Here is a 144,179-nt window from a genome sequence, read left to right as displayed (position 1 = left end):
ATCACTGGGACAGAATAGACAGAATAATGTTTACAGCAGTATCCAGCAAAGCTGTCCACAATGGACTGTAAACTCCTCTGGGACTGCTGTTTTTTATTTATGTTGAACAGAACTTGCTATTGCTATTTTCCTGTTTTTCAAGAGGAGTCAGAAATATTTCCGCACTCTAAGATTTCAAACATAACCCACCAGGCAGCTGAGTACTCGTGCAGAGTGATTTTTTGCAATTATGAGTCTTCTAAACATTGCATCAATATTACAAACCCCCTCTGAGAAATAGATTGTTTGTCTTTCCAAGCTAGTAGTCACAGTTCTTTGCCATAAATATCTTCTGTCATTGGTGCATTCCTCTGCCTTCACCGCAGCCTTTGAGTATTTTAAGATCGCCTGGTCTGCACCAGTGCTTTCATTCCAGTGGACTGATCACAGGAGACCTGATCCAGCTGTGTCACAAGTCGCAGAGAAAACTGCGGCTGATAAGAAACCAAGACACTGAGTGATGTGGGATAAGGCGTGACTTTAAAGGCAACAAGCAGCATTTGGATTGTATTAGGAGATAATGCTAATGATGATCAGATTAACACTAATTTAGGCCTCTGTGATTGAAGTAACACTAAAAAAAAAAAACCCTCTGGCTTGAGATCACTGATGATAGCGTCACTATGAGACATGCCACTGAGCACGGGGATGGATGTGAATCAAGGGCCTCCAGGGGCAGACACGTCATCATCCCACAACAGCAGTGTTAGTTGCCACAGACAGCTGGAATGTTCCACTGGGATGACAGAAGGTGTGTCCGATCACACAACCGCACCTCTCTCAACACCACCCTTCCCCATCAACATGCATCCCGGTTTAACCCCCCACCGGCTCTAATCTACTAACCGGTCAGTCGAGACAAATGGCGAGGAGCTGCTTGGTGGTGAAGACGCAGCAGGTGCTGTGCTGTCAAAGGCCACTTCACACCTCCTCTCTCTCTCACACCACCGCCACTATTGCCCCCCCGCGCTCCCCGGCCACCCTCTCCACGGGAGGGGAAAGAGGGACTCTCCAGGGTCTGCTTTGTTATCAGCATGCTGCAGCTTTGAAGTAAGCTGGGCCAGAATCTGGACTGTGTTTACTTGAAGGCATCTCCCTTGTTGTGTGTGTCAGCCTGAGGTAATTACAGCTCAGCGAGTTGCCCTGACCGTGATGACACGGAGGGGTAGGTGTGGAGAAGTGGGCAGGGCCCGGAGTACATCAGCGTCTGAGGATGCTCTTACTCACGAGGATGTGGTGTAGACAAGGGAGCTCCCGAATGGGGTCTGCTTGCATGGGCATGATTTGTTCAAATGGGCAACGTCCACGGTCAATAATGTCCAATAATTGTATTGTTATCATGAAGTGCAGGCCTGTTGTGCTTTTTTCTCTGTGGGGTGTCACATCAAAGGCTTGTTAAGCAAAGCAGTAAATTTGGAAGTACAATTTTTGTTGCATAATTCAAAGTGACAGTATGTTTAAGTTGTTTCTTTGCCATATTAAAATATGGTAATGCATTTTCCATTCATTCTGGTTCTGGAGCCTGATAAAGAACCAGAAACTTGAGACATAAAATCAGCAAGTTTGAGGTGAAGTTTGCAAAAGTCATTGCTTCTTTAAGATGTAACTTAAAGAGAGTTTGTTTGATCGGTAAATATAGCGCTGTAGCTGCTTAGCTCAGCTTAGCATAAAGACTGGAAACAGAGGGAACAGCTAGTCGAGCTCCACCTACCAGCATCTCATTTAGCAAGAAAGTGTATGTCCTAAAATGTCTTTAAACAACTATTGTTGTAACGGATAATACTGGCAATTTTCAATAACACAGGTTCTTGTTACTCTTTTGTAAATTCCTTGAAAAGACTAAAACCAACAACGCATCTGAACGTCTCTCAATACTTTCCGACTTTTCATTCAGCCCTAAGCCCACAAGATGTAAATCTTTAACAAGTCATGAATATGCACTTTCATTCTAAAAAAAAAAAGTCTAAGTGATTTCCTAAAACATCTAGGCACTGTAGTTTCTAGCAAACATTACTCAACAGGAGTAAATAGAGTCATTGTTAGGGACTATATTCAGCTGTGGATTAATACACATTTGGTGCTCTATAGTGAGTACTTATGGCAGCACAAGAGTGGATGTGAGATTGAAAATAAACTACAGAGCCCATATCCATGGTAGCAAAGGAGCATGTCTCATTTATGTGTTTTTAACAACAGCGGAGGTCAATGGCAGAGAGGAATAATCTACAGTGTCAAGCTTTGACTATGCAGGCAGTACTAATACAAGGATCAATACGTCTTTGGTTTTCTTTATGGGAATTGTTGACAAGAAGAAAATAAAGAATATCATCAGACATTTGCTTTAACCCTTTATACAGAATCATTTCATAGCATGTCTGTCATGTTTGGATGTAGCGATGTAACTCTGAGTTCCAGCTGTCCATCAGAAATGTCCTCAATATGGAAATATGGAAAAATAGAGAATTAGTTGCTGATTTTGCATTGCCAATTACATTTAGCAGTTGTACTTTTAATGGGGGACTCGAAAACAAGCCAAATCTGTCAGTGTCAGTCCCAAAAAAAAACTAGTCACACATTGCACAAGCTCACTGGTGAGAGTTTGATAATGAGATTTCCTTTCCCTTCAGCCTCCTCAGTAGCCAAAACATGACTTTTTGCAGAATACCAATTAAATGCAGAAGCCTTCAGAATATGTGAAAAACACTATGAAACAGATCTAAATGGCACAACACGTGACGCTGGTTTTGTCATAGATCATGTTTTAACAATCTCGTTTCTTCGGCTCCAAATATGTTGATGATGTCAGAGTCAGCATGAAGTCAAAGGTCAGATTCCACATAATTCTGCAGGAGCCTTGCAGAGAGCCAGCCCTCGCGGACACCAATGCATGGACTGGATGCAATCTGGAACTAAAATGAGATTGGTGCATTGCAAAAGGCCACACATCCCCCTGCAGGCCTGGTGCAGTTGTCAGGGAGAATGTGTAAGCTCTCTGTCATGGTAATACCATGGCAAAAAGGTCTTGCATCATCTCTAATATCCTGTGAGGTGTATTTTATAATTGTGTGCATCATTTTTACAGATTGACACATCATGAAGTCCTGTCCTCTTTCTGCTGACTTTGACTGCAGGCCCTTTTTTTTTTTGCTTTTTTTTTTTTTTTTTGTTATTTTACAGAGGCACATCTCAAAAACAAATCTGAGCACAATTAGGATATTTATCTTGTCACGCTGTCTTTTGACTGTCTACAATTAATTTGGACAGTTATCCAGATTTAATAGATGTTCTCACTTGCGAAAGAATAATTGCCTGCCTGCTTTGAACAGCACTGGAGCACGCAGCTAATTTGAAAAAATGTAAATCAATTCTCTTCAATGAATAAAGGCTTTTTTTTTTTTAAGAAATAACAACTGCGTGAAGTCCCACGCAGATCAAGGTGACGAATCACATATGGCAGACAGTTAATGTGACAGTGAAAGCTTTTTCAAAGCAAGTACACACATAGATTAGGGAGGATCTACAAAGTCTATCGCTATCTGATAAGAGTTCTGGGGTTTTCAGTGGTGAGTGCGTCTGCTTTTATCTTCTACAACTGCTGAGCTTCTCTTATCATGTGCAGCACGGTCTGGAATTCCAGCCTCTGATAATTGTCTCGTAATCTTTGGCTGCCCAAGCAAAGAGTTAAACTAACGTGGACTGTAAAATATTTCACAAACTGGTTCACAAACTCACCTGTTAGTCAGTAAGACTGCCGAGATGGAATTTCCTGGTTTGACACCTTTAAATGTTTGTTTCTTTACCAAACGTCTCAGGTAGAGGAAAAATATCTTCTGTTTATGATCAACAGGGAAACAGATGGAAATGGAGTTTGGCTATAACAGGGGAGTGATGGGAAGAGGCTGTGAAGGGAGTGCATACAGCTTGAGTTTTGTGCGAGGCACGGTCGATGCAGTTCACAGCGCTTCATCAATTTCTCTACAGTTGAAGCAATGCTTCAACATTTTGGGAAATATGCTTATTCACTTTCTTGATGAGAGATGAGTGGATTGATTCAGCAGCAGGGGGAAAGAGCTAACCTAACTCTGTCTGGAGGTAGCGTAATCTGCCTACAAGCACCTCTAAAGCTCATTAATTAACACGTCATATCTCATTTGTTTAATCCGCACAAAAAAGTGTAAAAGTGTAAAAAATGACACGTTGTGGTTTGAGCTGTGTTTTGAGCTAATAGGGGGAGCCATACAAGCTGTTTTCCGCTGCTAACTGGTGGCTGCTTCGCACATACTGACACAAGAGTGGTATTGATTCTCTCATCTCGCTGTATGCTGTCTGATTTACTGTCAGCAGCAGGTTAGCTTAGCTTAGCATAAAGAAAACAGCTAGCCTGGCTCTGTCCAAAGGGGAAAAAGTCTGCCTACCAGCACCACCACAGCTCACTAATTAACATTAACTCTCACTGGTAATTGGTTAATGAGTTTAAAAACCTGAGTGCAAAAAAGACAAGATGTGGCTTTACAAACAAGATGTAGCGAACGAGATAGAACATGTTAGTTAGTGAGCAGAATCTGTTAATTTTTAGCTAAGCTAATATTCATATTTATCTTCTCAGGTGACTCTCAGCAAGAAAGAGATCATAAGTCTCACAAAATGTCAAACTATTCCTTTAAATCAGGCCGGATCGGTTATGCTTTGTGGTACCCGTGAAAAACTGGAGAATATGTAGCGATCGGATGAGATGTTATCCACGAGGTCAGATGAAGAGCTTCATCATCAGCTGTAAACACATCACACTGTAACATCTGTTACATCTCCCACCTTTTTTTCTGTTATACTGTCATCCTTCTCCTGTCTGTGCATTGTTATGTTTTCATTTGATAAGAAAACCAATTAACAGAGCTTTAAAAACTGCCATAATAAGTGCTGGACTGACTCTGATGCAGCGCTGCTTTAAAAATGTGCTTCAAAGGTTGTTTTAGTCTTCATCTCTCACTGCGAAATAAAGTCACCGACATGAGGTTTGGAGGAGTACAACTTGAGGGTGAGGTAGAGCTCCTCTGCCTTGATGCCAAGAGAAAGCAGCGGCAATGGTTGACCTTGTCCTTCTTTGCTGTTGGTCTGTGGGTTTGGGCCAGGGACAGGAACTCCCTGTACAGACACTGTGTCTGCGATTGCTGAAACTACTCCACAGTAGAACGCTTTGTTCACTGCCACCAAGGAAAACCTAGACAACAAAAACACACACATTCTGGAAAAATGAACACTTGAGAGGGGTCGTTTTCTCCTCAAAACGTCTTGCTTGGGTTTCAGCGGTAAATAATATTCCCTTCAGAGGGGGAAAATCATGCAGCTTCACAAAAATGCCTCGAGATAATACATACAAGACCTGTTGTTATCAAGGCATTAATCTAAATTTGCAAAGTAGTGAAGGGTTACGATGTCTTGTGCAGCAAAAAAGGAGCCCATAACCGCATTGTGACCCAAGACTTAAGTTGTTTAACTGTGTGGGAGGGGGGTGGGGGATGTGACTGGAGAGGAAGCTTATAACTCTCTGAAAATTAAACAGTTTAGAGGTTATGTGGTTATTTGTATTACTTAGAAAAGTCTTAGCATGGGCCAGCCAATAAACATGATAATGTAACAATGTTATTTTTAGTTGGAAATCAGATGGATAATTCAATTTTGAGCAGCTTTATCCAGTACTGGCATCTAAAGTATATAACACAAGATCTCATGTGACCACATGTATGTACAATAAAAGATTAATGCTACAGCAACACTTTGCAGCCGAACAGCCACTTGGCATTTTTCATTCACTTCCAATCCAGCTGACCAAATATCACAGGCAAATAGTGTCACTTCAATCACTGTGCCCCCAAAACTGATAGGTTATCCAATTATGTGCGTTGATGCATTTCCTGTGAAGCAGGAACATTGCTCATGACCTTTTCTTGATAGAAATGAAATTTTCTCCCCCTCAGGCTAAACAAAATCTCACAGCACTCCACCCTTTGAGTGAGTCATGCTGGGATAGTCAAACAAGCCTACACGATGAATCTACAGATATTACACCCGGAGAGGAGCTGTTTAGAAACCAGCCACCGTGCTTGCCGCCGTGTCGCATGGCCCTCTCTGTATCGGCACGTCTCGGGGCTTTAGAGAGGTGTCGACGAGGAGTGGCAAGCCCTTCGCCGCTCGTCGCTCCCTGTCTCAGAGCAGGTTATCTTTCCCTGCAGCAAGCCGCCACGCGCCTATTGCACCTGATTGTCTCATCTGCACATTCCAGGTGAGAGGGCCCGACAAGCCACGACAGAGCAACCAGACAGTGATACACTTGTTCGGCAGCCGCAGGTGTAGCTGCCCTCTTTTCCTGCACCTCTCCCAGAGGTATTAGTGAAGGAGCGAGAGTAATCTGAAGGCGAGGCGGGGGGAAAATCAATGACAAATGACTCGGCTTTTTTTGGTGAAGCACGGCAAGAAAAGAGCAGACGTTTTGATGTGTGGTCGTCTTATTGACCTACATCCCTGTCCATCATTCAAAGTAGGCTCGGGAGTAAAAAATACAATAAAGTAATAGACTGAGTGGAGGAAACACCGGGCGCAAGTCATTATAAAAAGGAATTTTTCAATATATACATTGATTCAGCCTCAGTCCCTCAACTGGGCCGAACATTGTGAGTGTATTCAGTCTGAAATTGGCTGCAGTGGTCTGACAGTAGACTGTCAGTATTTGAATACATGGGCTGGACAAAATAACAGGAATACTACGGTAAAATCTATTTCAATGCCACAAACTTCAGACTTTGTCCCACTTGGAAGTTGCTCTCTGATCCAAATTCTTAATTTATGCCTGTACTTGAATGAATAAATCAAGTTTGTATTGCTTTTTTAAATCATCTTGATACAGATAGAAAGATAGAGTGGTGATAGGGTGTTGCACAGATTGGAGTCCTTGAAAGCAAATTTGTAATTTTGGACTCTGTAAATGTTTTATTTTCATTATCAGTTAATCTGCTGATTATTTTCACGATCAATCGATGAATTGCCTGGTGTATAAAATGTCAGAAATTAGTAAAAGATGCAAAGCCTGTGATGGCATCCCTGTTACTTTGTCCACGACCTGTACATATTAAGTACAGTGCACTTCAAACAGTTCCTGATTATGACTTTAATTCCACCCTCTGGAGCTGAGTAATGTTCCTATGCTCTAATACCTACTGTATTTCCAGACATTAATAACTCCCCTTCATCCATACAGACATACACTTGTACGTGCGCCATCTAAATTTATGCCTTTGTGGGTCTGTTCGACTGCCACTGATGGGTGATCAGCCATTCAGGGGAGGGAGGAAACAGGAACTGAAGCATTTTGATGATGTAATTGGCAGCAGATGCGGAGGAAGATGGAGATGGAATTCAAAATAATATCTGTTTGGGCATGCATCAGGGGGTTATCATGAGCACAGAGGGATCATGTTTTGACTTTTGTCTCACTGATTCACTGTTGCTCAAGTGCTTTCATTTTACCGTGGTCTGAGCTATGGAAATCTGACATTTCAGAGCAGCAGCGGTGGTCGTATTGTGTAGGAATATTGCAGCATCTCTGAAAGAAGCCCCTAATAAAACTTAGCTATAGCCACCTGATCAGAGCGCACACAGGGCCTGCGCAGGACACAAATTGGAAATGCTAATATAAAAGGCGCATTGTGAGCTGCTTGTAAACAGTGTTATCGGCCGTACTCATTTTGTGGGCCGCAGCATCAGCTGGGAGGAGGATTTCAAATTCTCCAACAAAGGATCCTCCAGGATAAAAGTTATTCTTATGTGAAAGCCATGGCAAAGAAAGCGACCAAGGCAGGTCAAGTAGCCACTTTTTCCTGCCTTCCTTGTGGTCTGACAATAAGGTGGTGAGAATAACAAGGCAGGGCTGACTAAGAGGATGCGGGGGTTGGGGAGGGGGGGAGATGCAGGCTGGGACCTGCTTCAGCATTAAGTTATGCCTTTGTAAGGCAGAAGCACTTGCCTGTGGCAGGTGCAGGTAGCAGACATGACGCTGCCGAGGTGAGTCTATTGAGGAGTACCCAACCTGCCGAGTTGTTGGGACAAGTTGGAGGACTCAGTCACCACCCTGCTCTGAAAAGCTAACCAGATCCGCATACTATGACTTGCACTTCTGAAGACGCGATGGAGGAACTGGAAAATCCCATGGCTCGAACATAAAATTATAGGATTGTTGTGATGCTTGTCATGGAGGCTAATGTGGAAGATAATACATCATAACAGCAATTACAATCCCAGGGATTGTCTCTTTTATGTTCCACCCTGAAAAAAGCACTAAAAGCATTTACAGACTTCACAGTGAAGTCATCCATCATTCACAGAGTGCTCAGCAGTTATATTTAAAATTCAAAATGTTAGTTTTTATAGGAGTGGACTCAAGCTAGCATTTTAAAGGGCACATAATAACTGGGACCCTCGTGAAGCTTTACATCAGAGGATCCTCATTTTCCACCGAGACGTTCCTCAGAAATGCGTCTGTATTTCTTAATAAAACCATCGTAACTGTTCATTAAGCCCTTCCTGCATTCAGCCCTCTGCCTCTACTGTGTTTATGCCACAGAGGCACCTGTAGCTGCAGTGCAGCGAATCGGCAGCTTGCAAGTCTGGCCATGTCATGGGATTCCTGTCATCACAGCGCAACAGTAATCATCTGCGCTGAAGAGTCCGAGTCGGGGAAAAGGCGAATGAAAAGGCTCAGTGTGAAAAATGCGAAGAAGAAGCTTCTGAGCGAGACGTGACTCACCATGTGCAGCTCGCTCAAAACGTTTTTCTTGTTGCAGGAGTGGCAATGGATGGCCCGAGGCAATCATTTTTCAGGTTCAAAGATGTTCCATGCAAACTTATTTTTGACATACTGCAATACTGCGGAGAGAGAGGGGGCTTCCTTGTTATGGTGGTGTATAGCCAAAACTTATCAATCCAGAGCTTGTTTCAGCCTGTGTTGAATAAAAAAAGAAGAAGGAAAAAAAAAAAACCTGAGCGAGATGATATGAAAGATTTTTAGCCCTCATGCTGGTTTGGAAAATCAAAGACCACGTTAATGCCCACCAACATGGAGTCACAGGAATTTAAATTTACTGCTTTAAACCCTCTTTAAGCCTCCTAGCATGGAGCATTTTATCAGCAGGTAATTTCAGAGTGGACTTAAACTACATGCTGCCATTACAATTTTTATGTTATTCTGAGCGACTAGGTGCAAATGTAATGATATGTTTCTAAAAACACAAAATTTTGCCGCAATTATCACCGCAGACACCTGAAGGAGTGGCGGCCTTTAACAATGAGGGCAGAGTAAGCGAAATGATCTGCCTCCCCTCCCCTGTTTGCTTTGCCTGAATGAAGAGCAGTTCCACCAGCATGGCAGTGTCAGAATAGATTAGCACCATGGTCCATCTCCCTGGCTTCACAAAATAAAATCCTCTTAAAAGCGGGGGATGTCACTCAATCTCCTGAGACGTGTACTTGCACGGTGGACTCAGGAGCCCTCGCTACTGGGAAATATATCTGCACAAATAGAGGAAGTTTAAACTGAAAATGAGCTGCCAAAAAGGTGTTTGCCAAGGTATATAAAATCTCCCACACTACTGACCAATTTGCCCTGAGATGGGAATGCACGATCTATTAAAGCCATTTTGAATGCAGTCAAAGAATTAAAGACTATAGAACTGCGGACAGGTAATATCTTAAACACATGACGCCCACTTAGCCTTTTATTATGACGCGCTGGATGTTTAGTCTTAGTGAAGGACAGGTCCAAGTCGCTCTTATCTTAAAAGTATCTTCATATTGCCTTCAGCTATCTGTGATCCTATAATCATAGAGTGAAAGAGGGCTTTTTCAAACCCATTCAGAGTTTTCAATCCGAGTAACTAAGAAAACAACAGGAAGTTCCTCTGTCAAGAGCCCAGAGGCAGAGGTAAAGAGTTCATTGCTCACAAGATCACTCTACTACTCTCCTTACAAAAGTATGTTCACATTGAGACACAGGCTAGTCCAAAAAACAGAGGTCCGTTTGCTCAGACACTGCTGTATAACACAATCAAACACATAGTGACATACACTGAAAATATATCTAAATGTGTGAAAGGACCCCACATATAGTTTAAAATAAATGCCAATATCTATGGTAAAAATTACAAATAATATAATGCAAAACAGGTCTGTTCGTAACCATTGTTCCTACATGCAAATACATCCATTTATTCTCTTAGTTTATTGACCTTATAATTAATCCCTTGACGCCTGAATTTATTTTGAATTATATTAAAAAAAAATTATTCTTTGTGTTTTTGCTTTCAAATTGATCCTAAATTAAGAGGAGTTTGTTAATTTTTCTTTAGCACATACAATAGATAATATAGGTATGATGCAAATTAGCGACAACAGGCGTTATTGCTTGCATTTAAGCATTAACGCCTGTTGTCGCTAATTTGCGTTTTTTTTTTTTCAAAATTTGTAAATGTGCATCATAAAAGACAACAATTAGAACAGGGGTTCTTTCACTTTGACCGGTCCGACGATAAACCAGTGCTTGCAAAAGGTTCCTGAATATGCACAAACCAGCATTAGAGGAATGCATGCGCGATTCGGCTGCAATGTGGATTAAAGCGGTGTGATGTGAATTGGCAACAATAGGCGTTAAGGGGTTAATGGAATAGAGCCTGAGGTAGACGAGCAGGGTGTTCATCACCTGTTGTTCCTGTTTAAATGTTAAAACAGCAACAAACAGAAGAGGGATCGGTCATAGTTATATGTGACCTGGTGCTTCTGATGAATGCCATTATTTGCAAAAAGTTTTAATTAGTGTTCCTGACCTCACGTATTAACATCCTTTATACGGTCATACGGTGTTCACAAAGTGGTGAACCTCGCTCCATCCTCGCTTATGAACGACTGAGCCTTTCCAGGATGCTCCTTTCATACCCAATCATGATGCTATCACCTGTTACCAATCAACCTGTTTACCTGTGGAATGATCCAAACAGGTGTTTTTGGAGCGTTCCACAACTTTCCCAGTCTTTTGTTGCTCCTGTCCCAACTCATTTGAAACATGTTGCTGCATTAAATTCAGAATAAGCAGATATTTACAAAAATCAATGAAGTTGATGAGGTAAAACATGAAATATATTGTCTTCGTATGTTTCAATTGAATATATGTGTCCTGTTTTTTTACTGCTAATTGTTTTTAAATTTCACTGTAATACATGTAAAGTACTTTGAATTACCTCTATGTTTATAACGTGCTGTATAAATAAAGGTGCCTTACCTTTCCTTGCCTTTTTGTACAAAGGCATATGTAGGATGAGGACTGCAAACTATAGGCTATAAACACTGTGGTATATGGCACTGGTCCATGCTATATACTTGTCTCTATGGTGCTAAATTTTATCACTAAATAATGCAAATTGCCTGCAGCAGTGACTTTCTCCTGTCCTTAACTTTTCCATATAAAACAGTCCAGTCGACGCTCTTCTACTACTGTGCTGTTTCCTGCCGCATAAGAAACCAGCCAGCCCACATTCCCTGAACCCAGTATTTTTTTGGTTGGAATGAACAGCACCAACAGCAAATATATTTTTTGTAACACAACAAAAATCGATGTAATGAAACATGTATTTATTTCAGGGTAACATACCACTCAAAATTTTATACATAAAAATTCTGTGTGTCCTTCAAGGCTGAATAAAAGTGAGGACGTCCATTCTGCTGGTTCTTTCACCTCATGACGATAATACACGGAGAACAGAGAGAATACAGACTGCCCTCTGAGATATCCGGGGACGCTGACCTGTGAGGTGAGTTACCTGTCCAGGAAGGAGACACAGTGTTGGCCTGTCAGCTTAATGCCCACAGCAACTTCAAAGTCTGTCAGAACGATCATGTCAGTGCAAACGCGTGCTCACATATTATGTAGATGTGGATTATATAAGTGCATTTACAGTCTCTCAATGCAAACATGTCTTTGTCATTGCTCCCGCTCAGAGGAGCTGGAGAGGAGTGGATGTTTTTTCCAGAGCATAGAAGAAAGATCAGCTGTCATTTGAGGCGAGGATGTAATAGCAGATTTTCAGCAGAGCAGCGTGTCTCTCCTCAAATTGATTGGAATCACTTTCTGTACCGCAACAAGAATCCTCTCCCCTCGCCTTTTCATCTCATAGTCTCATTGATCAGAGGAGCTTCTGAGATACAGAGAACAGGTGTGATCACCATCCTAATGTGGCTCCCGTTCGAATGTCTGTGCGTGTAGGTGTGTGTGTGTGCGGAGTGCAGCTAATGTTTCCATGAATACACTCTGGTGTGGTCCGAAAGTACAGTGAATGAATGTTGGCACAACATCCACAGTCATCCATAATTTATTTCGGCTTAAAACGCTTTCCAAAGCTTTTCGAATGTTGATTTTCATCATTCCTTAATATCATGTTGTGGAGGCTTTTAGCGCTAAATCTTACAGGCCGAGTAGTACAATGCGATACCTTGCAGTATTTGTGTACACATGTTTATGCGTGCATGTGCGTGCATGCATGTGTGTGTTTGTGTCAACTCTGGCATAATGATAGACTGACAGTGGGAGCGACAGCACCACCCCAAGCGAGCAGAAAAGCCCTGCATTCCTGGGCTGCGAGCTGTGAATCCGAGCACAGATTACAAGTTAAAACACGCAGCCAGGAGCCACCACTGTTTTAGTAAATACTTTCAGAGCTAGTGTTTAGAGATCATAGCTTTAGGACAAGGGTGGGATTGATTTCCCAAACAAGGATTGTGTGCTGCGGTTGTCCGGTTTTATTGAAGGGTGAAAATGGAAAATCGGCTTCACCTGCTAAGGGACAGAGGCTGGGTGTCTGTCAGGGTTTACTGATGCTTTAAAGCAACAGTTCAGCAGTTTGGGAAATGTGCTTATTCGGCTCCTTGCTGAGAGTTTAATGATACCGCTCTAATATCTACAACCCCGATCCCCATCCTTGCTTGTGAGCGACTGAGCCTTTCCAGGATGCCCCTTTCATACCGATCATGATGCTATCACCTGTTACCAATCAACCTGTTTACCTGTGGAATGTTCCAAACAGGTGTTTTTGGAGCATTCCACAACTTTCCCAGTCTTTTGATGCTCCTGTCCCAACTTGTTAGAAATGTGTTGCTGGCATCAAATCCAGAATACGCAGATCTTTACAAAAATCAGTGAGGTAAAACATTGAATATGTTGACTTTGTACTGCTTTCAGTTGAGTATATGTCAAAAAGGATCAGCACATTATCACATTCTGTCTTATTTATGTTTTACACAGCGTCGCCACTTCTTTGGAAACAGGGTTGCATGCTAAATATGAAGCTATAGTCCAGTGCCTCTTAGCTTAGCTTAGTGCAAACATGGAATAAGAGCTAACCTAAGTCCAAAAGTAACAAAAATCCACCACCAGCGCCTCTAAAGCTCACTAATCAACATGTTATATCTTGCTTGTTTAATTTGTACACAAAATGCCCAGCCGTGGGGTTACCCTTCGTTGTTTTTGCACTTTGGTTTTTGTAACTGCCAGCAGCTAGTTAGCTTAGCACAAAGACTGGAAGTAGATAACAGCTGTTTTTTTTTATGGATTAAACAAACTAAATACAACATACTGTATTAGCTATTGAGTTTAAAGGTTCGGGTAAATGGATTTTTGTACTTTTGGACAAAAAGAGGAAAGCTGTTACCCCCCCCCCCCCCTTCCAGTCTTTGTGCAAAGATAAGCAAACTAGTTGTTGATTGTAGCTTTATTTAACATACAGATATGAGAGTGGTATCAATCTTCTCATCAACTCTTGGCAAGAAGGCAAATAAGCATATTTGCAAAAATGTAAAACTATTCCTTTAACTAAAAACCAACAAGCACGTTTGCTTTATTATTTTGTGTGTTTGTATTTGTTGCATAAACGTGCATAGCTTTTATTCTATCTATTCTAAATTCTTTCTATCTATAAGCGCTATTAAATAAAATCTTCAGCACAGAAGTGTCTCCCTTTGGATTCTAGCATGCTGTAGTAAGAAATTATGGATTTATCCTGTGGTTCACTCTGGCTGCATAGATCTGCATAGATCACCACCTGCCACTCAAATCTGAAACACCTGCTTCCTCCACAGCGTCCACCGCCAGCTGGCTCACTGCACAAAACACTGAAATAGCCATAAAAAAAAAAAAACCCAACCAAAGCCCAGAACCAAAATGGTATCTTTCCCACATCAGATCTTAAACATTTAATCCCATTCATAAGACTATTTCATAGCTTCTGTATACTGTATACCCCACTTTTCTAATATTTATTCCCTTCTCCTTTAACCACGCTCCTTTTTCCACTCTCATTCCTGCTGCCCTGCTATGAAAGGAACTTTCCTGAATACCCATCCAACATAATCAAACAGAAAATGTTCCTAATAATAATACCCACTCCTTCCATCTGCTCAGTAATCTTCTCCCTCTTTCCTTTTTCTTTAATTGAAACATTTATCAAACAGACTTGCTGTCCTTGTAGCGCTCAATATTCCTGGGCAATAAAGAGGAGGACTGGTGCTTACAGGCGGACAGATCAGTGTGATTTAGATGGCGGACTGATGATCATGCTTGTTGGGAACATACTACAGGAAGGAGGATCCACTCCACCTACAGGATTCCACGGGACATAACAGAGTGCATCTCCATTCAGCTGTATTAGCGCTGCCCAGCATGCTCTGCTGCATCCTTTCAACTTGACTTGATAACAAGCGTATTTGGCTGCCCTGGTCCTCCTCGCTCATGCCCGTCTCTCTCTGCCTCACTGCGTCTCTCGTTGTAATTCACCGCCGTTTTGCAACATTTTTGACCTGCTCTGTTGCATAAAATTCTGTGTGATGCCTGTGGTTTGTTTGTCCACTTTTCACATCCTCACATGACATGCAGAGTGTGATTCGTAAGCTCATTTTTTCCCTATTCCAGATGCAGAATTGCTGAGTAGCACAATCTTATTAAGCATTTCACTCATGTCGTTGTCAATTTCCGGCCTTTCTTCATCATGTACAATCGTAAATAAAATATCTTTGTGTTCTGGACTATTAAACAAAACAAGCAATTTGAAGATAAATAGGCAGTTGTGATGAGCATTTCTTACTATTTTCGAACATTTTACAGACTGAAGAATTCATCAATTAATCAGTAAGTAATAATTGGACGCAACACTGAACCAGTTAAAATTAGCTTTGCCTCAGCTACAACAGTAAAATGCTGCTTACACATTAATAAATCAGTGCAAGTAATCAAACAACGATATGACAAATTATAGTGAAACAGTCACAGTACTTTTACTGTTGATACTTTAATTACATTCAGCTACAATCCTGTCTCCAAAAAGGTTGGAGCACTGTTTAAAGCAGAAATAAATCAGAATATGATAATTTGCTCATTCATTTTGACATAAACTCAATTGGAAACAGCAAAAAGAAAATATATTATATATATATATATGTTTCACCTCATAAACTTCATTGATTTTTGTAAATATCTGCTTATTCTGAATTTGATGCAGCAACATTTTTCAAACAAGTTGGGACAGGAGCAACAAAAGACTGGGAAAGTTGTAGAACGCTCCAAAAACACCTGTTTGGAACATTCCACAGGTAAACAGGTTGATTGGTAACAGATGATAGTATCATGATTGGTATGAAAGGAGCATCCTGGAAAGGCTCAGTTGTTCACAAGCGAGGTTGGAGGGAGGTTCACCACTTTGTGAACACTTGATTGTATGTAAAGGATGTTAATACATGGATTTAGGAACACCTTGTGAAACTGTTATATGGAATGTGGGTTATAATATTAAGTGCTTTTACTTAAATAACAGTTTAATGAAGGACTTTTACTTGCAATGGAGTAATTTTATAGTGCAGTATTTCTAGTTTACCATGTTATTAGATTATTATTGCTGATGCATCAACAGCATTTTGATGTTAGAGCAGGTCATTATTAATTTATAGTGGTTAATTCATGTAGTTTCATTGATAACAGTGCGTTATATCTGTATAAAATAAACTACAGCTGTTACCTCCACCACCACTTGTTCATATACAGTTCTGTATATCAAAACCAGAATCGAAATGATGCTGTGTCTGCTGTGATGCGGATAAATGTACTTTTAGTTAAACTGGTAATTAATGGATGTATTGGAATAATAAATCCTTTCAGCCTGGACAGTCAAAATCCTGGATGCTGCGTGTCAAACAAAGCTGCTGCAGCTTGTCCAAATCGAATGACGCAAACCCACCAAGTGGAGGATTTCCAGGAGGATGTCAGACCTGCTTCAAACTTGAACTGACTGGACGAATTTCAGCAATTGTTTACAGACGGATGTCAATTAAGTCCGAGCCCAGTGGTGATGCACTGACTGCCTAAAACTGCCTGCCTGTTGTTGTTGAAAAAAGGCAGAAAGTTTAACAACCAAAATGAAAATGCAGCAATGCCGGCATTCACCGTCTTTGATCAGACAGCACATGCAGAATTGCTGTAATGAGGCTCTTTTAACTCACTAAACGGTGGTTAAATTAATGAATTGAAGTGATTACAGTAACTTTATTCAGAGCCTATTTTCAGAGCTAAACGAGAAACAGTCTGAGGCTAATAAAATGCCTAATGCTCATGCACAAAGGGACATTTAACATTTTAATCTCTAATGGTCGACTTTTGGGGCATAGATGTTTATCATATTGCCTGTAGCTCACCAAATAGCCTCCTATTATGACTCAGACAGACCTGCATGGTGTAGGAGCGCAAGGTGGTTGTTATACCTGATGAAAGGGCCTGTTGCCACCAGCTGGAGCAGAGCTGCAATGCATCATCACCTGCAGGGAACACCTGGACCCAAACAGACAGGTGTGTTCATTCACTCTAATGAGGATGTGCTGTTTACACACACACACAAACACACAAACACACACACAGGTATTTCATTGGCCAGAGTTGCATGGTGATGAGAAAAGGTGAAATTAATGTGGGGAATTTGTCTGAATTCTGCAGAGGTTGCTTATTATAGACAAAAACAGGCTTTTTAATTAAGAGCAATCACCCCACAACCACGGCCGGGGTGTGTTTAGTGACTCTGTGTGATGCTGATGAGCATGGCAGCTAACGGATAACATTTCCTATGAAACCTGACATGTTTCGCCCCATGTTACTGCGAGTGGCTGAAAATTGGTTGAAAACGTAGGGTGCGAGGCACGCTGAGTGCCAGCAGCAATGATTCACATGGTTGTTAGCGATGATGATTATCCGAAGAGGAGGAGGATTAGTCAGAAACAGTGGAAAAATAATCCAGACCCTTTGTCTAAGTTAAAGTATTAATACCACAATATAAAAAAAATAATAAAATACACAATTACAAATGAAAGTCTGCCCTTCAAAATATGAATTAAGTAAAAGTATGTGTTATCATAAAAATGTACCTAAAGTATCAAAAGTACTTACTATGCTGTGTGGACCATGTCAGTCTATCAGTTGTTGTATATGCAGTGTTTTACTCTAAGGGGCACAAATTATTACTTTTTATCATATTGTGTTTATTATTCAAATGCATTTTTAATTTGTCAGTATTTTGGGTTTAAGTGGAAGTTAATAGGAGACAGAATGAATATTTGTTGTTACCAATCAACCTGTTTACCTGTGGAATGTTCCAAACAGGTGTTTTTGGAGCGTTCCACAACTTTCCACAGTCTTTAGTTGCTCCTGTCCCAGCCTGTCTGAAATGTGTTGCTGCATCAAATTCAGCATAACCAGACATTTACAAAAAGCAATGAAGTTGATAAAGTTAAACATGAAATATATTGTCTTTGTGCCGTTTTCAATTGAGTATATGTGAAAAAGGATGAGCACATGATCACATTCTGTTTTATTTATGCTTCACACAGTTTTCCAGCTTTTTGGAATCAGGGTTGTGGAACAGAAATGTAAACTGACTTCACCTGAAGTCCATCCACACAGGTGTTTTCACTTGTGTTGCCTAATTAGACCTCTCCTCAGGACAGTGAGGGCATGTACAAACTGCTCCTGACTGACATCTCCATCACCCTTCCTTAAGTTTAGCTCTACCTCTTTAAAAAAGTACTCCATTGATTTAGCACTTGCTATTGCTCAGAACGAACAGGTTTTTTTTTAAAAGGATCAAAATTGATGCAGCAGAGCAAGAGATAACATTACCCACGATGCACCAGAAGTCAGCACTGAGATACGGATGTGTCATGCTAGTAGCGGCTTATATGTGGCCATTGTCAGCTGCTAAAAGAAGCGCCGTCTCAGTGCTATGACCCACCTAAAACCTGGCTGAAATTCATCAAACAGCCGGTTGCCATTCATGTGGTCGATTAGCTGCTCAGCAACTATGTTTTGCCAAGACCTTTGCTGGGAGTGGAAGTTTACGTGTTGACCAAAGTTATTTAAAATTGATGCACCAACAGATCGCTTCTTAAGAAGTACTGAACCAGGAGTCAGAAGTGAGGAACTGACAATGGCTAGAGCAAACTGAATGAAATATTTCTTTAATGCCTTTAAATATCTCTGTAATGACATTGGTTACCTGTTGTGACTGACTTAAATGCTAGCAGAGTGCAACAGGTTTAAAGCTGAGGTCAGGGATAACTGCATTCAAAACATCTTCAGCCTTATGAGATAAATATGATAAAGACTCAAAGATCAACTGAGGGCTCAGTAAGAAACTTCCAAGTTGGATTTTTTTCCTTCAGCTTTTCAAGACGTAGCCTCGAGCAGCTAGCCTCAAGCGGACACGAGGAGTGGGCTGCAGAGGCCTGGTAAACTCACTTCTTCCTAACTCCATGCGTCTTCCCCAGACCCAGCTCCATCAGACTTTACGCAGCTCCCTCTGGAGCCACGGAAGGGTTTACACCACTTATTTCACACATGTAGCTGCACTTCTCAAGACCTGTAAACACACTTTGATGTGTAAAATTGATGGAGCTCCGCTCCGAGGTGGAAAACTGCCCCTGCTGCCATCCTAATTACTACACCACACTGTTCCCAGCGTAGCTCCACCCAACTTACACCTGACAAGAGGTCTAATCAGCCAGAGTGATTGAAAACACTTGTGTGGGTGTGCAGAGCCTGGGTTGACTGTAGAGGAGTAAAAAGTACATTATTTTGAACTGTAGTGGAGTAGAAGCAGAAGTTGCCCAACATGGATATATCAAATAAAGCACAAGTACCTCAACATGTTACTTCAGGGAAGTCCTTGAGCAAATGTATTTAGTCACAATAATTCAGGTGGGGGAGGGCTGTCGGCAGAAGCAAATCTCAAAAGATCAATGGTCAGTGAAACAATGGCATCGAATGCAACAAGTGGCTCTGAATCAAATTCCAGTTTGTACAGGAAGCTGTAGAAAACCAGGAAGGACACTGCCCTCGCTCTTCCTCTGCTACGTCAAAAATACACCAGCTACAGGCACCAGACGCTGCCCCATCAGGATCCTGTTTTCACTCTTTTTTTTTTTCTGTTCCACATCTGGAGTTAAGAAAAAATGAGAAGGGTCCGTCTATTTGTTGTACATGTGACCAAACGTGGCTGCTCATGTCAGGGAGGCTATAATTTCCTAAGCAGCGGCATGGTGTCTAATTTTAGAGGAAGCATATGACCAAGTGGGAATAATTGATGGCTGATCACGCCATGGGCTCCAGATATTCAGAGGTTCGAAAGGTTTTGCTGTATGAGGAAGTGATTGTTGCAGCACTGCGATGATTCACCGAGCTATTACTGACTTCTGTATCCATGTCACAATATCAAAGTGGCAAGTGATTCATAAGTCACTTGACATTATTAAAACAGCTCTGGAAAACTCAAGCTTTTCTCTGTGATCTTCCATTTGAGATAACATGGAGTTATTGTAAGGACTGTGGTACAGTATTTAAACTGGGTAAAGCATTCAAGCCTGTACAGTGATGGAAAGTACATATTGTACTTCATATTACCATTTTATGTGACTGTGCAGTTCTACTCGTCCACATCTCAAAGGGAACAATTGTACTTTTCTGGTCGACTGCTTTTATTTGACAGCTTAAGTAAGTTGGCTACTGGTCACCTTTCTATGGAAGCACATTGCAATCACATTGGAGGCCTTATCTCATAATTATGACTTAATTTTTCATGATTATGAGAAATCTTGTTTTCATTCAATCGTTTTCTCGTAGTCACGTGAGCAGGGTCTTATAATTGTAAGAAAAAGCCAATCATCGCTTGAGAGGACAGATGCGTGGTGATGCCACCTGATTTAATCCACTTGTATGTCAGCACTGTGTATAATACCACCAGGTCTGGTGACAGCTATCACAATAAAGCATGTAATAGAATATGATGAAAACATTTGCAGTCAGGTCACAGAATACAACGAAACACCTGCTACCAGATCTTGTAATTGAGTCATAATTATGAGAATTACAAGGTAAGACCTCTCCTCATCCTTTTCAGATCAGGATTTTACATTGAAACTCACAATAAGCTTATTAAATACAATGCACTGTTAAATACTAACCCAAACAACTTTTTTGGCTTGTGATCCCCTCTAAAAAATCTCTTGCTGGGACCTCGTGTCAACTTTCAGATGCTCATTAGTTGTTAGCGGTTCCCGTTTTAACCTTCTCAAAATGTTTCATTCCAATAAAAATTTAAGGCCCAAAGAAGTAAAATGACCAGAAAGTCACAAATTTGTGTCATAGAAATGTTTTGTTTATTCTTCCGTTCTCTCCCATTAAGCATCTCGCAGCCCCTCACATCCATTTTGTAACCCTTTGGACGGGACGTATCCCTAAGCTGGGAACCACCGGACTAAGCCACCTAACTGTACGTGAAGCAGGAGCTTCATACACAGCTATAGCAGTAAAAAGCCGCTCAGGATTGATCCATCGGCATTAAAAGAAATGATGTAATATATCACATATCAGTCCCACAAGGCATTTCACTACAGCACAAGTATTAATACTCAAAGTACATTTTACAGATAATACCTCTATCATTTGACTTACAATGAAGTATTTTGAATGAATGCATTGGTGCTTCACTTCCATAAAGAACCTGAATACTGCTTCCACCACTGGGAACACAGGAGCCGCCTGGCCGACAGCATAAGTAATGAAACAGAAATGGGAAAGTACCATGTAATGTAGTATCTGCATTCAATCTCCATCTCCCTCCTTGTTAAACTATAGCTGCTGAGCTGCACTCCTGCGACACGCAGAGGCTGGACTTCCAGCTGGAAATGTTCTATTGGGCTTTGGGCCCATTTCCTATAATCTCTGCTAATTAAAAGCAGCCCCTCCTGCTTTATTCACATGCTCTGTGCAACAGAATACCATAAATCCTCGTAAAAGACCGAACGTGTGAGAGAGAGAAAAGGAGGGAGACAGAGAGGGAGAGAGGGAGAAATGGCCAAAGCAATTATTCACCATCCTTATTATTGTAAGATGAGATTTATTTTTGTGGAGATTTATTTTGGAGATTCTTATTGTCATGTTTATTGGGAGAATTTGCATAATTCAATTATATATCAGGTTTATATAGATAGATAGATAGATAGATAGATAGATAGATAGATAGATAGATAGATAGATAGATAGATAGATAGATAGATAGATAGATAGTATTATGATCCTTAATCTAGATAGGAAACTACATAACATGCCTTTATTTTTACTCATGGATCTAATATGAAGACAGTGCAGTGATGTATCACAGTACTCAGAGCAGAAGAAGTTTTCCCCATGCTCTATCTTTATCCCTGTTAATCCATTAACTATCAGGTTTATAGTTAACCAGCATTACATTATCATCTTGATTCATTATCCACCCAATTACTGGCTCCACAAAGAAAGAGAGGGCGCAAAGCTTTGGACTCAGTGCTCCACATACAGGACTCTACATTGGTGGGAGTTTTAATGGCAAATTGAGCGTTGTAATTAGTCATTTGGAAAGTGTTTCAGTAATCAGTGAGACACTGGACAAACACCATCAACAAAATGTGAATCATGTACGTTTTCATGACTTGATGTATGGCTTTGATATTTGCCAGTGATGAATGTGTGCTGGGTATTTATAATCTCTGAACGATCAGGCTTTTAGGCCTCTGTTGTCCTGGTATACGTGAGGAATGAATAAGACCTTTCTAACAGGAAAAACATGCGCTGTTAATGAATCTTTTGTGGTGTTTTATTAATATTGACCCGGGATCACTGCACAGACATCCATTTACGACATAACAGCGAGGAAATACTGTGTTCCAAAGACTTTTGTTTGCTTTAATATGCGTGAACTGCACTGCAAATGAAAGCTAATAAATTGAATGCATTTAATTAGAATTCAATGCTTGTTTGTCAGTCATGAGTCGCAGTATTGCCTGTCAGGACGATCATTGTACTGGTTTAGCGAAGGCTAGACAGACAACCAATCAGAAACGTCATGATGTGAAGTGACCTCCATGTCACTCCCTGCTCTTTTGCAAGGGAAACCCCTTGTCTGAGCTGTTACCAAATTGAGTTGAATCCCGGGTTCTGCAGCATTTTGTATAATGAATTTATAAAGGTTATTTATGGCAACAAAATAAAAAGAAGAGGTTCAACGTGATCTAAAAATACAGTAACCAACAAAACATTTCTTTTCTTTTCCGTTTCTTGTTTTTCTTTTTCAAAGGCATTTTCTAAATTTAGACTTTACGTTGGCAGTTTTCACGAGCGTGAGTCAACATGTGGACGGAGGTTATGGGAGCGCGTTTCCTCAAATAAAAGCAAGGTGCAAGTCACTCTATGAACAATGTAAAAAAAAGATCAATAAATTGTGTTTGTTTGTGCGTGTGGGCGGCTGCGTGTGTCCGTCCGTCTGCCAGAACAAAAAAAGGGGGGGGGGGGTCATAAAGTACAAAAATAGAGACTCTAGATGAAAAGGGCTACATAGTCCTGAAAGTGTAAGTGTCTGTGTGATAATAGTGCGAGGGTTTTCGTGTAGCACTGAGTTTGCATTTTCTCTAACAAGGGTCTGGCGTCCCCGCAGCCGTCAGTGGGATCCACGCTGGGCCCTTTCGCAGTAATCAGCCAGACTGTCTTGCTCTAATTGTTTCCAGATTTGTGTGGGAGGTCAGAGCCCCGGAGTGCTGATCCTTGCCAAGTTTATAAACAGAGCAGTGTTTCCAGATGGCCACTGGCTCCAGACTGGCTAGCAGGTTGATTGGGACCAGAATAATAACAGGTGGAGAACAGACAATGAATTCCTTGACACTTCTTACCTCGCACACACTCGCAGCAGACGCACCGACGCGCTCGCAAACGCAGGCAGCAACACACTTTTCAATATGGTGAGCAGCAGAGACTCCTGACGCCGTCTCTGTGGTTTGAGCTCAGCAACAACCAGATCTGAGAGTAATACTAACAGGATGTAGAGCACATTTCGAGAGCCGAACAGAGCCTGTTTTAAGGTTTTACACATGAGAATATAACATAGCAACAATGTAGAAACTTTGGGTTTGCGAATTTGGAGATTTAACCAGTTTTAGCTTTCACGTTGTGACACAGAAGCACAATTATTGAGCTTATTGAGTCCTGGAAAAATCTTAAAAAAGAGGACAGTCGCAGGCTTGACTTCTCCTTTGTATTGTGACATTTTGACATTTTACAGTGTCTTTTTCCTGACTTGGCTTGGGCCCAGCTTTATGAAACCTTTCCTTCTTGTGGGGAACAATGTCAGCTGTGAATTGCAAAAGACCAGATTACAAAATCTGAAGTTCCTACAGGAAGCCAACTGCTCTCCTCTGTTGTTTTTGGATGCCACGTCAGTTTGTGAAATCGTTCTGAATCTCCAGGGCATCTAATTATTAATGTTTTCACATTCTGTAATTTTTCAGATATGTATTTTTAGTCACGTCTAAAAGCCGGGTAAAATGAATTCCCAGGAAACGTAAAGAAAATAAAAGTGTCACATGCAGTTTATGTATTATTCAGATCTCCCCTTCATTGTTTTCCTCTTTAAAGTTTTCAGTTCTGGAAGCGTTCCTGTTGCAAACTTTGTCAAAGCTGAAGGTTGGCTGTTTTTCCAAGAATGCATTCGCTGCAACACACACACACACGCACACACACACACACACAGACACGCACACACACAGCAACACTTTCAAAGTGGAGATTTCAGCAGCTCCGGTGAAGACATTCCCACCACAATCACATCATTAGCTCCACCATGTCTCTTAATGCCTCTCTCAAGTTTTTGTTTACAGAATCCAGTCCTTCCAAGGTCTTTGTAATAGCTAGAGATCTGGGCTCTGGAGTGTTGGGGGGAGGATGTGTGTGTGTGTGTGTGTGTGTGTGTGTGTGTGAGTGAGGGAGGGGAGGGCTGCCTTTCATCGGTTTTGCTCTGCTACACTTGTTTGGGCCAAGGTTGGCCCCTGTTTTTCAGTAAGCGTACTCCACTCCAGATGTGCGGCGGCTCCAGAGTGGCTGCCATGTACAGTAAATCGGCATCTGAGGGCTCGTCAATCTGTGGGGTAGAGCGCTGCGGTGTCGTCAGCCCCAGCCACTGGTATAAACGGAAATTTGTACTGCTGAGCTCCCATGAGGCGTTGGGGGAGGTGGTGTGAAGGGGGTGGTGTTGCAGAGAGGAGAAAAAGTGGGCAGGGGAGGATATTTGGAAGTGAGAGCTCAAAACTGATGAGTAGCAAGGGACAGAGACTGTTAACACACACAGAAAGGTGCAGCAAATGTCTACATGCATTCGTCCAAAGGGATAATGAGCTCAGTTGGCTCAGTCGGACGGCAAATGAGCGAGACGAGGATGACGTCGACGTGAGAATAAATGATGACTTTCGCAGAGAAATTTATCCGCTGCCGAAAACGGAGACATGAGTGTGGAAGCAGGTCACAGCCGGGGTATTTCAGCATGCTTTAAATCAAATCATCCAGCTCCAAGTAGATAAAATGATTCAAGTTCATAAAACGAGAGACAAGACAATTCAACAAGGCTTGAAATAAAACAGGCCAACACAAAGAGGTTTTATAGACCTGCTACTGCTTACAAGTAGTTAGTTCTGTCACCAGGAGTTGACAGAAGGACCAAAACCAAAATATGAATCCAGAAAAAGAGGGTTAATAGCAATAATACAGCATCACTCAGTTAATGTAAATACACAGGGCCTGAGTCATAATAAAGACAAAGCTCTTTTTGGAGAGGACACAGAGCAGACTCTGGAGTGCCATCAGGGCAGACAGCGTTTCCCCCGCACATTCCTCCCTTTACATTTTCCCATGCTCAGAGCTCCGGCTCTGACTCAGCGCCATTATCACTGGGACCAAGTCATATGAAAGCTGCTGATGACTTACAGAGTGAAGCCCTCACGTCCAGACGAATGTTTTAGCTCCGTCCTCCATGTGGTTTCCTCCCATCTGATGCTATTAAAGGTCAGCCATGTTTTTGTGACCCTGGACAGTCTGAGGCCTGAGAAAGATACAAGTACCGAAGGAATTAAGAGGAGGGCTGGTCATTTTTTTGTTTTGACTGTCACCTGGTTAAATGCTTTATGACAACCCTCGTTCCAAAAAAATCATCACGCTGTGTAAAATGATAATAAATACAGAATGCAATTATTTGCAAATTAACTTTGTTTATGAAAAGTGTTCCTGAGCCCATGTAGTAACATCCTTTATACAGTCATGTGTTTACAAAGTGGTGAACCTCGCTTCATCCTCGCTTGTGAACGACTGAGCCTTTCCAGGATGCTCCTTTCATACCCAATCATGATACTATCACCTGTTACCAATCAACCTGTTTACCTGTGGAATGTTCCAAACAGGTGTTTTTGGAGCGTTCCACAACTTTCCCAGTGCTTTGTTGCTCCTGTCCCAACTTGTTCGAAACGTGTTGCTGCATCAAATTCAGAATAAGCAGATATTTACAAAAATCAATGTTTCAAGTTTATGAAGTAAAACATGAAATATATTGTTTTTGTACTGTTTTTAATAGAATATATGTCAAAAAAGGATTAGCAAGTTATCACATTCTGTTTTATTTATGCTTTACTCAGCAGCCTTTTTGGAAACAGGGTTGTTTGTGGGAAACCAGCATCCATAATTGTAGTGGAGGATTACGTCATGTCCCCAGCTAGATCTCCTCTGGAGAATGCTGACATCTAGGCCATGTAGCTGGTTTTCTAACCAGGTTTTTACATGTATGCATGTCCATGACAAAGACTCCAGACAGGGAAAGTAACAATATGACAGGATGAAAGGATGAAAGGAGGGATCACTATGGCTCCTGATATTCAAACTAACTCCATCCACAAAACTGAAACTAACACCACACTGGGTGTATATCGTGAGCGTTGTTATCCTTCTGTGGTCGTGCCCATATCATGACCTTTTCATCTGCGAAAGACAGACCTACTGCCCGACTCCTGTCCCTAGTTTCCTCTGGGATCCCCCACACTCAGCTTTGGGTTTTTCCCCCCTTGCCCAGTAACGAGGCAAGGCGTCAGAGGGCTGATTATTTGCACTGACCCAGGTCTGCCTCCTCGGGGCGGCTGCCTCGGCACAGTCGCACTGGATCCCATTGACACGGTGAGAAGGAGAAGAAGGGGGGAGGAAAACAGACCCTGGCTCCAGTCAGTCGGCCCTCCTCGGCAGGTTGATGAATGTCCAGGACTTCACGATCTTTGCCACCCAAGCCAGTGGAGTCAGGCTACAATGAGTTACAGTCTCTCGGTTAGAAAACCCTCCTGCCTGCCACCACCGCCACCGCCTCCCCCCCAGCCAGCCCACGAGCCTCACAGTCCCCCCCCAGAACCCGAGCTGGCCGGCCTCCCTCCCTCCACAAACACTGGAGGTCTATCCTTGACTGCACCGCGCCGCACTCCTGCCACCACCTCCCTCGCCCTTTCAACTCTTGGCCCTGACTGCGCCGATTCTAACCGGCAACACGCACTCACAGGTCCAACCACAAGCTGGCACGGGTCACCTCAGCATGCCTTTTCATTACACCCCTACCTGCTTATGTCAGGTTGCTGCAGCATCAATGCATTCATGAACCTGACACCTGACTGCTTGAACATATACCATGAAGTTCATATTATAGTTTTCCCAGCTACGCAAACTACAAATAGAATATTTTGTCTTCCTGAAGGTGAGGAAGACTGTCACCAAATCTGCACTGAATAATAAATACAATAAATATTTTATTGTCTTTGTTTTCCTTTACTCCTTACATCACGTCTCCACATATGTACCTAGTAAACAGAAGTGAAAACGTGTGCTTGGGATGGCCATAAAACTGAACCGCAATAGCAGGAGGAAAACAACAGCATTGTTAAGGTCGGCCCCCTGCTGCTGCAGCTAATTGTGCTCCAGTCATGGGCTATTCACTGTCACAGCTAGCTGGAGGCAAGCATCAACTGACTGAGGAACTCTTGCTCAAGTGTTTCTCTCATCATTTGTGCTTGAATAATGGAGAATGGGATGATGATAGTGGATGAATGTAATCACAGACTCATACAACTTCTGTAGTGTTTCGTGACACTTACAGTCTCATGTGAATGCGGCCTTCAAACACGATTGTCTCAGCAGACTGAAAGGTTGTTGATAAGATGGAATCAGCAGAAAGACAGAAAGAAACAGAAGGAGGTATGATGAAATTAAACTATACAGAGCCGAAGACAACTATGCCGCGCCATTAGAATTGCAATTATTCGCTATTACGGCAAAAGCACACTCATTATGTTACCCTACAATTGAGACTGGCAGCACTCGTGGTAATTTGATGACGCACAAGTCATGGTGCTTTTGGCTGCGCTGAGTGAGTCTGAGTGTTTCACACCGTTTTTTTTTCCATCTTCAGCCAGAAATCCAGACTGACCCCCTTAATCACCTCACAATGTTCCTACTTCTGACTCCTGTAGCCTTATGAGCTTTTGTTTGACACAAAAACAGGAGACTAATCCCATCAAGTAGTAATGAGGCATCATCAAAATGTTTGTCTGAGTATGACATTGAAACATTGTTAGACATAATAACATAAAACCTAATGCAGGGTACTGACTAATCTGTGGGCAGGTTATGTTTGCCGTTGTTTTGGTCCATATATAGTCATGGGAGATAAAAAGTAATCTAGCTGGTATGTAGCCTAGAGTTGGCTCAGCGAATTCTCCATTTGAATCAATGTTAAATTAGAATACACACTTTTTATAAAATTGTGGCTGTTTGAGGTGCATGCAATCACATTGACTATTTTTCTTTTTTCTTTTTTTTTGATTAGCTAGCTGTTAGCCATCCAGTCTAGTCAGTCATCTAGTCAGGAGATGTTAGGCTAAAGTAAGTTTCAGTGCTTTAAACAGAATAAATGGTTAGCTTATAACTTCTATTGTTTGTAAAGTATTTTTGTACCATGTCAAAGGCTTTCTAGACAACTTCAGGATTGTGGTCTATAGCATTATTGTAATGTTAAACTGAAGTAATGTTAAAATGCCCGTTAGCTAGCTGACATTAGCTCAAACAACTAGCTAGCTAAGAGCTGTCAGTGACTTAAACATTCAGTTGATTGACGTTGGCTTAATGACATTTTAGAAATCCGATATTTTCCAATGATGAAAGAGCAGTGGAAGTGTACGATTATATTTTATATAAATAAAAGTAGTAACACCACAGTTTTCAAATACCCATAGCCCAGAATTAGCAAAATAGCCAACACTAAAAATCAAGATTAGAAATACTGATTGTGTTCACTCCTTTTAGAATGTTATATTTCATTGATAAATATATTATTGTTATCAATGCAATAATATGTAGGCAGCATTTTAATGCCATAGCTGCCATAGTTTGTATAATGTGATGATAGTTTAATCAATAATAAATCATCACATTTTAGAGGTAGATCATGTTCTGTATGCAAATGTAGTAGTGTAAAGTTTTATACAAATATAGTGTCAGTGTTTGGAGTGTCTCAGCACATAACACACCAGAGACAAGAGTAAAGGACTTGTAATCAGCTGACACAGTCGCTGTCAAAGGATTCTTTGAATGGCTTTTCAAAGGAAACACTGTCCGCACACGGTTCATCCGTCTGTTCCCTTTAAACCACATCTAACTTCCGTTCCACCCCCCCAGTGGTGCAGGAGACATTCCTCTCAGGATGCTTGAATGGCGGCCCTGTTGCAGGTCAGCCTAGGCGGCAGCAACAGGCGATTTACAGGGTCCCTGCTGTGTGGAGCTGTGACCTGGCCTCAGAGCAGGGCTCCCAGGTGACAAATAAAACACTAGCCTTCACAAGAGCGGCTTCAGGCTCCATAATGCTAATTCAATACAATGCGTCTAATTGTAGCCTATTTCAGAGAGGCTAGCAAGATGCTCTGCCAGCCATTCAGAGGATTACTGCTAATTGGGAAATAAACGTGTGGTAAAAGAGTCTGAGATGGGGTAGTTAATGTGGAACGATCTTAATGGACACTTAGAGCTTATTAGCTTCATTCTCACAAAGAACTGTTTGATCAGAGAGGCTCCTTTTTCTCATTATGGCGTTCCATTAGATTTGGTGTTTTTCTTAAAATACGTTGATTGTTTTCTGGGGCTGCCACAGAAAATCAGCATCAAAGACGTTTTGCAATGTCGCTGCAAAATATCACTTCAATTATCTTGCATTTCATGCAAGCAAGCATAATTCATACAAAAGAATACTTTAGTAATGGTCAGCTGTAGATATGGACCACTCTACCAAACCCAGAAACCAGACGGCCACGGTGCTTATCAGCGATGGCTTCGCTTGATTCTTTGTAGAGCTGCTCCATTGAGAGCAGAGGTTATGGACTCAAAGACTCTTTGGTAGAGCTTGTACGCCAAAATAAACCAGGATTTATAGAGCTACCAACACTTTGAACCTGACTATATAACAATATTCCTGTAAAAAGCAGGCTACAAATCAATTGCAATTATGCGATGTTGTTGTGTAAAAGCCTGTTGGGTAGCGTTTGTGTTTCAGTCAGTAATTCACCTTTAATCAAGTATGTTTTGTCTGAAGTATTGCCCTCAGCTATTTGTATTGTATTTTTTTCATATTTGCCCATGCTGTATCTGCTTTACACTACTGCATCAGGGGGCTGTAAATTGTATCTGCATCAATCCTATTTAAGCAAGCTGTGGTAGGTGTTTTTATATTCATGCATTGTCTAATCCATCTGTGTGGCTAATTCTGGTGAAAAAGGAGCTTGTAGTAGAAAATGTGTTCCACAATAAATCATGAAGAAAAGCTGACTGTCAGTATTCTGTATATCAATAACTGAAACACAGATATTCACCATAGTATTGTCACCGCTTCCAGTCCAGTAAATCATGTCGAGTTCCAATGACTTATGTCTTTAGGTTCATGTATCTTCAAAAGAAATAGCTTCCAGTCTGACCCAGAAGGGATCTTGACCTAGAAATAGCTGTCCCATATGTAAAAATATATAAATATATATATTCCATTGCCACCATTTTGGAGGCAATATGTCTTGTTGAAATAACACCTATCTGTTGTGCCCTCAATTTCAAGTTCGAGGGCTTACATATTTTGGGCCATCAATAAGACAGATGGTCGATGAAGCGGGACTCACTCAGAAGTGTCGCTGCATCACGTTGGTTTCAACCTGGCACGACATGTTTTCTATCTCAATTAAGAGGGCGAAAATTATCCTGAAGGCAAACTGAAATCAAGTGTTAATTCTCCAGGGATGAAGCATGAAACTCTGCAGGGTAAGAAGGATACCAGAGCAGGCCCTTGACCAAATATGTTGTTGTTTCAGTAGCTGATAAGGTGGACTTCCATTTACTTCCATTCATCCATCAACAGTCTCAGATGTATTTCATGTTTTTAAAAGGGTTTTTGGTTGCCATAATGACAAATGTCCTGTGTTACAAACCAGTTTTTGCATCAGTGGCTCAAATTATTTCTGGAGTCTGACTACACTGATTAGATTATGGTGATTATCCGTGTCATAGGAAAATCTGATAGAAAGATGGATGCAATAAGGCTCAGTAAGTAGTAACATGAGTTTCATAATGTTATATTTTTTAAGGTTTCAGACATACCCTAAAGTAAACTCTGTCTTCTCCTTTTTGCACTGCAGGAGATAGTTCATATGTAACTTTCACTGACCTTTACATTCTTAATAAGCTGCTGCTCAGTTTCACTCTAAAGGTCACACTGGTGGTTTAGCATAATTTTGCCAATTCACTACAAGTCACATGCAGTATACTTTACATTCTGCTGACCGTTTTCCAAAGCAAACCTAGGCTTGTACATTTTTGAGTGTACTAATGCTTTTTTCCTTTTTTTTAAATCAACTTGAGAGAGATCTGAAACTTTTTTGAGAGACATAATCCACCAAAGTGAACATTTACTTTGCTTTTTTTGGCCTGTGTTAGCTTATTGTTGCATGGTAATGCAATTGCAAGCATGGGCTGATTTGTTTGCCAGTGTGGTGCCTTCATCGGCTGTTGGAAAGCTTTGGCATCCAAGACTTTTCAGTCAACTGCTAAACAACAAACTTTGTAATGAGAGTAGCTTCCAAATGCAGATTATCCTATTCACAACATCCATTTTTTGTCCTTTGTTTGCCTAAAGAATCCAGACAAAGATTATTTTGATTTGAGAAGTCTGCGCTGCATTACAACCCAACAAAAACATAACCCTGACAAATAAACGCTGTTCACAGTCAGATATGATCGAAGTTAAACTTCATATTGAGTTGAAATAAATTGAGATGCTTCCAATGCAAAGTATACATGCTATGTAGTAAACTGCCTCAAACATGCAAAAACATTAGAAACAAGGTTATCAACCAAATGTCAGTGAATGGCTGGAGAAATATCCAAAAGGCCATTTTCATCAGTCCACAGCCTCAGCCTTTCCCCGTGAATGTTATCATGCGAGTTTTCTATTTAGGTCATATGACGACAACCAAGCCGTGTCTCTGACCAAAGAGCAAACTCCATCTGCTTTTGAAGACCATGAGATGCAGCTGAAAGATAGTAAGTGGACCTTGAGTGAAGATGGTACCACTTTCCAGTAAGACACTATTTTATATATTAAAGGATTTATAAGGAAAATTTGCTTTGGTGGGTATTTACCCTCTTTGTAATTAGGAACTTAACATTTTTACCACTGCAGAGGGATGGATTATTATAAAAATTAATTTATTATTGGCTTATTGAAAGTGAGAAACCCATGAGCATTTATTAATGGATTACCACCATTTATTACTGCATTTTTACTAAATTGGGTTTTTTTTTCATAAAATCTGTTCTTATTAATGGCTTGTCACAGACATATAAAGTATTAAAACGTAGTTTGTTGACCAAACCGTTTATTATACTCATTACTAGTATCCTTTGAATAGATGTCATTTTACCAGTAAATTGACATCTGCTTGCCTGTTTAGTGAAATTAAACTTTCAGGATTGTAAATGTATCAGGACATTTTGATGCTCTTTTCCACCCCTAAATAATCACCCACACACTGGGAGTCCCCACCAGTTCACCCACCACTGACAAATCCCAGAAGGTCTTTTACGAGTACCTCGCAGGGTCTGTCCTGCTTTGTGTAAAACACAGAAAGTAACCCGTCATGTTTATAAATCTTTCTTGTCTGTCCAAGATTATACAAGTGGTATCGTCTGTGTCCCGTAACTGCTCGGTGACATTGCTGACCACACTTAACTCATGACACTGGAACTGAGCCAGACCATTAAATATGAATTTAATGTAGAAATTCTTGAAAAACTAGTTCATGGAAAGACTCTGTGTTTCTGAAGTGTTATTGTGTCCCCGTGCTTTCTATTTCAGGCTGCATATCAATATGGACTGGTGGGCAATGGGGAAGAAAGCATGTACATGGTTATCTACAGGATTATAAATGAACCTTTCTTTGATAATGACTCTGGTTGTAAAACAGCCCTGAACAAGCTGTCCCCTGGATCAAATGAGCAGGTTCTCAGCATGCTATCAGCACTGTTAACTCCGGCTGTAAACCAAACCTCCCAGGAGGTCAGGGGTCAAAATTTTTGGGCTTCAGAGAGACGCCATGGGCTGAGCTTGGCCAGGATTTTATATGAAGTCTGACACAAAGTTACTGCCTGTGAATTAGTGACCTTAGCCTCATATACTGTAGCAGGACAATACAGAGGAAGTCCAGATGAAGGTCATCCAGGCAATAGATGCAGGTTATTAGGAGGGCAAACTCACACTTTATGCTATGGATAATACTGAATTTAGTTTGAGAGTTTTATATATAATTAGTGGCTATTACTTCTTCTTTTTTGCCTGTATGGTCTGCTAATGTGTTAAGCAAAGCGGCATGGTCCTATGGATTTCTGTCCATTGCTCCACCACTTTGGTCAAGACTCAAATACAGTTTCTGAACAAACGCTTTATGGCTTACCATGAAATGTTGTGCAAACATGATCTCCTGAAGACAAATCATCATCATCCTGACTTTAACGGTCCCCTGACCTTTCCTGTGACACCATGTCTTGACAAGTATTGGATGGATCTCTATGAATTTATGTAGATTCATGTCATCCTCTAGCGCCATCATAAGGTCAAAATTTAGATTGAGTCAAGACAAAAATATTTCTAAAGCAACATGAGCTGATTAAATTGTTTTACAAACACAGGCAAAATAAAATAAAATTAACAGAACAGACAACGAAAATCATGCATATACTGAAGCAGAGGATGAGATCAATGAGTAAAGAAAAAAACGGATGAAACAGCGAATAAAACAACCACTGTGGAAGCCCAAAATCATCCAATACTTTTGTTTATGACCATATGACATTTCCACCAGCCTCAGCTGTACTTTATGTTCAGTGCTAATTAGCATCTTAGCATGCTAACGCGCTAAACTAAGATGGTGACCAAAGTAAACATGACACCTACTAAACATCTGCATGCTAGCATTGTCATTGTGAGCATGTTAGCATGCTAACATTAGCATTTAGCTCAAAGCACCGCTCATGGAGGCCCTACTAGAGAAAATAAGGTGGCGTATGTGCATCACTTCCTCTCAACATATCAGGATCAAAATGGTTAATTTTGTACCTCGTGAAACCAGATGATACATTTGTTCTGATGAGCGAGAAGCCAGTCAGAGAGGTGACGCTGCATGAATGAGCATCATATCTCATCAGTAGAGTGGAACTGTGCCTCATGTGCGAGGTGTGCGTTTGGATTAACCCTGTTCAAACAGACCGGAGCAAGTGTGTCATGCCGAGCTGCACGGGGGAGCTGTGCTGTGCTGAGTTCAGGCCAACTGAGGTGAAAAGTATGCTTCTTTGTTCGCGAGAATAATCACTGATCTGACAGAGGAATACATTTTTAAAAGAGGTCAATTGGCTTTAGGTGAGATTATATATAAACCTTTGACTGAACAGTCTCTGGTTATAAGTGGAGGGTTCACTGTTGACAGAAACAGAAGTGTTCTAATGAAGCAGACATAAACAATATGCCTGAGCTGTTTTATGAATACCAACAGCAGTGAAAACAATTGATAACAAGCTTATAATTCATTTTCAGAAATTTAAAGACCCCATTAAGCTACAGTCTGTTGAGAGGACAACATTAATTTAAAGCACAATGTATTTTTTTTGTCTCAGATACTTACATGATAAGGCAGATTGTGGAAGTCTCTTAACACTGCGGTCAAAAGACACAACAGCCTAATTGAAGGTTACTTCAAATGAATTATTTCTGAAAGGAAATTTTCAGTGAAACGCAGATAAGAGACTTAGAGCACCCTTGCCTGCTTCCCCTTCTTGCTCTTCGTTTGGCATGTATTTTGGCAAGCGCCTCAACGCCTTGCACTCCAGGGTGGCACAGATGATAAAGGGAGAGAGAGGCAGAGAGGGGGAGAAAAGTGGTCCGTTATCAGGAGCTGGGAGCAGCAGCCTTTACCTGAGATGTGCACCTGCTGGTTCACTGTGCTCTCACAGAGGACAAACCCCCCACAATGGTACATCTGGATACATTTGAAGCATGGAGGCTAATTACTGGAGTATTAAAGTGTTCTTGTCTGGTATCACAGAGATTTGTCTGCACAGCACTCTGCAGTGGAGCAATGCCTAATTTTCACACATTTGGAGGTCAACTTAACTAAGCACAAGACATCCAGCTACATGTGCGGTGAGACACTGACTACGGAGGGATGAATTTAGACATGGATGCATACACAGAATATCACAATAGTTCATCATTTTGGGAAATATTTGCACTCCCCCCATAAAGTGCCACTTTTTTACACTTTTGAGCAGATTAAATGCAAGAAATGGGCGACAAACAGTTAAACATTTTGAGGAATATTCGCTTTGTTTCCAACGTCATGTGTCAATGATGTCATGTCTGTATGATAAATATAAAGCTGCCACCAGTCATACGTCAGCTTGGCTCTGTGAAAAAGTAAAACAATCTGTGCACCTCTAAAGAAATTAGCATCTGATTTGTTTCATCATTTTTCCACATCAGTGTTTGTACACAAACTAGGTACAACATGTTTTTCCTTTATAGACATGCTTGTAGGCAGATTTTGTTACCTTTGGACGGAGGCAGGCTTGCTGCTTCCCCCCCGTTTCCCGTTTGCTAGGCTATGCTAACTGGCTGCTGCCACCAGCTACATATCAACCATACTGAAATGAGAGTGGTATCAAGCTCCCAGCAAGAAAGCGAATAAGCACAAAATGTCAAAGCCATTTCTTTAAGTTATTTTATCCCATAGTCAACTTTACTCGAAAGGCAGCTAATAATTTCTTCATATGTCTCTGTATCAAATAATACTTCTGTAGGGACCGATTGCCCTCTTGTCCCTCCTGTGTGACTGAGCCCGAGATGAGAGCTATTGTAGGGAGCGTTAATGCAAACCAGATGTTAAACTTGTGTCCTCAAAATGAATGGGCCTATTGGGAAACCAAGGCAAGTCTCAGGGGACATTCCACTGGAGGCTAAGCTGATTGGTTCATATTGAAACAACATGGCCAAGATAAACTGGGATTTCAAGAAAGGGGGTCTCTGGACGCTGGAGTCTAAAATAAATCGTTAGGGCTAAAGGAGGAGCTTAGCTCATCCTCTAAGGAAAACAGTGAGTTTTGCAAGTGACTGACACACATGATGACTGTGGCGCCAGGCAACCTCGGTCTACGGCCCAGTTGTGGGCTGCATGGGAAGTGAAGAGTATCAGGGGCCATGCTTCTTTTGTGCTGATGTCACAAAGCTGCAGGGTATTACTTTTTCCAAATTGTTGTATTTATTTTCCCCTCATGACTTGACTGTTTTTGGCAGGGGAAAACCAAAGCTGAAATGGTCTTGTAAAGACAAAGATTGCTCTTATGATCACAAATTTAAATGCTGCTCATTTGCTTAATCTTGCATCAAGGCATCAAATGTATCATGTGTGGCTTGACTCTGCAAATACAGCCACATCTTGATCTAGTTAACACAATTTAGTCTCATTTAGTTCATGGGGCTAAGATAATATATTGCAAAACATATCAGTTTAAATCAATTTTGCTCATTTGCTTTCTTCCCAACTGATTTAATACAGTTTTATCTGTAAGTTCTTGAATTCATATTGTCAACATTCAAAGATTTATGTGTCACATGCACAATTGCACAAAATAAAATGTGCAGTGAAATGCTTAATTACCACCTCCATAGACTATGCACAGGGACAACAAAATTAAATGGAGAAAAAGCATACAGACATTAAAATACTGACTGTTTTAAAGGAGCAAATATTGGATGGAGCCACGCAAGCTGTTTCCCCTGTTTCCTGTGTTTGTGCTAAGCTAAGCTAAGCAGCTCCTGCCTCATATTGAAAAAACAGACACAAGAGGGGCATCAATCATTCTCATGACAAAAACCCAAATAAGCGTGTTTCCCAAAATGTCTAGTTATTCATTTAAGAGGTCACGAGCCAGAAAGGTTGGAAACAACTGATGCAATGTTAAGTAGCCATGAGAATTATATTAGCATACACATCAGTGCGCCCCTCATCTCGTATGACGACAACCAAACACACTGCTCTAACCAAGAGTAAGAGATCTTTTTTCACTGTTAGAAATCCAATTGTCAGAAAAGCCCATCGGTGTTAGCAGTGAGGAGATCATCTCAACTCAGATATGGTTTTGTACGATCACAACAGGGCTTGTCGAGCAGAGGTGTTTGGACCTCCTGCGGGCTAAAAAACAAAACTCTCAAGGTCACAATAGTGGCATTTTAATCACCATCAGCCAGCCACCGAGGTAATTGCTGGTGCCATGTCCTTCAGTACTCTGAGATGTCAGGCTTCACAAAGAGAGATCTAAAAAGAGAAGCACGCTTCCACACAATAGCTGGAAAGCAGGAGTGCGGCGGTGCTTTCCTCTGTCAGTGGGCTGGTCGGCCTGTTTTGTAAGCACTTCCATCCTGTGAAAGCCCCTGGTAGACCTCCACCTGCTAGCTCACTACTAGTCTGCTGCAACTTCTCAGGGAGAAGCGAGCCAGCCTCTCCCCCTCATTTCACTGGCGCCAGCGCTCAATGGGCCCTGCACTTTGATTATTTGTGTTAACAGTTAATTTAGCACCACAGACACATGTGCCAAAGCTGGCTTCACTTCCTCATGCATCACCAACAAATGTGACTTTTATGAGTTCCTTTTCACAGGGCCACCCCCCCCCCTCGGCTAAGTTCTCGCCTCTGGACTCGCTCTCCTAACCCTCTATGGACTCCCCACACACATGCACACTCACCCCTGCAGACAGCTTCTCCTCACCTCCTCTTACCTCTCCTCTCTCCCTCCTCCCCCGTCTCATTTTTCCGAACCTCCCGCCTCCACTCGCTCATTTCGTTGGTTAAGCCTTAATCTCTTCCACATCTTGCCTGCGAGAGTTATTTCTGGCTCCTCTGTTCCCGATGTTTGCATTATCAGGAATACATTTCATGTCAATTTATTCGTTGGTTAAACACCACAAGAGAGTCACTCTTCGGGAGATTTGAACTGCAGTTGAAAAGAATGCCTATCCCCCAAAAACAGGGTCCTCTCGACGTTTTCTGACAATTTTTTTCCACTTGGATCTGAGCTTACAAAAATAACTGCTAAGAGAGAATTAAAGAAATAACTGTTTCATACAGTGAGCTCACTTAAAAAGACATTACAGACCACAAAGAATGCATACCTTATTGGGGCTGGTGATAAATGGCGCTATCAGCCAGACTCCTGGCCGAGGATGACCACTGTACGGTGTTCCAGATATGAAGTCAAGCCTGTGAGCCTGACCTGCACTTTTCAGTATTAGGTGACACAAAGATATAATCTGCCTTTATGAAAACCCTCAATACCAAGCGGAGCCACAGTGGGTAGCGGGAAAAGGGAGCTCAGAGGACTTTGTCAATGCCTAGTTAGCTTCGACATCGATACTTACAGACTGGGAAAGAACAGTGCTGAGGGAGCACAAACTAGCCGCACGCCGATGAGCTCATGCCAGGACTATGCAAGCAGAAGGCCACAGGAGCCATGGAAATATTTGGACATCTATTTTGCTCCCCCGCTTGTCTGTAGCGCAATCCAGTGCATCATCTTTTGTGGTCGAGAGACACGTTTTCAAGTGGCCAGAGGCAGAACCTTAAAAGGTTGGTCTTGCATTTTTCTTTTATTGTGTGACTGCATTTCAGCCACTCAGCAGGAGCAAATTGCGACCGCATCCCGACACCGCAGATTCTTCTTCATTAATTCTCCATCCGTGCCATGTAGTCCATCACTGCTTGAGCATTGATTCATGCACAGTGGTCCATAATGGCGCGGCCTGTTTTCAGTTAGACCGAAATGGCCACTGCTAGTGTTCCTGAAGCAGCGTTATATGTGGTGAAACTGCTTGTGGAAACATGAGAAAATCTTATGTAATTGCTTTTGCCTCGACATGAGCGTACAGGGTCTGGGTCTCTTCAGTCAGGCAGCTTACTGAGCTCACAGAGGTGCCATAAAATCTTTCATTTGGATTATATTTCATCTCCTAAGAGGTTCAAGCCTTGGCTTTAAACTAACAGCAGGTGAATTATAACACTTCATATTAACTGCCCCTATTTAGCATTTATAAGCAGTACATAAATGATTAATAAATGGTTCATAACATTATAATGTAGCTGTAAACAGCTATGAGGGCATTTTTAGCCATGCCAGCTGTGTGGCTTCAGAGATGGCAACGTTGTTCAGTCCAGACTGAAATATCTAAACAACTATTAAATGATTTGCAATTTTGCCAAGACATCGATGAATCCCGCTGACTTTGGTGATCCCCTCACTTTTCCTCTAGTGTCACCACGATGTCCACATTTGTGGCCACTATTGGATGGGTTCCTGTGCAATTTGCACACAGTCAGATCTCCCTCGAGATGCATTGTAATCATCTTGGTGATCTCAGACAGAATTTCAATTTGTCCAATATTTTGGTTTATGACGGAACGCCTGCAAAGCTAATGACATTCCCATCTGTGGCAGCTGTAGCCTTCTATGTGTTTAGTGCTATTTAGCGAATGCTAACAAGCTCAGCTAAAGTGGTGACCATGGTAAACATTAATCGTGCTAAAAATCAGCAAGCTAATATTGTCATATTGTTAGCATGCTGCCATTAGCGTTTAGCTCAGGGCACCGCTGTTCATAAGCAGCTTCACCGAGCTGCTTGTGTGACTGTGGATTAGCGGCCTTGCTAAGTGTTTATTAATGTAGCAGCATTCAGAACTATTTCAGCTCAATTCTGAAGATAGCATAGATTTGTTATAAACAAAAAACACTGATTTTAGTCATTTTTGATTGTAGCATCTGCATCCAACATTCTTACAGCCCCTTAGAATTACATCATAATGTGCTTGAACATTTTAAACATTATAAATATTTATTAATGATTTATATACAGCTTATAAATGCTAAATAAGGTGCAACAGTGAATTCTACTGAATGCAACCAAATGAAGAAATCACTGATCAGAACTGTGCAGTAGCTCGACAGAAACCTTCATTCTGATTCGCTTCACATGCAGCACAAAGGTGAGAGGATGACAAAGTCTATCCTCGGGGGAGGAGGGGGGAGAAGTCACAGGGGAGTGCTCTCAGAGACACTCGGCCGACCGGGCTTCTGCACACAGCTCCGGGATTCCCTCCTCTTCCTTCCCAGTATTGTCTCACATCCTGCAGGGCCCGGCTCTCCTCTGCGGCCATCGCTGCCACAATAGCAGCAGCGGGCAGCGGGCACTGAGGGGTGACCAGAGGGACACCAGCAGTCGGCCTGACAGGATGTGACACACTTCTCTCAACAATTAATGAGTACAAAAGCAGTGGCTGACACAACATGACAGCTTAGCGTGGCACTTCAGGCCTTAATGGCTCGCTGAGTGGCATGTTCACACCCGGCCATCGCACTCGGAAACAAAAACCGGCCAATGATGGCAACACGGGAAAGACGTGCTGGCGGCTTTCTTCTACACGAGGTCACGCTCTCGAAAAAATGACACTGCGAGAAAATGATGAAAAAACGGAAAGCGGCTATACTTTACTCCAGCACTGTGCAATTCTGAGGTTGTATTTTGCTTGAGTATTTCCATGTTATGGTATTCTATACTTCAGTTTTATATTTCATTGGCAAATACTGTATTTTTAACTCCACTATTTTATTTTACAGCTGTGTTTACACTGCAGGTTAAGATTTTATGTAGAAAAAGTACATGTGAAACTACACAACAGTATATGAAGTAGTTGATATTAGCTTCATCTCAACACTACAACACAGTAATGTTTCAGTTTCCATATAATCCAATATTATCACATAGCGCTTGCAGAGGCCCTTCTGTTGCCTAATGAATACTTTTACTTTGATGTTTTAAGTTATTTTGTTGCTAATACTTCTACCAAAGTAATATTTTCCCCAATATAAGAAGAATTTCTGCAATGTCTTTGATGAAATGGCACGATCGTCTTCCCACACATCATAAAAATTGGGAAGAAAAACAGCATTAATAATTTCAAAGATAGTTGTTTGTCATCGTATTTGTCGGTAAGAAGTTTGAGAAACCGCAGAGATTAAACATTCAGCAAACTAGTATTGATATCCTCTCTCCCCAGCGACTTCTCTGGCCTCAGTAAATGAGCTGAATATCTGCCTCCTCTGGCGTTTGCTGACTGCGAACAGCAGCTTTCTCGATATTAATAATAATATTACCGATGGCACCACTGAAAGAGAGGGATTAGCGCTCATACTGCTGAATGAGAAGTCACCGCTTGGCTGGTATACATGTGGGATTTGACTTGACTTTTCTTTAAACACAGCAAATGGGAAGCCAAAAATCTTTTTCATTTAAGAGCAATTAAGTGGATCCCAGAATCACTGGCTCCAGCACGCCGCCGAGGCTTTTTTTTTTCCTCCTGGTTTTATTACCCATTTCCTCTCCCTTGCGCCAGCAGAAGGAATGCTCACTTTTCTCTCACAAAGCCACATTTCCAACGCCAGAATCACACAGGGACCACCATGATTAAGTGCAAGCCAGTGCTTCCCTAAACATGTGAGACATTATGGACCCCCCTCCTCCTCCTCCAAACACTGGAGAAGTGTTGTGTTCCAACATTTATGTGAAGTAATTAAAAACATCCACCAGTAATTTAATAGTTCTCACCAAGTAGAGACATGAAGTCTACACAGTTTTTTCACTCTGTATAAATAACCTGGAATGCAGTGAGTACACAGACAGACGATTTGGCCTTTTTTTCTCTCTCTCTCTCTCTCCCTCTCTTCCTGCCTTTTGCAACATTTTGTAAGAAGCCCTGTTCTGTGTCACTTTGACCCAAGTGGAGGTTGCGCAGCTACAGGCAACACGCTGACTTCTAAATTCATGTTCCAGATAGCGTGATCCATACGGAGCACGCTGACAGCACGCTCAAACCAAAGCTTGCTATAACTTGAGACTGTCATTCTGCGAGTCCTGCAGTCTGACATCAATGAGCATAAAAATGACCTCAAGCGCTCGCTGCAGCGGCGTATCCGAGTGCGGATGGCTCTGTGAAGTGCACGTCAATAGCCCTGAGAGCCGGCCGTGCAGCAGACATGTGTTTCCAATCTGTCTCTTTTGTCACAGCGAGAGACGAGGCCATTCATTTATCTCACTGTAAATACAGCACTTAAACACTCAACAGACACGCTGTTTTCCAAGCCCCCCCCCCCCCCCCTCCCAAGAAACCTGCCCATGTGGGTAATTAGCTTAAGCAAACAGTGTTATTGTTACTGACTCGTTTTTGATAATACGTGGATAAATCATTCTCTGTCTCTGTTTTAGGATATTGTAGATTCAATCTGTGCAGTAACTAAGCTGAGCAGGTCCGACCAGTGCTGTCACACATGGTCAGATTTGTCTCTACCTCTGTTAGTTATCTATGATGCTTGCTTGACTGCCAGAGCTTGGCATTAAAGACCCTGGGGAAGGTGAGCAGAACTTTTTTTAAAATCTAATCCAATTTAATTGACAAGTTCAAGACTTAAGACTGATTTGTTTTGACTACACAACCTGTTCATGGCTTAAGGGTGAAGAAGGAAGACACTTAAATGAGCAGCTTTTCTATTATTATCACGTTATATCAACACTGGATCAAAGCGCTACATGTGATGTGAATGGCGTCACTCGACCCACAGTGAAACGCGGCAGAGTGTTTTAGCATCTTTCAGCTCATTGTTTTGGTTTTACGCCGCTAAGCTTCACCGCTTTTGGTTCACTTACACTTCTCTCATCAGCACCGTTTCCAGCCACAGCAGGCAGCTGATTCTACCCACCGTGTGCACAGCAGTGAGCGGAGTGGATCATTTAGCAGCTAAAGAGCTCCAGAGTTGGTGGAGACAAAAACAGAGCTAAAAGAGGATTAATATTAGAATTACACACGGCGAACGAAGGCTCCATGTCTGCTGGATGTCTAAATAGAGCTTGCTGCACGGCTACCAAGAGGTATGTATTAAATGCAGGTTTCAAGACAAGCTACGGATCACTCAGAACAACTTACACCCCTATAAATTTACTGTACAATCATGTGTTCGCAAAGGTGTGAACCTCGCTCCATCCCTGCTTGTGAGCAACTGAGCCTTTCCAGGATGCCCCTTTTACACCCAATCATGATGCTATCACCTGTTACCAATCAACCTGTTTACCTGTGGAATGATCCAAACAGGTGTTTTTGTTTCTTTCTCAGTCTTTTGTTGCTCTTGTCCCAACTTGTGTGAAACATGTTGCTGCATCAAATTCAGAATAAGCAGATATTTACAAAAGTGAATGAAACTGATGAGGTCAAACATGAAATATATTATCTTTGTGATATTTTCAATCGAATATTTGTCGAAAAGGATTAGCAAGTTAGCGTCCAAACTTTTTTTGGAATGGGGGGTTGTAGTTTTGTTGTTGGGTTTGAAACCAAGAACACATGCTGGCATACGGCAGCACCAACAGCTCTGTTGGCCACCACTGAAGGACGGAGCGGTAAAATTACAACTCAGTGCGGTACATAATATTTATAACAACAGAGCCAGCGAGACTCTCAAAGACCAGCATCTTATAGGTTTGTGGGGAACTTGTGCATTACAGATATGTGCTTGCCAAGGTTTAATACCAATATGGGCACTTGTTCCTTTAGGTTCTGTGGTGCCAGGACTTGGATTGAATTACCTTTGCACACTAAAAAATAAGAAGCACCAGGTTTTTAAAAAGAATGTAAAAGTTCTGGCTTATGAGGAGCCTAGAAGCATAAATCATCATCCTTTTCTCTGTATCTTTGCCATCTTTACATTAAGCACCACAATGGAAACAACATTATTGTTGCTGTGTGCCATTTATTGTCAACTAAACTAAGCCTTGTGTCCTATTTGGTTTTGTTGTAAATCTGACTCCACAGATCATATGAGCTCTCCTCTCCGTCAAACTCCAAACGTACTCTATGACAAGGACCTAAAGTTACAAAAGAGGTTTCTCAGGAGGACAGACACATTCTCTGTTCAGTGGCTATAAAGAAGACAAAGCTTTTTACAGTATCAACAGACACAAGACGTGACCTTTTGGCCCCTCAGGGCAAAAGGTGAGAGCTCTGGGAGCAGAGGCCTGGTTCCAGCAGTCTGCCGGCAGACGAGACGCATGTCCTCCTCACCGCATTCCTTCCCATCTTAGATCACTGAACAGCTCTTTCCGGCTCTCTGCCTTCAGTCCCTTCCAACGCAAAGCAATATAATTCTTTATTTTTGCCTGGACAGCACCTTATAAAGGAACCAAAATAAACTGGGTGTTACAAGTGTAATAAGCTCAGCGAACTTCCAGTGCGGCCTCCGCTGGTGCTTTTGCGCAGGTGCCAGAGTCTGAAATTCAGATGAGTCTGATGGGGCTGCAGGTTAAATAGTCAAGTAAGGATTTCCTACTTCAATTCGAATGAGACTCTGCAAAAGAGTGTAGTCATCATGAGCAAAGGCTCAGAGTCAGTCTACTCTGGAAATACATGCGGTGAATAAAAGAATAAGCCTGTGTGACCTGGGGCTGTGTCTTTTATATTGGGGATGACTGTGCTGCCGAGTGAACTGGCTGCAACACAAGCCGCCTCTTATTTCATATTCATGACTTCCGAGAGGAGTGGGGGAAAAATAAACAAAACAACAAGCAAGGAGAGTATAGCTGATGGATGCTAGGCCCATATACTAACTGTCACATCTAGAAAGTCAAACCTCATCTTGCTCAGACTGAGGAAGAGCGAGGTCATCCTCCGCAGCAAACACTGACTCATCTCACACCCACACGCACGCACACAAATTGAAGTAAGAAATGCTGCTTGCATTCAGAGATCTAATGGCTTTATAGTACAAATGCTGCTTTAGGAATCTGTCAATGTGCACAACCTCAAAGACCCTATAAGGACACACAGGGACAATGGCAGAGAGATTCTGTGACAGTAGCCTACAAACAGCCGGGGCTGTAGTTCCCTGCAGAAAACTGCAAAACACGTCACTTTTCCGGAGAATAATGACAGCGCGCACAAATGGAGCCTGGAAGCATCACAGTGGCGCTGCCTTTTCAGACAAGTCATGTCCTCTAAACAGAGGCCCCTTCACAGAGCACTGCCAAGGACATGCACGAGTGTAGAGCGCCCTCTAGGGGACAGAGTTCTGAGCTGATTGGACATGAGAAGCAGTCAAGCGATAACGGTGCAACACATCAAAGCTCACCCTATGCAAATGTGGCTTGAAAATAGAAATAGTTGAAACAAATGTGACTTTTGATATGCAAATGCTGCACAAATTGTTGATTAATTCCTACTATTCACAATCCAAGCATGTTTTCTTTTAGGGTATATATGTTGCTTCATCACTTGCTCATGCAAATGTGTGATTTATATTCATATAAAGTAAAGCATACTGAGACAAGCTGCCTGTGTGGTTCTTTTTATCTTTATGCAAGTCAGCTGTCTTGGAATTACATACACAGATACAGTATGCAACCGCAGTAAAATCAGGGGGGGGTTTTTTATCTAGGGGAATTTTTGAATTATCACCAAGCTGAGCTCTTGCCGTGTCGCAGTGTCAGTGCTGTGGTGCGGTTCAGCGCGGCCGACAGACGCATGTTCATCCCAGCCCCGAGACAAGACAAGCTGCCGGGAGTCAGGCTCTGCTGCAGCCAGGCAGATATATGGCCTGGAGGTCACTCAGGTCGGATGTGGAAGCCACCACAGTTCATCATTTTTAGACGTCACACACAGACACACTGTCCTGCTGCCTTGAATGCCTTTGAGGACACAGACTCATCAAGAGTTCTACATGCTTACAGAGGGGCCCCTGCAGCTTTCAAAATTTAACAGCCATCATTAAGGTATTCACAATATTGGGTCAATGTCACAAGCTGTGGACAGAAAAGAAAAAAAAAATGATGAAAAATTGAGAAATCAATTCAATTATTTCACTGATGGTGCATCAGTTTTTTGCGGTCGGGCCATTAAATGTGGATCCATCCAAAATAAGTTGAGTCTGGTGTCGATGGATAATGGGAATGGAAATTGCCAGAAATCCCCAAAAATACATGATTAGCCCTCTCTCACATACTAACTACTCTCCCAGGCCATCACTGCAGAAGAATGTGGTCTTACCCAATTTTCCTGGTAAATAGGGTTTTAAAAATTGAAATTCAAAGGTGCTTCTGCAACTTAATATTTAGCAGTGCACAATCATTTTAAACAAATAAACTGAGTGTATGAAAGGTAGAAGATTACACTGTCTGCAGTGAATTCATTTTAAATGCCCATTTGGTTAATTAAACTTTATGAATAATCAAACAGCTGAAAACCAACAAAAGGTCACTTTCTCAGAGGGAACAGTACCCTTGCTTCTCAGTACCACGCAGGGTATCTACTACCAAATACTGAGCAGTGTTCACAGACTCAAACAAGAATTAGTGTGGATGGAGTGTCACTCATTGAGAAACAAGCTTGTTCATCTAATAAATACCCCACTAAATGAGAACTGCGGTGCGTAATAAATGGCATTTGCTTATTTTATTCTGATGACCACCAGTCACATATCAAATATCTGCAGTGTGGTGTCACCCAGCAGTTTCATTAACCTGGTTTCCATTGCATGGCCTGACAGGGACGGCGAGAGCTTACTCACAACATAATGCATTACTTGTGCTTGCACTTGCCAACAGAAGTCAACTTGTCAGCTAAGGCCCCCTTGTGGGAAAACTGGCAACTGTAGGTGCAGCTGGAGAGTCGAACAAAACTTCAATCTTGACATGTTTTTTTTTTTCGCAGACAGTGATTTTAATTTCAGAAAATCACAAGTTCATACACCTGCCATTTTCACTAGAAGTTAAATGCAAGGGTTTCAGAACAGAACAGGCTTCAACGTCTGTTACATGTCAAAGAGCTGCAGAACAGAAACATATTGGTATCGTGTCAAATACAGATATATATATATATTTATAAAAAAAAAATCTTTCTTACCTTGTGACACTACTTATAGACTACAGCCACAGTTCAATGTTCAGCAATCTGCATGATACTTCAATGAACCTGCTAAATTTGACTAACAACTCAAAAATGTGGCTTCTCTTTGACTAGGTATTAGTTACAGAACATGCCTTCATACACACATCTTTCTGTTTGCTTCAGTGATCAGTCATTTGAACATAAAAACTATTGGGACTCTGGTACAGCCTCTGCGTGGCGTCATGCTTCCCTCTTCAAGCCCACTCAAGCTGGAACACGTCGAACATAAAAGTCATTGTCAAAATAACTTGATTAAAAGGCGGATAACTGTGGTCTTGTAGTCTTTTAACTATCAATTCAGTGCTTAACTGCAGGGACATTTTCTTTTTGTATGAGCTATGTAATAAGAAAGTCCAATCTTGCTCTTGCAGACGATATTGTTGATGTGCGAAGTGAGCCTCTTGATGATTTTACACAATATTTCTAAGAGAGTAAGGTTTAAGACAGAGGGTCGAAACAATCCATTACGATTAAGTGCTGTAGGTTTGTCCTTCTGGTGGTTGTGGAAGCTTCATATTTTCTTTGGTCATCATTAGACGCCTTAACTCTTGAAGAACAATTTTAATGCTATAAGAATTCTGCCATTTTGATAATATTGGTATGCTACGTGAATCCACCTGTGAGACACAGAAACAAAAAAATATTTGTCATTGTGACAGGATCGCTGACAGTGAGTTATTGAACACATCACATCCGAGCACCACAAAACTGCTATGCAAAACAATGTGTGTGTCTGACAAATAATACCACACAGCAACACTCATACACTTACCGTCCCGTTGGAATTATTTATCCCATTCATGTTAATTTTTGTTACAAATCTAACAGTCGGGGCTGCCTCTGGGTATCTGAGTCCACATTCCACTTTCAGACTGTATATCCTGTTCTCATAATTGGTCTGGAAAAAAAAAAAAAAGAGAAACAGAAAAACACATTTATATACATTATAGGATCTATATTTTCTGTCAATGAAAATTGGAATGTATTGGAATGAAAATCCACACGCTGAGTTTGCTCTGCTTACTCTTGCTGGTCCAATGATCATGCCTGTCCACCGTGTGAGAGTCATGTCTTCGTCGTCCTCGAGGCCCCAGCTGACTGTGCCATCTCCTTCACCCTTCTGTCCCTCTTCAAGCTCCTCCAACAAGCGAAAATTGCGTGGAACTTTAACTCCTAAAGTAACAAAAAAAAAACAGGAACACGAATTATGGCTTACCCTAATAGTCGACCAAACTAGAGCCTTAGTCAACCAAGTTCTAAGTTTTCATTGGTTGGTTAGTCGGGACAAAAGTATCAGGGAGACTGATCAAACAAAGACCTTTTCCCTTGTAACATGTAAGTCTGCTGCTAAGTGTAGCAGCCATGAGCAAGTTAGCTCAGTTAGCCGTGCAGCTAGAATGGAGCACGAGGGAGTGTTGGTGTTTACACCGCCAGCACAGGTTCTTTGGACCATCGCGAGGGGGTGGCTGGTTTGGAAGCCAGGGGGGGCCCAGTGGGGATTGCTTGCAGGACCGGCACCAGAATGAGCACCAGAACCGGAGCTGGGAAAGTGAGCAACAGATCTGGGCTCAGCAGCCTCACGGCGAACACTGCCAGACCAGGACCGACCACAGGCTCCGAGACAGACGGAGGCCAGTTTGATGACCGGAAATACAGTACAGAGGTTATTTACAGTGGCTTTGTCCAGTTAATTTTCAAATTCTTAATTTTCGGGTTTTTTACAACAAGACTTCTATATTTTATGCTGTGTTGAAATAAATTACAAAATGTTCAGGCTCCCTGCTGGTTGTTCCGGCACCTTCAGAATTATTATTGCTTTTGCTTGTCGTGAACAGAAAAAATGTTTCAAATAATTAACTCAATTTCATAAATGTGCGAAGACTAGTAGACAAACGGCTTCAACTAACACCTATTAGTCAACTAGGAAAAATCTTGGGCATGAGCAGCCTCAATACGAATTACAGATTTAAAGGATATTTCTGATTTCTATACTTCTCCTACTGTTTATGTGTTCCATAAAAAGACCAAAACCAACATTAAAACAATTCTACTAACAAAAATATTACCTGTGTAGCCAAAGTCTGATCTAGTTTATTCCTCTGTTGCATAGACCTCCACTGTTATCCAAAAACTATTAAAAACCCCATCAATGAGCCACACTGTCGCACTGAGTGACATGATCCTTCATCACAATGAACATGGGCACTGTGATTTGTTTTGAGTCGTTACCACATGTACCATCCTGCTGTTGTAAACACAAACAACAAATGTTCATGGATTTAGCAAGAAAATAATTGGCAGATTAACCAATATGGTAGAGTGAGTTGAAATGATTAGTTAATCACCAAATTATTAATTGTATCTTTGTTTGCAATATCTTTTTTTGTTTGTCATATCTTTGTAAATTTAAGGGGTATTTCAGTCCTGGAAAGATGGGGGTTTCATAAAACTGGTCTGTCTATGCAGAAGAAAGATGCAAATGTTTTTTGAATTTTTATAACTGCTGCTACATTTACAGAGAAAACCACACAACGCTCCAGCTAACGGGTGACATACTGCATGTTGGGGGGTGCATGGTTTTGGCTCGTCTGGTTCCAAGCAATGGCAGCCTAGTCAAAAACTAAAAACGACACTAAAACATACTTCTGAAAACAGTTGAGGTGAGATATGGGCAATGGAGTAAGAGAATCTTGAGTTATATTTGAGCACTGTCACTCTCTCTCTAGATCTGACTTCTATACTCATACAACACACTCGGGCATACAAAAATGGGGAAGTACACTATGTAGTTTGAACAACAACAATACAGTCAGCAAATGAGCATAGAGCTCAAGGTGCAGGCAACGTGAATAGAAGTTTAATACTGTTCATTTGAATATACTACTAACATTGTAATGATAAAAAGCTGATTCCCATTAAAAATCTTTAGATTTTTGGTTTCAATGCATTTTTTACAATTCACTGATGTTTTTAACACTACATGATTAATCAATAAATTGAAAAACAGCCCTAATTGTAAATAACTGCACTAACATAGTTTTAAATGGACAGCTTTCCTCTGAAATAGAGCTGCAACATCATTATCAAAACGTTTTCTCACTGTTGGTGCTCCACCTGTGCATCCTTTCATGGAAACTGATGCAGACACGCATTCATCTTGCTAATCATAGATAAGTAATACATGCAAATAAGTAAGTGTTAAACATACGCAAGAAGGGGCTGTTTGAAACGAGAAATGACTCAATGGCTTGATGCGCTATACGCACATGGCCACAGCACATCCTGATCTACGAACTGTGGAACTGCATCTAATTTGATACCTTTTTCACAAGACATTTACTAAAGACATCTGATGCTTAACATTGAGGCTTAATAAAAAAAAAATCTGCACTCTTGACAACTGTTTAAACAGTCGAGAGATTTGGAGCACATGAGCCCATACTGCTGATTTTTAACAAATGATTCAGGGCAACATCCACTCATTTTATGACTGATGTAGCAGCTGACTTGATAATAACATCATTCAAAACTAGTCAAAGTGCTCAGCTACTGGGAAAATGTTCTCAGTTCTGACGTTGGCAATACACACAGCCTGACAGGCACTCACAGACGTGTAAATGATGAACCACTTCCAGCTCATGACTGGAGGAGTGGCGGAGGTTGAGGAGACAGCACTTAAGTAAAACGACTGCTATTCATAATTATGATCCTGAAGACAAATTCACAGAAAGGGATGTGAAAAGAGCATTTAAAGAAGGCCCTGTGACTGAGGCAGAAGACACGGTGAAAGCATTCAAATTTCCCCCTGTCATCGAATCGTTCATTTCACCTCATCTAATCTCAGACAACATTAATCACAGTCAGCCTTCACAAATCACTTTTTAAAATCAATATTTCACATCTGGTATGCAGTGACCGCAATGAAGGATCGAGTCTCAGGTGACACACGAGCTCACCCATTTTCTTAAAAGGCATTTGCTCACAAGACGTTTAAGTTTTCAGTCCCTTATCAACATGCAAACACTGGTAAAGAGACCAATGTTATCGGCTAATTTTAGCTCACCACAGCATTACTTGTATTAGCATAAAAGTCAGCTGCTAAGTAACAAGAAACTGCACCACAGGAATACTAAAGATACTCGGGCTGCAACTGGCAGTCACTGTTAACGATTAATATTTCGAGTATTTTCTCATTTACCAGCAATCGATTGGCCAATTAAAAAGTCAGAAAACAGAGACAAATTTCTGAAAGCCCAAAATAAGGTCATCAAATTGTTTTTTTTTCTGCTTTTTTTCGCTTTGAGTTTACTTTTATATTTGCAGTTGGTGTGGCCTGCTATGTAAATGGTCTTGGTTACATCTCTTAGAAAAAATAATAATAAAGGGACCCTTAATTTGGTTGCTGATCAGGTCTTAATATTGGTGCAAATGTGCTTATTACATGATGACAGACAGAATAACTCAGTATGGTCAGGATCAATCACAGTTTGTGCCTCTCATGTATATTTATAACTCTATAGTTGTCAGTATTTTATATACATCTGTCTAATGTTTGTGGTTGTCCTTGCCTGTTCTCTTTGGGTCCTCAATATTGTTGATAGGAATGCAATGCTGTTGCTCCTACAACAATTTAAAACATGCAAAATTCAGTTTCTGAGGGACAAGTATCTCTGTTACATCCAACTGCAATGATAATATCCAAGAGGCACAGGTTTGGGCTATGTCAGGAATGTTAACTTTCCTGAAAGTCACCTTTACTACAGTTTCAGAGATATAACTGCTTTAAGTCTGCCCAGGCCTGTCATTTTCACCTCGTGTTACCTAAAGCACTAGTAATTTAAAGCTTGCTAGGCTAGGTTAAAAGTGAATCGGCGGGTCGCGCCAACTAACGTTAGTCCCAAGGTAGTTTCGATTATGAGGTTACTTCCCCGTTTCTCCACTTTGTAACAACGTCTCCGTACTGCGGTTAAAATGACGCACAAGCAAATAACCTAAACCTTGTGAGAACTCAAATCTCCACCAACACTGAATTGTTTTTCTGGAATTCGGAGTTTATTTTGTAAGTTTTGTGACCACGCTTCCTGCTGAGCGCTAAAGCAGCCATGGGCTCCGACTATTTGCTGAAAAGAAGCGTGCCAACCTCAGTGTAACGTTGACGTTTTGTCAATGTGGTGCGCTTCTACGCTTCCCCGCCCTACACTGGGAAACATTTACCTGATGTTAAGACACCGAGTTATTCCCTGCATCTATCCATACAGTTTAAGAGTAGAATTCCTGTTAAAAATTCGACAAAGCGGAGCTCTACTGAAAGCAGCGGCGGGACAGGTCCCTACATTAAATATTACCGTCAGCTATGTGCTATTGCAATGTGCGGTGTAACACAGAGGCGCAATCAAACCCCCCATTGTATCCGCCACCGTTGTATTATCGGAAATTAATAAATATTAAGGCACAAAAACGACTTGTGCCTGGTTTCATAATACAGAGTACGCTTATTCCGATTAAGTGACTAGCTAAAGGGACATAACAGGCTCGACACTCTTAGCCGCGCGTTGTTGGAATATTCTAGTCGCTAAAATAGCTAGCACTGTCTGCGGTTGTTTACAATCCTCATATTAACCGCAACTTACACCCCTCATCAAACTTTAATATCGCATTATACTAACGATTGGGTTTTCTTTGGACATATAAAGTAAGTCCTAGCAATACCGACGCTTATTTGACACCTTGTGCCATTTTAGCTAACTCACGGGGCAAGCTCGCTTAAGCTAGGTTAGCCAACACAGTGGCTCCATGAGATAGATGGCTCCCATGAAAGACGAGTGCTTCAACGCGAGGAGATATTAACGAATTAATCACAATTCGGAGCACTTTCGTAAGCATTTTAAGAGAGCGGGTGGCCACGTTTGCTGGCTGCGAAGAGAGCGTGAGCCCGGCCCCGCGAACACTTTATGTCGCTGTAGATGTTAGTTTGAAGGCACACAAACCTGAGGAGGCCGCCATCTTCTTCAGCCGAGTCCAGAAGCACACAGAACTGTGACATCACAGCGGTTAAAACCGACAGCAACGCCACACCGGCAGATCCCTGCACTGCACGCTGCCTGTTCACACTGCACCCTGCCCTCAACACAGTTTACTGTTCGCTGCCAGTGTAGGCTCAAAGGCACCACTTATACCCCTGATCAGTTTTAGGCACTAGATCCACGATATTTCTCTTAAATTTAAAGTCAACAAAGCAGGATGCGTTTTTTATGACGTATCAAATTCAGTATGCGTTTGCGTCATGGAAACTCTCTCATCTCACTCTTTTGTCTTTTAATGGCTACACCATTTCATTAGATGGAACACTCAGGCTAGCATGTTTGAATTCTTCTTCCCTCACTATTTGTGGAGTTAGGTAACATTATGTGCACAACTATGTCATGAACACACTTCCAATAAAGGTTGAAGGCAGGAGTTGGCCTCTGCACCAGTGGCGTGGCCACACTTTTTTTTTTTTTGCTCTGGGTGGGGCACTGATTTGTGCATGGGTGGCATGACATACTTGCACATGCACACACACACGTCGGAATATTATTTCTCATGTCTACTCTAATTACTAACATTACGGTATCTTACAGTTTCTTACATTCCTGTTTTTTTTATTTAAAAGGTAACATATTACACACATATAACACAACAGTGACACCATACGAACATAATATGAAGCTTCAATACTTTATTGTTCATGTCCTCAAAATTAGACTACCTCCAAAATTAGGCTACACACAAAAGAAAACAATGTGCATTCAAAAATTGGTTTGATCTAAGATCCCGCCTCTACCTGGGCAAATAGCCAATCATGCTTTAGGATGATGGGGTGCACTTGGGGTGGCCAATCACATTTCAGAAGTGGCCTGTGCCACCCTATGGACACAGCCCTGCTTTAAAGCATACAGTTACTGGAAGCAATTGTGAAGCTATTAAAACAGTATTGGACAACACGTTTAATGATTGTGATTAGAAATCAGGAAAAGATGTACTAATTGACCACTAGGTTACCAATTAACCAGAATTTACCCGGCTGGGGATTAATAAAGTCTTATCTTATCTTATGTCGTGAACTATAGCTGCACCAAACGTGTAAAACTGAGCGAGCAGGAACAAGGAAACAGCTGTCAACGTAGTCATAAAACAGCGAGAAACGCTTCGTTTGTGGCTGATGAGATGAAACATAAGTGCCCAGAAACAGCTAAAACACAGTAATTAACAGAGTAAACATAAAGTCCACAAGAGTAATATTAAATGTAAAAGTTAATTACACAATTTATGAGTAACATGCTAGCTTCAGCTAGCTAATATTGGCTAGCTTAGCAGTTGTATTTTGATGCAGCTAACTTAACATAGGGGGGTGTGTTGAGACCCAGCTTCTGTATATGAACTGAAGATTTGTCTTTTTGCTGATTTTCCTTTATTATCATTGAACATGGGTGATGTAGTTATGTTCATACATATATGTTTGATATTTTGATGGTATTTGTAGTACTTTTTTTTTCTGCATACCTGACTGAATTGTCAATTGTTATTTGAGGATTTGTTGATGTTTATCACCCTGGGCGGATTCAAATGGTTAACCACACCTGTCATCAGCAGAGCTCGACAGCCTGTTGGTGTGCATGATGTATAAATATGGGGGTGGTTTCCATTTGTCAAACATTTTTGACCTGAGGAAGATCCAAGCGGGGCTGAAAACGCTGTTATTTAAGTTCTGTGGCACAAAGTTAGTGTGCAGGCGATGATGATGAGATGTCGTAAACAACAGTTAGACCGAAGGTGTGAAATTGAAATGAACCAGCAGCAACAAGGAAACTGGATTCACAACAAACAAGCTGTCAAATTAGCGGCAGGACAGGAAAAAGTGCTTCATTTGGGCCTAACAAGCTGAAACGTGTTGGACGAGCCCACATGTTGGTTTGACAGCAGTAATTTTGTATTGTTACTGGAGTTTTGACCGCTTCAAACCCAGATCACAAAACAGCTTTAATTAAGAATACTTACAATTCTACGAAAAGAGCATTTGGGGAGCAGATAAATACAAAACCGTGATGGAATTAAAAAAAACAACAACAACAACAAAGAAACCCTGCAACCAGCGACAAAAGCAACAAACTTGCCAAACATTTTCAATGAGCAACAGTTTATTTTCTTCTCCATTAACAAGTCATCAACACAAACTACAAGCACAATTCAACACTGTGGAAATAAGTCACTGACTTATTTTCAATGTACAAGTTAGAGGAAAAGAGCTTTTTAACTAGCACAGAGCAAAAAAAAAAAAAAAAACCCAAACAAAACAGCAAGAGCATAAGTTGAAAACAGCCAACAAACACAAGCATTTTTAAATATTAGCTCTATTACTTGCCAGTATCTGTCTTTTTTTTTTTTTTAATCGCCTCAGGACACCAAAGGTTGAATGACTCATGTGGCTATTCTGAATCATGTCTCGAAATCCGAGGATATTCAAACATCTAATACGCCCAGAAAACATACGGTGGTTCAATTATACAAAAATATTTTACAGCAAGAGCAAAGAGGTCGACACGGGATAGGACTTCAAATTCAGGACTGTACATAATTGCAGGGTGTGCCTTTAGGCGAGGAGACGAACAGTCTTTCCAGTGACCGTCAAGTAATCCTCGTCAGCCAGGGCTCGGAGGGCCTCGTCGAACAGCTCCTTAGTGATCGCCTGAAAACAGAGTCACGAGGAAGTCATTACAGGAAGCACCGCTGTTGGTAACAGCGGACAATGTCTCATTTAAAAAAAAAAAAAAATACTTTATTGAAATCACAAATACTTTCACAGCCTTTTGTGGTTACTTGATTCTTTTGATTATAAAAACATAACTTTAAGCCATTTTACCATTTGCCAACGTTTTATTTCCCTCACACTTTCACTGCTGCTGCTGAAAACTGATGGCCATTCTAACATATTGAAAGGCAAAATAAGGTCCTCACAGTTTCAGACTGTCCTCTGAGGTCATCAAGCAGCTGCTGGTATTTCATGGCAGGCGTCTTTCCCTTGGCCTGGATCAGCTTCTTCAGGGCTTGGGCGACCTCCTCCTTGCGCTTGCGGGCGGTGGCGCTCATACCTGGAATCACAAATAAGTACATTCAAATAAGCCGTCTGCCTGCAGCCAACGATCATTTTCACCGTCAGTTTATCTGCAGTTTGATTGGTCGACCGGCAGCCCAAAAGAGCCAAATGGCATTCAGCTTTCTGGCACGTCAGACGAAGCAAAAGTGGCAATCTGGTGTCATTTCTCACCCAGTCTCATATCACGTTTTGCCTCCATGAACGGTTGCTACTCCTCTGAATACATTGACGTGGTTTGTGTCGCGTACCTGTTGTGAGAATAGAGATGTCGACAAATCCTGTTCTGGGGTCAGTGGCCGACTGTTTGAGGGCCTCTCGGTGCAGCCTCTTGGCCTCCTCCACATCGATGGTCTCCACCTTCTCGGAGAAGCGCACCTTGGCGTGGGCCTCTGCCAAGCGGATCAGGGACTCCAGCTGTCTGGGGTAGGCGGACACCATCCCCCGACCGCTGCCTATCTTCCTCATGTCCACGTAGGCCTGAGGACAAACATGCACGAGGTCAGCGGAGGGTCGACGTCACATTAATACTGCTTGACAGTGAAAGACAAATCACTCCCGTTTTCCTTCGACTAACCTCAATGAGGGCCTGGCTGGCCTCCTCACTCAGCCTCGGATTAATGTATGTTCGTGCATATGCAATGTAGTCTCTCAGCACAGCCATGTCGAGGAACTCTTCCTCCATCTGCTCCTCGCTCTGGTAGTACAGCGACACCAGGTGGTGGGCCAGCCTGCGGTCGTAAGCCTCGTCTTGGGGATCCAGCATGAGGAAGATGAGGTCGAATCTGAAGGAGCACGTTAGCAGCGTTAAAACCAGTAATATGACAAGTGAGACACTAAACAATAAAGACATAATGAATACAGATGACATTAGGTTGGATGTGAATTAGTAGCATTTTCATGGCCCCTCTTTATCAGTGCTGTTTACCAGGCTTATATATATAACATATTTTTTCAAACATGCTCTTATTAAGCAGTTTTTTAATCTGCAGAAACAAATTCTTCTTCCCGTCTTTTAACAGCTGATCAGTCATACGAGGTAAATGTACCCACAAATGTACTCTATTTACCCATCATGCATGCACTGACTGATTCACCTGCCCTTTAGGCACAGATGTAATAAGTGTGATGGTGCAGACTGACGGTATTCACCTGGACAGCAGCGTGTGAGGCAGCTGAATGTTCTCAATCGTGGTCTTTTTGGGGTTCCACTGAGACTCGACAGGATTAGCAGCGGCCAACACAGCGGTACGGGCGTTCAGCTGGCAGATAATTCCAGCCTGCAGACGTTTAAAAAAAAAAAAAAAAGTGAGAATCATTTTCTCGAAACAAAACATTTTCTTGCCTTCACATGCCTGCAAATGTTGAAAACATGTCAAACGTACCTTGGCAATGGAGAGGGTCTGCTGCTCCATGACCTCGTGCAGCACCGATCGCGTGCTGTCGCTCATCTTGTCGAACTCGTCGATGCAGCAGATGCCGTTGTCGCTGAGCACCAGAGCACCGGTCTGCAGGACCAGCTGCCTGGTCTCGGGGTCCTTCATCACGTAGGCGGTGAGACCCACGGCGCTGGAGCCCTTCCCCGACGTGTACTGGCCGCGGGGCACCAGGTTGTAGACGTACTGCAGCAGCTGGGACTTGCTGGTGCCGGGGTCTCCACAGAGCAGAATGTTCACCTCGGCGCGGAAGTGTCCCCGGCCGGTCTGACTGAAGTCCTTACGAGTGCCGCCGAACAGCTGCAGCAAAATGCCCTGGAACCAACAGAGAGGGGCAGAAATACTCACAAAAAGCTGCTGTAATGCAACAATTACAAAAAATTCTTCCTGTTCACATGCATACTTCACTTGAGAGTTGGGACATATAGTTATAATATTAATCCAGTGATTAGAACAGACATCACCTGGGATCATCATAATGTAAGTCGTGCTGTTTTTCTGTTTCCAAATTTCCAAATGGCTAAAATACTTTTCTCTCCCTCTCCCCTTCATTTTCATTGTTTTGTCTCAGAATTTTATTTCAACGTCTCATTTCTTCTTTCTGTCTTGTGGATGTCCTCGGGGTGAACAGGTGCAACTTTCTGTCTTTTAAAAGGAGCGCTCACTGCCGTCATACAGGCTCTAATGAAGGCATCAGCAGTTTGTTTGGTCATTAATAAAACTTGACTTCAGGCGATTCTTACATTATTAAACCACAGGAGGGCTGCCTTTTCCAGACTTTGGTTTGGAGACATGAACAAATTGCATCCTAAATAATGTCAAGTTATAGACAAGATAGAGGTTTCAAACTTATAAAAATATAATAAAAAGTGTTTTTATCATTTCCACCATATGAAGTCAAAACTCTTAGCGATGAAATAAAGTGTTTTAAAACCTTTAGTACCTTTTCTGTTGCCATTAAAATTGTGTTGTCATATTCTGACAAGACCACATAGCTCTAATTCAAGTTTTACATCATTGCACCTCTGTTAAGACCTTTATCACATTATCTTCATTTGGGTATACACCTCATTAATTAGATTTATGCTCAACCTCAAGTTCACTTGCCATAGCAGGAACCACAGGTGGGATAATATTAATTATGGTTCCACTGATATTAAACAGACTTTTTTCACAGACATTTCGACTGGTCACAGCAGGAAAAGCAGCAGCGAAGCACATTTCGTTAACGATGGTATGAATGGAGCCATTAATGTTAAAAACTGCACCCGTGTTTTAGACTTCACTTTCTTAACATACATATTTGCAATAAACGCAAAGACCAGAACGTTACTGACAAAACATGCAAATCACAACCTGAGTACTTGCATGCATGCTTGTGCAAGCTAACGCTCATATTCTGGCTTGCATCCATTCTCACACACACCTTTTTGATGTCCTCATGCTCATAGATACTCGGTGCGAGGGCAGAGGAGAGGCGTTCGTAGACGTCTGGCTTGGCTGCCAGTTCCTTCAGGGTCTGCACACGGTCTTCGGTGAAGAGCTTCTGTTCGGTCTCCTCGTCCAAACCGTGCAGACGCTTCTCGTCCGTCTTACGGAAATGTATGGCGTCGATGTGAGTCTTGTACACAGACTTCACGTTGCTCTGAATGGGGCTGACGCGCATGGGGACCGCTCTGTAGACACCTGCAGGGACATGTGAGAAGCTGTTAAGAAATCCAAGATCTAGGTTTTATATCGCTGTAAAATAAATATTAAATTTTAAAATATTAGTTCCACAAAACAGAAGTATGAACATGTTTTCTGGGATTAGATACATACTGATACAATTTTATAGATTATGTAAGAGCTGAACCAAGAAGTCCATTGCCAGAAAAAGAAAATGCAAATTTTTAAACAGTCAGTTGTCATATGTCAAACAAATATCCTCCATTTCTAGCTCCTTACTCATAAGGATTTGCTGCCTTTTCTGTTTTAAATCACCAAATGCTGAATATTTTGGGGTTCTGGATAAAAAAAAAAAAAGAAGGCACCTTCAGCTCTGGACAACTCACTATTTTGTGGCATTCACCACAAACGATTAATAGAAAAGCTTAATCAGTAACGACAGCACTCGTTAAGTTGCAGCTCATGCAGCAGAGATTTAGGAAATCTTACCGGTGATGTTTATGCGGTCTCCTGGCTGCACTTTATCAACCAGGTCATTGTGAGCATAGACAATCGTCGTGTGAGGTGTCTGACCGGCCGGCATGTCCTCTGGAGACTCCTGAATTTTGACCTGTAATCGTATAAGATCAATAACTGAACAGATGTCATGACCTCAACAGCGACACACCACTAATTACCACTGATCATAATCTGACATTAGGTGTCGCTGACTGTAAGCAATCTGCCCGCGCCACCAACCCCATCAAACCCTCACCATCTGTTTGTCTGAAAAGAGTGAGCGGTTGTGAACGAGCGCCAGGCTGTGGGTGTTGTTGCAGTGGCGACACACAGCCGGCTCAGCGATGCGGCCGCGATCCACCTCCACACGGGTGCTGTAGGCGCACACCTGGCACTGGAAGAAAGCCTCCTGCATCTCTGGGATGAGCTGCGAGGTGCGGATCACCATGCCGCTGATGGTGATCAGCTGATCGATGTCTGTGGAGGCAACACGCACGCAGACGCTTCAGCCCGAAGCCGACACCTCACATTTTATCATCGCAATGAACAACATCGATGAAAATCCCACATGGGATGGAATATCTCAGAATGGTGGTCCTAATAAGTGTGATTTCACTTTGTACGCATCCGGCACACACCTTCTGGGTTCAGGCTTCTCATGTTTCTGGTTTTCAGGGCGTTGTAGGGGCGGACTTGGATCTGGAACTCCAGGATGGAGTCTGGGAAACGCTCAAAGAAGAGCTCGTTGACTGCCATGTCGAAGGTTGGGATGACTTCCTGCAAAGGGAAGCAAACTCACATGTTTAAGAGCATCAATATGCTGTCAAACAGCCACTAGAGAAATAAATTCTAACAAAACAGATGTTTACAACAACAATCCCAATAGTCAATTACCAATGTGTTCTGGAGCCTGTTCACGGTTTCAGATGTTTAATCTCTATTTAATGTTGATTTATTACTGTGTCGCTGTTTATGCAACTTCTGTTTTTATCATTTAACTCAAAGACTTTTATTTAATTGAATCACTTTACTTAATAATATTGCAAAAACAGATACAACAGTGGTGCCAGAAAATATTTGTCCAAAACTGACTTTGTTGTGCACGATGTAATGAAGATAAATTGATACATAACGTGGGACGTTACCTGTGGGTAGCAGATGAGCTGCCGGTAAAGTTCTGCATCGAACGACTGCACATGCAGACAATTCACATTCAGCACTGGATCACCGACAACACTGATCTGTGAGACAAAAAGGAAATATTGAAATAATAAATCTGAGATTTCCTGTGATTTTGTTGAGTGTCCCTTCTCCAGCCCCTCATTTCCTGTAGCATAGAGGGAAAAATGGCCAGAAAATACTTTTATGTAGTGCGAGTCTGACTTAAATCAAACTATCTATTGGCCTGAACTGTACCACTTAACACAAAAGACCACAATAAAATAAAAACACATAAATAAGTACGCTACCTCTTCCAGCTTCTGCATGTATAAAGGCTCGTTCAGGTCCAGACCAGCATTCTCATCTTCAGTGGAGGTCGGGTCAATGAACCTCTGCAGGAACCTCTGGAAGCAAAGTGACCCAAAGCAAGCAAACGATTAACACTGCAGCACTAAGAGGAGGGAATCTCTGATAAGAGCTGAAATGTAAGATTTCATACCTGAAACTTCTCCTTGCAGGTCCCAACATTGACATCAGTGCCCCAGATCACCAGTCTCTGGCCTGCGTTTGGCTCACTGGCTACGGCACCGTCTGCACTTGGCTGCAAAAAACAAACATGAGTGTTAACTAGTGTGGTTTTAGGTCAGTCGTCCTTATTAACTTTACTTAGTCTGAACAGTTTAATGCCGATGGTCTTTTCTGGCTCATGCAATTCCATTAAATGACCAACACAAATAATTCTCTGACTACTCCTGATTCCACTGACCGGCTCAGAGTGAAGGTCGACTTGTGGGGCCTTCCTGACTGACCCCAGATCAGGACGCTGTCTGGCTGGGGTGCCACGCACTCCACTGCGTGGGGTCCCTTCAACCCTGGAGCTGGGGGTCCCGTACATCAGAGGGGAGCTCATGTCCACTTCACTGGGTAGGACTGTTTAAAAGATAAGAGATAAGAGATAAGATAAAATGATAAAAACAATGTCTTGCATTTCTATTGGATGAGGCTGAAGTAAACCAAAATAAATTGAAGGCATTACACTTTATGTGGTTAGTACCTGAGGGACGTGGGCTGGACAACAGAGAGGTGTCCTGAGGCGCTGCTGGACTGAGCATGTCGGTGGCCGGGGAGGTGGGCATTGGCATCAGGTCCCCGGCGGATGAGTCCTGGCCTCTGCGCCGCTGAGAGGGAGGTGATGTGGGGCCCTCACTGCTGGCTGGGAATACATAATACACAAAGACAAGTAAATAACAGCAGACACAGACACCACCTACAACCACGTGGGCATCTCTGCAGCACAGCAGCTGAACTCATAAGGAACCGTTGAGAAAATGAGCTTACGTGTGGCCGGGTTGGTGTTCCTTCCTCGTTTGCGGCCACCAGGAGTCGATGTTGGGGAAGACATTGTTGCTGGGATATCTAAGGATCCAGTGGATTCAAGTGAGTTCATTTTTGCCAGAGAAAACAAATGCTGCCATCGTATTCACTGCTGCATGGGAAGTAAAACAGAAACTGCACTCTCAAGTAGAGTTTTTACTGCCCGCCATGTTGTTTAGTTTACTAGGCAGTTGTTTTGTTTTTGGTCTGTTCAGCCACAGTATATGTAGATGAAATGAGTACATGGAAATTTTGTTTGCCCCAATTAATTGTATTTTTTTTTTTATTTATGCTCAGTGCTTTTTTGTTCCATGTTCACACCTCAGTAACTGCTAAATCTAGTCCTGTTAGTGACACCAAGGTCAGATTTAAGATTTGATTCTTATGAGTTAATTCATCCATCAAGGATGGTTGTGATGTTTAGCTAAGCTATGAAAGTGTGTCCTTTAAAGTCCCCAGTGTTGTGTTATTTTATTGTGATAAGGGGCTGTTGGCTTCCATTACAAAAGAGTTACATTTTACTAATGATGCAGTATTATATTTGCACTTTCCTATACTTTACTCCACTGTTTCAACCTAATCCATTTACCTGGCTCAGTAGTAAAATTCTGTTAGGCATCAATAACTCTTAATACTTCAGATTGTTAACTTAAGTTTACTCTTTCCTTATACTTATATATTTATACTTCTTATACATGTACCAACTATACTGCCAATACTTTACGTGTAACACTATTGATCAATTACATATACACATTGTGTTTTTGCTACTTTTATTTAACGCTTTCGGTCAGTTAACAACTACTTTTCCACCCTCTGACATGTGGCTGCAGAGGAAACAATACGGTTGAAGTAAGGAGCATTATCTGACCTGATTTAACACTTCAAAGTGAGCGCGTGAACAAAACAATGAGTTGATGCACGGTCAAACAACCGTGTGTAACAACAGAGACTCTTTCAATCAATACAAGCGATAAATTAATAAGAAATACTCTGACTAAAGTAAGTCGGTTCTTACCTCCTCTTGTGTGTCCGAACGAGTGTTGCAGATCTGGCGCGAAACTGCGAGTGACGTGATTTTCGCGGGGAACTTTGGACCAATAGCAGATCAGGATCGTCATTGCTTTCCGGCCGATTGCTCCACTGCAGAGGGAGGTTCATGTTGAGTTTCACTCGTTGTGACATGAATTTAACATGATAAAATGTCTAGATACGTTAAATTAATAGTTTAAATAAAGCCACAACTACATTTATTTCTCTGTATTGTATTTAAAATGTTATCTGCGTTTCCTGCGCGTAGCCCTATGATCACTGATACCCTGAGCTGATTTGGTTTGGTCCAATAGTATATGACCTTTTTTGTCTTTTCTTTATTGAAACGGTCCACGATACATTCAAAAAAGAAAAAGAAAGAAAGACAAACGGTTTCAAAACATGTAAGAATACCTAAAAAATAAAATGGCAACTGAGATTAGGAATACATATGTAAATATAATATAAGGTATACTAATACAAATAAATAAGATAATAAAAAATATTTCATCGGTTTTATAGCCTTCTTGTATCACAAAAAGGTAAACACAATGAAAGACAAATAATATATATAAAGATCATACCCTCACCATAGTACATATTATTTTATCCAAACTATAAGGTTTACTAGTGTTTTTCTAGCAGGAAACACGATTTGGCTTGAAATTATTTCAGAGAAGGCACAGCTGTTTGATGGTACTGGAAATAAATCAGGTGCTATATATTTTTTAATCATCTTAGAGAGAGCAAGTGAAGTAAATAGTTTTAGGTGATGTCGACTTAAAATTTATTCAGTGATACTAATCTTATGTAATGATGCATTTCTTTGGCTTTGTTTGGTCTTAAAATGTTTTGGGGTAAGCAGTTCTACCTGATAAAATATGTGACTTTATCCTGCAGGTGCGTTCATTGACCACCATGTGGCGCAGCTTCCATTTCAAAATGGACTTTGACAGAGGAAAAGTACAGCACTTCCCAAGGCGGAAACACAGGAGCGTTTCCGAGAAGTGTCAGTACACATGCCCCTTGGGGTGGTGGTGGTGGGTGGGGGGGTTTAATTAGGGGTTTTTGGAACGTAAACGTCAATAAATATATCTGACTATGTACTCAACCATTATCAAACCTCTGTATATAGAGTTACCTATTATCCATACATTATTTATTCCTTCATGTATGGGCTCCAGTACACAGACACAAGTTATAGATAGCTTTCTGCCCAGCTCTTGCCTGTAAGTTACAGCTAGTCTGCTTACTTAAGTTAAGTTTCTAATCTTTGTTAAGGTGTGTGTCCAGCTCTGTATCCTTCTCTTAATTTGGTCTATGTGTGTATGTAAATTGAGAGCTACCAAGAACATTTGTCAAGTTCCCTGCATGTGTTAAGTTGCAAGTAATTAATATGTTTATCATTGATCAATCTGAAACATGATGGTTTTGCATCAAACCAGCACACCAGATCCCAAAGTCAACTTAACCCATACTCTTCTTCATACATGTAATGATAATACATGATCTAGCAGATATTTGCACTCTTTTGCGACACATTTATGACATACGGCTCGGTATATTTGACCACTTTTGAGACCAGTGCTGGAAAGTACATTTACTCACATACTGTATTTTTAATGCAACTGTAAGATACTTATACTTTGCTTGAATATTTCCATTTTCTGCTGCTGCATACTTATACTTTACTACATTTCAGGTGGAGATATTGCACTTTTTAGTTCACTATATTTATCTTACAGCTATAGTTATTTGATACTTTTCAGATTAAGATTTAATAAACAAAAATCAGTTCATAATATATGAATTTTTACAGATTAAACTATGCATATAAAGTAGTTACAATGAGCTTCACTTTGACCAGCTACAACATTAAGGTACTCCTTATATGTTAATGCATCAGTAATAATTATCCAGGAAAATATTGTGTGACACACAGGAAACATTCTTCACTTTGATTCTTTCAGTGCCTTTTGTGAATAACACTTTTGCACTCTTATTTTGTACTTTTACATTTTGAATGCAGGACTTTTCCTTCTGATGGAGTATTTTTACAGTGCAATGCCACGAGGCTAAGTAAATGATCTGAGTACTTCTTCCACCAATGTTTGTGACAGATATTCATAGGGCTGCTGGTGACGACCGACAAATTAATCTTAATCCCAAACACCCAGAGCCTACAGTATGTAAACAACTCCGAACCATTCATACAATCGTAGTAAAAGTGGGTGGCATGAGCAACACGCCCCTCTATCCTCAAATGGGAAGTTAAGGGACACCACGTGACCGCCGTTTCGCCTTGACTGGCTCGTGAGAGGGCGGCACGTGTGACGTAGGCAGGGAAACGATACAAAACACTCCGCGAAAGTACAGAAACTCAGAGAAGTCTTTCAGTGTTTCCATAGACAGGACCCTGACAGACAACATCCAGGGATAAAAGCCAGACAAGAGTCTTAAAAAAGGGAACAAGGCGCGCGCAGAGAAAGGGAAGTCGCTGCAGGGTTCTTGTGCTGTCACACCTGAGGGTACATTTTAACACGTTTATTTCCTCCGTAAACCACGTGGACAAGTCACCAGAGTTCATGTGTGACATATACAGCCTGGACTCTCACTGCGTGTCTCCACAATGCAATATGAGTTGGGCGATGGAGCCTGCTAACTTCTACGAGAGCGCAAAGCTGGGCGGCCCGCAGCAGGGGGGCTGCAAGCCAGGCAGCAGGGGCGACGGCGCGGGCGAGGACGGCACCATGGTGGAGCTGAGCACCGCCCCTGCCATGTACGACGACGAGAGTGCCATCGACTTCAGCCAGTACATCGAGTCCATGACAGCCGTGCCAAACCTGGAGCTGTGCAACGACGAGCTCTTCCTCGACCTGTTCAACACTGTGAAGCAGGAGAAGGTGGACTTCTACAACCTGCAGAGCTCCGCGCAGCCCGGCGGCATGCAGCAGCTGTCAGCCGCGTACACGGCAGAGAGGAAGGTGGACAACGTGCTGCCTATCAAGCAGGAGTCCGACTGGAGTGACAGCGACATGTCCTCATCCCTGCCTTCACAGATCGAGACCTGCGCCCAGACCTCTGTCAGCCTCCCAACAGGGCAGCCAACTCCCCCCACCACCCCGGAGCCTGTCTCCAGTGTCAGCTCGGCCAAATCCTCCCCGCGGAAGATCGGCAGGGAAAAGGGGAAGAAGGCGGTGGACAGGTTCAGCGTGGAGTACCGACAGAGGCGAGAGAGGAATAACATTGCAGTGAGGAAAAGCAGGGACAAAGCCAAGATGCGCAACTTGGAGATGCAGCAAAAAATGATTGAACTGAGCGCTGAGAACGACAGGCTTCATAAAACTATCGAGCAGCTAACCAGAGAGCTCACCGGGCTCAGAGATTTCTTCAAGCAGATGCCCAACTCCTCCTTTGCGGGCTCCTCGAGTGCAGAGAGCCGGTGACGAATTCATTATTCTACGAACTGAGTTTTAGGAGACATACCTCAACAGACATTTTCGTTTTTACCATCTGTACCAGATGTATTTTAAGCTTACCATAATGGCACTGGAAAATATATGATGTTGCTGCCATATTTTTTGTGGGATTTTCTCTATTAAATTATTTTACCACTGCATTTACATGATGTTATACCTGATATGGTACATGTTTTATAATTCCAAACTTTGTATAAGAGCCAGAGCATGATCTTTTATATAGTTTGTATGAAACCTTGAAACATTTTTGTTTATGGAATCTATAATAAAATTGCTGAAAAGGTGCAGAAATATCCTGGTCTGTGAGTGCTCTTTGCAGGGAACGGTTCAGTTACACTGAGGGAGTGTGCTCTCACAAGAAGTCAGAAAGTGCATCAAGAAATAGAAAGCAAAAGTACAACTTTTATTGATGATATAATAGTTTCAGTAAATACAGAGGTAGTTCATTTGGAAAAAGTGTTTAAGGCCACTTAAAAAATATGTTTACAGCCAAGAGTGCTTTTCAGAAAGTCACATCCCATTTGATGAACCACGTGGACTGCTTTGACAGACTGCATGCCACTGGTCTACCCTTGGGCTGTCAACTGCTGGTCCACAGGATCACATATCATTAACACAAACAAGACCTTGTCTTCTTGCAGCCTGTTCACTTCAGCACAGCCTCAAGCTGTCAGGGAGGCCTTCAGAGGGGGGGGAGAGGAGGCTAAACTGGCTCAGACCAAGGCCTAGTGTGCAGATCCTTGGAGCCAGCTGAAGCCTGAGGATTGATATCATTAGCTACTTGCCCTGACAGCCTCAGAGGCAGATTTCTTCCAGGCCGATCCAGAGGGCAGGTTTCCTGGTGACGACTCGGACGTAAACGGTGAGGGGGCCCACCTCTTTTCCCAGGACATTCTCCATATCGTAACCTGGGAACTGAAGCACGCAACTTTACAACACTCTGTACATGCTACTTGTTGAGACTATTTTAGGCTGAGAAGTCATCTCCTCAGAAAATATCTCAAACTCAATCTCAAAGTCTTCCTCCACTATCTGCACATGAAAAAAACAACTTCGATTTTAAATCTGATTATGCTGCAAGAATATTTGAGTGCACTCAAGGCTGTGAACTTTGCACACTGGTCAGCATTATTTCTGTTGATCTAACAATTTATTCTGCACTCACGAGTTACCCTGGTAAAGAGTATTAATGTCAATGCAAATAACAGTGTTTGCAAGATTAAGAACAACTCCAACACCCATTGGTTATACAGGAAATAAATTAGAATACTCCCAGTGTCAAAACAGCATGCAAACTTAAAAAAAGAAATCACTAAATACAGGAGGTGGTGGAACATTATGTGAGTACTTTGGCAGCAAATTCCTTCAACTGTATCAATGACCAGCATGAGTCAGGGGTTTTTACTGTTCTGTACAGAGCAGGCTTAATCACCCTGACATGAACAGATGTCTGTGCTTTCAGGACATATTGACAGAAGATCAATGCACCGTGCAGTTCAGCCCAGAGTTATGTAACTGTGCGTAACAAGCAAACCTACCTCATCACCCTCCAGCGCTGCAGTGTTTAGGATCGACATGATGGTCTTTTGTTGCAGCTGTCGGAATGATAAAAAGGTGCAGGGCCATGAATGTCTTTTTTCCATCGCCTTCACGTTGTAAATAAAAGACAACAGAGTAATAGAAGAGGTGAAACTATGAGCTGGCTGATAAGAAGAACACTGATAATTTTATCAGTTTGGCTTACTTAGTTTTCTGATTCCAAAGTCACAGCAGGTTTTACATAATCAAATATGCCATCATGCAGACGCATATTTTATTTCTTCTTCTTCTGATGTGCAGGATATTATCTATGAGTCTCATTACAGAAAAGACAGATGCTTGTTTGTTAAAAGGTTTGAACCCAGCCCAAGCACTCTGAGGACAAGCTCTCTGATCACTACTTTTTCAGCAGCCCGCAGGCAGTTGGCTTCACTTAGCACAGAGACTGAAAACAGGCGGGAACAGCTAGCCTGGCCTGTCCAAAGGTAACAAAATCTGCCTACTAACACCTTTACAGCCTGGGAGAAGTTGCCAGGAAATCAGTGGTGACTCAATGAAGTTACTGGTCCCAACCAAGAAATAGACTGACACATTATCTTCAGTTAAACAGAGAATCACTGTTTCAGTATGAAACAAATGAGGTAGGTAGGTGGGGATTTTATCTTCGGACAGAGCCAGACTAGCTGCAGCCACCTGTTTCCAGTCTTTGTGCTAAGCTAAGCTAATCGGCTGCTGGTAGTCGCTACATATTTACTGTTCAGGAATGAGCATTCTCATTTAACTCACAGAATGTTGAACTATTCCTTTAAATACAGGTCATTGTAAAATAATACTCAATCCGCCCTAGAACATTTAGATTTTTGTTGCTTGATTCCCCAAACAGTGAACATGGAAATAACAGTAGTGAAATGCGTGCTTAAACCCAAGAACACTGTTCTCACCTTAACCTTCAAAGTGCAATTATGTAATGAAGAACTCAGGAACACTTCCAGTTGAATCCTTGTGTCCGGCTTGTCCACCACTGACTTACAAGAAAGACAGTGGAAGTTTTCACTGTCAAACGAAAACAAAAATAATGTTAGGATTTGTCATGATGTTTAATACCAAGCTGTTTTGATTAAAGTTGAGAACTTACGGCCTTCCAGCTAACATCTCTAATTTGCCGCTTCCACAGTGGTTGCAGGCAGGCCATGAATACGCAGTGTTCTCATCCACACCAACTATCACTCCTGGAGGCAGAAACAAAACTGTTGTTTACTGTGTGTAACGTTCAGAAAACGGTGTCCTTAATGACGCTGTTGGCTGTTCTTAGTAGGTGCGAGCGAAAAATTCTGAAATGAACGCTGAAAGCTGGTAAAGAAATCATTTTAGCTCTGACTTTGGACTTTGTTTTGAACTCTGTGCTGTGGTGGTTAGCAGACCCCATTTATAAGCTATCATTAGCTAGTGCACACTGTTGGCACTGTCGCACAGGAGTGCGCACAAACGTCACAACCTGAGTCATTCATATAGAAATCAGTCCACAGGCTGATACAGACAGCCAAGAGAGTTGGAAGGTCACATTTTTTAAGTTACATTACAATCTTATCACAAATTGGCAATACAGAGTGATTAATACGTGTAAATTGCCTCAAATTCTTACAAATTGCTCCGTTAACAGACAAAATTATCTTTGGGAGGTATCCATACACATCGTTTCTTTCTACATGGTTTCAGTTTACTCTCTTTTTTTTAATTATTAATTTAAATCTCAATGTATTTTCAACTAGTGGATGCGAAAGGAAAAACATTGACGCCTGACTAGAAGAAACACTTATCATGATCTACGCATAGGTTTCAAAGTGTATGTATGTTTGTGACAGGGTGTAAGAACACCTCCCACATCCCTTTTCATTTTTATCTGAGATTTCAGTGATAAATGCAGCAGAGTACTCCCAGCCTCAACACCACTGCACCTAACAACCAGAGCTGCAGCCCCACAAACACAAACACAGGACCTTAAATAAGATATTGAATTTAATGCTGATAAATGGTTCTTGTACATTCCGGTCTGAGCCTTTTTCCACGGGTAATTTCCAGAAGATAGTATTTGCGCATGAGTGCAGGAGATAATAAGTTTGTTTTATTTTTTTCAGCCACCTGACCAAACATGTAGGACCAGAGGGGCCTGAAACTAGAGGGTTCACAGTTTGATCTTTGCCCTCTACTGTGACACGAAGTCGACAGATGCAGATTATTATCTGATTAAAACTGCTCTCACATTTACATAACTGAAGAAAATCAAAAAAGCTATACTTCACAACCAGTTGCAAGTTGCAAAAAGTGAAGTTTCTTTAACATATAGTACATAGTTGTGGCAATTATGTCTGATGGCAGCAAATAGTGTGCACGCTAACTGTACACAATAGAGATTAAGGGGAACAATGCTATGCTCCTTCAAACTTACTTTCACAACATTGTTGCACCGTCATTTGAAATTTAAAGTCATATGGGGAGCAGGCCCGTTCACTTTACAGAAAAATGAGATGGGACTTGACACAAATCCAACAAAAATTCATGTTTGTATTTCATAAAGTCCCAAACAATGACAGTCTGAGGCCACTGAATAGCAAACATCAGAAAGCAATGCCTTAAAGCCACATCAAGGCCCCTCGCTGAGCTCTAAACTTATATATGAAAAAACAAGTGGTTTTCTTCCCCTGAGAAAACAACACGTCGGGCATGTTCTGCAGGAATCACTTCAGATGAAGTGAGTTACAGGGAAACCACAGCACTCAATAAAAGGGGGGAACTGACCTGTCAGAGAGCAGAGGGAGTTGGGTGTGATCTCAAGACTCAGGGGATCCAGTCTCACAGGTTGGGGCAGGGTCTTTGCCTGGGGCTCAGACTGTGACAGTGAAAGTGGCTCTGGTGAGGACTCAAGATTGTCTTCAGGACCCGCAGAGCACATCTGAACAACTGACTGCTCCACACATAGAAGAACACCTGGATTTGGAAGTTTTGAAATTGAAATGTGAATACAAAGGAAATATGAGCTGATCCCCAAACCAGTAGACTAGTTAGAGTGCAGTGCTGAGAGAAGTATTCAGGTCCTTTATTTTAGTGTAAAAGTACCAGGACAATGTTTAAATATTTCATAAATACTACTTTGAAGAGTACTCCATCAATTCAACATTGCACTCCTACTGCATAGCATTGTGGGACTCTAGATTAAAGCATCAAAAGATAAAGAGATATCATTTTTATTATTCCACAGTCTTCTTCCTTGTCAAAACCTGGTGCCTACATGACCCATAATGCAACTCAACGAGCAAAAGTTAGTTATTGCAGGTTTAATATTGATAAGTGTGTAAACAGTATTTCACTGCAATAACTGATTTTTTGGGGGGCATCAGAAACAAGTTGCGAACACAATATCACTTTTTAAGTTGACACAGAAAACTTGATAGCACTTATTTCCACATGCGGCAGTCGCAGAGAAACATCGTCATCAAGTCTAATAGTCTCTTTTAACTCCGTTTTTGGTCTCCTCCAACTCCTGAGGGAAACATTGAGCTGTTCAGCAGCTAATTGCCCCACTATATTCACTAGCCAGTAGCTAACCATGGACGCTGTTTGGTGCTGAGCAGGTCGTGCACACTGAGCTTTCAGAGGTGTTTTTGCTGCTGCTGAAAATGACGCCATGTGAGCAGTGAGAATAAACCAAAACAGTAATGGTGCGGACCAGAAACCTAAACTATGAGCTGAAACTTGCTGTAAAGCTCTGTAAAGCTGAGGGGAGATGCAGATTCAGGTGATAATTCTCTGCAGGTTCATCACTATGAACATTGTCACATTGCTTTTACATTGTAATTTGATTTTATAAAATAAAATATCAATTAGCCCCTTTAAAAGTTTAATCACTTTTTCTGTTAAATGTGTTAAAGTAAACGATTCCTGATTCCTGAAGTATAAGTATAAAGCAGCAGAAAATGCAGGCACTCAGGAACTGTGCTTTAGGAAATGCACTTATTTAATTTCCACCACTGAGTGATATGTACACACAGTCCTCTAAGATAAAACACCTCATGAGATGGTGTTTGAATGATATGTCAGGTCACAGTGAAGCTCTACCATGTTCTGTGATGGCATCTCTGAATGACATGCGACAAGCAGCGGGGGAATTTAGTGCTGCGAGGACAGAGGAAGTGAGCACACAGGAAGTGCTCACACACAGGGCCGCTGTTCGCCTGCACGACCTCTCGGGACGCTCCTCCTGAAGACTGGGGTCTGTCAGCACCAACCAAACCTCCCCCTGGCCTACATCACTGCTCTGAAATAGAAACAGAGAGGCAGACAAAGACACAAAACAACAGAATTACTTAGAAACAGGCACACTGAATGACCTAGAAAGAAACTGCTTAAAGGAAATGTGACATACCAAAAGCTTACAAAGCACAAATTTCAGGCAAATTGTCATTTCTGAAAACATCTTTGATGAGATTATTCATTTAACAGGCCACACACAATGGTGGTTACTGGTATGACATTAAAACGTGGTGTGAGCATGTAGCAAAGTCCACCACTTTGTTCTGAGCTGCTATCTCATCTTGGTCAAAGTTTAAAGGTCTCATCAATCAATGGTAAAGAACGCCTGGGCCTCACACAGATTGTCATACACACAGCGATATGAGCGCTGCTCTCTACGTCAGGGCCCAATCTTATCAGTTTGTTGGTTCAAGTCATCCAAAAGGACGACTGAGGAGCTCAACAAGACACAAAGTTTATTATGGTCTTCTGGCTAAAGTAAAATTAAATCAGTGTTTTTCAGGAATAAGAAAAAAAGACAAACGTACCTGCATTATTCTCTTGTATATAACAGTGGCAACAAAACTGCAGCGACAGATTTTAAGATCACTCTGAGACAGAGGAAAAAAATGGTTTGAGATCAACCTACTGAAGATAAGTTATCATGATCTGCAGAAATTCTATAAATTTTCTGCTTACCTGCAGTATGTCTCGTAAGGTTTGTTTTCCGGGTGGAAGGTAAAGCGAGGACAGTGAGGTCTGCCCCTCGGCGGGTTCAACCGAGCTCTCCTGACCAGACAGAAGGTAGCAAAAACTCGGAGCTGGACCTGCAGGTCTCTTTTCCTACAAAAACAAGACATGGGGCCACTGGTCATGCTTGTCCACATAGAAGTAGATCATAAGATTGTGACATTTATTGCAACTTCAGCAATATCTGCTGTCCCATCGACAGAGAGCACAGTAGCCTTCATTGTTGACAGGCTATGACCCGTAATGTTGTCACAATGATACAATTTCATTGCTAGTATATATTAAAAAAAACATACTCGATACCTCTTTCGACATGACAAAAAGAAAAAAAAAGTCCTGGGCACAGACAATAAGATTTCTTTTTCTTGTATTAACAACTTGCACACAGTGGAAAAGTCATCGAACACAAACCAACACATTTATAATAATATTAATAGTAATTGTTGACAACCGGTTAATTTCCTTCCTTGTTGTTTCATGCAAGCAGCCTTGGTTTGAAAATATGATTGTAGATCTGTTTTTTTTTTTTTTATAGCTTCAGTACTTTAAGTACGATCAAATCTATAAATATTGGACTTTACAGCACGGTGACTACAGACAGAGAGAGGCAGCTACATTACAGCCATTATACTGCATTCAATTTAACCTTAAATCTTTATTATAAATTTTTTGCTACTCTGAAGAATAATCTGCTCCACGACTCAACAAAACCCTGATATACCTCCCAACTCCCAAAAAGGAACACATAAACACGATGGCGGGCTGAATGAATGAGGCGAACTACTAAGTGGCAGTCTGATTATCTGATAAAACAATTCATTATTGTTATTATTAATTATTCAAATGAATGTATTTCAATCCCACTAGAGCTAAAAGGATTAGTAGATTCATAAGGCAATTGACTGATGGAGAAAATAATCAACAACTACTAAATTTTTATTTAATTATCAAAGTAATTGTTGGGTTTCAGGAGTTCTGATGGCTGTTTTTCACAGTTTTCGGACATTTTACCAACCAAATAATAATTAACCACACAGTGAAAGTAGTCAGCAGATTACTCAGTAGAATCAGTAGTTGCAGCCTCAGTTCCTTCTCTAAAAATGCCACCTTCCTGAACCAAGCCCTCTCCTGGTGAAAAGGCACGGTTCCTGCTATGGTTAGAACTTACACTGGACACACTGGGTGTGTTTCCATGATCTTTAAGAGGCATCACTGGGGGCCACAGGCTGTCTAGCAAGCTGAAAAGCCTGGTGCGCCTGAGAGTGAAACACAAAAAAAGGGGAAGAAAAAAGAGTAAGGAGGGGGCACGGAAAAGGGGGGAAAGGAGGAGAAACTAGTGAATAAGGGAGGTTGATGGGAAGATACAGAGCCTTTACAGCCAGTTTCACTTCCAGTGAAATATGAATCTGTTAAGAGCCTGTTTTAACGTCACCTAGAATTAACAGAGAGCATGCTTGGGCTGGCAGAGCAGACACACACAAAAACTGTTTTTACAAGCAGGTTTTTGAGACACTGAATGGTGGGAAAACAGTTCACACCCTGTGCAAATCACAATATCATTGTACTGCAAAAATAACAAGGTTTAGAAATCCAATTAAAAGTGATTTTAACGGCCACATTTCTAATACTGCTGTCTTTCACCGCATTCATAATCTCAGTAATGACAGACTGACATGAGATCATACTCTATGTACTTTTAAGATTCATTCATGTCAAACTGATACTGGAAGTATGGATTAAATAATTAAAATATCAAGTAGAAACTCCGACAGGACACGTCAATCTCTCCATTCACTGGCTCTTTTCTGAGAAGTGCTTGTTGAGTTTAGGGTGGCCAGTCAATGTTACTTATTCATCCATGTGTGTGCTGTCATATCAGTCAGTGGTTAACAACCTGTTAGTCAGCCTGTAATCACAGGGTTTCTTTGTATGGAACTGGTTCTGCAGCCCATTCAAGACCAGTGAGGCCTGCTTGGATGAGCAAAAACAACACTAACAGGACTCATTCAGCTCATTGTGGTTTTGATACTGAGCTTATATACTTGTTTAACAAATGTTATTGCACCTTTTAAGATATTTAAATGCGCTGTTTCTAATCTTTAGAACTGAAGTGATCAATACATCAATAAAGAACGAAGTTTCATATACTTTTTAGCTGGTGTACATCCATAAAGAGGAAACTTCCCTGTGAAAATAGCTGATTACCATAAGGACAATACTGCAGCACACACTATTCACACAGGTGCCAAGGAGGCCTCTGAGTATTTGTTCAGAAACCCCAACCCCCTCAAAGAAAGGTAGTACTCTGCTAATTCACTTAATTTGCTTTTTTGGTTAGATGAAAAGATCGATACTACTCTTAAATCTGGCCGTTAAATTTGGAGATAAACCAGGAAACAGTTAGCATAGCTTTGTATACAGACTGGAAGTAGGGGGAAACAGCTAGCCTGGTTCTATACAATGGATAACAACAACAATCCACCTACCAGCACCTCATAAGCTCACCAATTAACATGTTACATCTAGTTTTTTTCAGCCTGGAGACAAAAAGGGCTCCACACTGTGGCTTTATATTGTCATCTAGCTCATCAATCTTCTCATCTAACTCTAAGCAAAAAAGGAAAAACACCTATTCCACAAAGGGTCAATCTATTCCTTTCAAGTGCAGATTATTATATGCTCTAAATCCCAGTATTTACTGGTTCTAGGATACTGGGGGGAAAAAAAGAATGCCTGATTTATCCCAACCAGGCCCACGTGTTTCTCCACTTGAGCTAATAAGATAGCCCATGTGCGAGCAGTGAAGATAGCCTATCCATCACAGTTTGACCACAGACAACCTCCAGAGACATTATAGGCTGCGGTGGCATTAAAAATACCAAGGATGTAAACATACCCCCAGCCAGTCTCGAAATGTTCCCATGTCAGTTCTTCTAACTGCTTCTAAACTGGGATCCTGACTATGGAAACTCACAAGGGACACAGAGCGTGCACCTTGGTATCACTTTACATGTAAACACAGTTGCACTGCTGGCAGCACAGCATAATCAGGTTGACATGAGCTGCAAACACTCAAGTCTCATTGTATTATGAATGTGTGTGTTGCTGTTTTGAGAAGGGCATTCATGTTTGGAATTTGCTGTGGTTTATGATGCTGGAGATTCACACATAAAGCATTAAAACCAATGTGTGCATGTGTGGTGGTTTAGCTTGAGGCTCAGTGCCTCTATAGCACAAGACCCTGTGGCTACCTTACTACCATTTCGTATCAGGACCTGTCTATCACAGGCATTTACTCAGGGCTGTTGTCCCAGATGGCTTAGTAGCGAGATAAGATAACCTCTCATATAGCAGAAATCCACATCACAGATTGGTATTGGTCACAGGTTGAAGTTTACCCATGGCTGTGATATGAAATTCAGGTGAAAAGCTACCCAGGCTCAGAGGGATGGGTGAAGAGGAGCGTGTGGTTCTCACCTTTCTCGAGTGACCCGCTGCACCACTTTAATGCCTCTCAGCACACAGGTCCTCCCCTGCCACATGTGGCAGTACTGGTGGAGGTCGTCCTTGCAGGGCAGGAGGTGGAGTTGCACCACGCTGAACGTCCCATAGCTGTCCTGGACGAGCACACACAGCCTGGGAAAAAAAACAACAACAAAGCAACACATGCAGAGACAAAAAACAGACTTAACATTTCAACCATGTTAAAGACTGAGTGCAATAAATGAATACATTTTTCAAGTTTTAATCCCTTCCCTGTGTGTTGTTGTTCACTTATGTCCTGTTAGATGAAAAATAATACAAAAAGCAGTTTTTGAGTGTTTCCGAATCAAAATCCTTCACTTTTCTCGTCGGGTAAAAGGTTTAACTTTGATAACTTGTCATGAACTCAGTTACATAAGCTTATCCAATCAATTTTGATCTGTGGACTCCAGCTAACTCCAGAGCTGAACTACAAGTATTTGCATTAAAAATACAACTGTAGTAGTCAGATTGTCTACTTTTTAAAACAGATAATCTGGTACTTTTTTAAACAAAAATAATTAATCAATAATGCCGAACTAAACATTTCTAAGCATGAAACCCCACTGCTCCCAGGCGTGACACGCTAACGACACACAGTTATGGCTTAGTACTGACATTTGAAAGTGTTAATGCTGGTGGCTGGTTTGACAGGCTGCTGCTGACAGAAAAGCCCTTTGGCCTACAAAGTTGTGAGGCAGTGAACTGCTGTTTTCCTGCACTCTGCTGCTCCCAGCGAGCGAGGAGCTGGAACTGCTACAGGCTCCAGTATCTCAGCCAGTCAAGCCCAGACACAGCCCTGTACCAGCCCTGAGAGTAAACAGTGGAGTTCATATCCCCTGGTTTGACAAGCAACGGCCAAGGAGGAAGAGGAGGAGGAGGAGGAGGAGGAAGAAAAAAAAACAGGGAAGCGGGAGGACTGTCAGCGAGTCCATCATGCATGTGCATGCATGCGCACATCCCAGACATTGGGAAAGTTTTGAGACTGTTTTCAACCACCTGATTTGGGCCTATAAATGTCTTCTGTTGGTAAACATGGGGTCTGTCTGTGTTTGTTTTGACAGACCTGGAAATAGATATCTAAATAACATTCCTGACATGACATTTGGTGGTGAAGGCCAACGTTGTAACCAAGATTATTCTCAGTTGTTTGCTTTATTTACAATCCAACATCAGATCTATATGACATCTTGTTAAAAAGCGAGAAAAATAATGTTTCTGTAGCTTTTACGTTCATGGGGCTGTAAACATGAGCGCATAAGTTCAAAATCAGATTAAAGTAGCAAGAAGAGACTACCCCGGGCAACAGCAATTTATATATCAAAGCAAAGATATGCCAAACACTTTCTTAAGCCAGACAAGAACATGCCTCAGGAAAAATGTAATTCCTGAAAGTTGAATACTTTCACATTCTTCTTCACAAAAATATTTGCTATTATGACTATGAGTAATGGGCTACTGTCCTACTGGAACCAGCAATGATTCTGCATTTTTCCCTGATAAATGACTTACAAATTATTGGGAAAATTGTTGTCTTTCTCAACTGACTAAATTTATTGACTAATCATTTCAGCAATTTGGAGTTGTTAACTAATAACCAACTTTTTGGGAATCTACAGTATCTCAAGATTATGCATATAGCAAAGGGAAAAAGTAAAAACATATCACACACATACAGTTTTTTATATTCATTGAAAGGCTTAGGTGTTCCTTCAAACATCTGGGCACAATGATACCAAACATCAACGTATCAAGTACCAAATGTTACTCACACACATTTACATATACAGAATATAATGTACTTGGGGGGACTATTTTCAGCTGTGGATTAATACACATTTGGTGCTCAAGTGAGGTTTTGCTGCATCAGGACATTGTTTGTGGTTTGACTCAAAATGATCAACAGTTTGCATTATCCTCATAATGAAGAATCATGTGGGCCCGTGCAGCAGTGTGGCTCATTGATGATTAGCGCACAGAGAAACAACGCATATAAGCCAGCAAATCTACATTAAAAAAGAAAGAAAAATGCTGCTACAAACTACGTTCTGTACTTAATCTTTACGTGTGACTCCCGTAGTTAACAACAATTTCCTTGCCATATTACAAAACTGTGCAAGGCAAAATAAATAAAATAATTTTTGCCATTGCCTATAATACCAATACAGCTGCAAGAGACACTTTTGGTGGGGATAAATAAACACTTTCACTTTAAGTGGAGCTTGCCTGAACTTGAAAAAACTTGGTATGAAATCTGATATGACACTTGACAGATAGAAAAGAAAAGGGTGATGAGACACTTAGTCGTACCAGCCTGATATAAACAACCACCTCCCCACTCAGTCCCTTCATTTAGCAGTTCACAGCTCGACTTCCTCAAACAGCGACCCCTCACTCCCCAAAAAAATCCTCTGGCTGGTGGCCGGTTTCAGTCACAGGCTGTTTTCAGGAATTTGTTATTGTGAGCGATCACAGAATTCTCAGCAAGTCAGGTTTTCTTCCAGGAACTACGATCCACTGAGCCTGTGCAAACACACACACATGCTCCTTTACACACACACACACACATAGACACACTGTGTGCGCATACTAGCCCACGCACATGCACATTACTTGGCAACACACTAAGTAAGTGACCCACACATTAGGAATACAGCAGAGAGGCCTCATTGGTGGGGGGAAGACAGGCGGGATTCCTTCCTATGTGTTGTCCACCAATCAGTGCAGGCAGAGTGATAAACACGGTTGTAAGAGGATCCGTGCAGCACATTGTGTTCCCTCTCCACCGAGGGAAAAAAACAAAAAAAAAAACCCAACTAGCCTCTCCTCACTTCCTGCAAACAGTTAATCTTCTTGTTTATTCTATTCTGAATTTACGGGAACTTAACATCTTCTTCAGGCATAAATATCATACTGGCGCAATCCCACGTGTTTTAACACAGAGGCTAAACAACAAAGGGATCAAATAAGCATGTTGACCAGGAGAGTGAGTCATAGAGGCTGGGGACACAACATTAGAGGTACAAACTGTCCTTGTCTTTATACAGAATGGGGCCAGTGGGCTGCCAAGTAAACTACCCTCCTTTCCACAGAACAGGCATGCATCCTGGAAAAGTACTATAAGCAACACATTGTATGAAATGCTATTTCTGTGTGCCGCAATTCAAACCAAAACATCTCATGAAAAGGCATGAAAGTGATAGGCACTTAGTCACATCCTCTCACTACCGACCGAGCCTGTTGAATCTGGTTGAGTTAGAGAGAAGCGGAGGGAAGGGCAGGAGTGTTTCCGGTCAGAGGGCGGTGTTTGTTTACCAGCCGCAGAAGCAGCATGGCAGGAGCATTAGTGTCATGTTACAACCGATGCTCTTTTAGTCAGTTAACTTGTCAGCTGACCGGGGCTCTCCTCCCTTCACCACAGCGTGCCCCCTCGGGCCACTCCGCTCAGAGGAACTAATACTTTTCTTTTATTACGCAGCAAAGGACAAAAACAACGAGCATGGGGAGGGCCAGGCAACTAAAGGCCATGCTCGCTGGATTTGCTTCAAGTAGAACATCCAGTGATTCATTAACTATAACAAGACCACTCAAGTAAACCTCCAAGTCAAGTCAATAGCACAGGAAACTTTCAACAACTCCCACTGCAAGCTTTTTAACAACAGCTAATTCTTGTTGTGTTTTTGCAGAAAAACTACTCAGACTCCACGTCACTGGATAAAGCAACATTCTGCAAGAACTGATATTCTCGGAGTGCAATTCACTCTCTCGCCAAAGACTAAAAGCCAAATCCAAGATTTGTTTCTCTAAGCTCTTCGCCTCTGTCGTGATGTACACACTGAAAATACCAAACTAGCTTCTTCTTAGCTGGCTGAATAACAGAATAACAATAGTTGGTGGTGTGTGACATCATGCCGTGGTGTTACACACTCGCAGGAGATCATAAATGCTCAACCCATGTTACACAGTGGAAGAGCAGGTGTTCAAGGCGCAGACTGGCAATGAAAGAGTCACTATTGTCTCTATTAGAAGTCAGTGTACTATCAATATGATCTTGAAGCTGTTATTTCAAGGTAAAATAGTTACATAATGTTACTTTGCACTTGTTTTATTGATAGTTTTATAAAAAATAAGACAAATAATCTTATGTTTTTGAAGCCGCACTAATCAATACTTTTTTTTTTTTTTACCAACATTGAAAAAAAATGTGAAACTGGGCACTCATAGTGATACAGAAAATTATCACTCAACTCTGCAGTTCCCCCTTAGTTTTACAGAACGTTTTAGTGTCTTTCAGCTCACTGTTTTGGTTTTACAGCCCACACCTTTATTGTCTTCATGCACTCTAATCTTTCATTTTTACTGTCACAACAGGCAGCTTTAATGAGCCAAAAAAAGTCTGATAAATGCAATGGGCGCTACAGCCAAGCAACAAATGGCACATAGGCAAAGTTAGTAACAAGCTGGTGAACACAGTAGAGCATTTAGCTGCTTAAGAGTCACATATTTCCTTCAGGAGATGGTGGAGACCAAAACAGAGCTAAAGTAGAGTGGATAGCGTACTAAAATTCACCAGGTGGCCACAAACATGACTCAAGAGAGTGCTAACATTGCTCTGCGTCTGCTGGATGTGTTAATAATCTGCTATTTCCTAACACTGTTGCCGTAACAACTTTATAAGGTGATGATATTTCAGTATCAGTGTATTTTCTTGATTAATTTAATAATCATTATTGTCTACAATATGTCAGAAAAAAAGTGAAAAATGCCAGTGTCAATGTTCCACAGCCCAAGGTGACATTCTAAAATGTCTTTATATGTTGACCAACAGTCAAAAACCCAAAGATACTCAGTTTACAATCGTTTATGACAAAGAAGATCGACTAATCGCTTAATCGATTAATCATTTCAGCTCTATGATTGTTTTTTTGTAATGCTGAGAATGGGAGGCATAACATCTTTACACCCATATAATATGTGGTAATACTTGTGGTTTTCTTTAGAGCTTTAAGGTAATAAAAGCTGATGCAAATCTGTTCCACCCAGTAAAGTACGAGTGGGCACCAGTTCAACTCTGGCTTGCTGGTGCACGACATTCTGAAAACATCATGTTGTCTTTCCTGAGAATTGGCCAGAATCGCTCACAGAGCGACTGGATTCAATTAGAAATGTTTGTGTCCTTTGTCAAACAATGCCATATGGCTGGAGAGAGTGTGAGCACTTTGTGGGGCCTGCTGCGCTGTGAACAATAGCTCGACCACTGAGAAACACATTGTGCCACCACGGACGAGCATGCAAGGCCTCAGACCAAGGAGACCAGCATGCAATTGTTAGAAAAAGAGTAATTCATGTTGTGGGAGAGAAGCATGCACAGCAGATAAAATATGATTTATTTTGCCAGTCTGTTTTGGCCTCAAGCAACAAACCAAAAACCTCACTGGGCCGTTCATTATCAGCTAGTCCAACAGTACCTGGTTTTGCCTTTTTCTGCAGGAGGAGGAGGAGAAGGAGGAGCTGAGGAAGACCTGGAGAGAACTCTGGGCTTAAGGATGGAGCAGTCAGGCACAGGGATGGAGTAAACTCTCTGGACCACCACCTCCACGTCCTGTCCCACAGAGCCAGCCTGGCCCAGCCCCTCAATAGCTTCCAGGAGAGACAGGCAGTGTCTTGTCAAAACTCCTGAACCCCCAAAACTGCACAGAGCATCAGAGTCAACAACCTGAAAAGGAGAAATGAGACGGTACTTAATACAAATGAAGATGATGACAAGATGTTAACTTGGATTTGGAAATTATATGATTGCGTTAAAAAAAAAAAACAACTTTCTGACATGAAACAGACTGAGCGACTAATCTAACATCAGGTGGAACCAGGTAATATTTGCTCTTCTTGACACCATTAATAGATTAGCAAAATGGTTCCCTATTCCTTTTCTGATGATGAACTAATCGATTGATTGACTAATTTTTTGAGCCCTTCCCCATAACATGGGCTCATACTCTATGTCTATGCGACATACACAAACACAGTGCTAATACCACTTACCAGTTTACGCTCAGTCACACACTGATTTGCATATAGTTTGGTGTCAACAAAAATGATGGCACTGAGCGGTATTGACCGTGAGGATCAACTTTTCTTTACACTGTGTTAGAAAAAAAGAGGGCGCGACTGATGGTGCCATGACCACTGCCAGTAGAAGTTGGTTAATTTATCTGTATTTGCTCAAAGCAAACGGAGATTCAGAGGAAATCAAACATGTGTAAGCCAACCACTTACTTTACCCTCACAGTAGAGACTGAATTCACCTGTTACTGACTGATGTGGCTTTAATGCTTAACTAAGACTATTTATTATTCTTTGTGTGGTGACGTTGTGAGGTGAAACCAATGCTGGCACAGTTGCACCTGTGATATAATTTGCATCTAAGAAGAATAAACCATGAAGACTAAACTGCATTAATTTGATCAATATTGACACAAGCCTCCTAATGCGTGTACTAATGCGTTGTTTTGCTATTTGCACATAAATAACTAAACCTGAGTAGACCAGTGGCCAAACAACCCTGCATACTATCTACTATAGCTGTCACCACCAGCTATGTTTATATGCTGATTTATTGGACTGACGACATTTTACTGTAACTGAGTGTGCACCGAGAGCTTGTGTGAGGGTTTAAATAGGTTTGTTTAATGTCCTACATGACCTATAACTTACGGCGTTAAATACAGTACATTTTGAATTGGGAATTAAATGAAAGGCACTTGATTTTAACTATACTGAAGCATACACACCTGTTTGGCATTGTGCTCCTCTGTGGTCCCACATACCTCTAGCAGTCCAAATGTTTTACACAGAGAATATGGACTGCACCTCTCGGCAGAGAGCCAGCCTCTAGGAGTAGACATGTTGGCTGGTTTGGAAGCAGAGTAGACTTTCTGGCTGAAGTGTGTGTTCAGAACGATGCCACAGGTGAAACCTTCTACGGAGAGACTTTGCCTGCAAAGAGATAAAGTTCATTAGTTTTAGATTCAAGGTATAGCTGTTGTTTATTGTTACATTCTGCATCTTGACTTTCCCTTTCTTAATGAATGGTGCAAAATAATTGAGTTTAGGACCTTGAATTCACATGACATTAAATACACTGCTCAAAAAAAATAAAAGGAACACTTAAACAACACAATGTAACTCCAAGTCAATCACACTTCTGTGAAATCAAACTGTCCACTTAGGAAGCAACACTGATTGACAATCAATTTCACATGCTGTTGTGCAAATGGAACAGACAACAGGTAGAAATTATAGGCAATTAGCAAGACACCCCCAATAAAGGAGTGGGTCTGCAGGTGGTGACCACAGACCACTTCTCCGTTCCTGCACTTTCTGGCTGATGTTTTGGTCACTTTTGAATGCTGGTGGTGCTTTAACTCTAGTGGTAGAATGAGACAGAGTTTACAACCCACACAAGTGGCGCAGGTAGTGCAGCTCATCCAGGATGGCACATCAATGCGAGCTGTGGCAAGAAGGTTTGCTGTGTCTGTCAGCGTAGAGTCCAAATCATGGAGGCACTACCAGGGGACAGGCCAGTACATCAGGAGACATGGAGGAGGACGTAGGAGGGCAACAGCCCAGCAGCAGAACTGCTACCTCCACCTTTGTGCAAGGAGGAACAGGAGGAGCACTGCCAGAGCCCTGCAAAATGACCTCCATAGGCCCCAAATGTGTCTGCTCTAACGGTCAGAAACAGACTCCATGAGGGTGGTATGAGGGCCCGACGTCCACAGGTGGAGGTTGTGCTTACAGCCCAACACTGTGCAGGACGTTTGGCATTTGCCAGAGAACACCAAGATTGGCAAATTCGCCACTGGCGCCCTGTGCTCTTCACAGATGAAAGCAGGTTCACACTGAGCACATGTGATAGACGTGACAGTGTCTGGAGACTCAGTGGAGAACGTTCTGTTGCCTGCAACATCCTCCAGCATGACCGGTTTGGCAGTGGGTCAGTAATGGTGTGGGGTGGCATTTCTTTGGGGGGCCGCACAGCCCTCCATGTGCTCGCCAGAGGTAGCCTGACATTAGGTACCGAGATGAGCTCCTCAGCCCCCCTGTGAGACCATATGCTGGAGCGGTTGCATTCCCTAGACCTGAATCCAATTGAGCACATCTGGGACATCATGTCTCGCTCCATCCACCAACGCCATGTTGCACCACAGACTGTCCAGGAGTTGGCAGACGCTTTAGTCCAGGCCTGGGAGGAGATCTCTCAGGAGACCATCCGCCACCTCATCAGGAGCATGCCCAGGCGTTGTAGGGAGGTCGTACAGGCAGGTGGAGGCCACACACTCTACTGAGCCTCATTTTGACTTGTTTTAAGGACATAACATCAAAGTTGGATCAGCCTGTAGTGTGTTTTTCCACTATAATTTTGAGTGTGACTCCAAGTCCAGACCTCTGTGGATTAATAAATTAATAATTGATTTCCATTGATAATTTTTGTATGATTTTGTTGTCAGCACATTCAACTATGTAAAGAACAAAGTATTTCATAAGAATATTTCATTCATTCAGATCTAGGATGTGTTATTTTAGTGTTCCCTTTATTTTTTTGAGCAGTGTATATTTTAGGTGATGATTGTTTTGTGAGTGTGTTGATAACAGATGCAAAAACTCAGATTTTACAGCACATAGATTATTGCACAAACGTAGGGGGGCGAGAACTCGAGACTGTTTGAATGTCAAACTCAGATAAGGGACCAACCACCTCCACAGGTCTGTTCACTGGGTAACAATCAGCACTGAGTACAAGTTCAAATGCGTTAAACTCCTCCAAGGAAAGTGAAAATACACAACGGATGCATTTGTCCTCTTCTACTGAGGTAAAAGATACATTTTCCATGTAATTGAGGTTCTTAAAAGGCTACACCTCATAGCGCAGCACAGCTTGATTGAGACACTTTCCAAATGTGACATCATCTGTGGAAAAATACTTCACCGCCCGTCACAATCAAACAGGCCGAGAGCTCGCTGGTGAAAAACAGCAAATCAAACGCAAAGACAGCATATGTGCGACCTGAAATGCTCCTGTGTCGATGTTTCATTTTAACCGTTATCAGCTCAGATTTAATTCTCATCCGTGTGTGCCAAGAAAGAGAAGCTGAACTTATCCATAAAATCTCAAGGAAAACAGTTCTGGTCATGTGCTTTGGCTCATTAGGAAAAATGACACACACCTGAGTGGTACGGAGCCTGAGAATAAAAGACCTTGAACAACAGCCAGATAATTATATGGCAAGTTGTTTGTGCTAAGTTTGAGTTACGACTTAATTTCTTCCACATGCGACATGGATAAATAGTGTGATGATGGCTTATCGCTGACTCAGAGCCAAGTGCGCTCTGACTGGTACTGAAGTACATGTCGCAGCTCGTCTCAGAGGTGAGGTGATAGCTGCACCAGAGAAATCAAACACACAGATGAAGTGGAAAAGACAATTTGTTTGGATGTGCAACAAAAACAGAAGGGAACAGATTATTATCCAGAGACCAAATTATTATATACACTCAGCTTCCAGGTACAGGTACGCCTATGTAAAACGAAACGCAGCCTAATGTGACCTTTGTGATGGTTATAAAGTTCAGTTTTGGGTTAAACCAGCCATGTCCAAACTATTCCATAAAGGGCCGTGTGGCTGCAGGTTTTCGTTCCAACCAAGGAGGAGCGCACCAGACTGGACTCATTTAATCAGCTGATCTCACTTTTCAGCTGATAACTAAGAGATCCCTTGATGTTGATTGGTTGGCCTGGTGTGCTCCTCCTTGGTTGGAACGAAAACCTGCAGCCACACGGCCCTTTATGGAATAGTTTGGACATGCCTGGGTTAAACTGTTTTAAAGAGGTCTTTATGTAATGATATGGGTATTTTAAAGACATAAAGGTTCTTTTAGATTATTTAGTCTACAATCACTGACATGCTGTAAATAGGTAAGTGTAAGTGTGTCCCTTTACCAATCAAACAGGAGCATTATTAATCATAATAGCTACAGGAATTACTATACATTCACAAGATAGATATTTAGATATTCAATATTTACAGCACAGAATGTCGAAGGTGGACACAGTTACACAAATGTACAACTTTATAGCAGTTAAATCAACGCCTGAAGCTATACTAATGAAAAATGAAATTCTAATGTAAGTTTTACAATAGCAGCACTTATTGCAGGGTCATTGACCTTGATTGCAATTGACTGTACAAGCGGTTCCTGGCATTGTGTGCTTTACAATGCTGGTACAGACACTTGGGATGACTCATCCATTAGTCAATCAACTGAAAATTAATCAATTGGCATCATGCCAGTTAACAATCCTTTACTAAGCAGATATACCAAACATCTGCTGGCCATACTTTGGAAAGTGCTAAAATCTTCTTGTCTTTCCATAAATCTATTATAAACTAGGTAAGTATACTTCACCATTTTCACCATTTTATTAAATAATAATTTTACAATGGAAACCTGTTTGAAAATCAGTGGTGGAAAGCATCATTGCTTTACATTAAGTACACTTTTGTGGTTCTTAATTTGAGTACTTCCATCATACCACTGAATCCTAATACTGCTCTACATGTCTGCAGGAAATATTGTACTACATTTATCTGACAGTATAGTCATCAGTGACAGTAAAGCTACAATTATCAAGCAGTTTGCAGATGAATATTTTATGTGATCTGTGAAGTTTGGACGCTGTGTAAAACATAAATAAAAATAGAATGCCGTCATTTGCAAACAAATTGTGTTTATCGACAACAGTTTTAAGAAGTGTTCCTGAGCCCATGTGGTAACATCCTTTATACAATCATGTGTATTGCTCCATCCTCGACTGTGAACGGCTGGGCCTTTCCAGGATGCTCCTTTCATACCCAATCATGATACTATCACCTGTCACCAATCAACCTGTTTACCTGTGGAATGTTCCAAACAGGTGTTTTTGGAGCATTTGGAGTCTTTTGCTGCTCCTGTTCCAACTTGCTTGAAACATGTTGCTATATCTAATTGAGAATAAGCAGATATTTACAAAAATAACGCTGATGAGGTAAAACATTAAATATATTGTCTTTGTACTGTTTTCAATTGAGTATGTGTCAAAAAGGATTAGGAAGTGATCACATTCTGTTTTATTTATGTGTTACATACAGTGTCCCGACTCTTTTGGAATCGGGGTTGTTCATTAAACTACCAGTACAGTAAATCTGTTATAATATCTTCCCATTCAACCAGTAAAGACGCATGTTGACGCATCAGTTTTAATGAATAATGTTAGTAAATTGTTGTTATTCAACAGTATAACCTTATCTCCCCTTGAGCTATCTATTCTTATTTTTCTTTCTATCAGTCTTACTTCAAATTCCTTGTACACACGAATCTGGTGAATAAAGTATATAACACTGACACGGTATACACCAGCCATGTCCAAACTATTCCATAAAGGGCCGTGTGGCTGCAGGTTTTCATGTCAACCAAGGAGGAGCGCACCAGGCTGGACTCATTTAATCAGCTGATCTCACTTTTCAGCTGATAACTAAGGGATCCCTTGATGTTGATTGGTTGGCCTGGTGTGCTCCTCCTTGGTTGGAACGAAAACCTGCAGCCACACGGCCCTTTATGGAATAGTTTGGACATGCCTGGTATACACAGTATTCTGCACTACTTACACTTGTTATATTTTAAACACTTTTTGTTGCTCATACTTTTACATAAGTAATTTTGAGGGCTTTTACTTGAAATGTCTTTTGATAGTGTGCCGCATTATGAAAATATTGCTACTTGCTTACTTATAGAAATAGTAGTAGCAGTAGTCGTATACATTCTTGCACCGCTGTTACCTGATAGTGATGTTTATCTGACCAACATCTAATCAGACATCAGCAATCAGAGACAGCCATGCTGTTTTGTTAGTGGAGCAGAACGTACTGTTCATGAGAACAGGTACAACAACCATACAGGAAGTCTGACCTCATTGTGAACAGGTGAGTGGGCAGCTGTCATCATCAGACAGGTAGCCAGGTTAAGGAGTGGCCCAGGCTGCTGCCGTCACAGCTCATGAGTGAATAATACCTGCAGGTATTTCCGCTCAGGCCTCGGCCCACTCACAACAAGGCGTGGGAGGTGGGAGGAGCCAACCTACTCACTGCCGGAATCATGGGGGAGGATAACTCCCCGAATGTCACACCGGAAACTGATAAGTGTTTTAAATTCCCGTGTTTTTTCCACTTTGGCCTGTCCTGTAAACTGTAAAAGTTGGATAAATTAGCATCTCTTCAGAGAATGTTAAGCTTGTCATCAGCTTTTCTTGGTTTTGATTGCTGACTTGTTATGATTTAGGGACTTTTCATTGAGTAAGAAAACCGATTGATTTAAAATATATACCAAATGCTGTAAATGTTGAAAGTAATTGACAGAAACTAAAGAGAATTTAGGGTTGCCTGTTAAAATGAAAAATTATTCTTTGAAAGAGTAAATGGGTGTGTTTGGTGGGGGGCTTTACTCTATTGTGTGATTTCAGGAATAGCACACAACAGGGAAGGAGAGGTGCTAAAGCCAGAGATACTCTCAAACTTCCATGTGTTTTCAATCTCGGCCCTTTGGCTCCCTCCACTCTCCGCTCCCAAAAGCTCCAGAAAATAATCCTTCTGTGTTTTTTCCCCGGCTTGCTGGAAATGACCTAACTACTGCCAGGAAGAGGAATGTGAAGCATTCCCTGGAGCTGTTCGTGACGTCAGAGCGCTGAGGAGGCCCCTGCGCTTCCGCCAGCTTGGATATTCCAGAGCACACTCAACTCAAACTCCCAACAGCTGGAGTCAACTGCTGCCTCGCTCCAACTCCAAAACAATCCCAGGAAAAAAAAAAAAAAAAAAAAATCACGCCCCCACCTCCCACCCTCTCTGCTCTGTATGTGAGGGACTGTTCTTCTTCACATCTGGGTCTTTGCTGCTTACTATTGTGAGCTGAGAAGAGTACATTTTTTACTTAAAATCCAAAGTATCTGTATTTAATCGTGATTTAAACAAGACATATATTACTATATCTAATCATGACCTTTTCCATGTTTAACACATATATTCATGTCTAGTATTCTGTCTTTTGCCTGCTCAGCATTATTTTGTGAGATCCTGTTCCTCTTGTATTGTGTAACGTCTTCCTAACAGTCTTTTTTGTGTTGTTTTTTTATGGCCTGCAAAGAGCCAGACAGGGAAATGCAAGAAAAAGCATAATCAGTACAATAACTACACGAATTCTCTCTCACAGAATGGGTCACCCTCCCACTGTAGGCACTTTTTTAGTGGGTAACATGTTGTAACATGAAACTCATTTATTGTTATCATAGATGAAACAATTAATCAACTATTCAGAAAAAGAATCAGCAGCTATTTTTATAATTGATTACTTTTTTTTAGCAGTTCCTTACAGCTTCTCATTTGTGAGGATTTTCTGTGTTTCATATCATTATGACCTGAATATCTTTGGGTTTCTGGTTGACAGTTGGACTAAACAAAAAAAAAGTTGAAGATGTCACCTTGGGCTTAAGGAAACTGTGCAGCAAAATGTGCATTTTTCACTACTTTCATACATCCTATGGACCTAAGGATTAATCGAGGACATAATCAGTAGATTACTTGATAATGAAAATAATTGTTAATTGCAGTCCAGATACTTACAACAGCCTGTAATTCAACTGCAGAAATAAATGTCTAAGGTGAAAAATGATCTTAACATTCCTTTACCTTCCAAAGTTAAAGTTTTCTGCAGTTGGTGCTCAAGTTAAAGCAGTTACTTTTCAACTTAATCCCCTTGCACGCAAAATGTGATTTTCATTATAACATCCCCTCCAGACACATAATAAGACATGTGAAAATACTCTGCTTTGAAAAACAATGTGTGTCTGATCTATCTATGTACTTGTTTTCTCTCACTGAAAAATCCTGATCAATAGATGCAAATACTGGTCACTTCAAAGCTTTAACTGCTGGACACAAGATGTGTTCTACATCACCGTAAAGTCCATTCTCAGTGTATGACTACTGGAGGGTTCAAGTATCTTCATCATACTTGTCAAAGCTGTGTACTTGACTGTGATTGGCTTCCAAACTAGTTGTGCTCACAAAATCATGCTTGTATGTTCATGTGTTAACTTTAAGGTGACTCTTTTAGTGTCAAACTTCATCATTTTGCACAGTGTGGGTCGAACATGAGGTGAAGTAACAATAAACACATTTTTGAGTGGAGGTAAACTTTAAAGAGCATCATGTATTGCATCTTCTCACCATGGCGGATATATGTGAATGATATCTCCAGGTGCAGGGATCAGCTGGGCTGCAGTCTCTCTGTTGAGTAACACCAGCATACAAGCTCTCTCCTCAGAGGCAGGATTATTGTGTTGGTGGCTCTCTCCGGGGGGCTGGTGAGGCTCACAGTGCACCAGTTGCATGCTGTACTCCTCCTGAACCTCCAGCACCTCAAGCACCAGTACGCCAGGCCTGTCCACTGGAGAGCAGAGCAACAGCAATAACAACAACACAGATGTTGAGTGTGTATGTGTTTCAGTGTGTGTAACGCTGTGTATCTGCATACGGAGCGTACTCGCACTCTCACTGACTCATTATGCATTATGAGAGTAATTCACTTTTAACATCAGAACAATTCGCACTGCATACAGTAACTGTAAAAGCTTTAAATGACTCGGGCTGAGTTGGACATGAAGCGCAGTGATTCCCACTGGGTAAGTGTGCAAATGTGCAAATGTTTGGAATTTTACCACAGCACTGACTGTGCTTTTGGCCTGAACAGTAAAGTCGACAGAGATAATTAAGACGGGCAAATCAAGACAATGCCCTGAAGCTATAAATCACACTGAGATAAGAAACTTGGCTGCATTTGAATTTTGTGTGTAAAGTTGATTGCACTGAGTTGTGAAAACTGCAGCATGAGAGTACACAGTCTATGCAGTTCAGTCTGTGTACGTTAATGATCCCTGAAAGATGCCAGAGGGGGTATTTTAATATAATAAGAGTAAATCATTTCAAAGTGAGTGCTAGTGAACCAGTATGCTTTAATATGCATTTTTCAAAACATGAATGTTAAGTGCATAATTTGTGCATTTACATCTCAGATTACAACATCATCAGAATAACCACGGGCAGCAGGCCAAAACTCAGATAGCACTCGAGTCCTTCTCTTGACCTATAAGGATCTGATAAGTTGAAAGCATAGCATTATGTCAGGAAGTGAGTGAGGTAACGTCACATATGCATGTGTGAGCACACTTACATCACACATCAAAACAACTTTAAGATAAACAGGTGTCCTATAACAGCATGATCTAGCGGAGTAACACTGTTGTTGCTGTTAAGAATCTGCCAGGTGACAAGTTAAAAAAGAATGAACCTCTCCTAAAAAAGCCTAATTATGTGCTAAATAACATGTTTTTAAGTTAAGAAAATCCTGATGAGAACCATCTGACTTTAGTGGCTTGAGAGATCGCCTTAAATAGGAGCAAGAGTCTTCAATGCAAAAACACAAAATACTGATTAGACTTCAAAAACAGTAAACCTCCATGCTTTAACCCCGCGTTACACTCTCTCACACGTCACGTTTATCAAACCATCGACTGACCGCTGGGCTGTTAGATCAGGTGGGTGTTTTCGTTTTCCACAATCAACTGTCACTTTTAAGCCACTGCTTGTGTCCTATCATAAAGGAGATACTTAACAACAAGAGAACACAAGTGGTTTGGTACACCACGGAAAGGGAAAAAAACAAAAAAAGAGCTAGGCAAGCAGTTTCCTGTCACCTACATATTGAGTTCACACTTCAGAGACGCAGTTATCAACGCACAGCCGGCACATCCTTGACGTGGCCTCTCCATATGATCACTTACAAAAACGAATCACGCCTGCTTAGAGACTGGCTTCATCCCACTCACAAATCAAAGTTCATCGTTAAGCATGAATGGTGATTCAGAGGTGAATGTGAGCAACAACCTGAGTGCAACTGTGGATGCACTCAGGCTGTGTGGTGAGTATGGTGGGTTTGTGTGGGTCACCTGTTGTTGTCGAGGTGTCAGAGATTGACTGGTGCCTCCAGAAGCTAACAGCTGACCTCTGTCTGCACTGGAGTCGATTCAGCCTCTCAGCAAGACCTCCCCTGCGCACACAGAGGCAAACACATGATGTTACTTGATAAACTCACATGGCGGCAAGCGTGGCTTGAACAAAAGCATGTGCAAAATTGTTTATTTCAAAGAAAAAAACTGTTTCTGATGCAACAAAACAGGCTGTGGATGAGTACAGATAGCCATCTGTCAGATTTGGTGGGCTTGGTTATGGCAATGACATTTAGCACCCACATCATGACACCAGGTGTCCCTTTCATCATCAGTTCTGCTATGGAAACTTTACTGCCAAGGTTTGACTGTCACCTGGCAGCAAGCAACATGGCTTGTTACAGTGTTTGCTCTTATTATGAGGCAATACACTGTAACACTTGATTTATATAAAGTGAGGAAGGAAGGCACTGACAAGATACTGACCTTATAATCAGCTACACCTGACCCATCCATAATAAATATGGTTTCTTCATTAATGTCATTTCAAATTCTGCCTTCACACAATAAGTAAAAAAGCTGAAGTGGTGCATCCATAACCTGACTTTCAAAAAACAAGAAGAACATTCAAACCTCTGAAACTTCCGTTTCTTTTTGGCGGAGTCTTCTGGGGTCTTGGACTGCCTGTCGAATGATTTCTGAGGTGTCTGCAGCATCGCCTGAGCAGATCTGACCCAGTCACTGACTGACCTTTTGCTGCCCTCACCAGTTTGGAGAGGAAAGCTCTCTGAGTCCAGCCTGCTCGAGGTCAGTGTATGACCAATATTCTCACCATCGGAAACGTAGCCTGAGATGTCTAGCTCTGTCACCTAGGGATAAAGTCATAATTATCGATTAATTCATTTTAAAAGAATTACTCGGTCTGATTTTGAAATATGTCATCTTTGAATGAATTTTAAGTGTTAAATTACAGAAAAAATACCATTATAGGTCAGGGGGGTATTAGATATTTAAAATGTCATTCAGAAAATTAATAATGAGTCATTAAGTACAATCAACAAACTCAATAATAAACTGGCTGGATATGGTACACTGAGATACTGTCAGGCTGATTAATTTACAAGATATGGTAACAAAACAATCTTTTTTGCTGTATCACCGCTCACTGCACCTGAGGGAATCAGCTCTCATGGAAAAATCCACAAGAAACCTGAGTTCCTGTCATGTGCAGACAAGACCAGCATACCAGGCTCTGTCAGCCAACGCGCTCTCTTATTTGAATCAACTTGACCCTGCTAGGCAGAGTGCCAGCACACGTCACACTCTAACCAGCTACAGAGAATAAGGAACACTATGTTCCTGGCCCCGGCTCAAAAATGTTTTCACCCGGCACTGAAAGCATCGTAAGTACACAGCTCTGCGCAGCCTCATCCACTCGTCTGCTTTCCTGAACACACAGTAGTAAAAAAGATGTTTATGGTCCTGCTCTGCTGACACGGCCCTGATCTAGAGTAGCCCTGATGCGGTGGAGGTCACTGACCCTTCTGTGCGAGCGCACCCGCCTCATCTGGGAAGTGGCCATCCTCTTTGGCCTTGAAATGCAAAGTCGGCGCTCACAGCTCCGCCTGTCCACTTTCCGCGCTAGTACAATAACACAGAAATCTGGCAGAAATTCATCAAGTGAGTCAGCCGTACATTTATCTGGAGTAATAAACTTTGACTTGGACTGAGAACATCTCCTCTGTATCCTGTTAGATCCGGTTTGATTTACAATTGGCAGTGTGCAAGCATGCTTTCCGGGCAGCACACAAATTCAAACTAGGTTACATTTTGCTGTTCTGATTAAATCTAAATCTAGTATATGAATAGTGAAACATAATACTGAACTAAATACCAAATAATGTTCCCATTACTGAATATGCATTGAGAGAAGAGCAATCAAACTGTCAAAAACACCAAAAGCACACATTTCAGTATAACATATTTGAAAACTAGGCCCCTTAAGAGCCTGTCTTTCTAGTACGCCTCTAGCCACAAGCCTCCTGTTTGGTGATCTTAAATGTTGTTTGACCCCAGAGAGCTGATAGCAGCAATTTAAAGTGTGACAAGAGGAAGTAGCTGGGTCTGCGGCAGTGATGTTAATCAGTCTACAGGCTTCCTCTCGGCACATAGCCTGCAAACTCTGAGCTTCATCGTGAGATACTTGCTACTTAAATTCATCTTGTGTTTTACAGTATGAATAGCAGAGTTTAATTAGTGGGCACAGTATTGTACAGTGCTGTGCTGATTCAGATGATTACTGGCTTCCACCAGAACAATGCTGTTCAAGGACATTCTCATAAAACCACTATCTAGACAACCGCACCACCTCAGTAACATGGCCACATACACCTGATCAACTGTATTTTGCAGTGTGCGCTGCAACAACCAATAGCCATGTGTGGTCTTGAACCTTCACCACTCCTTATACATTCTCTCCATGCCAGCCCTGCCTTGGACAAACACTGTTTCTGAATGACTTCTGAGAAGGAACAGTCAATCCAAGTCTCCACAGCATACAGGAGGGCCCACAAAAGACTGACTACAATGATAACTCAAACATATTTGTCGAATGAAGCAGCAAGAGAACTGTGCTCAGTGCATGCATCACATTGCATGCACTAGTGCTTTAGCAATTCTCATCATTTTAAATTGACTGATTGAAAAATGGCCATCAAAATATTTCAGAGCATATACTGATATCACTGAATGAATTGTTTTGAAGTCAAAAAGAGGGCAAAACAAAAAAAAAGGAATTTGATGTAACTTAACACAAAACCAGAGTACATCCCTGCATTTAAGATACTGGAACCATCAAAGATTTGGCATTATACTCAATAAAAAACAATTAATTGATTAATAATCAATCAATTAAATCAATAAACTATGTTGCAGCTCTACAGTGTTTTGATTTCCATAAACAACACAATTGAAAATTATTAATTCTTTATACTTCTGAGTTAAGTCCAGTCATTAAACTGGAAATGTTCATACACTACCAACTGTTCTACTATCTGCTTTGGATCAGTGGATAAGTGGCAGCTATACCCTCCACATTCAGTCAGTGTTTTATTGCTACCTCAGCTTGTGAACTTTGACAGTTTGGAACATACTCTTGGAACTGGAACTGAATCTAGAAAGTGCACTGTGCAGCACTGGTTTGAGCCTGTTGAGCCCTTTAAGGACATGTTGACTGTAATACTCCACCTGGTGGTATAATGGCTAAACATACAATCAAAACAAATGAAATCAAAACAGCTAAAAAAACACTGTTATGAAGATTTATATTTTAAATTAAATAAGACACAATGTCATAAGTATTATCTTACATTACACTGAAAGGTAAGCATTCATGCCATGTAAGCTAAAACTGATGGTAAGGTTCATTAGATTTAACACACAAAGTGGACAGAAAATCATCTGGTGTTTCACTGGACTCTAGGAAAAGTACTGACACTTACGGTACTACTTCTAGGAAAACTGCTTACACTGGCAGTCAGCTGAACACTTTTAATTAGAAACATACACAGACTCAAATAGCTGTGCAGAGTTTAAGTGGTTGTGAGGCTCCATCTAGTGTTCATTAAAACACACAACACCCTTGAGAAAATGCCACTGGTATAGGTGCTACAGACCACTATGCATCGTTGTACCAGTGTAATATGTCTGTTTCGTGCTTTTAATGCAGTTCATGATTTTGGATCTGCAGCCGGATGTCACAATGGATGCAAGATTAGTTTATTCATATTCAAGACTGTCAAAAATATTGATACTTTTTCAATACCACATGTTCAAAACGATTCGATCTCCTTTAGTTATACTTTCAATAGTATTAGAAGTACCAAGGTTATAAAAAAAATAGATTTACAATCAGACTTTCAGGCTGCACAGATGAAGCAATGGGAAGAAATTCCTCAAGCATGACCATTAACATTATTGCAAATGTGTCTCTGTGTGCACATTGGTTAATTGAAAATATATATTTTTTCTCCCTATTTTGTATTGAAGGAGGAGTTGAGTATCTTTTTTTTTATACAAATATTGCATCTAAGTTTAAAATTCATGTTTTGGGACAACATTACTCACATTTGTAGTTCCAACAGGTAAAACTTCTTGTTTTTTATCAAAGGACTCTGACTCACAGTCAGAGATTTGTTGCCCACTGTCCTTTTCAACATCTTCCTCAGACTCATTCACATCACTGTCTGTCTCAATAACAGGAAGGTCATCTAACGAAGGAAACAAAAAGAAGTTTAATAATAAATACAAACAAAGGGTTTAAGTTTAACAAAATAACCTTAACTCAAGATGCATTTAGTAGCTTTTTCTGGAGTAGTGAATAGAGATTGCTCAGTTGTTAAAAAGGTGACCAAAGTTCCTTTGTGACAGCTGAGTTAACTGCATAGCAACGGACGAAACTCGGGAATAAGCAAATAAATTGACCTTCAGTTTGGGAAAATGCTGACATTTGGGAAACACACATATTCAATTTCTTGCCGCAAGTTAAATGAGAGGATTGATACCACTCTCATGTCTGCACAGTGAATACGAAGCTACATCCTGCAGCTGGTTAGCTTAGCTTAGCACAAAGGCTGAAAACAGGGGAAACAGCTTATCTTAACAGCTTAAAATTAGTCTACTTGCTTATCTCAAACTCACTAATTAACATATTAGATCTTGTGTGCTAAATGCATAATAACAAAAACACTGTAAAAACAACAAGCTCTGCTTTATATTAATAAACAGGGAATAAGCAGATTTCCCAAAACAAAACTTTTTTTAAATTTTGTGAAACAGCTGTTCCCGGGGTCAGAAATGAGTTTTCACAATCAAATGCAACAAGTCAAATAAACCTAGTGAGGTATGACACTTCAAACAAAGGTCAGCTCTTGAAAAGCTGGACTAAACATTAAGAGCAATCCAATATGTCCCAGCCCTGACTCAGCAAGTCACAATATTCATTTACCTTTATCAGTGCTGAGCATGCACAGCGCTCTGGTGTAAGACTGACTGGAAGCTGTGGGTCTCCCTGGTCTCTGGGGATGCTGCTGCTGCTGAGACACAACTCTGGACAGGTGCAGCTCCTGGGTCTCATCATTGGACTGTTCACTGTCACTGGAGCTCCAGGCAATGTGCACTGAGTCCTCATTACAGGGAACGGCACCGGTCTGCACTGGGAAAACACAAGAGTACATCAGAGAGTAATATTATACAACCTGCGCACTCAGCGTACCATTTACTGTATATCCCCGTCCGTCCCCTACCATGTCCTCTCCACTGTTTACATTAACAACAGAAGAAACTGGTGGTGGGTATTGCTTGAAGTTAAACGAAACTCTTTAGTTAAAAGTATGTTTTTCTCCAAAACTCCTTTTTCTTTTAGAAACTTCTCAAATACTAAATGTTGTTGAAACACAAGCAGCTGTACAAAAACTGTTCCTTCATAAAATGTATTAAAACTGGCAAATTGTTTGATATAATTGAGGACTATCCCATCAAAGAGTAAGTAAACAAGATTCAGTACTTGACCGCTTCTGCTAATCTGTTGTATTTATTCGAGCATACAACGATAAAACCCACAGTTATTATAGTGATAATAAAATATCAATACACTGCGCAGCCATTAATGTATCTCGCAATTTAGTTAGACTAAAGTACAAATTACCTGAAGCAGGGGGGTGCGCCAACTGTCTTAGGGCAGACAGTTTCCTTCCTGATGACTTCAGGTTCTGCAGCAAACACAAATATGATCAACAATGTTAGAGCAAACAGGGATTAATGCATAAGAGCTAGGGGTTGGAGTAATGTGAGGACTATATGGGGATCAATCATGCCATGATAAAACTTAATGAACCTTTATCACTGGAGTGTCCAGGAAACTGTCTCCACACTTCTCCCAGCTCTTGGCGGAGGACACAGATGAAAGTGATGATGGCTCTCTCCTGACTTTTTGAAAGCCATGCTCGATATCATCCGGAAAGAAAACACACTTTGTATCCTTGAAGAGTCTTTTACGCTACAAAAATTGAACAAAGGGGCAGGAGGGGTCATGTCAAAGACGTGTTACATCACTAATGCAACAACTGGTTCGATCTCTCTCACTTATCCTGCATCAACATTAGTTTTTTTACCCGGCTTCTCAGTAACAGCTATCTTAAATTACAAACAGACGTGTGCCTGTTGTGATAATAAAGAAGACAGTTATTGCATGACTGACAGGTAAACTCTACGCGCTGTGGGTGGGCAGACACTGGTAACTTGTGTTGCCAAAGCTAACTAGCCTGTAGCTTGAAGTTAGCGTAACCTGGCTAGCATGGTGGTTAGCTAGCTAACCTTAGCTAGCTAGCAACTTTCTTACCTTTCTGGAAGACATGACGACAAAATAAAGTAAGCTTATGACACTGCAGCAGTTTATATGTGTGTCTACATAACTTTATTTTAACAAATCTTTTTTATTAACCCATCGTTGCGCGGTTGCTGTTTGCCGGTGGTTGCTTCCTCTCTAACGTTTGCACTGGCCGCAGTAACTACTCCTCGCTGTCGCTCCGTCTGAAGAGGGGTGTGTTTCATTATCCAACAGCGTGGACCGGAGGCGGCTCGTGTGTGAGCCTCTCTTTCAAAATGATGGCCTAAGTAACTAAGCACATTGAATCAAGTACTGTTTAATCAGGTAGAATTTGGAGCCTACCTTTAATTTTACTTTCTGCATTTTTATCATGTACTTTATATTATATTTGGTGTTGTCCTGTTAACATTTTAAGCAGCATTTTGCAGTTCAAGCCACTTCAAACAATCTTGAGACGACGATCATGTTTTTTTTTGCATGTAAAATCTAAATCTGCAAAGAAATATAAGTGTAAAATATACTGGAGTGAATATTTCCCTCCGAGATGTAGAGTATAAGTCATGCAAAAATGAAAATACTCAAGTAGGACCTCAAACTTGCATTTAAGAGCAAAGCTTGAATAAACTAGTAGAAAAAGTTATTTTGTTGCTTTTCAGTTAAAATTTTTACACTTAAAACATATGATCAAGTTATAAATACTATTCTACATTACATATTATACATATACAGTAACAGATTTAACCACTGAATTATATATACTGTTAAGTACTTGATATTAGCTCTACCTCCACTGGATACAACATTAAAATGCTGCTTAAAGATGTGCATTTGGCTGATAATACTTTTGCACTTTTACTTGCGTGAAAACAGTATTTTCACACTGTGGTGCTTTTACCTAAATAAACAAGCACCTCTTCCAACACTGCCTTGTTGTATGGAGCATTATCTGCATATGAAAACAAGTGTATTTTATTATAATCTATTGAAATATTGCCTACATATATTATATAGAACTTAATTTAGTTATTATAACTTTGACCAAGGCTAGTTGCTGTTGTTGGAGTGACATGACAACACTCCCATGGACTCAAAACGAAATTTTATTACAGCAAATCCATCCGAATCTCAACATCTTTCAAATAGCAGGTTAAACATACAAAAAGCTCACTTAACATACGTGTTTTTTTATTAAATATGTAAAAAGCAGGTCAAGTTATTCACAAATAAAATGCAAACATGCAACACATTGTTGGGGGAATGCATAATGAGTGGGACATGAAAAAAACATTTACCATTCATTAATTATTGACAGTACATGTTTACATTCCTTTTCATTTACACAATAATAATATATGACTAAAGCATTATGGTGCACTGCCCAGTTCAATATTAGTAAATGCAATATTAAGAAAGGGTATACAATGTACTTACTGGAATATAGCATGGCAAATTACTCAGTGAACTGACTCATCTCCCGAAGACCTGTGGCTTAAAAAAAAATCTGAACAGACCACAAGTTCCAGCTGAGGTTTAAAACTTAAAATGTTGCATCATAATAAGACTAGTCCACAATAATGTTCCTTCCTTCCCTATGAGTATGGCATACCAAGAAAACTATATCACCAAACCACCTTGTATGATGTGAATGACACATTGTTGAGCACACCGATTATCTGAAATCTTGAAATTTGTGAGAATGTCAAACAGTCATAAATTGGCATTATACTACATTTTATTCACAATTCAATGAATGTATTGTCCTCCTTCATGAGGATGCAAAGCAGAATCTTGCACTATTTCTAAGGCTTAATAATAATAAATATGGTGAGGGTCTATGGACAGATTGTCCAGTACAGAGTCAAATGTCAGTGCAACATATGGAAGGAGGTTAAATAAGAGCTACTACGAGCCCTTTCAGGGCTTTGCTTATTGCATTCTTGTGATTAATATTGTTGATATGCAAAATAAAAACAAAATAAAGGGGAAAAAAGGACAGAAGCTGGGAAATTAACACTTGCACTGACAGATAACAGTTACCTGTCTAAACTTCAGCATATCATCACGTCTACTGTAGGCTTTGAAACGACTTTCCACCCACACAGTCCTCGGAAACTTCTGTGATGGTCTGAGCTTGTCTGCCACAGCAGTTCACCAAAAGTCACAAAAAACATCGAACAGTGAGCAGAGGGATACAAAAAATAAAAACTGTGATGGTGCTTCTATTCAGGAGGTTGCTTCATGTGCTCAGTCTTGGAGAGGACAAAAAAGAAAAAGAAAAAAATGAGGAAAAATTAAAATCCTTTAACAGTTCTCACATATTAAAAAGAAGGGTGTAACTGCGGTGAGGGATGATGGCAGTCAGTATTCATCCTGCTCCTCCTGCTGATCATCTGGCGCCTCCTCATGGGCTTGCTGGTCCACTTCCTGTCCATCACCCTCTGCCAGCTCCGCTCCCTCCTAAAAAAAGGAGGGCATAAACAGCTTAATACTAGTGCTACTGAAGCATGCTCCAAGGCAAACATGTGATTACACACACAGACTGCGTTCTTCCACATGACTTTACCACCAGCTCAAATGGCATTAACACTTTTCCTCGTGTACACTGCTGCAGAAACTTATCTAAGTCAGGATAAAAACAGCCTCCAACTGTCCTGAATCCTGTTAAGATCAATCTGGGGGTCACAGACTCACCTGTTCGTCAGAGGCGTAAAGGACCTCCATTAGCCGATCCACAAAAGGGGCATTTTCTTCACCCTGTTCCTGGCACAGCAGCTCCACCTCTCGCAGCTTGCTAAAGTAGTAGTCCCGCTCCTTCTCCACTCCTTCCAGTGCCAACTTTAATGTGTTCACCTACAAAGATAAAATCCACAAATTATTTTTAGCATCAGTGTCAAAAGACACAGAACAACGTGGATTTTCTTTCGTTACTGATCAAGTGGTACAAGCAGTCTTAAGTGCATAAATAACTGTAGTCCAGAGTAAGATGTTTAACTGACTTTTCTATGGAGTACAAGTCAATCTTGATCTAATCATCATTTAGATAATCTATTGATCTGTTGCATCATTTGCCAAATAAAACAATTCACTGGTTACAGCTTCAGAAATGTTAGGACTTCTCTTCATTATCCCCACTATATATTATATAAATTCAATACTCTGGGGTTTTTGCTGGCGGCTTGTCACACTACACAAGCAAGTTCCAGCGCACTTTCATCTCAGTTTTGTTCTTGGCTTGGATCTAAAGTGAACCCAACCAAATGAATGGAGCCAGAATGAGTGGCTACATGTTGGGTCACACAAAGGAACAATTTTAGTTTACTTATTTCTATATTTTTCTTATACATGTCTTACAGAATATTTGACCATACTGAATCAATGAATGAATCAATGAATGAAAAAAAGTCATAGTAAAAGCAAACTTAAATGCATGCCATACATAAAATGCACAATAAATAAAATTACTATTATTTGCCCACTTGAAGTAAATATTTAGAAGTACCTTTGGCAACAATTACAGCCTATATCTATGTGAACTGATCTTTAGCAGCTTGGATTCTTCATCTTTCTTTTCCACCATTCTTTTTGCAAACCTGCTCAAGTTCTGTCATCTTGCAAAGAAACCGCGATCTTGTTGCAAATTATAAACTTGATTAAGGTCTGGACTCTTTCGGACACAAACATCTTTTTTCTGAAGCCAGCAACATGATTTTGTCATTGAGTGAAGACAGTGCCAATGCACCATTTTTGACAGCTGTACGATATATTTACATGCCATTTCTTCCATTGTTTAAATTTCACAAGTAGAGAACAGCAGCCACAGAAAACAACAGTTAAACAATTAGCTAATGGTTGTTGGTTGTTGACTTGCTCTGCACCAGCTGTGTTCCTGATGATCTGGTGCAGCGCTTTAAAATCGACAAGTACGGAAAGGCTCTGTGTGTAATAAAGATTCTGATGTGGGTATAACAGACAGTTAATTGGGAACTATTTTTAATCAAATAATTGTCTCATAACATAACATGCCCTGGTTTCAGTGTCTCAAATGTGTGAATTTGAAACTTTTCTTTGTCCTACATGATGTTAAACCATCTTAGAATGTCTTAGTGTTTTAGACAAGCAAATAAGTTTATTATGTCCTTGGGCTCAAGGACATAATAAGCATTTTTCACTATTTTTGGACACTTTAAAGATAAAATCAATAAATTAATGGCCAATTACATGACAATTAAAGGGTTTACAGGGTGTGTTGGAAGTAGAAATTCAAGCAATGTGAAGAGAACGGTTTGGGGGTCGGATTTTTGGAGGTTTCAGAATGTTAGTAAAATCTGACGTCCAGCCGTCAGCACTGAGCTTTTCATTAACATACCTGCTCAGTAAGATGTGTGACCTGTGCTTCCAGTTCCTTCTCTCCTTTGGCAGGAGTTGATGGTACAGGGATCTTTTTGGCTGATGAGGGTCTGGATGTTGGTGTTGAGGACTTGGGGGTTGTAGAGCTCGACTTTGATGCTCCTACGTCAGACAAAAGGTTTATTACACACATTAATAATCACAGGAGTTGTTCATGTGAAAATAAATGTTCTCGCTCGGTGCCACGGGCCAGGTGCATAAATATGAACACATGTCACAGTGTTTGCAAATATTTCACACATACTGATCGCAAAAGATTTTTTTGCAGCTAACATACCTAACAGATGATGCTTACCTGCAGTAGGGGAGCTGGCTGCATGGTGGGACTTCTTTGGCAGGTTGAAGATCTGCTCACCGGGGTCAGGTGGGGGAATGGCATCCTGACCCTGTCTGGCCGCAACTGGGTCATACTCTTTACCATCATAATTGGCATCAAAGAACTTCTTAAACCACTGGATGAAATCAAGATTGTCCTGAAATCTGCCTTTGACAAGTTTCTCCACAGGAATAATCTGAATCAAGGAGGAGGAAAATAGAATCAAAAGTTTTCTCAAAGCACATACAGTGTGGAGCAAAGATTATATTGTGGATACCCTGAACACGATTTAAGTACACTTAAGCAAACTCACCTTGTCCACATTCATCCTCTTGAAGGATGCCTGTAAGAGTTTGAAATTGTGAATGTACTCGTGCTCCAACTTAGCTTGAAACTTGACCTTTTTAAGACTAATGCAGCCAGGGAAGAGCAGATCCATGAACTGGCAATAGGCAGCTCCTAAAGACATAATAAAATGTTAGTTTAGTACAGAAACCATTGCTTGAAAATTAGAAGACTACAATACAAGTGCAGGCTAGGATTTATCAAGCCTGCCTTTGCCCAATAAAAATCCACTGGAACAAAAGAGAAAAAAAGAGCCTTTTCTATGTCAAGATCATTGCGTGTGTTTCCTTAAAAAGACTATACTGACCTTACTAAGACTAACGATTAATGCACATTCTGAGTAACATGGCTAATATTAACTCAGACTTCTATCCAACTAAAAAAGAGGGCACCAGCTCAACCTGGCAGAGAGCACCTTAGAAGTAATCTACATGAAATAATTAGCCTACACTTAAACAAAAGGGGGGTGAGTGTGTTGGGTGTGTGTTTCTGTAAGCAGTGAGTGACTGAAATTGGATTACTTGGTCACAGTAGGAGAACATGGCAGGCTACGAGTTTATTTATAGACAACTCTCTGCCAGGGAGAGGTGAACATGCTTCCACAGGTTGGTTTAACGGCCATCTTACGCAGAAAATGAATTGAACCCTGTGCTTCTCAGGCGAAGATGTAATCTCTGAAACACGTTTGCCGTCTGAACACAGAGGAGGAGGGCGAGGTGAAGAGAGAGAGACTTTTTTTTCATTCTGTTCTCACCTGAGGAAAGCTGCTCCACTTTCGTATAGTTTAGGCAGAGAATATCGTTAACCCAGGCAGTGATGTCATGCCTGCTCATAGTCTCCTGGGTTATTGAGGTAGAATATACGTTGACCGCCATCCCCCAACTGTAACAGAAAGACAACAATGCTTAAAAACAAAAGCAATGCATCTAGAATAAAAGGTGCAGTTTCCTCGGGCTTCAGGTTCGTTTGTTACATACTTTTCAAATTAACTGATTTCAAAAGATGGTAAAAATGTCCTGTGTATCCTAAACAAAGCACATACACCACAATACGAGACATAAAGGAGTTTAAGAAAAAAAAAAGACATCCTCTCAAAAGACCAATAAATAGGAACAACCAAGAAATCAGGTCATATTGCAATCAGTAATTACACAGAAAGTTTCTGAAGACTGCATCAAGATTTACACCATGATGTGATCTTAGGCATTCATCCACATGACTAGATTGAGCCGCAGAGAAGCACAAAAATGTATGAGTGGCCCCTAACAATGCCCAACCCCTCGCTGCTGCATGTCACCAGGACTAGCATCCGTTCTCTACAATGTGAATGTGCCTCATCTTCTTTGAGTGTGACCCCTGAGTCCAGTGCATACCCTGTCATTGAAGGTTAGGCAGACAATAACACAAAATAGTGAAGGCTCCAATGATAAGACAATTCATTTTTAAAAGATATGGTTGAATTAGGAATGTACCAATGTGAAAATAATATAATGGCCAAAACTATCTCACTATGCAAGATTATCTTGATAATTACTTCATGAGTTTAAACTCTGTAGGACTGCAGTATCTTATATGTGTTGTGGATTAATCTGATTGTTTTCTGGAGTGATCAATTTTTTGCTCTCAGAGTCCAAGGTGACATCTACACATGTCTTGTTTTCTCTAGCCAACAGTCCAAAAACCCAATATATATATATTCACTGAGTAAAGAATAATATTCACATTTGAAAAGCTGGAACAAGAAAATTTTAGCATTTTTTCCATTAAAAAGATTAATCAAAATTAATAATAGAATATCAAAATTGTTGCAGATTAATTTTCTGTCAGTTGTTTAATCAAGTAACTATTGCAGCTCTAAAAATCTATACATAGTGATAAAACATACTTTTACAATATAATAAGGAACTAAACATCTAGCTCCGCAGCGCACAGTGGTGACAAATGTGTCAGTAAGTTTGCTGTGTTGCTAACTCTGGCTCCAACTCTTTTAAAACACAGTACATTCAAGTTGTGTTCTGCAGCTTTTGCAAAACATACACTACACTTCAGGCCACAAATCTAATCGTACAGAATATACAGAGTATGTTGGTAACACATGTTTTAGCAATACACCTTTGCTTTATTAATATCTTGGTTGTAGCAGGCCTTGTGGGCCTTCTTTGACTTTGTGCCTGGGATGCTTTAATATGATTTTACCTGCATGGGGAAATAGAAGCGGTAGCAAAGTTGGATTAGAAATATGTCGCAATTTTGCAAAATTGTGTCTTTTTCTGCCCCATGGCACCTGCCCCACTTGTACTGAGGATATTCAGGCCTTCAGTACATACCAAAAGCACACCATGTGCCAAAAAATGCATCAGAGACCTAAAACTTTCAGATTCAGACTTTACAGTCACACAGCATGGCCACAACATAATAAATGAATGCTTACAATTTCACTTGCTAATTCGTACTAACAGAAGCATTGGACTGGGGCCTGTCCCACACACTAGATACACCTGAACAGACAGGCCAAGTACATTAAAGCCTGCCCATGTATATCGCCAGTCATTTTTAGCAAATATTGCCAATTTAATTGATCATGTTGAGAAAATTGAACTATTCATTACTATACAAACACAACACCTCATTTCCAGTTTGCCTGTCAACATGTGTCGGTCTTCCTTTTTTACTGCAATGCAAAGAAACTGGGCATGTTTGTGGAAGTTGGTCCCATTACACACTGATTTGACCATATAGTGACTGAATATTAGCATGTATAAAGTATTGCTCAGTAACAGTCATTATATATATCATTATATGTATTACTCAAGTGTGCAGTCCTCATTAATTCTTCTACAGACATGGAGACTGTAGCATAATCGTTTCATCTGACTTCATTGATATGGAACCGCTGCATTAAAACAGCCTTCTCATTGGCTAAAGCAGCGACTGATATGCTGTTAAATCATGCTAAATCATCATAGTTGCTATCCATCAACCGACACCGGGGTATGCAGGATAGTAATGAGCCTTCAGCGTTAAAGTTGGGCTATCGCAGCTCTGCAGGAGCAGAGCCGCGCTTGACTGATTCTCCGGGAAGGAAGGAAGGAAACTGGGCCAGCCGATCTCATGTCAACAAAGCGGATGTATGAGCTGCTAGCATGCTTTGTTAGCCGGGCAGGGATAGCCAGCCGACACCGGGGCTGGGCTGTTGCCTGAATTCAAACAGGGGGAAACCGGGCTTGTGTAGATGCTCGGGGGGCGTTTCACGCGTGGAAACATAACCCCAAACACACATACATGGTGATACTAGGGATCGCCGGGTGGCTGCGAAGTGTCATGTCTCGATGGGAATATTCTAGCAGCAGGGGTGGCTGTCTGTGTGTTCCTGTCATTTGACAAGCTGGACCTTTTCGATCCACTCCTCCGAAATTCACCTTATTCTAACACGCTGCACAACATCTGCACTGGTGCCTGCAATAATTTGGGAGTGTTATATCACATAGCAGCAGGAGAAGCGTTTAAGCTAACTTGAGAGCGATTTACGCCATGGACACACACACAGAGCTAACATGACAGGAGACTGAGAGACAGCAGGGGGAGAAGAGCCGATGGTGCAAAGCAAAACCAACACACGACGAGGAGGAGGGCCAGGCCAGAATGCGGGGTTCTGTCTGCAGCAGTGTGTCTTTTTACCGCTATTTTTCCCTTCTTACATCAAACCAAAAAGCGACGTTACACTGATTTACCTGTAGGCGCGCTCTCCCCGCACTGTATTTTTCCTGTAAGGAATGATGTTGGATCCGTTGTCCGGGACGATGTCGTTGTTATTCTCTCCATTTGGGGAAAGGGCTTGGGTGGGACCGGGCATTTGGGTCTCTAAAATGTTGAACAGATACTCTGTTCTCTCTCTGGCCGGGGGAAAAAAAACAACAGGAACGATGCAAACGCTAAGAAAGTGCCGCACCTCCGGGGCTCTTTCCTTCTGTCTGCTTATTCTTCACAAATCTCTGCCCTAATGACGTCGCTGCACCCTGTGCCACGTGACTGATGGGGTTGGCTGCCTGTTCCTTATGGTGGGCTGTTTCAGTACACCAAATTACATTGATCAGAGGTGTGTGCTCACAATAAAAACAAAAAAAGCATCATCACCGGTGAGATCAATGCTCGACGCTTCACGGTTTTGAGATGCAGATTAACTTTGTGACAGCGAGGCCACTCATCAAATGCTAAGAGGCAATACCCAATCAACTGCAAAGTATAAATTTGATCAAAAGGAAAATGCAGCCCGCCCAGGTACACCTTCAAATTGATGATTATTAGATGGTTTCTTGGCACTGCGACACCCAACAGATGTGGGTGAAAAGAACAAAGAAAAAGCAGGCAGATCCAAATAGACAGGTAAAAGTGGTGAAAATGATGGCTACAAATGGTATGAGGAGGTGCAGTAAAACCGTTTGATTACTAACCATATGACTCAATCAATTAAAATATCACTGTCAAGCCACACCAATTCAACTGCTCCAAAGGCCACAACTACAGCAGCAAAAATTAGCTGATTAGTTGATTAATCATTAGTCAACTGACAGAAACTTCACTGGCAACGAATCTAATTGTCCATTAATTGTGTTTTTTGTTTTTTTTTTTCACTATTTGCTAATGGTCTATAGACCAAACCATTAATCAAGAAATTACAGCTAAATTAATGAATGATGAAACTAATGCTTTTTTTTCAATTGATTTTTTTAATTATAAAATGTCTTGAAATAGTGAAAAATGTCCATCACCATTTCCCAAAAGCTGATGGACATTTTCAGATGTCTTGTTTTGTCTGACAAGCAGTCCAAAACCCAAGTATACTACAAATAACATCATAAAAGATTAAGAAAACCAGTAAATATTCATATTTGAGAAGCTGAAAACAGTACTTTTTCTGCATTTCAGCATTTTTAAAAATCAAAATAGTTTTCTGTCAAGCCAAAGAATCGATAAATCAACTAATCATTTATCTTTAAAATGTGTATGAACTTGCAAATGTTCAGTAGGGGTGTAACGATATGCTCATCCACTCATACAAGGTGCTCAATTTAGTACATATGGTGCTTTGTTTAAAATCTAAATAGTGCAGTCCTGTGGTTGCTAAGCTATCTCCTGTTTGTGTTGCTGCATCTGTTTTTATGCTATAAAACCCTGCTTTTGTTTTGTTTCATTCAAGTCTTGAACTAGATTTAAAGGGTGAATTCTCAGCTACAACCTATTCTTTGCTGTAATGAACTGAAACTTTGTCAAATAGGGAGATTGACGATGTCAATGTCCCACAAATCATTACACCCCTAATATGAAAATACCTGCATGATGCTAACTTAGTCCAATTATATATGAGCATGGTTAGTAATCAATGTCAAGAAGCTAGTGTATGTGGACCAGAAGGTCACAGTATTTAACAGCCAAGATGGAAAACTGACACAGCTCTATAACAGCACTGGACTACATCACAAGCCAATACAATACAGCTATGATTTTTAATGCAGGAATTTTGTGCAAGTAGTATGCTCAGCCATTCATATGGCTTCTAACTTCTGTCAGGACCCTGACACCCTGATAGCAAAGGCCACAGGGCAGAGGTACAGCATTTCTGTAATTCTGTAAGGTTGTTTAACTGCCTTGATTTTATTCTTGCAGTTTTTCTTATTATTACTGTACTACTGCCAAAAACGTACTCTTTCGTGTCATTGTTTTGATGCTTTATTTAAAAAGGCCACATTCTTTCACATTGTTTTCCTTTTCCATTAAGTCACTTTCATATTTACTCCTTACACTACGATTTTGTGGCACTTTATTTAAACTTTATTGTCATTACAAATTTAAATTTTGCTTGTTTTAGTATTATTATTTAGGTTTTGATATGCACAAATTTCTACTCTTACTGGCATTCTATCTGCTTTATATGAAATCAACATATATCTGCCTTCAGTGAGATCATGTCATATATTTGCATCTTATTTGTTTATATATGTGGTCACATGGGTTTTAATTCTGTGAATCCATTAATATGGAAACCACTTTGTGATTAAGATTGAAAAGTGCTATATAAATAAAATTGTTATGATGATTGTTATTGTTCTCTTTTATGGCAGTCCTTTGAGATCAATACAACAATCCATCTCACACCACCATCAGTCCAAAGGTCAGCTCGCAATCTGAAGATAATGCTTGAACAGTTTGTCTTCTGAATTCCTTGGGTCAGGATGAGTCTAACAAGTTTAATGTCAGCTAGGTCACTAGGCAAAATGTTTTATTACACACGCCTTTTTTCCTTCTTCTGGTACAAGCTCATCAAAGCGTACGATAGTGAAGAGGAAGCATCTTTTAGAAGCCTCTGACAGGGCTTATCAACAGAAGTTTCATCCTCCAGAGTACACCAGCTGCCAGCACTTACTTTTTCCCTCAAGAATAATATTTCAAACTGTCCATCAACTTTTAAAGCAACAGCTTTTAAGATTGGGTAAAGGATGCCAAATACTCCCACAACACTTGGTCACCGTCTGTGTGCTCACTTAAAACAGTTCCTCTAGTGCCACCATGAGGCCAAACTTTGCATTATTTTAAGCCTACTATTTGTGAACTTTTACAGAGAGCCTTCAGGCAGACCCTTTTTAACAAAATAAATCTGTTAATCTAATTTTTACTGCACTAAACCTATTGGGGTTATTCACCAGGATTTTCATTCTCTGTATGTATAGCCACTCTTAGATGAGGTCGCCTTCTGTTAAATGAAGCAGGATTTCCAGTAAAGATTTGCTTTGAAGAGATTACAACACATGTTCCAAATTCCAAGAGTGTTTCACTGTTAAATTGTGGCCATAATTTACATCATCACTTTCATGCATTCAGCTTAAACCAATCACACTGGTGCTTTTAAAAGTCACATGTCAGCAAAGCCGATGTATGTGACACAGATTCCACATTTGACTGCAAAAATTCACCCTTGTACCGATATGTGCATTAAAGCTACTCTTTTAAGTGTTTTTAAAACATTCAAAAATGTTAGAAATAAATCAAGGCAGTGACATAAATGCAGGATATCCATCTCTTGTGTGGTTATTGTGGTGAGACAAATAATGAGGATCCCCTGCCTCTACTAGGTCAAAAGCACTCTCTAGTCTTTACACAAATTCCTGCAGAGCCAAGCACAAGGCATTACCAAGTGTGAATCTTATTAAATGACCCAACTGGGGACACTAGAAATGTCTCCACTAAGAACAAAAGGCATGCAATGCTACATTTCTACTACAGGAATATTATCAGACTGGAAAGTGACAACTGCAGCATACTGATCTCATCACAATCACACAACAGCAGCCCACCTTGTATCTAACGGCAAGCAGCAAATGTGCGACATGGTCAAGCTTCAGGGGAAGCAAGAAAAATGGGAAACCATGTGCTTGTTCACATGGGCAGCAACTGCATCCATACTGTGCTGCATGGGTGGCAAACCTACCGCCTGGCTGTCACTGAAATGAACTTGCCAGTCTGACAGGTCTTGAAGTGTCACCACAGAGATGAAGCATGCATGTCCTGTTTAAAATAAATGATCAGACTGTGAAGCCGTAGAATTCAATCATTAAATACTAGGCCATAACAAGGGAAACTAGTGCCCTTTGGGCCGTTTTTGTTTTATGTCTTCACCTGTAGAAGGGTTGTCCTCCTTGGCGCTTAACAAAAGGCTAACCTTTGCGTCAATGAAAAATCAAAGACATATCTGCGGTTATGTTGCAACAAAAGCACAAAAAGTTTGAGCATGACTGAGGAAGCTGTCTGTCACTGTGCTTTCAGACCAAAAAGAGCGTATCACTGTCATCTCAGGTACCAGTAAGATCCAGTTTACATATGCAAATATGCAATGCATTGCCAGATGACGCTGCAGTATGTTGCAGAAAAAGTGGAGTCAGTTTAAATTTTATTTGACAGACAACCCCGCATCTGAAATGAATAAGTGTTGTTGTTGTTGTTTTTTTTAAACAGTGCTAATGTCAGTCTGAACGTGGCCTCAACATGTCCCAAGACTGTTGAACCATAGACAACATACAGTAGACCTACTTACTGGTGTTAATAATAATAATAAAAAGAAATGTCAGCCAAATTATGTGTCAAATCCAGTGCTGTCATTTTGGGAAACAGTGACCTCAATGCAGAAACACGGCACAAATGCTGTGTTTTGTACACCCTGATTCCAAAAAAGCTGGGACGCTGCGTAAAATGTAAATAAAAACAGAATGCAGTTATGCAATCATCGTGCCATGCTTGCTTGTTATGTAGAGGGTAGATAGTCTACGCAAGCCCGACAAGACCTGAGAGGCCTGGGCTGGGTTCGGACAAAATTCAGAAATGACGTTCAGGGTTGGTCACGTTAGCTGGACAAGCAATCTACTGAACAATCTACCTTTAGAGCCTATATTAAACAATGCCTTTTTACAAGGTGCCCACACACACACATAATCATGTGTAAACATGCAAGCTGTAACCATGGTAACATCAATTGCCTGAAAACAGAATGCCTGTCAGGTTTGGGTCAGGCTCGGTTCGGGCTCAGTTACTACTCTCTCAGACTAGGATCAGTTTCAGATGGAAATATGAGTGCCGAGCCACAATCTATTGTGAACTACTGAACCTTGGTAGGATGCCCCTTTCATACCCAAATATGATACCATCACCTGTTACCGATGAACCTGTTTACCTGCAGAATGTTCCAAACAGGTGTTTTTGGAGTGTTCCACAATTTTGTCAGTCTTTTGTTGCTCCTGTCCCAACTTGTTGCTGGCATCAAATTCAGAATATGCTTATATTTACAAAAATCAATGAAGCTGATGAGGTAATACATGAAATATATTGTCTCTGGACTGTTTTCAACTGAGTATATGTCAAAAACAGGTGAGATATCATCACATTCTGTTTCATGCATGGTTAACAGGACGTCTGAGCTAGTTTGGAATCAGGGTTGTTTTTTAGAGTGATGTCTTTGTTGGACTTGAGTGGGGTAACTGGGGTTAAGCCGTTATGGAATAATTAGGTGGGCCATAGTCCAGAGTCTTAGCATGCAAGCAAGATCATTTAGCTACAACAGCTGCTTTGTTTAGCTTTGATGTTCATGTTGCTTGCTTTCAGTTTTCTCAGGGTGGGGTAACATGTTGAACAGGATGATGCTCTGCAGTCTCTGCTAATGCTGTATGTTAGACTGCAGTGGATCCCTGGGTCGTTGTGCACAAGCTCATTCCATTAGTGAAAAGACAGAGCTGTGCTTGCTCTCTTCGTTCAGATCTAGCCAAGCTCTCCCTTGCACTGGGTAATCAAGTGGGTGGGTGAGGGGTGGCAGCTCCACCCAACAGATCCAGCCCTCAGCATTTAAAAAATAGCAAGGAGGTCACCCTTACCCAGAATTGTATGTTGGATAGGTTGAAATGTTTGCTCCTTATTTCAAGTTACTATTGAGGGTGCAAAATATTCTTGACAAATTGAAGGGTTTTACAGGGTCAGGGGTGTGCAGGAACACTCTGAGGAGAACTTCAAACATAACCACAACGAGGGCAGGGAAGGCCAGGACCAGAGAGGAGGGAGCACTGATGTCTCAGATCTTTCATGGGTATCTTTAGCCGTTACTTTAGATACAATGTGCGTGGAAAGAAAAGTTTTCATTTGCCGTTTTTAAAAGGGAAATCTTGCAGCCAAGACAAAAGACCGAGGGGGTCCACGGTCACCCCCTCTTCTCCTCGTCTGTCCCCAGTGTTCGCCACCGCTCAGATATAGCTTTAACTGGCGTTGCAGATGCGGGGAAATTACAAAACACTGAGATTTTTAAAGGAAGTCCGTAACGGAGGCAGCTAGCTGTAGTAAATCTCCTACATGAAGCTAAGTTAACTCACCGTCGTGTTAGAAATGGCAGTTAAATGAGAAACTATGAGTGGTAAGCAAGCTATTTTACAAATAATGCCAGCGCAAAATGTTTTACCGAACCAGGCGTTTCCTTACTTACAGAGACGACAGTATATCTTGTTTAGCTAACCGTTACAGTTACAGTAAGGTAATTTTGTTCGTACCGACACTTTGTCAGAATAGTGACAGCAGACATATGCCCTGACCCTGGGTAACATCACCGTACGAACCACCGACACACACGCCAAAACACTCCGGTTATACCCCATATTGTACGTTTCAAATGAAATTACAGAGTGGCATTAACCAGCAAAGCAAATGTGACTCACCAGTGTACTCCGGTCCGCAGGTTACAAGGTGTTAAATTTTGCCGTTTTCCGGCTGAGTCACCCCACCCTCAAACTCAGTCGACGAGTCGCTGAGAGCGGGCAGCTGATTGGACAATGCTTCATCGGTGTTGTAGCTGATTGGCCCGCTGGTGACATATGTCGTGATTTTGACCAATCACGTCTTGATGCGTTGATCATTCAGAACAGCAGACAGCTTTCCGTCTTGTCGCCCTGTGTCACATCACTTCAACAGAGAAATGCAACATTTTTCACTAATTTAAAGAATATTTACTCAACGCAACATTGACTCACTCCATTAACCATCTAAAATTAGTAAAGTGTCACATGTAGAACATCAATTAGCAAAAAATAAATACAAATTCTGAAAACATTCTACGCTTACTAGTACAATATATTAGAGAGCACTATTCTTTGTTGGTGTGAGTTGCAATGTTGCAGTACTACTGTGATAAAACAGTGGTTTGATCAAGCAAAAATGTCAAAAAATACACTTTTGCACTGTTGGTCGGCTATAACAACACATTTAAATAGGTCATCTTGGGTTCTTGTAAGTTTGTGATGCCAATCTTCCCCAATTTGTCTAATATTTATATATTTATGGACATTCCATCGTTCAAATCATTAACTGGCTAACTACACGAATTGAAAGTACATGTTACAGGGCTCAAAGTTTGCATCATAAATCTGATGTTCAGCTGCAGACACAATTGTATTCCTCAGATTCAACACCAGGGTGCAGCCTTGCACTTGAGACAAGGCAAAGGATGTCTGGAGGGGGCTAGGTATAAAATTCATCACTATTGAAGCAGTTTTGCTCACTACGCTGATAGATTAAAGAGAACACAGCCTGGATTTAGAAAGGACATACGGTGGGAAGACTTAATTTGGTGTTGTGGTAATTATGCAAGGACCTGATGCTGTAGGTTTATCCTACTGTATAAATGCTGTCCTGTTATGGTGAAAGGGCAGGTTTGTCTTGACGTCTTTAAAAAGTAATAATAATAATAATATCAGTTTATTTGTGTTCTGATAATATTGCCTGAGCCTGATAGCAGAATTCACTCTCCTAATATTCACGTGACTATGAGATTCAGTGCTGGATGGCTGCTTTTATGTTACCTCAGATGGTGGGTCTATGTGATGAATTATAGACAATAGGTTGAGGGCAGCCAACAGTGCATTTATGACAGATAATAAATGTGCACTGCCAAACCAAGCCAATTGAAGTGTGCCGTTCTGGAATGGAAAAAGAAAGAGAAAAAGGAGTTCATAGGCAAAAATTGTGATATTGTGTCAACACTTTATTATGCATCACCACCATGCAAAATCACTGCTATGAACTTGCTCAAAAATCAAACTAGATATATTTCACACATTTATGATTTTCGATTGGCTTGCCACTTTTCCTAAAGTGACTGAGTAAAGTTTCACGCACACTCAGAAAATACATCAAGAGTGTGTATGTTGCTGTGCAAGTCACACAGAGGTTTGTGTGAAATGAGACAATGGCAAATGATCTATGGTTGAACCTTAATTCATAAACCATTGATAGTAAACACATTTTATCCAATGCCCTTACCAGTGTAAACCTTTGAATTTGAGTGATTTGGAAGTCTCTCCGTTACATCTTTTTCACTTTATCTGTAAAAAAAACCCAGATACTAGAACCAAGCCTTCTATATCTTGTATTTAATTGACAATTTATATGTAGACGATGTACATATTTGTAGACCAAATCCCTGTGCAGAGTAAATCACTTCTCAGCATCAGATTTCATGCGTTTAGCCTCATTTGTCCAGTGAAGACAATTATCATTGCTGCTGAACAGGTGTGTTTTGTAGTTAGCTACATGCTGCATTGACAGTTTGAATGAGCTCCTTTGAGAGGTCATCCAATCAGCTAAGGCAGTGTGTATTATTATTACTAATGTATCAAATAAAACAAACGTATCTGATCGGCTTGCTCCAAAAAACAAGTCAAAAAACAATACAAAAGCCACTCGACAGCAACAGTAAGAAATCTATGGAATAGTGGTAAAACTGTCTGAGTTATACATTTACAAAATATTGCAAATTGTATCATCTGTAACTTCAACTCCAATGTAATTTCAGGTTCATATTTTAAATCAGATGACAAACAAACAGTTAAACCTGGTTCACTGTTTTCAGACATGAGAATTTGAAAGGATTGGGTTTGCCACTCTGTACTAACAGTGTAGTTGTACATTTGTTTGACAACTCATATAAAAAGGCTAAAAATTAAGAAATAATTCCCCAAAGTCGTGGTTTTTATGGCACCTGTGGTATAATAGACAGCTCACTAATTCATCTCTTTACATCAGCTCACAGTATTACCTTAAATATGTGGTTGGTTAAAAAATATATCTTTACATAAATGTATTCTATGGTTGGATTCAGCCATTTCTTCAGCTTTAATTCTTCATATCTTCAGTGCTGTTTACTGTCGCCCCAGTGTTGTTTCGTCCAGTGTCTTCTACTATTGTTGCTTTTCATATTGCTCACCTGTTCAAAACACACAACAGCTCAATCCAATGTAACATAATGTAAATGCTCAACTTATAAAGCAAAGAAAGGCAAGTTAAGTGTCTCTACATAGACATATCCCGGCTCTGATTGAGTTTTTGGAGTAGCCCAGTTACGTATTTACACATGTAAATGTCATATTTCTGTTTGAGCCTTTATTCTGGTTTTGAGAAAACCAAAATATGCTACCTAGAGCACTCAAATAGAAACATGAATGCTGCGGCCTGTTTACCAGGTCCCTAATTACTGTCTGTCATGTGGGCGAGTGCTTCCCCCAGGTCAAGTTTTATTTGTATTTAGTCAGTAAAACAAAAAAATACGGAGCACTGTAATGATGATCTACAAACTAGAATTATAGTGACTGAGAGTGAAATGTTGAGAAATCAAACATCAAAGATTTCATTCATAAAGGTCTCAGCTGCACCTACTGAGACCTCAAGAGAGAACAAGACAGAGAATCTACAGCCATGCAAGAGGTTTTGTGTGGCTGCACTGGGCTAAATATTCAAACCAGCTTACTACATGATCACATTGATAATGCTAGCATGTTCATGTTTATCACATACAATGTTCACCATAAGTTTAGTCTGCTAGCATGCTAACATTAGCTACTTAGCACTGAACATAAAGCACAGCTGAGGGGGATGGGAACGCCATTAGTTATGTTCCTTGGTCAGAAACTAAGGTGTTGGACAAATGAAAATTGTTGCCTGAAGATGGTGCTAGATGGAAAAACAAAGGTTCAAAGATTTTACAATTTGTCCTCTGGGGGCCATGAATGTGCGCACCAAATTTCATGGCAATATATCCAATAGCTGGTGAGATATTTCAGATACTTACCAGTCACCCAGACTAACACAGTCACTGCTGCAGCGTCACCTGTAACACAGCATGAACACGCCCAAAACACACACGGCAGGTTAGAATAAGGATTCATTTAATAATATAAAACACACAATATGCCATCTTCTCCCTCTAATTCCATCTTACCATGCATGCTTTGTCTGATTCCTGCCTGTGCTTCAATAGCTCCTCCAACTTGAGCTCGTCCTCTAGCTGCTGCTCCAGATCGTTCTCAAAGCTCTCCTCCTCTGCCGCGCTGGCACTCCTGTGACAGATTAGACAGTTTAAAACAAGACACAAGATCAGATTGTGACCCGAGAATAATAGGAAAGAACTGTTGTTATTTCCAAGTGACACAATTTAAGAATGACAACAGTGGTCAAAAGGTCCCACCAACTTTCTTATAACAAAACTACATTTGATTCAAATCAGTGGTTTATAGAGATGTAGGATATTATCTGATGTGCAAATTATTAGGCACACACATTCATAAGAAACAAAGCAACACTACTGGGAAAGCTGGCAACAGAGCAAATAAACTGTCAGGAGGAAGCAGCGAGGTGTACCAAAGCAGTTTCTCAGGTTAAGCAGGGACAATGGATGAGCTGGGAAAGTGTAGAAGAAGACACTCATTAGCATGAGTTTTGAATATTGCAAAAAGAAATGGTGATGAGCCATTTGAAGGTGTTTCAGGTCAGATCTGACAATATTTCTGATAAGTACCGTGGTTTATATGTGAAGAAGGGGTCTGAAGAGGTTGTGGCCAGTAGGTCACCACGTCCAAAGTCTGAATCCACAGTGCTCTCAGTCTCACTTCCACCCTCTGTGGAAAAAAAGCCATAAAACAGCTGTTGTATAAAAACTCAGAGAGCAAAATAAAAGCCTTTTTCATTCCTTTTTACCTGAATTGAGTTCCTTCACCAGTGATGACATGGTGTTGGTGATGGAGTCAGCAGCAATGAGTAGGTCATTTCTCAAATTTCTCCTTGGACCTTTGAAAAAGTTTCAAAATGTGATTAAACACAGCTGCCAAACACACTTTGAAACCATGAGCAAATGCTCCCGTGTGTGACCGTGTTACCCTGAGCGAAGGCCTCCTGAACATCCCCTCCCACGCCCATGAGTGAGTCCTGAGGTGTGTGAGTCGGGGTCGTGCTGGCAGAGTCTGAGTGGATTGGTGTGGGGATGGGCCGGCTGATGGTGTGGCTGGGGGAAGAGCGTGGAGAGCCAGGACCCTGAGTCTGCAACACATGCAGGCCGTTTTAGTGTTAACTAGTGCCACTGCTGTCGGCATCTGCAGCAGAAACACCCATGCTGTAATGGCACGACTGTTTTCTTATCAAAGCAAACCTTTCACAAACAGTACAACAAATAACTCTTTCATTTTTTAGCGTTCCAATCACAGCAAAGTATCATTAAGCTGCATTTATTCAACATGCTGTTAAAACAGATGCTGTTCCAAACATTCCCACAGACCAAACCAAACAAGCTGATGCTGTCTGGTGAACACCACGTATCTCCAAACTTCAGATAAACTGAAGAATTACTGTATGTTCACCACTTCAGCTCACATTTTGGGGATACCAAGTCTTCACCTGACAACAGCAAAGTGCTTATCTGTGCAATCGCTTGAGATCCAAGTGTAGTTTCAGCCTCTTTCTGCTTCACCCCTACAGCTTGTTTCCGTTCGGTTGCATTGAGTATTTCTAAAAAGAATCCAATCACTAGTTCCTCCAGGAGGCGACAAGCATGTGGCTTCCTCATGCAGGTTTAATGGATTAACATTGATCCTCGTAGGCTAATTAGATTGATATCCTCCCCGCTTAAGCCAGTATACTAAGGAGTTCGTGTGGGCTTTGAGGAGCTCCCGTCGTCAACTGCAGAAGATATTCTAACACCAAAGGTTATCCTTCTTAGAGGGGGGTAGACATGTTGTCTTGTGAGGTGCAATGAAGCATAATCCCAAACTCAATATCCTGTTCTTAACTGGTCTGTCTGGACCTCTTGCCTGGCAGCGTGAGATACCTTGACATGACATGGCTAACCACGGGTATATGTGACATCATTTACTACAATTTGTGTGACAGAGGGCACTTTCTGATGATCCAGATGTGAACAGAACAATAGCATTTGTAACAAAGACCAGAATAAAGCACTGGAGCCTGATGTCACTCACAAATCCAGTGACAGGTCTCTGAACAGGACTAACACTAAACACCACTGATGCTGCTAACGGCTTGTTTACATGAATACATTATTCTTCATCAGATGACCCATGCTGTAGTGGCACAATTGTAAGAAAAACACAATATAATCTGGATCAAAAGGCTCATGAACAAAGCAAATCTTTCACAAGCAATGCAACAAATACTGCTTTTCGTTTTCAGTTCTCATATCACAGCACAGAATCTTAACTCTAACTAAAACCTTCACCAGCCAGTCAAGCTGCAGTTTACATCCATGTCCATCCAGACTGTTTTAATTTATGTAGTGAGGACTTTGAAGGAATTTAATAAAAGGTATTCAATGTACTTTTTTTTGGCTGAATGGAAGTTATTACTATCTTGACCTTGATTAGAGTGAATAATTTCCAGTGAGAAACAGCTGAACCCATGAGCCAGTGGTGAACTACAATGCTTCAAATATGGATGTTGCTGCAAAGCTAGAATTTGTAAAACATGGACGCTTCATGCATGACCTTTCATCTTCTGGATAATAAAATGTCATCAGTTGGTCATTTGACATTTGAACACCAGAATCTAATCTGTTCATCCTTGAGTCCAAGTGAAAGTTTGTGTCAAATTTGAAGAAATTCCTTCAAGGCGCACCTGAGATATCGCGTTCAGGAGAAAGGGACGGACATTTGTATTTACGACTGTTTTCCACGGCTATCACCAGCACAGAGGCATAAAAAACAGCTACAAACAATTCAGTTCAATGGTCTTTTAAGTCAGCAGAGAATCTCATTTGTCCTAATAGCTTAATGAGTAAGAAACATTACACACATGTTAGACATGTACGGTATGTGGAGTCATTAAGCTGCATTTATTCAACATGCTGTTAAAACAGATGCTGTTCCAATCATTCCCACAGGTCAAACCAAACAAGCTGGTGCTGCCTGGTGAACACCACGTATCTCCAAACTTCACGACTAAAGTACGCTCACCACTTCAGCTCTAATTTTGGCGATACAAAGCCTTCACCTGACAACAGTGCGTGCAATCATTTCAGACCTGAGGGTAGCTTCAGCCTCTTTTGCTTCACACTTACAGCTTGTTTCCGTTCCTCCTCCAGCTGAAAAACAATATTTCATGGCTCATGAAACAGTATTTTTTGAGTATTTCTGGAATGATCCAATCACTATTTCCTCCAGGGCGTGACAAGCATGTGGCCTCCTCATGCAAGTTCAATGGATTAACATTGATCCTTTGGGAATAATTCAGTGGTTCTCAAACTTTCTCTGTCGTGCCCCCATTCAGAATTTTTCACCCGCCCCACCCCACAATGTTTATCAATCATGAACAATGATTGGGATGGGGAAGCATATAAAATAAAATCAAATAAATAAATAAATAAATCATGGATGAGGATGATAAACATCAGCACAATAGCATCTGCAAATTCTGTTTATTTTTTATTTTCCTAACATAAATCATATTTCTTCAACTTAGTTTCACTATGTATTTTTCCCCTGGTCATCCACGCCCCCCCCATGCAGTGACTCTATGGCCCCAGTTGGAGAACCACTGGGCTAATTAGATTGATATCCTCCCCGCTTAAGCGAGTATTATAAGCAGCTTATGTAGGCTTTGAGGAACTCCTGTCTTGTCGACTGCTGAAGATATTCTCACACCAAAGTTTATCCTTCTTAGAGGGGGATAGACATGTTGTCTTGTGAGGTGCAATGAAGCATAATCCCAAACTCAATATCCTGTTCTTAACTGGTCTGTCTGGACCTCTTGCCTGGCAGCGTGAGATACCTTAACATGACATGGCTAACCACGGGTATATGTGACATCATTAACTACAATGTGTGTGACAGAGGGCGCTTTCTGATGATCCAGATGTGAACAGAACACACAGAAGCAGATATTTCACATATAGCTCAAAATCCTAAATTATATATGTGAATGCCCTGTACCTCTAATCTTTACAGGCCTCAACAGAGCTTGATTATTAAAGATATGCACCCTCTAATGGACATGCTGGGTAATTGCGTGCACGTTTCCTCATCTGCAAAGCGCAGTGCTTGCTTTACATGAGCAGAAGTGATCACCCACAGCTGGGAGATAGTGTTACACATCTGGCCATGTTGCTTAGCACCTGCCTCAAAACAACAAATGCGAGCTGCAGTACACGCGTCCATGTAGTCTTACGTAAACATGCAACTGCAACAGAACGGGTCCTGGCCAAGAAGCCAACTTGAAACAAAAGCACAACCTGGCTGTTCCCTGCAGGAAACACCATGTGTGTTCGTTCAGTTCTGTAATAGAGCATAGAAGTCAAAGAGATGAAAGGCACGTCGCAGTACCTTGAGAAGCATCATTAGCTGCTCCAGCTGCACCATGAGTTCCCTGCGACTCTCCTGCAGAGTAGACATTCTTTGTTCAAGCTCATCTTTGCGTTGCCTAACAAAGGAAACAAGGTGTATAACTCGGTGATACCATAATGTCACATCACTCCCAATGAAAGCTGTTCCATTGGTCTAGGAAAAAGGCAAGCAATTACAATATGTATGTTGTATTTCAGCCTCAGCACAAATATCTAAAATACACTGAATTGTGAGGCAGGCAGAGTTACCTGAGAAGTCGTAGCTCAGCCAGCAGAGTGGGGTTATGCTGACCCCTATCAGGTGGTGGCTGGGAGGCCTCCTCATGCTGAAGGCGCAGCCGCTGGATTTCCTGCAGAATTTCTCTGTGGCAGGCACAAACATATGCAATTACAAGGCCGGGATATATTTCAGACATTGGTATTGTATGATCTTAGGCCAGCATACAATAAAACTGCATTTTGCTACTGTGCTACACATATGTATGCACTGTCCAAATCTATGTTTAAAACTAAACATTAAACCTGCAATAACTGATGATTATTTTATTTTCACCACTTGGGGGCAGCGTAAACAAGCTGTGACAACATTTCATCACCTCGTTACTTACACATCCAGCAGACACAGAGCAACATTTGTTTGTGTCCACCTGATAAATTTAAGTCCAATATTCACTCTCCTCCAGCTCCTAAAGGCTCCTGGCTCTTTAGCTGCTAAATGCTTCACTATGTTTACCAGCTAGTCACAAACTTTGTCTGCCATTTGGCACTCAGCAGATTTGTGAAAGTGGAACAAAATAGCAAAGTTATGGGCAGGAAAGCCAAAAGAAGGAGGTGAAGACACTGCAGTCACTTTTCACAACAGCTACTTGGAGTTGTCATAGCAGGAAAAGCACTCTGTCCTGTTCAAGAATCCCTGGAAGCCGTGACAGTGAACCCATAAAGCTCTGTAAAGCTGAGGGAAACAACTGACCCCTGTCAAGCACAAGTAGTAGTGTGATACATTGCTTTATATAAAAAATCATAGCTGCATTAAAACCTACATACTTGTTTACTGTCGGCTATAATTGTACTTTGGTCTCCACTTTGGTTTCACTATACACTATTATTTATTGATCTGATTTTAATGTTAAATTCGTTGATACTTTCTGTTATACAGTAAATCTTCTTAACTGTTCTTCTTTCGTCTGATCCTATTTTACTTATTTTAAGCCATTTGTAAAGCACTGAACTGGCTACTGTGCAGGAAATATAGTAATAAATAGCCTTGCATGGCCTATAATATACAAAGCATATATACAGTTAATTACCTCCTTAAAAACGTTAATATTTAGTAATGAAATATCATACCTTTGTTAATAATCAGAGTAATAATAATAATAGTTTTCAGTAATAAATGTGCTTTGAGGTGTGTTTGTTTTGTCAGACCAGGAATTCTTTTATTCTCAAGGTGAATTTCTGGTTGTGGAATAGAAAAAAAGAAGAGAAAAGACAAAGAGAAAATATCTGAACAGCATCACCAAGGCAGTCATCCCTAACCTGTTTTTGCTCTCGAGCTCGGCAATGAGCTGTCTCTGCTGTTTGTTGGCATCCAGAGAGCAGGGCAGGTCTGTGGGGACCCTCTGCTGTTGAGCCTGTTGGTGAAACCAAGCAAGAGACATCACGTGAACTGGCTGTACCTCTGGATGATGTCACCCACCACCTTATCTCATATCTCACAGGGGAGGGGGACAAAACAGTCAAGTCACCAGCCATCCATCAAGAGCTGATCAGAGCATAACCAGGCATACAAGTCAGGTTAGAAATGATCACCACCTGTAAATCCTTTCATCACCTTAGCAATAAAAGGGACTGAAATCCCAAAGGTAGGGTACTTTCTCCTCATCAATGACACATTTTTGGCAGTGGACACAGCTGAAAGTTGCCATGATATTGTGCACAATAAATGTCTTATGGCATTCATATATATAAAATATCTCACCGCAGCATCTGCAGCCAGTCTAGCAGCATAGCGGGCGATGAGACTGTGCTCTTCATCCTGATGGTTACTGCTCTCCAGCAAACTAATCAAAACGATAAGAGATGGGACTCAACAACATGAAAACAGTTACTTCACGGCTACAGCAGATGCAGTAAAAAAAAAATGCAAAACCCCAAGAAAGTTTAGTTTGGTCAAGAGTCAGATTAATTCTTTGGCAGGAAAGCTTCATACGTTCTACAGCAGAGGCCTGCATAATCATGCTAAGCTACTTATGTTAAACCACAAAAGCAGGAATGAGGTTAGGTTATTATATAAAAGTGGAGGTGAAGTAATCATTCGCTTTGTATTTAAAGACCCGGGGGGTTATTTGTACAGTCTGATGACTGATACAGGGAAAAAAATATGGTTATGTATTTGCAAGCACACATACAGTAAAAGCACTCAAACAGGAAGATACTGGGGGGGGTGGGGGAGGGGCTATTATATATAATGTAATACAGATAGCCAAAATGATAGATGACAACCAGCATTAAAAAGCACACACACACAAGCACATTAGTGCACACACAAACACACAAAATACAAGCATCCCTATTTTCATGGGATGAGGAGAGAATACGCCATATTCCCAGTGATAAAATAAAAACCAGTCAGCGTACACACCACTTCTTTTTGTTTTTAAAGATTTATACAAGAGTTACTGGACCAAACACACCAAACTCATTTTAGAGATTACCTTATAAGAAGGCAGTCAAGTCTGAGGAGAAGCTAAATGATTAACAATTAGGTGCCAATTAATGAAGTAATCGCCACTCAGCATTTTAGTTCTACAATTTTAACATGACAAATATGAAACTATTTGCACTTTTTTCTTTCTTTCTCTAGAAATTACAGTTATAACCACTTTATGATTGTGAAGTGTTGACCTTAATATTAAAAAGTCATGTGTATGCTTTTAAAGACTCAAATGTGAAAAGCATAGTTTCACCTTGGACTAAAATCCCTGCTCTCTTGGTAGAAATAAACCCTGATTGACCATTTTGGATACAAATCAGACAACTGTTGCTGAATAACAATGTTGAGGTGACTGGTCTGTAAAGCTGACAGCATGCAGCGTTAGGGCTGTAAAACACTCAGAATAAGGTTAGGTTAGGGGAAGGATTGCGAGGTGGCATTTCAGCAGAGTTTCCACTGGTGGTTGGCAGACACAGCACCACACCAACTAACCATGTTTTGGGGTTGTTTTGGAGTAGATTCACATAGAGGCCAATCAGAGCATGTTCGTCAGCAAGTCTATCAGCAACATCGAGGTTGTAGTTCAACCTGGAACAGTGCAGGGTTTAACAAAACATAAAACATTACATTTCACAGGTGACAACAGAGAGACTGGGGGCGAGACAGGAGAGGAAGCAGAGCGGGAGAGGGAGCGAACGTAACAAAAGAGGAGAGGAGGAGAGAGGCTGAAAAGCAGCCATTCATGGGTGACTAGAGAGAAACAAGGCCATATTATGTTGGGGAGAGACACCACTGATGAAGGCTAGGAGCACGATTAAGGACATGCCCAGAAAAAAAAAAAACTCTACAAGCTACATGCACTGTTTACATTCTACAAGCATCAATCACTCAGTGCTTTATTATTAAAACTACTGAAAGTCATTATTTTTTAGTCAAACAATCTACCCCCTAAGATAGGTTATGTCAAGCATGCACAGTCTTTTTGATGTAGCTCCTATATTTATAGAGGCTCTACACCTGCATCACAAACCCCTATAGCAACCATTCCTTCTGCCAAGCTGCAAGCTGGGACCATAAAATGTCTCAAAACAGCAGCTACAACAAAGAAAACAATGCAGAGAAAAATTCAAAATAACATAAAAAAAGGAGCATATTGTCTTGACAGTCCTGTTTCCAACTTTAGGTGGAACTCTTGTTTATTCGCTTCTTTAATCCAAGCTCTAATGCATTTAAAGTTGTAGCCAGTGAACCTGAAAAATTGGCATTTTGGGTTGTTAACCAGCAAGCTAAAAAAAAAACATTAAGCTAATTTTATTACTAATTAAATGAAAAAACATTTAGCTACCAGCTACTGACCTCATTATGATGGCTGCTATACATGCTAGTCACAAGCTAACGTTTAGCAGAGTTGTAATGATCTTAACACACAAATTAGCTTGTTGTGTTTGCAAGAAGTTGCGATATGTTGTAGCGCACACACAGAGCGACATTAGCATTAATTTTGAGCCCTGTTTCTGTCCACCTGACAAATGCAAGTCCAGTATTAGCTTCTTCTTCTATGTGGCTCTTTAGCTGCGAAATGCTCCACTATGTTCAGCTAGCCATTACCTTTGTTCCCTACATGTATTTGGTGATGGACAGATGGACAGTTCTCTTTTTGCAGCATGAGTAAATCAATAAAGCAAGGAAGCTGTGGGCCACAAAACCAAAACAGCTGAAAGATGCAAAAATCCCCTATGGATCTGTGGGTTTGCCACCCATTTCACATCACACAGTCATTTAATCCATTGTTGACATAATGTATTGGTTGGTGCAGCTTTAATACACAGTCTACATTACAAAGTGGGAGCATGAGGTTTGAAAGATGTGGCCACTTAGGAAGTTTATTGTGTTGCATTATGGCAAATGTAGTGTCTAGGTTTTTTTGGAGCTTAACCAACATATGGGACTATGGATAAGAATATACGAACAGCACATGTCGCCATCACTCCTCCAACTTTACGGAGGTACAATACTTAAGTCACTAACTCAAGTGCCCCTTTAACTTTATATTCCAACTGTTCAGTCAAATATGTTATAAGTTTTAAATTGTTATCAGGTATTCTCAGGTATTGTTGTGCAAAAGCTAGTCAGTCAACCTCCAGAGGGCCCCTAAATCACCTAAAGGCCCTTTATTATATGGTGTTTCAGCCTGTGCAAACAGTAACTGCAATGTCAGAAGCTCTGATGTGCACATCAAGAATAACCTACAGAACGCCACTCACTCATCACATCTGTATGTTTTTCTATAAGCCTGAGTTATGAAAGGGAGAGGTGTTCCCAAAAGAAACACTTTCTTCTGCGAGCCCAGGTGCAGAGGAGCTCAATGGCCGTTTTTACAAGAGAAATCAGGATCAGCAATACTTTCATCCTCCAAAATACAACATAAATAGCAAATGAAAAAACAAGCTATCCCCATTTCATCTAAACATGTTCACCAATGAGCCTGGGAATGTATACTATCTAACTGCAACAGCTAAAGCAATTCAAAACGTTAGAAAAAAGTTAAAACCAATTTCTATGTGAATGAAAAAATTGCAATAGACACTTAAAAATAATTGCCAATGATCTTTATGATGCATGCTTCATCTAACGTCTTTGAAATAGGCCCTCGAGTGCAATGTAAACCCCTGGACAACTGGTTCGCTAATAGTTTCTTTAGGACGGATAAGCATCACGCATGCATTTGAGCTACAAAGACATTCTCATATGCACACCTGTGTCACTTACCCTTTCCCTTTCAACAGATATGGAGCAGCCACAGTCAAGGGCTTTCTTTGCTCAACATCATTATTCTTGCTGTAAGGCAAGACATTCAGCACAAGAAACCACAAAGAAAAGGAAAAGCACGGTGATACACAAAATGTTCGCACAAGCGCACACACACACACTTTGGGAAATAAAGGAAAAGAAAATAAAGGCTGTGTGGGTCATGGAGTCTACAGGGCATGGGGCCTTTAGGGAGCATGACAAACTGAAAAGATCTGCAGTAAAATCCAGGACATCCATTGTTCAGCTGTTGTACTCACTTTTTGGTGGAGTAAGGGTTCCCTGATGTCGGCATGGAGTGGGAGAGTGAGTAGTCATTGGTGATGTTCACCGGTCTTGGTGGCCTGTACAGGAAACAAATATCGTTTTAATCCAAAAGTAATGTTTTTTTTATATTAAAGGGACACCAAATGCCCCTGCCTTTTTTCTTTTGTCTTTTGTTTTTTTCAATCCTGTGGATTTCCTCCAACCTTTTAATCTCTGACTTTCCATTTTGGTAGATGACCTGCCGTACATACAGTTTATCAGGCTGTGGCAACAAAGTCAGATATGATTAGTTCTGTAGAGTGTGGCACAAAATGAAAACATGCAATGGGTGGAGGGAGTGAACCCGTGAATCAACAACACAGGAAGTGTTTAGACAGAAATTGACAACAGTGACTGTCAGCATGCTAGGGTGGAAGGGACTCGACAATACTGTATATGATTAGGACGATACAAAGGATTCAAATCTACAGTAAGAAAAATGTACAAAGACGCATTTTGTGATGTGTTAAATAATCAAAGCAAACTCACCACGTATCTCTGGGAAACGTATAGAACAAGAAAAGGAATGATAATTATTTATTACAATCAGCCCAGAAAAGAGTGCACAGTCATTTGGAGAAAATAAACCCAGCTGATATTAATTTATAACAGATATACCGGTATAAGCACATTGTGATATAAGGTGATATGAATCACCTGGTGTACATACGAATATTTTTAACATTGCGAGATCCTTCGTAGAATAGCATACATCTTAAAATCCAGTAGATGACAGTAAAGTTCAAAAGTGACAAAACATAGCCAATTGTAGAAATACGATGATTCACAATCCACGTTCACGGGTGCCAGTAATCCTCTGAGGCAGCCGACACATGTAGCTGCTCAGACTTCCTACAGAAAGCAGCTGTTATGGAGCTCTCAGGGACAGCGGTTTCATGGGAGAACCGGTACAATGATAGGAACCCTATTTTTCCCAAACTGAGGTGTGGCTTTGGAGATGTAAATACACACATATCATTCAAATAATTATACTCTGACTTACATTCAAATGTGAACTGCTCGCAATGAACTCCAGCATGGATATTAAGGAAAAATATTTGAATTTTATGCTTCATGAGAACAAGCAATAATTTAGAAGTGCATGATAAATACACAGCTGAGAAGATGAGGCTTCAGCTAAGCACAATCATATCGTGACATACTTCTAATTTTTTTTAAATATACTGATATCAGTTTTGGCTGCAAAAATCCAGTTCTGGTTGGGCTCTAAAATTGACATTCAGTTCTAGAGAACTGGCTGCAATAAGCGGAATCCGTTTGGCTGTTTAAGGGTTATAAAATACTGCAACTACGAAGGGAAGAACTTCAATTTTTACCTTCAATTTGGAAGTTGGGGGAATATTTTTGTACCAGAATTAGCCTTATGCTACTATACCTGATTTAGCCTTTAATAAGTGCTACAACATCTGTGTTTGTGTAGGCTTTTGCTTCATTATTCATAGAACAACACAAGCCATCAGTCAAGTCAAGGAAAAGGAAGAGGCAGTGTTGCAGAGTACAATCATTCCCAAGGCTGTAATTAAGCCTCATTGATCAGTTGACCCAAGAGATTGACTGGAATCACTTCAGATTTCGAGGCAGCTACAAGATAATTATCAGCTCAGGGATGAAATCAAACATTTGGAAATCTGAACCTGAAGTCGGAAGGCTCTGAAAATAACACAACCTTCTGACTGCACGAGTGCAGAACTGGATTCCTCAGTTTCAGTATAGGAAAACAAGCAAGATGACAAACTTACACAATATGAGCTAGGTTGAGAGGTTTGTCTGGCATTTCGGGAAACATGGGGTGAAGAGGTTCTCTGCTGGATGCACAGCTCAGTGACTTACTGAGGGCATGGGATAACTTCTTAGCAGGCGATTTCTGGGGAGAAACACAGGAGTCAGGTGCCAATTCTGAGGACTCTAATTCCTTTTCAAAACGCATGGCGTCATTACAGTAAAACTGCCACCTGCACCAAGCAGTCGGCATCCTTACATTGTGGTGTGCAAAAAATAGTGGCTATGACTGGTCTAGTTCAGACACACCTCCCTGAGCCCGCCCCTCTCCTCCTCCCCTCTCCTCTCCTTACCCATGACGTATACTCCTTCATTTGGTGCTGGTTGCTATGGGAACCGCTGGCATGCCCCCTCCAGAAGCAGTCCTGACAGAGCTGGTAATTATGACATTGCTGGCAGCGGTAGCGGAAGCCCATCATACTCTCAGTATGGCAGTAGGAGCACTCGACCGGGTGAAAGACTGCAGGGAGGAGGGGAGGGGTCAGACACACACATGCATAGAGATGGACAGGCACATGCACACAACCAGATGTGATTGTAAACCCAGATATTTTGCGCACTGCAGCGAGCACAGGATTAATTTCCAATTAATTTAAGGACAGATGTGCTATTGAGTCTCTTTTGACGACAGCATTCATCTCATTTTAACCGCACAAAGCAGCGCGACTCCAGCGTGTTGTGTACGTGTGAGCTGTGACAGTGCTTCTCCTGCTCACTTGGAGGTGACTTGTGATGATGAGTGCATCACAAATGCGCACAAACACACACATGCTCATACTCAGGGTGTAAGGTCCCTATGGGTCATCATCACTGGAGGTGTGCATGCGTGTGTGTATCCTCGTACGTGTCTGCTCGACTGATTGTGTGTGTGGTGACTCAAGACTATGATGCAAGGCTGAACTTTACATCCTCCCAGCCCTGCTAGCTTTATAAATATTCTGTGTGGTGTCTCACCGTTCTCCACGTTGGCGAGCCGATGCATGAGCGGTAACCACACCAGACACTGAGGGGGCGGGTCTGACATCAACGTATCCAGGAATGTATTGAGGGAGACCTTTTTCTGTGGACGTTTGGTGCAGAGGAGAAGTGAGATTCAACTGCAAAAATCCTCCACATCGTCAGTGCTAAAACACAGATTCACGGATATTACACTCTGGTTAATGAACCTTCACCTGCTGTGCAAAGCATGTTCTTGCAGCTTGTTCAGTGTAACCAAATGAAGGTCCCTCAAAAACCGCCATAGGTAATTTGAGAACCTCCCTCAGAAATTGGTCAAACTGCGGGTACACCATTATTCCAGTGGAATCTGATATCTGTGAAAAAATATCTGGGAACAATGCGGGGAGACATTATACAAATGAATCAAACTAATTGTCAGTTGCCACCACAGTCGGCTAATTACAGTATTACACAATACAATTATCCCACTTATTTGAAAACAAATCAGAGTAAAGCAGTTATTCAAATCAATTGTTATATTACACCAGCAACACAGCCCTGCTTTTTTCCCCTTCACGAGCCATTGCGACTGCTCCCACGGATTTTGTAGATTATGTAATAAACTCTATCCTTCAGATAATGAATAATGACTTCTCCCAGCCATGAAGAGCTGGGCCAGGACTGCTTCTTCTTTTAGGAACAACAGGCGAAGCACAGACAGAGATAAAGATAATACAGACACTAATAAGCTTGTATTATAAATTTCAAAGCAGTACATTACTTAGACTAGAAATTGTATGAACTTTACAAAGACAATTAGCTGATTTATTGCAGGTAAAATAGGTGTTTTTAATTCCATTTTTCACAATTACAAGTAAAGTAAGGATTTGTTGTGCTGCTTACATCTTAATTTATCCAGAATTTTCCCTCCACAGATGCTTGCTAGGGCCATCTTCGCAACAAAGACAGATATCTTGCCATGGCCCTCCCTAAAAGGAGCAAATAAATTTTACATTATGGTCATAGATTCTTTTAAATGGAGCTGTCAAGGCCTAGAATCCTATGAACTCGACTGTTTTTCTAAAAAGCACAACCTTTTAAAGGCAAATATGAATTACACTGACCATTGTTCTACAAAATGTTTAGCTTGGCTTTTAGCATTTCTTAAAATATAGACTCTACAGGCACGTTGTGACATTATGAAGGTAAATAGTCTGTATTTTCCCTCCACTTCCGCAGACACTTCAGAGTCACATTTCACACTACATTAGCTCACGTCAAAACCTCAGAAGTGAAAGTACACAAGCAGCAGCCGCCTGTCATGTGACATGTTAACTCACGGGTCATAGGCTGCCAGCAGGAAGTTGAGCAGCAGGCTGATGGACTGTTCCACGCCGATCTGATGGGTGGTGGGCATGCGCTTGTTCAGCTGGTAAAAAATGGTGGACAGTACCACTTCCAGACGAGCCACAGAGAGGTCAGCGCTGAGGTTCATGGTGTTGATGCCGCTCTCTCGGAAAGCCTCAATGACATTCCAAATGTCAACCAAATGCACTGGAGAGCAAACAGGAAAACTGAACATAAACAGCTATGATGAGCACAGTGATGTAGCTGAATGTACACTGCATCATACTCACGATTGCATTTCTTCTGCACAAATCTGAGTTTGCAGGCTGTTCTGTATGTCGATAATCGTATGGAATCCAAATCTTGAGCCCCTGAAGGAAGAGTAACTCGTTAAATAACACGGGAAGTGTCAGTGCAAGTTCATAGATTATGTGGCGGGAGAGGGTATGGATGCCTAAAGCATTCAACGTTATGGCACACTATAACACTATGAAATAAGTAATCATATGAATGAATACAGAATAAAAATGTATTATAACATTGTAAACATTATTTTGAGAAATAACCAAATAAATCTACAATAAGAAGTGCGTCTTTTATTGGAGGTAATTTTTCTTTGTTTTTGTTTTCATATAAGTCTGTTTATTGTACATTATTTCATAATGTAACTTTTCTCACCAGGTGTAATACATTTTGATGTGTCTATCAACAGCACACTCAAAAAAAAGCATATTTTAGTATGCGTACCGACTTTGATGCTTACTCATTTTTTTTATTATAAACATAAGGCATACTCAGAAACTGGGACACAGTTTAAGACTTGGCATTATGAAATAAAATAGTCACAAGGAAACATGGCGATGTGAATTAAAAACAGACTTTGGGAAAAAGGATATTATAAAGTATATAACTGGATAAAAAATGAGCTACAATGAACAAGAATTACAATGAAAAAGCACTGAATCTTAAAAACGAAATGTTATATTTTAACATTTCATGGTTGTATTGTGGTTATATTTTGTCCGCATTTGTTAATATGATTTTTTTTCTCTACACTTTGGGTCATGGAAGTGTGCCTCCACACTATTTAAATAGTGAGTGAGAATGAGGTCATACTGGTGTCTGTCTGTGTTTAAAATCAATCTAGTTGACACTAGTGGGGACACTCGATCTTCAGGCCATTTGCTTTACATGAAAGTTAGAATTTGCCATTTTTATGGTCAGTGAGTAGAACGGTGTGGCATGGATCGCGCCGGGCTGTGGCTCAGAGCACTTACTCATCTCGACAAACAGTTGCCTTCTATCTGCCATGTTGTCACCGCTCTGCCCGTAGTCTTCAATCATTCTGATCAAGAGGAGAGAAAGTCATGTCAGAGCCTGTGTACCCCTGCTTTCAACAGAAACAGTTCCAGGTAATGCACTGGTTAATCGCTATTCTCTCCCTATTGCTTTCAGTTTTATTCTGTATGAAGTATCTACTGAATTGAACTGTTTTTTGCAAAGCATCAAAAAGCACTACTGTGTAAAAAGAATCTTCAAAACACTCATCACTTGTTTAACATAGTAGACGTACTGTACTGTACTGTAATAACATTATGTCTATTTGTTCACTTTATACATTATACATGATGACTGTTTACATATTCAATTCAATGTCTCCTAGGATACTTATGAACAGTTGCCATGAAGCATTAGTTGTTACTTGTTACATCATACTATATATATTACATATAACATTGCATCACATATACTATGAAACTCTTTTCAGTGCACACATTGAAGTAACTGCTAGGATTGTATTACACTGTGATTGCACCTTATATGATTACATGTGACTGTTACTAATTGATTGACATGACATGATCAGGTAGCAATTCACACTGACATTGGCCCCAAGATCTCCAATGGGCCCAAAGGCTCCAGGTTCACTGTGTGGAAACTGGCCACAAAGCCAGTCGGTAGCTAGTTAAATAATCAAGCTAACATTAGCTCCATGAGTTGGTTGAAAACTCTGGCTGACTTTTGAAAGCTTCCAGTTGACATCTGAAAACCTGTGAAGAGGGGTCTCAAATATGCACTTGATGGCTAAATACATGATAATGTGCTAAAAGCTCAGTGTTCCTGGGTAAAAAGTTAGCATTTTCACCGTTTGATGACCCATGTAGAAGATGGAAATAACAGCATTGCTCTTGCATTGCAGTGTGAGCTAATTAGCCCTAGCATTATGTGTATAACAGCTGCTGGAGCATAAACTTCTCTAAATCAGCAGCAGCAGGTTGAGCCGCTGTTAGCTTAAATTTTAATAGCACCCAGGACCAGTTGGAGTTCCAGAGGAATGCTACACAGTGGATGTGTGAGTTGTTAACGGTGCTTTTCTTTTAAATAGTCTCTAACAAAACAAATTCATGTAGCTAGCTGGAAGTAAGATTGGTTACCACTGTATGTGCAAAGAAGTTAGCCAGACATGCTAACAATAGCAGCTTCAGTTAGAGCAGATAAACATACTGACACCATTGCTCCTGTGATTTTTTGGGGTAATACCATAGAGGTACCCTTAGAAAATAAGGCGTCCATTACTTTAGCTTATATTGTTCCCTAAATAAATGTACACTTAATTAAACTACTAAAAATGAATTATTAAATACTAAGTGGGGGGCAGCTCATTTTACCCCAGGGCCCCATAGCAGGTCCATTCAGCCCTGGTAAATACACATTGACCCCGCTTTTTCAGTGTTTTTTTAAAAGTACATTTGCAAATTGAATGTAGCACACTACAGTGCTTATCAGAAATGTGAGAGGGGGGGCACAGACAAACTTTAAGTAAGACAAGGACAAGACTTTCAAAGGGGCAGAGCAGCAGAGAGAATGCTCACACCATGCCTCACTGCACTCTGTCTGAGGCAATCTAATACACCTAGTCATGTGGTTTGTTGCCATGGCAGCAAAGATCCCAGCCGCTCCATTCGTAAAAACATAGTGCTAGTCACCCCCCCCCCCGACACACACACATACTCTCACACATGCGCACACACACACATCTCCCACTGCAGACTAGCAAAGTTTGAACAGAAAAGTTTTTTCTCAAGTTAATATCTTTTATGATATAACGCTCGGTGGGATGATAGTTGAGAGCACAGTGGCAGTTCTTGGGCGAATGGTTCGAAAAACAGTTTTTCTGCAAGACAATCATCCAGGCATGGTATTTCAAATTACTTTGACAGTAATTGGGAGACCCAAATATTATGCTGCAGAGACCCATGGTGTGGAAATTAGAATTCACCTAGTGTTAAAAAGCAAACAATAGCATACTTTTTCCCCTTGCTATCCTATCTCTGATTCCAGTCAGTACAGGCATTCACTTATGGAGCTCTACGAATCTTTAAAATCCAGTTTAAGAAGGATCTATTAAGATTAAGATCATAAATTAACCTGAAATTATAGAATCAAGTGCAGTATTTCAGGAAATTATGTCACAACAGAGAAATATTCTACAATAGAAAACGAAATTATAACTAATTATTAATGGTATATTATCATGACAAAACAGAAGATCCACATGAGAATTGAAATAATCTACATTTTAGTGTTTATATCATAAAGTAATGTTGGAAACGACAACTCGGTAAAAGCTTAAGAATGATAAGTGAGTGTTTCATCAGGCAATGATGAATGCACCTACAACTGTAAATATCAGTTATAGATGTATACACAGCAATGACAGGCCACTAACGGCAGCCAGTAGTCCAATGTCATCTAGGTAGTAATGGATATGCAAGTCCATTTATTAATTACAAAAGGAGTGAATGTAAAAGCGTACACAAATATACACTATTTTTTAGGTTAACATTGGCATCCTTTGCACCTCACAAGCAAACACATCCTGAGTTCCAGCCACATGACCTTCTGCGGTCTGCCTTCAGTCTCAGAAATAACTGGGAATGATACAGTCTATTGCAAGAGCAGATATTAAACCAACACAGCCAACACAGACTGCATGCTGGTGAAGGCAACAAGATGATCAACATACCTTTCATAAAGCACCATGGCTGTGCTCCCTTCCCTTGCCTAAGCTGAGTTTCACAAAGCCAAAGCCTCCGTCTGGAAACAACAGTACACAACACAAACTCCTTTCTAACAAGGAAATATTACAACAAAAGCAGCCCAAATGGATGGGGCTGACTGAAGATATCTGAAATTAGAAACTGTCAGCTAGGATACAGCGTGTGCTGTCTCTATCTTTAACTACAAATGAGAAGGCTCTACATTCTTGTACAGCTTTACTGGCTCTCTAGTTGCAGACCCCAAACCTCATTCCTGGCATGTGCCCAGCAAACATTACTCTTTCTCTGTGGCACTGTCACATTGGCAGCATTAGAAAATAACTGCCCTTAAAAGAGCAAATCATCGTATACCATTAACATTACAGAGAGACTGGTGGGGGTAAGCGCTGCCAAAAGCAAACCAAGGGTCTCACAGTAATGACTCACTCTATCTTTTAATGCTGCACAGACTTCTGTTGGCCGAATACTCAACTGCATGTCAGGCCGGGAACAAAAAAATGCCTTATTAGTTGGTTATTTACATTATGAGTCTATTTCTGCAGCAGCTCAATAAAACACAGTAGACAGTGCTGTTAACTCATGTCCTCCTTAATGTATTTGGAACAGACTGTCATGCAACATTTCCAAACACAAGCACTAACTTGAGTTAGAGAGCAATCTGTGTTTGGCCGGCTCGGTACAGTACATCGCAGCTGTTACCACTGATTGGCCAGAGTTATTTTTACATCACGAGACTATAAACTACTCTGGCATCCGATCCCATCCCCTGACAGGAATAAAAAAGCTGCGCCATTGACTTAAGGTTAATCAGCTGGGGCTCAACACAGCCAGAGATGTTGCGCTTTAGTGTTTGCTGTGTAGGTAGTGAAACAGTCTTCTCTTCATGTCTGGTACCAGCCAGTGATGTCTGCTGGAGGGCCCTCTGCTCTCTGTCCCCTGCTGATGATCACCATGGTTTCAGCTGCAAAAAGGCCAAAACTTTGGGACCCTGATGTTAAAAGAGAGCGCAGCTACAAATTTAGGGTTTGCTGGTGTTGTGATTTTGTTTACAACACTGTTGAGTTCTTAGCACAAACTAAAAGAGGTACATTCACTAAAATGTCAAAAATACAGTAAACACTGAGAATAAAGGCAAGCGCATTGTGTTTCCCTGTGCAAATGTGTGATGTGACTGCCAGCACGGAGTTACATTTGCATTTCAATCACAAGCTTGTACTCCTGGGCATAAACAATGTCATGTTGCCTTCAAGACATTAAGAAAAACTAAATTCCACTACAGCAATACTGGCCAAATGTGAAAGGGCAGAAAGAAAGGCAACAGGCACCTTGTGATAAATACTCAGTTCAGGCATCACCTGTCACCCCAGAGACACCTGTGTGTAGCTACAAGAGACAAAAGATCTCATTGTTGGGGAAATATCTACCTGCACGACTCCGCTTCTTGTATTTTTATCCTCGCACATCCCTGTTTTTGAATCGCTGTAACTTGAACGGAAAACTCAAAGTGACAAAGTAGGTTAAGGTCGCTCCTCCACTGCTTGCCAGCCTCCAGCAGCTGCAGCAGCGCACTTGCAAAAGACTTACCAGTATTTATTTCGAGGCATGTCATGCAACATCACTGTTTTCCACCCCGGAGTGCGACGGCCGGTCGTGTCCCGCGGTGCGATCAGGGTTTCTTTGGTGTAGGCTGCTGCATCACTGCACGAAGCGGCCGCTGTTGTGCCGCTCTCCTGCAAGGCTTGTGTAGTGGAAATTTTCGGGTAGCGTACTGGCTGAGCACAGCACAGGCAGCATTTGCCTCCTGTATGTGGCCTTCGCGATGACGTAATGCGGAATCTCTTCACTTGCGTCAGTGTGCCTCGGCTGCAAAATGCTCATGTTTGATAGGAGAAATAAATAACATCAAAAAACAAAAATAAGCATGATGGAGGTCGTGCAAAGATGCCTTCATTCGCTGCTTGAAGCATTTTTGCAGCTTTAGAAAAATGACGTCATCGAGAAGAAATAAGTGTTCTTTCAGTAAATATTTGTGAATGGAAACAATATTCTTTAAAATAAATGCATTATGCATTTTTTTTTTACAGCGGCCGTTGTTTTTGTTTTACGTTGCTCAAATTGTAAACGATGTAAAACTGATCAAGTTCACGCTTATTCATTTGCTGTCATTCCATCCTGTGGTTGAACAGTTTGGGTACACTGAATACACCCCTGCAGTGAATAGAGTTGTAACCCCAAATCAATATTAGTTTATGCTATTAGTAAATATGATAATCATTAGACTGCTGAGGTTTTGCAACTACAAACTAAAAAAAGTACAATTAATCTCTCAAAGGCTGGATATGGATTTTAGCCTATAATAATCAACATCAATATAGCATACATTACTTTATATGGGAAAAATTACTGTGGTATGTTGTCATTATAATCACGGCCTATCAGTATGCATGTGTTTACTGTTCTATAAATGCAGAAGACCGAACCAGAGTTACTCCAAATTATCTAGAAAAAAATGAGTTCGCATCAATTTACTCAACTTCTATGATTCTATTATATCCATATATTCATATCACATTCTTAAAAAAGTGGGTGGTTGTTTGTTTTCGCTACATAAATCATATCCATCTGACTTTCGCTGATCCCATAATTTCACCCTGATCATCCACGCCCCCGTGTAGTGTTCGAGACCCACTTTCTTAAACAAAACGTGCCTTACTTCATATGAAACGAGTATAGGAACCGAGTCAAAGTGCTGCTAAACAACAGCACACGCCGCCACTGCTGCTCTTGAACATAACTCACCCCCTACAAGCGCAGCCCCTTGTTGCTAAGCAACCTCCGCAGAAGATTGACAGCAACTTCAGCTGTTTCGGTTGGAGAAAACTTTGACAAAACGCAACTTTTTAAAGGACAACTGCCGCGTTGTCAACAAGAACAAACTTCAAGACCGCTAACAGATAGCTGGCAGCCCAAGTAAGTTGATAGTCAGCCATTTTTCGCTTTCACTTTCTGCCATGACAACGCCCCCCCCACCCGCTCATTAATTTGTCATTAGCTAACTTAATTAACCGTTAACTTAACGTTAGGTAAGAAGGCGACACCCAGAGATGAGTGAAGTTTGCAACATTAGCTAACGTTAGCTAACGTTAACGTCGTCTGAAAGTTTAACCTGTACCATTTAATGTGTAAATAAAATAGCTAATTTTAAAATTAACGGTCGCATTGTTGTCCCCGAATGTCCAGGTTAATGTTGAACATAAACGCCTCAACGTTGCCACACGACGGTATTTTCTTAATCCCGTCGGACGAGTTTCAGCGATGCCAGACGTTGAACCGCTCAGATTCCCGTCAAGGGAAGGACGTCTCAGTCAGCAAGGTGAGCAGAGTTAAGTCTGTTAACGTTAACCCGGTCGACTAACAACCAGAAACATTCAAACATGGAAGAAACATTAAAATCCTTTGCCAAAGTAGAAGTAGCAATAACGTTACCAGTGGTAACTTACCGCACGGTGAAAATACTCCACTACAGGTAAAAGTATTCCATCAAACCGTTACTTAGGTTAAGTAAAAGCATGTATGTGTTTGTTATTTGTGAAATAAATCAGCTTTAACATTACACAAAGACCTGTTTTGTCACTGAAAGGCAGAAATGTGATCCAAGGGATGATGCTGCTGCGGTTATAATGTGCTCTCTTTCATTTTGAAAATGTTCACCCCTCTAGGTCCTTTTAGGATCTGATGGAGATACTCTGTTACCACAGACAGGCATTCCCGATAGAAATAATAACAGCAAAAATATCTGACCAGTGTGATCAGTGGTCACAGTCTGCATTATTCGTTTTGACAGTTGTTTTTAGGTTAACGCACCACTTTACGTCGTGTTTATTGAACTGAATATGATGGCAAAATGTTTCAAGTTCACCCAGAAACCATGCCTAACCCCAAGTACAGTAAGAAAGATGGCCACACACACAAACTCTGTTGTCCAGTCAGCGCTCGAGCTGGTCTGCATTTCAGACATTATGTTAAGGTGATGAATATATGTGAATAAATTTGGATGATAATTACATTTAAATATATATTATATTTAGTGAGCGTGGCAGGTGAAGGTGATTGGCCCTCAGGGTCACATGGCCCTGGCTGTACTACACCTCACCAGTATGATTTAGAGCTTATGCAGCTGGCTGATGACATATTGCCTTAACACCATCCTACCCCACTTGGTTCTTTCACTGTGTATTATTCATCTAAACTGCACAGCAACAGATGGGCTTCACTTTGTGTCTCTCCACAGTTTTTCCTCAACAGTTCTTGTATTGGTCTGAGTCAGCTCAGTCACAAGCCATTCTCCTAATTAATGGAGCATCATGGCAAGATAACTGTTATTGGAAAGATTCAATTCTCTCACGTACAGTTTATGTCCTACCTATTTCTCACTGATTAGAGTACCTGTTGGGCTCCAGGTCCTTGACAGTCTTGGTAGTATCTCCACTTCAGGTTCAGCTGGATTTGTGGGTGGACCATTTATCCTGGTCCTCACCCTGCAAAGTTGAGCACACATTCACGGCTGACAGAAGCAGTTTGGCCTGATAAAGAAACCTTCCTCGGCCTTGCCGTGAAAAAAAAAAAAACATTCCCTCCATCTCACCTGCTATCTTACACTGCAGCTTACAGTATTAAGACAGAGAAGTAAGGATTCATAATAAAATTTACTTCTCTTTACACTTTTGTCAGTAGTACAAAACTGATGCGTGATGTTATTTTCAAAATAGAAACATCCACCAATATTGTTGTGTCTCAGGCTTTTAATCTACTCACTATATTGCAAATTAAATTTCATATAATTTCTGTTAGACAGAAATGAATTAATAACTGTGAGACAATTTTGGTCCAAACCTTCCACTTGACTGTACATATAATGTATGTTACTGGCTAACTGTTAGACTAAGTCTAAACTCATTGAATTTATCACTCAGAGATTGAATAAAAAGCAGCATTTGCGGGATCATTGACATACCGTATAACGATAACGTATATACCACCCTGAACCCATAATAGTTGGTATCATGTGTTTCACAAAGTGGTGAATAACGTTCCATCCTTGCTTGTTAACGACTGAGCTTTTTCAGGATGCCCCTTTAATATCCAATCATGATACAATATCTGTGGAATGTTCCAAACAGGTGTTTTTGGAGAAGTCTTTTGATTGTTTGTTTGTCTGTCCCAACTTGTTTTAAACGTGCTGCTGGCATCAAATTCAGAATAAGCATATATTTACAAAAATGATTTTGATGAGGTAAAACATTGAGCATATTGTCTTTGTACTATTTTCAATTGCATATATGTCAAAAGGGATTAGCAGTTCTGTTTTGTTTATGTTTTACACAGTGTCCAAGCTTTTTTGGAACAAGGGTTATGGTACCAGGAGCTTTTTGCACTAACATCAGTTTGTCTTCAATAATCTTTACTCTCAAATTAGTCCAAAGATTACTTTTACTTTCGAGAGAATGACATGTCTTTGTTCTATGATATAGACAAAAGACTGCTCTGAAAGTCAGTGTTTCTCAGACATTCACGTGTAGGGTTACAGTCTGGACCACTGGGGTTTTTTTTACACTCTTTGTCAGCCAGATGGCGTCCTTTCACCACTAAGAATTGTGCCCTTGGGTTTGTCTTGAGATGTTCAAATTAGTTGTTTCTGCTTTCTCACTGATGCTTCCAGTACATTGCAGAGTCTATGCAAGCAGAATCAAAGAGAAGTAAAGAACCACAGAACACTTTCACAGCCAAATACATTTTTGTAATTACTTTTTAAAATAAAGTTAATGAATAAGGGTGAATGTTTGTTCCAACAAAAGTTGTTTTGAGTTTTTTTCATGTAGGAATGGTTCATCAGTGTGTTATTTATAAAATATTTCAGGGTTGTTTTATAAAGGAAAACTGTAAGGTTGGCTTTTCATTGCTTTTTTCAATGCTTCTTTTTCTGAAAGAAATTGTTTGTTCATGACAAACAAAATTTAAAGTTGGATTTTCCAGATCTCAATACTTTGTGTTTCTCAAGATCAAGCAGATCTTCAGGCTGTCTGCTCTGGTAGACGTCGCACTTGTGCTTTGCTTAACAGCCCCTCGCCATGTGTCAACAATGCTATTTACCATATTCAAGAGCTGAAGATGACAGTGGAAAATTGGTGTCAGCAGGTAAACTGATGTCAGATATGATCAAATCTGTGAACGATTGTAAGACAAATATAAGATAGGAGTAAAAATCAATTTAACAATATTTTTTCCCTTCATTTTGTAGCAGCCTGGAAAATATCAACCACATATTGACAAGGACAAGCACCAATACAGCAAAATGTTGAGGTGAGGTCCTCTGTTGTTTTCATTTCCTATTTCTTTTTGTTATTTTCACTAGAGCTTTAAAATATGACATAACTTAATTCCTTTTGAACAGATTTCAGTCCAGAGACTCAGATACTGAATCAGTGACGTCAACAGAGTTGTTCGTCGAAGGCATCGCAATTAGTGCAAGAGGTGAACAACAAAAACTCCATAAAGACATTTCTAAAATATTTAGTTTTACTGTTTGTTATACCAGAGAAAAGCAAACACTGTCCTAATGCCCACGCAGCTAAAAGAGCAACACATAAGTGTCTTGTGTGCACTTCTTTGGAGAAGCCCAAGGTTTAGCTGTTTCATTCCTTGCAGTAGTGGCTGGTTAGTGTGAGAATAATCGAGTCCCAGTTACTGGATCACATCTTTTCCTACATAATAATTAACTACATCCTATCCAGTGTTCACCTCTGCTAATAAAATACCATGGATCAAGTTTATGTTTATCTGCACTTTGTAGCTGATCAGATTATGTTAGCAGCTTTGCAGAAATTAGTTCACTTGTTTATTCTTTTATTTGTTGAGTTGGAAGTGATGTACAAAATGGTGTGCCAATCTTGTAAAGTTTTTCATCCTCTAGAAAGTTGTCCATTATCGCCACTATTGAAGAAAATAAATGATGTCCTTGGAGAGGTTGTGTATCTGATTGAGCGGCTGGAGGCTGATAGGCAGTATGCAGAGGAAGCTCTGCACAAAGAGAAGAGGAGAAAAAGATTTTTGGAGAACAAAGTTGACAGCATCTCACTGTGGAAGCAACAAGAGCACTCTTTTGTAGTCCAAAAAGGTCAGTGACTGAGAAGTGTCTCCTCATAGACATATTTGTCTCGTGTGAAGTATTGTGGTGCTGTTGTTCTTCGAAGCAATCAATAAACGCTCTAATTTATTTTTGACAATTGCTTTTTGCTAGAGCATGAGGCTTGCATTAGAGACATCACTGAACTGAAGTGGCAGCTAAAACTGGAAAGAGATAAACTTGACCAAGCCCAGGAGAAACTGTCACACACTGAGGTGTTGAATCAGCGTTTGCATGAGGACATCAGCTTTGC

At 41.0% G+C, this 144,179-nt stretch overlaps 7 protein-coding genes across 16 annotated transcripts in view; 2 read left to right on the top strand and 5 right to left on the bottom strand.

The window, feature by feature from the left end:
- Window positions 1-46,895: 46,895 nt before the first annotated feature.
- ube2v2 (ubiquitin-conjugating enzyme E2 variant 2) lies at window positions 46,896-53,287 on the bottom strand. The gene is made up of 4 exons (XM_041948612.1): window positions 53,136-53,287; window positions 48,173-48,321; window positions 47,921-48,046; window positions 46,896-47,765 (listed from the first exon to the last, which is right to left on the bottom strand). Exons 1-4 carry the CDS (start codon window positions 53,149-53,151, stop codon window positions 47,619-47,621), a joined length of 438 nt encoding a protein of 145 aa, XP_041804546.1. The 5' UTR covers window positions 53,152-53,287; the 3' UTR covers window positions 46,896-47,618.
- A 2,222-nt stretch (window positions 53,288-55,509) lies between these two features.
- On the bottom strand, window positions 55,510-63,467 carry mcm4 (minichromosome maintenance complex component 4). Its single transcript, XM_041949397.1, has 17 exons — window positions 63,434-63,467; window positions 62,380-62,457; window positions 62,096-62,254; window positions 61,808-61,971; window positions 61,541-61,642; window positions 61,350-61,445; window positions 61,026-61,121; window positions 60,519-60,657; window positions 60,137-60,357; window positions 59,872-59,992; window positions 59,141-59,400; window positions 57,664-58,029; window positions 57,431-57,558; window positions 56,856-57,063; window positions 56,530-56,758; window positions 56,143-56,276; window positions 55,510-55,873 (listed from the first exon to the last, which is right to left on the bottom strand). The coding sequence occupies exons 2-17, from the start codon at window positions 62,441-62,443 to the stop codon at window positions 55,778-55,780; spliced, it is 2,583 nt and encodes an 860-aa protein (XP_041805331.1). The 5' UTR covers window positions 62,444-62,457; window positions 63,434-63,467; the 3' UTR covers window positions 55,510-55,777.
- Window positions 63,468-65,842: 2,375 nt separating this feature from the next.
- On the top strand, window positions 65,843-67,217 carry cebpd (CCAAT enhancer binding protein delta). The gene has a single exon (XM_041948780.1). The coding sequence runs from the start codon at window positions 66,033-66,035 to the stop codon at window positions 66,891-66,893; it is 861 nt and encodes a 286-aa protein (XP_041804714.1). The 5' UTR covers window positions 65,843-66,032; the 3' UTR covers window positions 66,894-67,217.
- A 97-nt stretch (window positions 67,218-67,314) lies between these two features.
- On the bottom strand, window positions 67,315-99,665 carry spidr (scaffold protein involved in DNA repair). 5 transcript variants are annotated; one of them, XR_006007240.1, is made up of 21 exons: window positions 99,515-99,665; window positions 99,011-99,172; window positions 98,822-98,885; window positions 98,123-98,329; window positions 97,243-97,385; window positions 93,751-93,986; window positions 93,118-93,218; window positions 91,340-91,559; window positions 83,816-84,020; window positions 82,493-82,740; window positions 76,980-77,138; window positions 74,671-74,758; window positions 73,452-73,595; window positions 73,301-73,363; window positions 72,579-72,777; window positions 71,262-71,450; window positions 69,601-69,694; window positions 69,407-69,518; window positions 68,671-68,781; window positions 68,465-68,521; window positions 67,758-67,841 (listed from the first exon to the last, which is right to left on the bottom strand). XR_006007240.1 is itself a non-coding variant. In XM_041948777.1 (20 exons), exons 1-20 carry the CDS (start codon window positions 99,527-99,529, stop codon window positions 67,722-67,724), a joined length of 2,877 nt encoding a protein of 958 aa, XP_041804711.1. In that variant the 5' UTR covers window positions 99,530-99,665; the 3' UTR covers window positions 67,315-67,721. The 5 variants fall into 5 exon arrangements, 3 of the variants coding, with proteins under 3 accessions (XP_041804711.1, XP_041804712.1, XP_041804713.1); XM_041948777.1 differs by lacking the exon at window positions 68,671-68,781 and having other exon boundaries at window positions 67,315-67,841; window positions 68,465-68,572; XM_041948778.1 differs by lacking the exon at window positions 68,671-68,781 and having other exon boundaries at window positions 67,315-67,841.
- A 919-nt stretch (window positions 99,666-100,584) lies between these two features.
- mapre2 (microtubule-associated protein, RP/EB family, member 2) lies at window positions 100,585-114,842 on the bottom strand. 2 transcript variants are annotated; one of them, XM_041948919.1, is made up of 7 exons: window positions 114,812-114,842; window positions 105,325-105,452; window positions 104,539-104,684; window positions 104,205-104,421; window positions 103,869-104,011; window positions 102,194-102,352; window positions 100,585-101,959 (listed from the first exon to the last, which is right to left on the bottom strand). In XM_041948919.1, exons 2-7 carry the CDS (start codon window positions 105,443-105,445, stop codon window positions 101,861-101,863), a joined length of 885 nt encoding a protein of 294 aa, XP_041804853.1. In that variant the 5' UTR covers window positions 105,446-105,452; window positions 114,812-114,842; the 3' UTR covers window positions 100,585-101,860. The 2 variants fall into 2 exon arrangements, with proteins under 2 accessions (XP_041804853.1, XP_041804852.1); XM_041948918.1 differs by lacking the exon at window positions 114,812-114,842 and adding an exon at window positions 108,302-108,533.
- A 1,365-nt stretch (window positions 114,843-116,207) lies between these two features.
- dtna (dystrobrevin, alpha) lies at window positions 116,208-138,466 on the bottom strand. 5 transcript variants are annotated; one of them, XM_041949594.1, is made up of 23 exons: window positions 138,328-138,466; window positions 133,960-134,027; window positions 132,973-133,053; window positions 132,676-132,889; window positions 132,239-132,324; window positions 131,569-131,723; window positions 131,351-131,456; window positions 130,690-130,856; window positions 130,357-130,481; window positions 128,551-128,634; window positions 128,252-128,320; window positions 125,975-126,070; window positions 124,748-124,829; window positions 124,306-124,400; window positions 123,019-123,132; window positions 122,750-122,846; window positions 121,489-121,512; window positions 119,300-119,459; window positions 119,121-119,210; window positions 118,942-119,041; window positions 118,366-118,483; window positions 118,216-118,254; window positions 116,208-117,354 (listed from the first exon to the last, which is right to left on the bottom strand). In XM_041949594.1, the coding sequence occupies exons 2-22, from the start codon at window positions 134,024-134,026 to the stop codon at window positions 118,237-118,239; spliced, it is 2,148 nt and encodes a 715-aa protein (XP_041805528.1). In that variant the 5' UTR covers window position 134,027; window positions 138,328-138,466; the 3' UTR covers window positions 116,208-117,354; window positions 118,216-118,236. The 5 variants fall into 5 exon arrangements, with proteins under 5 accessions (XP_041805528.1, XP_041805526.1, XP_041805529.1 ...); XM_041949592.1 differs by lacking the exon at window positions 138,328-138,466 and adding an exon at window positions 136,710-136,807; XM_041949595.1 differs by lacking the exons at window positions 121,489-121,512; window positions 138,328-138,466 and adding an exon at window positions 136,710-136,807.
- Window positions 138,467-140,005: 1,539 nt separating this feature from the next.
- LOC121615495 (coiled-coil domain-containing protein 178) overlaps window positions 140,006-144,179 on the top strand; it is an 18,838-nt gene continuing 14,664 nt past the window's right edge. Inside the window, exons 1-6 of the mRNA XM_041949865.1 lie at window positions 140,006-140,116; window positions 142,802-142,938; window positions 143,045-143,103; window positions 143,195-143,274; window positions 143,699-143,917; window positions 144,041-144,179. The exon at window positions 144,041-144,179 is cut by the window's right edge and continues 82 nt beyond it. Coding sequence (XP_041805799.1) covers window positions 140,059-140,116; window positions 142,802-142,938; window positions 143,045-143,103; window positions 143,195-143,274; window positions 143,699-143,917; window positions 144,041-144,179 — 692 coding nt within the window. The 5' untranslated portion in view covers window positions 140,006-140,058. The remainder of the gene's footprint in view (window positions 140,117-142,801; window positions 142,939-143,044; window positions 143,104-143,194; window positions 143,275-143,698; window positions 143,918-144,040) is intronic.

This window comes from Chelmon rostratus, chromosome 12 (genome assembly GCF_017976325.1).
Source record: "Chelmon rostratus isolate fCheRos1 chromosome 12, fCheRos1.pri, whole genome shotgun sequence".
Classification (NCBI taxonomy): Eukaryota; Metazoa; Chordata; class Actinopteri; order Chaetodontiformes; family Chaetodontidae; genus Chelmon; species Chelmon rostratus.
This window is presented reverse-complemented; position numbering and strand designations above follow the sequence as displayed.

What these genes read in the sequence shown, in the direction of transcription:
- ube2v2 (XM_041948612.1), bottom strand. An exon ending in TGATCATTGGACCAGCAAGA is followed by an intron (nt 48,047 to 48,172) that starts GTAAGCAGAGCA and finishes TTTTTTTTCCAG; the next exon opens with ACCAATTATGAGAACAGGAT. An exon ending in TAAATAATTCCAACGGGACG is followed by an intron (nt 47,766 to 47,920) that starts GTAAGTGTATGA and finishes TGTGTCTCACAG; the next exon opens with GTGGATTCACGTAGCATACC.
- mcm4 (XM_041949397.1), bottom strand. Translation starts at nt 62,443, where the DNA reads ATGTCTTCCCCAACATCGACTCCTGGTGGCCGCAAACGAGGAAGGAAC. An exon ending in TCGACCTTCACTCTGAGCCG is followed by an intron (nt 61,643 to 61,807) that starts GTCAGTGGAATC and finishes TGTTTTTTGCAG; the next exon opens with CCAAGTGCAGACGGTGCCGT. An exon ending in AGACCGCATAAACATCACCG is followed by an intron (nt 59,401 to 59,871) that starts GTAAGATTTCCT and finishes ATGTCCCTGCAG; the next exon opens with GTGTCTACAGAGCGGTCCCC.
- cebpd (XM_041948780.1), top strand. Translation starts at nt 66,033, where the DNA reads ATGTGTGACATATACAGCCTGGACTCTCACTGCGTGTCTCCACAATGC.
- spidr (XM_041948777.1), bottom strand. An exon ending in TGGACACTCCAGTGATAAAG is followed by an intron (nt 98,886 to 99,010) that starts GTTCATTAAGTT and finishes TGTTTGCTGCAG; the next exon opens with AACCTGAAGTCATCAGGAAG. An exon ending in CCTTACGAGACATACTGCAG is followed by an intron (nt 73,364 to 73,451) that starts GTAAGCAGAAAA and finishes CCTCTGTCTCAG; the next exon opens with AGTGATCTTAAAATCTGTCG.
- mapre2 (XM_041948918.1), bottom strand. Translation starts at nt 108,423, where the DNA reads ATGCCCGGTCCCACCCAAGCCCTTTCCCCAAATGGAGAGAATAACAAC. An exon ending in CGGGGAGAGCGCGCCTACAG is followed by an intron (nt 105,453 to 108,301) that starts GTAAATCAGTGT and finishes TTTCTGTTACAG; the next exon opens with TTGGGGGATGGCGGTCAACG. An exon ending in TCACACATCTTACTGAGCAG is followed by an intron (nt 102,353 to 103,868) that starts GTATGTTAATGA and finishes TTATCTTTGTAG; the next exon opens with GTGAACACATTAAAGTTGGC.
- dtna (XM_041949592.1), bottom strand. An exon ending in GACTGGCTGCAGATGCTGCG is followed by an intron (nt 124,401 to 124,747) that starts GTGAGATATTTT and finishes TTTCACCAACAG; the next exon opens with GCTCAACAGCAGAGGGTCCC. An exon ending in AGGAGGAACGGAAACAAGCT is followed by an intron (nt 119,460 to 121,488) that starts GTAAGTGTGAAG and finishes CATGTGTTGCAG; the next exon opens with ACTCAGGGTCCTGGCTCTCC.